This window comes from Diabrotica virgifera, chromosome 2, assembly GCF_917563875.1.
Source record: "Diabrotica virgifera virgifera chromosome 2, PGI_DIABVI_V3a".
Lineage (NCBI taxonomy): Eukaryota > Metazoa > Arthropoda > Insecta > Coleoptera > Chrysomelidae > Diabrotica > Diabrotica virgifera.
Window position 1 is genome coordinate 65,537,640 of NC_065444.1, and position 144,179 is coordinate 65,681,818.

Consider the following 144,179-nt stretch of genomic DNA (forward strand, 5'->3'; position numbering starts at 1 on the left):
AGCAACTGAAGGGGAATTCTTTACTCTATATAAAGAGTTGATGGAAGATGAAATAGTTATTTGTATAACAATGGAGGAAAGTGCTACTTTTCCTCCCGAGAATGAAGTTTACTGCCCGACGCGTAGCGGAGGGCAGTAATCATTCAAAGGAGGAAAAGGCACTACTCCCATGTTATACATATGGTTTTTCCACCTTCCTCAAATAACAAGTCATTTTTTCATTTTTACTTAATTTATTTATGTAACTAACCAACAAAATTTATTAGAACTAAAACTAACAAGTAGGTATAATATAACTGTCAACTGTCAAATATAAGTCAAATTTATTAATGTAAACATTGTTAAATCAAAATAACAATTTACTGTTTTTACCATTCTGCAAAATACAGGGTGTTTTATAAATAAACGTTAAAATGTATAGATACTTACGTAATAGAAATTAGATATTGTACAGGGCGTCAATAAGTTATATTTCATAAATGAAATACCATGACGTCACTTTTACTTTTCCTCCCTAGGGAGGAAAAGTACAACTTTGCTCCCTACAATCAGGTCCGGAAAAGTATACTTTCGGTAGAGGTGGGTGGAAAATAAGTTTTTTGAATATTTCAGAATGTCTCAGAATCCGTTCATGTTGTGTTGAGTAAACTATATACCTAAATAAATAAATCTAAATAACTATCTACATAAAAAAGAATGTGTGTGTACTTTGTACGCACGTAAGAAGTTATACTTATAACAGAATTAAACACACACAAACACATTGAAAAATGCCACAAATGATTTCTGAACAATAATTGTTGGAAAATTTTTAATTAAATAGGTACGTATTTTCTTTAAAAAATTATATAATAATATACTTACAATCATAAAATGTATAAAAAAAGAATGTGTGTACTTTGTACGCACGTAAGAAGTTATACTTCTATTATATGATTTAAACGAAATTAATATACTTTTTATTTATATTTTGTTTAAATATTAAACTAATTTATACTTACTACTTCTCAAACATTTTTATTAGAACAGTGCCAAAAATTAAAATAATAAAAGAATAAAACACACACAAACACATTAAACAAGCCACAAATGATGTCTGAACATTAATTGTCGAAATTTTTTTTAACTAAATACGTATTTTCTTGAAATACAATTATATAATAAATATACTTACAATCATAAAATGTATTAAAAAAAAACAAAAAAGAAAGTTTCTATTGGGACTCGAACCAGCGCTGATAAGAGCGGTTGGTATTGGAATTCATTCGCCTTCTCCGCTTAGCCACGGACACTATGTGTCATTATTTACGAAGATCGACTAACTAAACGGATTAAACTTGTGATATTTTGATATTTTGAAAATTGATCAAATTACATATTTTAATTTTGAATTGAAATGATTTAGAATTGAAAAAATACAACAAAACATAGAGTAAAAAAACAATATATTAGGTGAATATTGATAGAAATTTTGATGGTAATCAAATTATATAAATAAAAGTATTACATACTATGTATTTTGGCAGATCAAATAGGTAGGTTTATACCCATGATACATTAACAATTATTACGTACCTGTTGCTTTTAAAAACTATTTAAAAGTCACTACAATATTATAAACTTTTTTGTTTCTGTCCTCACAACAATAAAACTAATATATTATACATTTGTTTACCTTTACCTTTACCTCCAAACCACAGCTGCCATATCGGATAATTTTTGACATGTCATTTGAACATCCAATCAGAACAAAGTTATAATGCGCATGCACCGGGCTGATAGGTTTTAACATATAAAAAAATCACCCTCTATCGCCGGTAAAGAAGTATAACTTCAAAAAATAAAAGTTTGTATTGGGGATTGAACCCACGTACATTGTGTTCAATTTCCAGCACTTTTAGATATCGGCTACCGGGACATATGCATCTTACTGGAAGATAGAACAACTGAACAACTTGACAGTTTCGAATTTAACCACATTAGTTTGATGTCTACGGAATTCAAATATTACAATACAACAAAACAGAGCAAGAAAACAATATTAAATGAACATTTTTAGAAATTTTGTTGGTTAGGTAGGTTTATTTTACATACATACTAGGTAGGTTTATTTTACATTTTCCAAATAGGTTATGTAATTTTTTATTGCGATACTGAAACATTTACAATTATTATTACGTACCTGTTGCTTTTAAAAACTATTTAAAAAGTCACTACAATTATAAACTTTTTCGTTTCTGTCCTCACAACAATAAAATTAATATATTATACAACATTTGTTTACCTCCATATTGAACAATTATTATTGACAGATCATTTCAACACCCAATCAGAGCCCGTATAATGACTAATACTATACTGTCGGTGTGCGCATGCGCGCAGATTAATAATAAATAATCACCCTCAATCGCGCCTAAAGAAGTATAACTTCAAAAATACCTACGCCGATTTTTTTCCATATCCTATTTTTATATAATAATAATAATAAATAATAATAAACTCTTTATTACAGAAACAAAATAAAGAAGTACAAGTACCAAATATAACAATATAGAAAAAAAAAGAAATCTCTGTAAAAGGGACAAGAGAACAACATAGCACAACACGAATGCTGTGCCTGCTGATCAAAGCTCTGGCCCTTTTTTAACAATTAAAGAACATGTTCTGCTGGCATATATAAATAAAATATATAACAGTTATATTACAGTGATTAAATTTAAATAATAGAAATAAAATAAAAAAGAAACAATACAGGTGATAGGACATGAAAAGTAATGTTTATAGGGTATTATGTGTTGACTCAAGAAGATGTAATTTCATTTTTCTTTTGAATGAGTTAATAGGTAGTTTTTTCATTGATTCAGGGATACTATTATATAAGTTGTAAATATTATAAGAGTATGACTTACGGAATGTTGTTGTTCTGTACGTGGATGGAGATATCAAACCTTTGGATCTGACATTAATATTGTGAACGTCTGTCCTGAACTTAATTCTGTCATATAGATATGGCGGACATTTTGTTACTATTATACGATGATAGAGACAAAGAGCATGAGTCTTCGTCGGTTCGCCATATCAAGCCATTTAGCATCCTTTAAGCTTATAGGAGACACTCTTATACTTCCTAATACCGTAAATAAATCTAAGGCATGACTTCTGCACTTTTTGTATTCTATTTATATCAAACTGGTCAAGACAAGGACCATACACGACATCTCCATAATTGAAATGCGATAAGACTAAAGACTCCGTTAGTAATATTTTATGCCTAGAGCTTAAAATATGTCGATGCTGAAATAATATTTTTAATGAACTGTATGCTTTTTGATTACAAGCCGACACATGTATTTTAAATTTAAGATCAGAATCTAGGAATAAACCCAAGCTTTTGGACACATCAGTGCAATTAATTTTATTATTTTGCAACAAAATTTGAATATTTCTCCTAATACTGTCTTTGTTTTTACCGAAAACCATAGCGGATGATTTAATAGGATTTAATTTTAGTTGATGTTTTTCAGATTCAATTACGAGTTTAGATAAATCACTATTAAGCTTTTCTGAAGCACTTACCAAATCAGTAGGAGAGAATGTATAATACACTTGAGTATTATCAGCATAACAATGAACACTAACATTATCTAAATTGGATGTTAAATTAGAAATATAAATACTAAAAAGAAGTGGCCCAAGGATAGATCCTTGCGGAACACCTCTAGATATATTTAATAAATCAGAAGCTCTACCGTTAGTTTCGACATATTGCTGCCGATTACTAAAATAACTTTTCAATAATTTAATCGCATCTAACGAAAATCCGAATAGTGTAAAATACCAAACAGTAATTCATGAGAAATAGTATCAAATGCCTTAGAAAAATCAAGAAGAATCAATACCAGTACATTTATTTAGGTCTGTCCCTTTTAGAATATCATCCACAATATTTAGCAAAGCAGTGCTACAGCTATAGCCACTGCGAAAGCCAGACTGGAAGGAAGGAAGTATTTTATATTTATCTAAGTGACTTTTGATTTGGAGGTACATAATTTTTTCTAAAACTTTTGATAGTACAGGTAACAGCCTAATAGGTCTTAATTCACCAAGCTCTTTTACTTCCTTTATTTTAGGAATTGGTAAAACTCTAGCAATTTTCCAAGCATCGGGAAAAACATTATTTGCCAAACAAGTATTAATTATGTCAGTTACATAACGAACAATGAATGGGCAACACATAAGTATCATATCAATAGTGAGTAAGTCAGAACCTGTAGATTTGGATTTTATTTCTAATAGTAATTGATAGACGAATATTTCCCCAACAGTCTCAAACTTAAACAAATGTGAAAAAATTTTTCTAACATTATTATTATAAAAGTATAAAAGATTTAGATCAAGTGGCATATTTGTTAGAGCATTAGACAAGAAATGAGAATTTATTTCATTGGGCCTATTCAAAAATTCTGGTAGAATATTGTTTTTCTTTGTACTGTTCATATTTAACTGATTAAATTTTTTCCACATTATTTTACTTGAATTACCCCCCAAGAAATTTACTTCTAAATAAGATTTCTTCTCATTGCGTAACATAATATTGGCTTGGTTCCTTAAAGTTTTATAATAATTCCAATGAACTAAATTTTTAGTCCTTTTACAACGTGTAAATGCTTTATTTCTTAAGTGTAATAATTAACTGAATATTGTCTGTGAGCCAAGGTGGCCGATTTTTCTGTATTTTAATTAATTTAGAAGGAGCTACAAAATCAAAAAGATCTGTTAAAATACTGTTAAAAAACAATACCTTTTCATTAACATCAGGAATATTTAAAATATGAAAAAATGGTGAGTAAAGTAACAAATTTTGAAAATATTCAAGGTCAATATCTTTTAAATTTCTTCTGTATATCATTTGAATTTCAGATTTATTTACAAATTCCTTAAGAGAAGAAGAGAACAGTAAACAATAAAATGGAATAACTATAGTATCTGCCTCTAATGTTGGAGTATTATCTGTAACCAAAATCAAGTCCAGTAAAGTAGATGTTGTTCTTGTGACGCGAGTAGGTTTATTTATTAATTGTTTCAGATTTAACGAATAAATAGACTCACTAAAGAGAACCGCTTTTCTTTCACTAACATCCAACATGTCAATGTTGAAATCTCCACCCATAACCATATAATCACATTCAGGTATGTAGCTAGAAACAGTGTCTTCAAACGTGTTAAGAAATTCGACAAAATTCTGCTTTGGCGGCCTATAAAAGTTACAAATTAAAAACTTGTTTTTATTAACTTTAATCGTTATCCATAGGTATGTGTTCTAAGTGATTTGAAATATTTTTAAATAATTCTACAAACAAAATGTTACAATTTATATAAAAAGCTACACACCTCCTCCATTTGTATTTCTGTCACATCGAATAAAATTGTACCCCTGAATCAACAAATTTTCAGACAATAGGTCAGGAGATAAACGAGTTTCCTGTGTCCATATCCCGTGTCCATATCTATATTTAAGATTTGACAAATCAAAAAGAACCTAATTTTTACGGACCAATTCAATTAACATCTGGTCATTCATTTTGAAGAATGCTGCCGTGGTCCGTCAGCGAAAATAAAAATTTTGCCCGCGAGAAATTTTTCTACATGGTAAATTTTTACGTCGCCGGTGGAATCACGACACTTTCACGTTCACGGTACGGTGAATGTATGAAGGTGTACGAATCCACGGTTATGATTAAAGACTGGATTATATGCAAAATGCATATGCATATATATGCTGCATATTTCTCATGTTTTTCATAAATGCATATGCCTTGCATATTTGGAGATTTAAGAGCATATAAATGCATATTTTGATGGGAATTTACTCTACCCCATTTAAAAATAAGGTATATATTAGTAACATCAACATCCATTAAAATAAAATGTGAAAGTAAATATTTTGCTGTTAAGCTCCTTTGTTGTTGTACCCATAAACATAATGGGCGTTATTTATAGCTGCAGGTATCATTATCCGGATATTTAAGATTTATAGACTTCTCAGAATTTACAAATTACCTAAGTAAATACCGATTATATTTTGAATAACATTACAAATATTACCTGTACTTTCTGCTGGTGTCGGCCAACTATGAATTATTCTGGGAAAACCAACCAAAACGAAATTTTAAGCATTTTAAGGGTAGGATAGATTATTTTATTTTATGAATGGTTAGTCTTAAATCAATCGCCGATTATTCAACTTTTGTGATTGCAAGTTATTGACTATACTGTGTAAAAAAATCATTTTATTATTATTGTGAAAATGCCTAAAGTAGCAAGGGAAAAATCAAGTCTTCTCAGAAGTTGGATTGGAAGTAACAATCATCTAAAAGTTATCGACAGTGAAAGTATGTTTTGCACCATTTGTGATAAAAAGGTAAGTTCTCCACTTCAATAGATTTTTAAACTTATCAAACTTCTTTGCACATCTATGTGTCTGTCTATTCTAAAATGACAAACCGTCCCATTTCTTCAAAAACTGTTTTTTAAAGTTCGCAACGGTTTGGCTTATACAGAGCGAGGTGTTGAGAGTGGCCCACCCTGTATACTACGGTACACTGACTGTACTTTATTGTTTGACGATTTCAATTTCACTTTGAGAAATAAAAAAAAATTGGGGGAGGTTTAAAAAGTTTGATCATTTTAATGTAGGTATCTATTTACGAAAACATCTAAAACATCATTATCATTATATTCCAGATTCCATGTCAAAAGAAATTCCAAGTAGTTCAACACATAAAAACTTCACTTCACCAAACTAAGCTATCAAAAAATGATAATAAACCTCGCCAGCAGATTCTACAGAACAGTTTGCAGATTCAGAATACGTCAGTTGGGCAAGAAACCTTTGCAAAGGATTTATGCCATTTTTTTTTGAACTGCAATATCCCTCTGCACAAGTTAGAACATAAATCGTGTCAAAACTTTTTAAAAACTTATTGCAAGATTAAAGATAAACCAGCTCAAATACCAAGTTCTTCAACTCTTCGGAAAAAATATGTCAGTGCATGTTACAAAGATGTGATGACGAGTATTAAAAATCAGTTAAAAGCCGAATATCTTTGGATTTCCGTCGACGAAACAACGGATACAAAGGGTCGACAAATTGCGAATCTAATTGTTGGAGTTCTTAACGACTCTGGCGATTTTAAAAACTCATACTTAATTAGTGTAAAATGTTTGGAAAAAACAAACTATGCTACAATAGCTAGATTTGTTAACGAATCCCTAACAATTTTTTTTTTACCTGATCAAGTACCATTTGAAAAAATATTATTAATGCTTAGTGATGCCGCCTCATATATGATGAAAGCTGCATCCAATCTTAAAATCTTTTTCCCTAATTTAATTCACTGTACATGTTTGGCGCACGGCCTAAACAGAGTTGCAGAGAAAGTTAGAATTGAATTTCCCAATGTAAACACCTTAATAAATAATGTAAAAAAAGTATTTCTGAAAGCACCACTACGTGTACAGGTATATAGGGAGATGCTTCCCGATATTCCTTTACCACCAGAACCAGTATTAACCAGATGGGGAACTTGGCTTAAAAGTGCTATATTTTTATCTGAACACTACGACGACATCAAAAGCGTTATTTCAAGTTTTGATCCGACTTGTACCGCTATTGATAACTGTCAAAATATTTTTAAAGAAAAGTCTATTAAAAATCAATTGTTGTATATAAAATCGAATTTCGATATCATTGAAAGTTCAATTACAAAATTAGAGGCTCAAAATTTATGTCTTCACAATAGTATGTCTATTGTTGATTCGGTTAAACAGAAAATAACAAATCTGAATGGGGAAATTGGAGTAAAAATTAAAGATAAACTTGATGACGTTTTAAACAAAAATGAGGGTTTCACTTTATTGCGTTCAATAAATAATATAATCAATTTTGGAAACTTCGATGAAAATATTAATATGGATCCGTCTCTAATAGCAAAGTTTAAATATGCCCCAATTACATCTTGTGACGTTGAGAGATCTTTTTCTGCCTATAAACAAATATTAACAGATAGAAGACATAATATTAGTTTAGAAAATATGAATCAATATATGATTATTTATTGTAACAATAAAAATATGTAAATTTGTTTTATTGTACTCTTTTTATAATATTAGTTTAGAAAATATGAATCAATATTGTAACAATAAAAATATGTACATTTATTTTATTGTACTCTTATTTATCTTGTGGTCAAAATAAAATATTTTGCCGTTTTATTTGTCACAAAACCTGAAGTTAAAAAAATATATTAAGAAATAATAATACAATTTGGTTTAAATTCAAACCTATTTATTTATTTTTATTATTTTTTATTTATTTATGTATTTAACGTAAACCATAAAATTATTCATATAAAAATAAGTGCATATATAAATGCATATTTGCATGTTAATTGTGCATATTCAGCTTGTTTTAAAATGCATATTGCATGCATATTTTAGACATTTTTTAGTGCATATTTTCCAGTCTCTAGTTATGATACATTTACTACAAAATTAAATGTCTAATAACCGTGGTGCGAATCAACCTTTGTAGTGAAAAGTGTCAGTGTCACATGTAAGTTTAATGTTACTATTATAGTTTATTATTACTACATCTATTATATAAACACCGACACTATCCAATTATTGATCCAAATACGTTAAAAACTAAAAGGTTTTGAAAATATGGACAATTACGTAATTCAAAAATTTGAAATTGAGTATGGCCATCAGATTAAGGTTCGTCGAATGTTATGTTTGGTCGCAACTATTATATGGGGTAGAATGTAGAAGCTTGGATTCTAAAAGCTCAGTCCGTAAAAAAGTTGTAGTTGCATTCGAAATGTGGCTATGTAGGTGTATTCTGGAAATTCCTTGGACTGCAAAAGTCTAATGAAGAAGTCTTCTTCTTCTTCTTCTTCTTCTTCTTCTTCTTCTTCTTCTTCTTCTTCTTCTTCTTCTTCTTCTGTTCTTCTGTTTTTTCAATGTGCCTCTAGTAAGTTGTCGTTTCATCGTTTTCGTGGTCTTCCCACTGATCTTTTTGTCCTCTCTGTGTCGGGTCGTGTTTCTGCCGCGTATTATGTCATTCTGCCAACGAAGAAGTGTTAAGACGAATTGGATATGGCAGAAAGCTTATGAACACAATTAGGGCCGGTTGTTCGAACGCTAATCAACAATTATCATTATCAAATATTTAATTACTGTCACCAAACTGTCAATGTCAACTTTGTTTGGGTTGCTGAAAACAAAATTAATTAAAATTATGAGATTTATTATCAATTATGTTAATAATTATTGTTATATTAATTGATTATAGTCTCAGAATTGTAATCAATTATGTTTTTAGCAACCCAACCAAAGTTGACATTGACAGTTTTGACAGTAATTAAATATTTGATAGTGATCATTGTTGATTAGAGTTCGAACAACCGGCCCTTAAAATAAGAAAAACATCGTATCTGGGCTACATACTTCTAAACGATAAGTATTCTCTGCAACAGGTCATCATGCAAGGAATAGTAGAGGTAGAGGGGAAAAAGGCTTGGGAAGAAAGAAAAAATCTTGGCTGAGGAATATAGAAGACGGCATAAGAAGAAGAAGACGTAATTCAAAATTGATAAATTTTATCTTTGAATGAAAGAATATCAGAAATATCAATGCATGAAGTCATGGTATTATCGGCGGTATTATCATTGTTCGTCATTTTGTCATCTAAGAAAAATAAGGGGAATTAAAACCAGACTAAAAAATTATAAAATAAATATAGACAACTTTAGAGTACCTACTGGCAGCATGCTGGCAGTATTGGACCAAAGACAATAGTCCTGTCGCCAGGGGGGGTACAACGGCCTCGTTAATTCAGATGGACTTACCCAAATTTTTTTTATGTATTTTGACCCGTAGAACACGAATTTTTTGGGTAACAGTTGATCCGGATGTCGATAAGATTGTTATAGACCAAGAACTTGAGGAATCAAATAACAGCGATTTTTGGCAAAACAAAACAATATTTTGTATTTTTTGGGTCATTTTAAGCAAAAAATATTTCTACAAGTTTTTTAGTAGGATGCACAGTTTTCGAGATAAACGCGGTTGAACTTTCAAAAAATCGAAAAACTGCAATTTTTAAACCCGAATAACTTTTGATTAAAAAATAAAATAGCAATTCTGCTTAGCGCCTTTGAAAGTTCAAGTCAAATTATGTCGGTTTTGATTATTTGCATTGCTAAAAATTTATTGTGTTATTGCTAAACAAAGCTACAAACAACTAGTGCGTGAGTGATGTTTCTATGATTTCTCATTTAAAATCGAACGAGTAGGTAGAATAGGTACTAGTGCAATCAAGACTATTTCTACGTTACATGCGTTAAAACGCATGTAAAAGCACGGGAAACCCTACGTGTTTATAGCTTTGTTAAACAATAAAAAAATAAATTTTTACCAATGCAAATAATCAAAACCGATATAATTTAACTTAAACTTTCAAATGCGGTAAGCAGACTTGCTATTTTATTTTTTAATCAAAAGTTATTCGGGTTCAAAAATTGCAATTTTTCGATTTTTTTAAAGTTCAACCGCGTTTATCTCGAAAACTGTGCATCCTACGAAAAAACTTGTAGAAATATTTTTTACTTAAAATGGCCCAAAAAATACAAAATATTGTTTTGTTTTGCCAAAAATCGCTGTTATTTGATTCCTCAAGTTCTTGGTCTATAACAATCTTATCGACATCCGGATCAACTGTTACCCAAAAAATTCGTGTTCTACGGGTCAAAATACATAAAAAAAACTTGAGTAAGTCCATCTGAATTAACGAGGCCGTTGTACCCCCCCTGGCGACAGGACTACAAACCAAAATATCAAAAAATATCTGACGTTAAAAACATAATATTCATAAGTGAACAAAAATCTGACAATGACACTGCCATAATGAATAAAAATTTCTAGTGTATATCGATGACAAAATCTAGGGTCTAAATTATGATTTAGGTACAATTTAAGATGATTTATGCTTTTTTGTACATTTGTCTTCAAACTGGTGTATAAGTGCTGGATCATCGTGCGTGTATACACTCTTAGGAAAATGATTGGTATTTTCTGAACAGTAGGTTGGCTCTACTGTCTTTCTTTTAGGGTTATGATTATAAATAAAAATGGAGGAATCGCAGAGAAGTATGTTTTAAAACATGAATATTTATTATTCGTATTTTTAATCCCGATTTTTAATTATTCCATAAAATTTTATGAAATTATCTTATTTTTAGATTCCACTGACGATAATGTTAAAACTGCCGTCGTGCAGTCCCCAATTATTATGAAGATTGATGGACCTGAAGAAACAAATGATAAAGGTAACTTGGACCCTACTGAAAAATTACTTACTTTTTACCTTAACAAAATTGTAGAAGTAGTGTTTTAACAAAAAATAAACTGGTGAAATTAATGCCTGTTTAATTGGATATCCAGTTTTCGGATATGCATTCTGAGTCTTAAATTTAAAAATGTTTTTTAGAATCTGAAGAAAACGACAAGAACACCGAAACATTGAAAGCAGATGAATTCAAAATGTGCAGTCCAACATTTAGACCTACTTTGCCACTGTCAAACAATCCATTTGCTTCCCCACAAAATAAAATATCAAAAGGTATTCTAAAGCCAGCTCAGTTTAATATTAAAACCAACAATACCACCTCGACACCGTTTGTATTAAAGCCCAGTCAACTTAATCCCTTTAAGAACTCTAGTGATAAGACCAATAGTGAAAAATCAGATAATAGTGATACACGAGTAAATGGAGACATGCCGAAGTTTGTGCCTTTGGTAGTACCTGAAAAATCAACACAAAAAGGTAAGGAAATTACTAAGAAATTACTAGATGTTCTTTGGTGATAAATTCACAAATCTACAGGAAATTTCCAAATTGGAAATGTAATCATTCATAATCCTTATGTAAAATTCATAATCCTTATGTGGTGTTAAAAAGTTTACATATTATAAACCAGATGGTATCTAATTTGGGTTGGATAAACATTATGATCCTATTTTTTTCTTTAGTCATTATGATATATTAGTCTAAGAGCTAGTGCACCCTCCTGCTAACGGTCGTCCTGTAAGCTAGAAATTTTTCTAGTGATAATTCATAGCACACCAAGGCTAAAAACCATGACCTGCCAGGCATCAGCGGTGCACGTGTATCTACCAGGTGAATCGAAAAGTGCAAATTTAAGGGGGAAAATAAATTTTCTCCTTTAAGGTTTAAATTTAAGTATGTGTTTGAGTAATTCATTTAGAATAAATGTGTACAATGACAGGCGATTCTGAAGAGCATAAGACCTTGCCAGGCGAGGGGAAAGATTAGGGGTTTTTCCTAAAATTATTCTTTTTGCATCGAACAAATTTTTTTTAGGTTTTTTAAATCATTCCAAAGAGAAAAGGTCTTTAATGATTCTTCTCTTAACTTAATAGTTTTTGTTATATAAGTGATTGAAAATTTTGAAAATTGCGAAATCGGCCATTTTTAACCCTAAATCGGACATTTATCTAAAAATTTCGAAGTTGCCAAGGTAGGTAGATATTCTTTAAACATTGATTGATGAAATCCCAAAGAGTTTTTTGCAATACAATATCGGAAACGCCTTTGTTTTTTAATTGCTAATCAAGCGGGCGCGACACTGTAGTATAAGTGAGGACGTTTGAGTTGGCATAAATTTATTATCCCGAGAATGGGCAAATTTTAAGAGAAATCCTCAGACAGGTCGATTTTTATTTTTAAATTAGGACTTTTTGCCATATACATAATACTAGTGACGTCATCCATCTGAGTGTGATGACGTAATCGATGATTTTTTAAATGAGAGTAGAGGTTGTGTGATAGCTCATTTGAAAGGATATTTAATTCTCTATGTACTAATATAAACATTAACATAATTATTTATACAGGTTGTACAAAAATTTTTCTTTTATTAAATTAACTTTGATTAAATTTTACAAATAAATTTTTTGTACACCCTTTATAAATAATTATGTTAATGTTTATATTAGTGAATAGAGAATTAAATAACCTTTCAAATGAGCTATCACACAACTCCTACTCTCATTTAAAAAAATCATCGATTACGTCATCACACTTAGATGGATGACGTCACTAGTATTATATATATGCCAAAAAGTCCTAATTTAAAAATAAAAATCGACCTGTCTGAGGATTTCTTTTGAAATTTGCCCATTCTCGAGATAATGACTTTATGCCAACTCAAACGTCCTCACTTATACTACAGTGTCACGCCCGCTTGATTAGCAATTAAAAAACAAAGGCGTTTCCGATATTGTATTGCAAGAAACTCTTTGGGATTTCATCAATCAATGTTTAAAGAATATCTACCTACCTTGGCAACTTTGAAATTTTTAGATAAATGTCCGATTTAGGGTTAAAAATGGCCGATTTCGCAATTTTCAAAATTTTCAATCGCTTATATAACAAAAACTATTAACTTAAGAGAAAAATCACTAAAGACCTTTTCTCTTTGGAATGATTCAAAAAACCTAAATAGAATTTGTTTGATGCAAAAAGAATAATTTTAGGAAAACCCCCTAATCTTTCCCCTCGCCTGGCAAGGTCTTATGCTCTTCAGAATCGCCTGTCATTGTACACATTTCTTCTAAATGACTTACTCAAACACATACTTAAATTTAAACCTTACAGGAGAAAGTTTATTTTACCCCCTAAATTTGCACTTTTCGATTCACCTGGTAGATACACGTCCACCGCTGATGCCTGCCAGGTCATGGTTTTTAGCCTTGGTGTGCTATGAATTATCACTAGAAAAATTTCTAGCCGTACAGGACAACCGTTAGTCGGAGGGTTCACTAGCTCTTAGACCAGCGGTTCCCAACCTGGGGTACGAGTACCCCTAGGGGTACGCAACGACCTGGTTGGGGGTACGCCGAAAATATTTGGTAATGGCGGACTTTATGTGTTTGTCGTAAGTTACGTGATAAATCATTACGTGATTTTATGTTCAGTTTACTTTTTACTTGCTTATTGTGCGTATTAGTTTTTGACTGATTTGTAAACGATTTAACTGTAATCAAGAAGATGGAAAAGTGGTTAAAAACTGGATCGCTTAAAACAAATCAGACTGATCCGGCAAGTCAGGTGCTTAGCAAGCCTAGTACGTCCCGGGACTCAGCAGCAGAACATTCTTCTTATGTGAGTACCAGTGATAGTAAACCTCAGAAATCTAGTACTAGTACTGGAACTTCCTCAAAGAAACGAAAATATTCAAATGAGTACTTGAAATATGGCTTTTCGTTTACTGGAGAGGAGGAAAGTAAAAACCCACTATGTGTTGTTTGTGGAGAAGTTTTAGGTAATGGTAGCATGAAACCTTCCTTACTTTTGCGCCACCTTGAATCCAAAGACGCCCAGCACAAAAATAAAGAAATTACCTATTTTGAACGACTTTCAAAAAATTATGGGAAAGATGGCGTGGTTTCTTCTTATTTCGCATCAGTTAATAGAGATAATGAAAATGCTGTGGAAACCTCTTTCAAAATTAGCTACCATATTGCAAAAAGCGGTAAAAACCACACAATAGGTGAGGATTTGATAGCCCCTTGTATAAAAGATGCTGTTCAGTGTATGTTTGGTCAGGACTTTGTTCGTAAGGTGAACTCCATCCCGCTGTCAAACAACACATAACAGTTTCACGGCGAATTCAAGACATTTCTAAGTACATTGAAGAAAAAGTTGTTCAGCAATTAAAAGACAGTGATTTTTTTTCCATCCAAGTTGATGAAAGTACGGACATTGCTGCCCTAACAATCTTACTTGTTAATGCAAGGTATGTAAATCCCAACAAGGAGTTTGAAGAAAATCTGTTGCTGTGCCATGCATTAACTGAGCGTACTACAGGGGAAGATGTGTTCAATGTGATTTATAGCTACTTCTGTGAAAAAGAAATAGACTGGGGTAAATTGTGTGGTATATGCACTGACGGAGGAAAATCAATGTCTGGCATATATATCAGTCTTCAAGGGCGCGTAAAAGAAGTGGCCTCCCACGTAGCATGGAGCCATTGTTGCATCCACAGACAGAGTCTTGCAGCCAAAAAGTTGCCGTCTTCTTTGAATGATGTTCTCAATGAAGCAGTTAAAGTAGTCAACTTTGTTAAAGCCAATGCAACAAACTCCAGACTGTTCAAAATGCTTTGTGAAGGTATGGGTGGCATTCACTCCACGTTGCTTTTGCACAAGGAAGTAAGGTGGCTATCTCGCGGGAAGGTTCTTACAAGACTTTTTGAGCTCAGACATGAACTGCAAGTATTTTTTGAAGAGCATCCTTTTTATTTAGCCTCCAAGTTTCATGATAGTGACTGGCTTCAAAAGCTTGCTTATTTAGCTGACATTTTTTCTCAGACCAATAAACTCAACTTAGAGTTACAGAACAGCTCAATTACAGTATTCAAAGTTGCTGACAAAATTGAATCCATGCTGAAGAAAATTGATTTTTGGAAAACCTATATTCAAAACAATCAAGCTGAAGTTTTTGGCACGCTTCATGATTTCTTGAGTGACAATAATCTGCCCATATCTGACAAAGTGAAACATCAAATAGTGACACATTTGACAAACCTGAAGGACTCTTTTAGAAAGTATTTTCCTAAACGAGGTGACGGAGAGAACTGGATTGCAGATCCTTTCAATGAAGAAAACGTCAAGACTGCTACATTGACCGTTCATGAGATGGAAAAGCTCCTAGAACTTTTAAGTGACTCCTCTTTGAAATCCGAGTTCAAAAAGAAACCCCTTGGACAATTCTGGGTGAGCATTAGGGATGAATATGGACCCTTAGCCATAAAAGCCCTTCTGGTTTTACTTCCTTTTACAAACACAGAACTAGTTGAGAGATCGTTCTCTTCCTATGATTTCATTAAGAATAAGTATAGGAATAAGCTAAATGCAAGTCTTGATTTAAGAGTGTATTTATCAACCTTTGATATTGATTTCAAAATATTATGTGCAACAAAACAGGCCCAAGGGTCACACTAAAACAGTTTTGACTTGTTTTAAGAATAATTTTGATTTCTTTTTTTTTCAATAAACTTATTTGCTAATTCTAGTAGATTTTTGTGATAAGAAATATTGTATTTACTTTGTTATTATTTTTTACAGTTGGTATTTAGAATTTACTAAGTTTACTAGAAACATATATAAGCCTAATTTTGGAACAATAACTTTATTGTCAAATAAAAGATAAAAAAAAACTCTTGCGTAAATATTTACTTTCCATGATTAATGTTCTTGCAACTTTTTTTCTTGGGGGTACAATTTGAAATAAATTTATCTCAAGGGGTACGGCAGCGAAAAAAGGTTGGGAACCGCTGTCTTAGACTATATTATTGATGGTAATAATTTTACTATGCAGGCACTTCAAAAGGTGGGCTAAATTTTTAGTGTCAAAAGTCAATGTTTTTCAATAATCTTTTTTAGGTGTGTAAAGGCTACATAGAACCTTCCAAATTTACCCAGAAAATCTTATTAATATAAAAAAAAAACACAAAATTTCAGCACAGTTGATCAATTAGGGTTTTTGCAATCTAAATTTTTGAAAACAAGTTATTAATTTTCAAAATTATGTAGAGCTAACAATAAAAGTTTTAAATAGTTGAAAATTTGTTTACATAATATAAAAGGAATTTAAGTTTCCAATAAAATTTGAACCATTGAAATCTGTTGAGTAGGAGAGCCTATGGAATTTTTTAACCCTTTCACTGCTGAAAGCACAATATCGTGTCCTCAGAGTGTTTCATAAAATGCAGATGGCGCCTTATAGCAGCATATGTAAATGTGTCTTCAAATATAAACTATACAGTGCGTCCATAAAGTAACGCATAAATTCATTATTTCGTAAACCGACTTTAAGGAAAAATCCCGACACAGGTCGATTTTTATTTTTAATTTCCGATTTATTGGCATATATATCATACTAGTGACGCCATCCATCTGGGCGTGATGACGTAAGCGATGATTTTTTTAAATGAGAATAGGGGTCATGTGATAGCTCATTTGAAAGGGTATTCAATTGTCTATTCCATAATATAAACATTAACATAATTATTTGTACAAGGAGTTCAAAAAAATTTTTTTTAATTAAAATAATTGAGAAAAAAAGAAGAATGTATGTAATGTATCTAATTCAAAATATGTTTTAATGTTGTGAGAAAACAGGAAAAAAATGTTTATTTGACAAATAAATATTGTTTTTCGCTTAAATTCAATGGTAAAGCTGCCACCCACATGTCTCTTGCCAGTTTGAACATTTCGTTTAAGCGAAAATCAATGTTTATTTGTCAAATAAAATTTTTTTCTGTTTTCTGGCAGTAGTAAAACGCATTTTGAATTAAATAAATTACATACATTCTTCTTTTTGTCTCAATTATTTTAATTAAAAAATATTTTTTTGAACACCCTGTATAAATAATTATGTTAATATTTACATTAGTGAATAGAGAATTCAATACCCTTTCAAATAAGCTATCACAATGATCCCTATTCTCATTTAAAAAAATCATCAATTACGTCATCACGCGTAGACGGATGACGTCACTAGTATGATATATATTCCAAAAAATCATAATTTAAAAATAAAAATTGACCTGTTTCGGGATTTTTCCTTAAAGTCATCGGTTACGAAATATCGAATTTATGCGTTACTTTATGGACGCACTGTATATGTTCTGCATAGGTACAACCATAGTATATATCACTGGAATTCTGAATACAAAGAATCATGCCGATTGCCTAAAGAAGCTTCAATATATACTGCCGAATTATCAGCTTATTAATTGCGTTAAAATATATAGCCTCTGTTGGTATGGACATGGACAGTTATATCATTTTCACTGATTGTAGAAGCATTGTGGACAAACTCACTTCTATCCAATCAACAAAAAACCTAAACCACATTGAGATAAAAATTAAGAGTCTATATTATGATATTACTTCCTCGGGCAGTTCAATTATTATTTGTTGGGTTAGAGGACATTCTGGAATATTAGGAAATGAAGAAGTAGACAAATGAGCTAAATCTGCAGCTTTAACCAAACGAAACATAAACAACATACTTCGACCAGTAACTGATATAGATAATATCAGTAAAGACAATTGCAAACAATATTGGTAACGTTTATATAACCAAAGTACAACGGGAATAAATTTTAGAAATTGCCAACCACTAATTCCCAATGACAGATGGTTTAAACATGAGTCAAATAGGTTATTTATAAAAACAATAAACAAAATGAGATCAAATCACTCACTAACCCCAGCATACAAACACAGCATAGGTATCAGTGATAACCCATATTGCGCCTGTGGTAAAATTGGAGATTTACAGCACCTCATATTGGAGTGTGGATAGTACAGACAAAATATTAAAATAATGTATGAAAAGTTAATTGATCTAAATTGTCCTTTACCTGTCAATTTAAATGAAATTATTTTTCCAAAAATATGTCTTAAAATGTCTTTACAAATATATAACGTCCTGTAAATTTAAATTTTCAATAGGCTTAGGTAATAAAATTAAAAATTGTAAACATATCACACAAAATTGAAAAATGTATCCATTAATATATTATAACACCCTGTAAATTTAGATTATAAGTAGGCTTAGATAATTAAATTAAAAATTATTATTGTAATACCATACAAAAAAGACAAATAGTCTGGCTAATTGGCTAAGCCAAAGCCATTATAAAATAAAAAAAAAACGGTATAACCAATTGTACAACTTCTAAACTATCAAACAAATAGAGGTTTTTTTTTTAAATTTAAATATTTAAAAAACTAAAGACTTATTTATGTATTTACAAACATGTTCCTTGCCTATAACGCACTGGCGTGTCATTACATGACTTTATTGATTATCATCTTAGATTATTTCACTGGCTCTACAACAGGGCCTTTTATTTTATTTCAAAGACAGGTAAATAACTAGAGGTGTCAATTCTTTAATTATTGTGTTCTTGGTTCTTCGACTTACGACTTTTTGTCCCTATACGGTGTCTATATCTTTTGACTTTGTAATAATTCTAAGTCTTAGTAACAGTACATAAAATTCTGCAAATGATTATTATTTTATTGGATTAGTAACTGTGTAAGTATTAATAATTTCCAGATTTCCTATATTTTATGTTATTTTGTATTTGTTGTTTTACTTTGTATTTAGTACATTCATTCAAGCAGTTCACCTCGCAATTCTAAAGGCCTTCATGGATTTGGTTGAAATTTTGACAGTAGCTCAAAAATGATGCAAATATCAAACCTGACTCGGTGCCAATGTATGCTATCGCCCCGGGGGTGATATTTCTCGGGGGTGGAAATTTAAAATTTCAAAATGATACCGGGAATCGATAGAGAATTGAATTTTATGAAGAAAACGTAGAACAAAATTTTTTACTTAACTTAATAATTTCTGAGTTATTCGCGATTGAAGATTCCAAAAAAAAAAAACACATTTTTCAATAGTTTTTCGAGAATAACTCGAAAATGAAGCATTTTCAGGAAAAAATCATCCTTATTAAAATTGAAGCTTATAAAAAAACAAAGAAACTAGTCAGTCTTAATTAATTTTTTTTAGATAATATTACATTAATATTATTAAGCAACTTACGAGTCATTGAAAACAAATTTATTGTTTTTCTTAAATTTATGCAAACATTTGAGCTCAAATAACAGAAAAATGGTTAATTTTTCGTAGAAAATGTTAATAAACATTTTTAAAGTACTTTTTTAGACCTTCAAAATAAGCATTGACAAAAGCCTCTAGCATGAAAATTAAGCAAGTTATGACGAAAATTAGTCAAATATGTACCTCGAATTAATAAAAAAAATGACGGTAAAATGTATGCCATGTGCGTCAAAATTAATATTAATAATAGCCCGTGTAAACTATAATAAACCGCTACATAGAGAACTGGTGTCTGAAAGAGAACCTCTCCGTGAACCCTTCTAAAACTAAACTGGTAGCCTTTACAAATAAGAGGAAGCTTACTGGACTGAGTGAGCTGAAATTATTTGGAGACGTACTGGAAAGAACCAATGAGGTTAAGTATCTAGGGGTAACCCTGGATTCGAAACTCAATTGGAATACTCATATTACCAATATAACCAATAGGGCTAAGCGACTCTTCTGGAACTGCAGACGAGTTGTAGGTAAAGCCTGGGGATTGAAACCAGAGGTGATATGTTGGTTGTACACATCAGTGATACGACCGACAGTTACTTATGGGTCAGTACTCTGGTGGAGAAAGACGGCTTTGCAATCTTGTGTGACCACTCTCACCACCCTACAAAGACAAGCGCTTCTAAATATAACAGGAGCCTTGAATAGTACAGGAACGGCTTCATTAGAGGCTATCACAGGTCTCCCTCCGCTGGAATTGTATATTTCGGCGGTAGCCTTTATGACCATCCTGAGGCTCAAAGCAAACAATACTTGGAGGCCAAATTATGTATTGAATAGCCACACAAACATTACTGGGACTATACTTGAGGAATACATCTTTATGATGAACTTAGATATGATGACACCAGAACTAATCTTCACTGAGAAGATTAACACAATTATACCATCTAGCGAACAAAAAGTCCCAAACATTAATGGAGACTTAATATGGTTCACTGATGGATCTAAAACTGCCCATGGTACTGGATCAGGAGTCTTTGGGCAAACATGTAACTATAATAAATCTTACAGCCTAGGTCAACATACAACGGTGTTCCAGGCTGAAGTTTTTGCTTTGGTGGCCTGCATTGATGAAATAATTGATGAGGACCCTAAAGCTAAGAGAATCAACATTTACACAGATAGCCAATCGGCTATTCTGGCTGTAAAGAACCCTCTCACCAAATCAAAACTGGTGAGAAACTGCAAAGATCTCCTCAATAACCTGGCAAAAGACAACAAAGTGTCTTTAATATGGGTGCCGGGTCATGAAGGGGTGCATGGGAACGAACGAGCAGATATGTTAGCGAAACAAGGCTCGAGAAAAACTTTTGAAGGCCCAGAACCTTTCTGTGGCATCACTAAAGATGCTATGAAAAACGAGGTTCAGAAATGGCTGATAAAGAATCATCAAAATAAATGGAGAACCACTCAAGGGCAAATCCAGACTAAAAAAATAATCAAGAATATTGATAAAAAACTCTCGAACGGTTTGATGAACCTCAATAAAAGAGAGATCAAAACGGTCACTGAAATGGTGACTGGACATTGTGGTTTAAGAAATCACCTATACAAACTAGGTAAGGTGAATGAACCATGGTGCAGAAAGTGCGAAATGGAAGAAGAAACTGCCATACACATACTATGCTATTGCATTGTGCTAGGTGATGTAAGGCAGAACTTTACTGGTCAAATGAGGTTTGAACCAGAAGAGATCTTAAAACTACCAATAAGAAAACTGTTGGCCTTCGTTGAGGCCACAGGACTTATTAAAGTTTAAGGAGAAGAACAGGGTTTGGTACAAAGGTCTTATGACCAAGTGCCAGAGACTAACGAGTCTCGCCTGAGTTAAGAAGAAGAAGAGAAGAAGAAGAAGAGCCCGTGTAAAATTAACTTTATTTGTGTTCCTACAACACTTTACAAAAGTTTGAATCATTTAGAACAATTACATTTTGAAAAAGCTTGTTTTAAGTACATTTCTTTTTTTCCGATTTTAAAAAAAATACATTATTTTTCAAAATATCTCAAAACCTGTTGGATTTATGAAAAAAAGTGTTCTGACTAGCGTTACCAGGTGTCCCGATTTGCGTGGGACGTCCCGATTTTCAGGGGTCTGGGGACGCGTACCGATTTGTATCTGATCGGGACACTAAATGTCCCGATTTTCACCCACGAAAACCAATTTCAGGAGGACTTAATGAATTTTATAGCTATGTTATAAAAACAAGGCATTCCTAAAGCAGCGAAATCGAATGAAAAATATAATTTTAATAAAAAATAAATAATTTACTTAATCTACGATTTTTTTTGTAACTTCGTCTGATTACTTTTATTATGTTAGATTATACGATTATAGAAACACCTTGTAGTCCAGTAAATGAACGGGAAATACGGCTATACCGTGTAATTTTCAGGATCAACTCTGAATTGCATGACAATTTGGACGGCTTGTGCCTTTGGTGGCTTTTACTTGGGGGTGACAGTCACCCCTAGTTTGGGGGTGAAAAGCCGCGCGTTTAAAATTAGTCCGGAGATGGATAAATTAACTAATTCTTAGCAATTTCAGTTCTATAGAATTTTAACTTAGTTAATACTTTTCGAGTTATTTACGATCGAAAATGTTTATTTTTCGACAAAAAAATCACGTTTTCAGGCGATTTTCACAAATAACTTAAAAAGTACGTATTTGACCGAAAAAAATATTCTTAGCAAAAATGTAGCATAATATAAAAAAATGAAAAAAATTGTGAACTCGTAAAGTCTATAGACCCAGCAAAAGCAAAATTGTAGATCATGAAAAATGCTTTCTTATTCGTCAAATACCAAATCAAATATTTCAACGTGAAGTAACCAAGAAATAAAGCACTTTTCGGGAAAAACCAATTAAAACTTTTTTAATAAAGCTTTATTTTTATGTTTTAAAAAAGTTTCTAGCATCAACACTAAGCGAGTTATGCTCAAAATCAAATTGACTCCTTTTTTTTGGTAAAAAATCGTGAAAATCTCCCCCTACTTAGCACCCCAAATGAAATTAATCGTTACCGTTTTACAAACAATTTACTTTACTTGTGTATTTTTTACATAATTGAAAGGGCCTGAACGAGTCACTAATCACGAGTATATGCAAAATATGAACAGCCATAATTTAACCAATTTTTGTCTTACAGAAAAACAAAATGAATCTATCATATTTATAAAAGCAAAACCTACCTACTTTTTACTCCTTGAGATTTTTAGTATCCCCAATACTATTTAAGTTATTTTGAAGAAAGGGCATTTTCCAATATTTTCAAAAATTGTTTTTTACTATAAAACCAATTTTTTTTTCAAAAGTAAGCACTCCCAACCGGTACACCTTACAGATCGTATAAGCAATACACATATAAATTAAATGGTAAAGCGGTAACGATTAATTTTATTTACGTTACTAAATAGGGGGAGATTTTCACGATTTTTTTTATCAAAAAAAGGCCAAACTATATTTTGAGCGTAACTCTCTTAATTTTAATGCTAGAGAATTTTATATAAAACAAAATTAAAGATTTTTTTAATCACTTTAAAAAAATTTAATAGGTTTTACCCGAAAATTGCTTAATTTTTTGGTTATTTCAAGTTGAAATATTCGATTTGGAATTTGACGAATAAGAACGTATTTTTGATGAGCTAAAACTTTGCTTTTACTGGTTTTATAGACTTTCTGAACATACAATTTTTTTGCTTTTTTAAAAGCTACATTTTTGCTAAGAATATTTTTTTCGATAAAATTACTCGAAAAGTATTGACTTAGTTTAAAAATTATATAGAACAAAGTTTTTTCGCGCTATTCAGTTTATCCATTTTGGGACTTTAAACGCGCGTTTTTTTACCACCGAGAAAGGTTAACTGTAACTGTCACTCCCCAAATAAAAGCAACCAACGGTACAAGTTCAACTTTGAAGTAGATAGTAAGTAGAACCTAAAACCAGATTTTTATGCAATTCGGAATTGACTCTGAAAATTACACTCCAAAACAGTCATTTACTGGGCTATTGTTGTTTATTTGTCCCATGATTTGTCCCGATCTACAACCCTAAATCCCGATTTGTTTCTGCTTATGTACCGATTAAAAACAAATCGGACCTGGCAACACTAGTTCTGACCAAAAATTTAGCTTTTTTTAATAAAAATTTTGCTTTTTTATAACTCACGTAGCTCTAAATTAAGCGAGATATAAGCATTCAGAGTATTGATTTCAATGCAAAGGCAGCGTCTTTTTAGCCCTTTAACATTAAAATTCTCTGAACAAAAGAGTCTAGAAAGATTGCAACTCTCATGATCTTATAGCTTATGAAATTCCCTACAAAATAATGTGAAAATAAGTGCAAAATGCTTAAAGGGAAGCCAAGTTATTGTTAAAAAACCAAATACATTTTTCTAGAGATAATGTTTAAAAATTACGGAGCGTCTAAATTTTATAAATATTATTTCTTTTATACATGCAGTGTCTACTTTGTATTTACATATCGGGCAACAAAACTCTCAATTTTGCTGATTGGGGATGGACAAAAGTGAATGGCACCTTGGTACCAAACAAAAATGCACCAGAAGAACTACCTAAAATGAAATGAAGAATAAAGGATGTGGCTCAACTGGTGGGTGTAGCAAACTTGGATTATATGGCAATCAATCTTGCGGTTCTTGCTCTGGCGATAGCTGCCAAAGTTGTCCTCCTGTCGACCAAGAAGAAAAGGAAGTTGATTCAGAACAAATAGACGAAGTTGGAAGTTGAAATTAAATTACTGATATATAATTTAAAAATCATGTTAATTTTATACTACTTAATTCAATGTTGTAAAATAAATATTTTTCATTATCTTCAAAATGTGAAAGTGTAAAAAGTTTATTTCCCTCAAATGCCTCAAATCCCTCAAATCCCTCAAATCATAAGCAACAATTCATTTTCTTAACGAATTCCATTACTTCAAGCTTTCAAAAAGTTTTTTCCCCAATTTTTATGATAAGGGGTAGTTTTTAGGGGTTAAATCAAATTAAAAACTTGTATTTATCAAGTTTTTTATGTTAAAATAATATATATTTTTTCTATTTAAGATCGAACATAAAATGATTTCATAATCTCAGCCATTTTTTTAATATGTAACTGTATGAGGGGTAGTTTTTAAGGGTAGTTACATATTAAAAATATCGAACTATTAGTTACACTGTAAAAAACAACAAAAATTTAACATGTTTAAACACATTGATGTCTCTAACTGCTTCCATTTATTAATTTTCAATTTTTTTCTAAGTTTCATTCATAGGGATGGTTTTTGGTGGTTGCATTATTAAAAAAATTAAGTGTCAGATTTCTTGTACTTGAAGGAAAGAAATTCTCCTATTGCGATCTAAAATAAAAAAAAATTCATGTTTCCTGACCATATTTGTATAAGGGGATCTGTTGTGAGCTGTAAAATATCAAAATATTAAAGTCATGATTCAAAACAAGCTGACATATTTGAACATAATTATATATAGCCCATTACCGCTTTAATTCATTAGTTTTCAATTTATTGGAGTAAGGGGTAGTTTTCACCCCTTAAAAATAAAAAGCATACTTTGCGACCAAGTCAAGTTTGAAGAGGAGGGTAAAATGAACTTGATTCCAAATTTTCAAGAAGATCGATGAAGGCAATTAGAATTGCGAAGTTTGGATCCATTTTAAGCTTGAATGATTGTACTAATTAGTAAATAAATGTGTCTATTAAAACTGATTTTTATCAGTATTATTTACAAAACGCACCAGTGCATCGTGTGACATATGTATACAAATACTAGAGCTGAGCGCCACTGATGCTCTGGCATATTCACCACCAATCCTTGTTGTTTATATGTGCATTTAGTTTAAAAATATTTACTTTATTCAAACTTTTCCAAAAACTAATAATAGTGCAGTCACTAAAGGTGGATATGAGCTATTACCTCTGATTTCGTTGAACCTCCATCGATTTCCATGAAAATTGGTGAGTGGTTAGAGGATATCTCAAGGAACAAAGGTGACATAGTGCCAACTTGCGCTTTTACCCTGGGGGTGGATGCCACCCCTTTTCGGGGGTGAAAATTATTTTATTAAAAATAACCCCACAATTCGATAGAGGGACAAATTATAAGCAAAATTTATTATATACAGTTATTAAAATAAATCAAAACTTGTTGAGTTATTAAAGATCAAATATTTTAATTTTTCGTGAGAAAAATGCATGTTTTTAACCGATTTTTCATAAATAACTCAAAAACTATAAGTTTTTACAAAAAAGTTATTATTATCAAAATTGAGGCTAATAAAAAATCAAATAAACTCGTTACTAGAAAAACCTTTCAATGTTAACTAAAAGTGAGTTATAGGTAATTAAATGTATATTTCTTTCGTCGAGTACCCAAATCTAAGTATTCAAGCTTAAATACCGGGAAAATGATGCATTTTATAACATAAACTTATTAAATGTTTGTCAAAGCTCATAGAAATATCTATCATATAAGCCCTCGAACAAGTTGATAGCATTAAAATTTATGCACCAAAAATGTTTCAAAATGTATCTTCTAAAAATATTTCCAAAAAATGTTATTGTTTTTTTTTAAATAACTTAGTTAATTTTTAAGATATCAGGTTCACCTAAAATCTAGTTAAAAGTTGATTTCAAGAGCTATTAAAAATCGTCAAAACTATTCTTTTAAACCTCTTACTTTTTTAAAAATAAAAGGTTAAATGGCCCCGGTTACATTAGTCCTGTCGCCAGGGGGGGTACAACGGCCTCGTTAATTCAGATGGACTTACTCAAGTTTTTTTTGTGTATTTTGACCCGTAGAACACGAATTTTTTGGGTAACAGTTGATCCGGATGTCGATAAGATTGTTATAGACCAAGAACTTGAGGAATCAAATAACAGCGATTTTTGGCAAAACAAAACAATATTTTGTATTTTTTGGGCCATTTTAAGTAAAAAATATTTCTACAAGTTTTTTCGTAGGATGCACAGTTTTCGAGATAAACGCGGTTGAACTTTAAAAAAATCGAAAAATTGCAATTTCTGAACCCGAATAACTTTTGATTAAAAAATAAAATAGCAAGTCTGCTTACCGCATTTGAAAGTTTAAGTCAAATTATATCGGTTTTGATTATTTGCATTGGTAAAAATTTATTTTTTTATTGTTTAACAAAGCTATAAACACGTAGGGTTTCCCGTGCTTTTACATGCGTTTTACCGCATGTAACGTAGAAATAGTCTTGATTGCACTAGTACCTATTCTACCTACTCGTTCGATTTTAAATGAGAAATCATAGAAACATCACTCACGCACTAGTTGTTTGTAGCTTTGTTTAACAATAACACAATAAATTTTTAGCAATGCAAATAATCAAAACCGACATAATTTGACTTGAACTTTCAAAGGCGCTAAGCAGAATTGCTATTTTATTTTTTAATCAAAAGTTATTCGGGTTTAAAAATTGCAGTTTTTCGATTTTTTGAAAGTTCAACCGCGTTTATCTCGAAAACTGTGCATCCTACTAAAAAACTTGTAGAAATAGTTTTTGCTTAAAATGACCCAAAAAATACAAAATATTGTTTTGTTTTGCCAAAAATCGCTGTTATTTGATTCCTCAAGTTCTTGGTCTATAACAATCTTATCGACATCCGGATCAACTGTTACCCAAAAAATTCGTGTTCTACGGGTCAAAATACATAAAAAAAACTTGGGTAAGTCCATCTGAATTAACGAGGCCGTTGTACCCCCCCTGGCGACAGGACTACATGGTTCTCGCAGCAAAATTGAAATTTTAAACGTTTCTATCTCGGTTATTTTTTATTCTACGGAAATAGTAAAATAGGTAAAGTATTTGGAACTGAAAAAACTAAAATTAATTTTTTATCATTTTTTACGTATATTGAGTATTTTTGGAGTTATTCTCAAAAGAAATAAAAAGTACGATAATTTTAAAAATTCTGATTTTTTCAAATTATATCTTTGTTTTCAAAAATATGCATTCTAAACCGGTCAAAATTGTTGAAATCATTAACTATGTTAACCTAAAGAAATTGTTGTGAGTATTACTACAGATTTTAATTTTTGTGGAAATGGCGTATGTTTTATTTTTCACTTTTTCCTAAAAAAATCAAAAGGGTTCTCTTATTTTCATCATAACTTGCTTAATTTTGATGCTATTAACTTCTACTGAAGCTCGTTTGATAGGTATTCCGATGTACTTTGACAAGTGTTTAACAAGTATATTCTATAAAATGCATCGTTTTCCCGTTATGTAAGCTTGAATACGTTGATTTGAGTACTCGTCGAAAACAATATACATTCAATTACCATAACTCACTTTGAAATGACATTAGTTTAGTTCTTTAAATGGGTAGTGTATTAAATTTTTTATTATCTTTAATTTTGGTAATAATAGCTTTTTTACAAAAGCTTATAGTTTTTGATTAATATATGAAAAACAGCTTTAAAACATGCATTTTTTTTTAAGAAAAATAAAATCTTTGATATTTAATAACTCAGAAAGTATTGATTTATGTTAATAACTTTATATAACAAATTTTGCTTAGAAGTTGCTCTATCGATTTCTGGTATTATTTTTAATAAAAAAATTTCACCCCCGATAAGGGGGTGAAATCCACCCCCAGGGTAAAAGCGCAAGTTAGCATCATGTCACCTTTGTTCCTTGAAGTATCTTCTAACCACTCACAAATTTTCATGATAATCGATGAAGGTTCAACGAAATCGGAGGTGAAAACCTTCAATGACTCCACTATAAATAAATGTGTATGTATCAAAAACAGTAACAGTAAAAAAATAACAAAAAAATAACTTTTTATCAGAAATTATTTTGATTCTACTTTCTTCTTTGTGTGCTGTACTTGTTTTCCAGTGTTCGCTATCGTCATATTAACAAGCTGATGACATGTTTCTTATCGCATTTTCATTCATTATGCTGAAATTTTGTGTACTGTTTTTTTATATTAAAAGATTTTCTGGACAAATTTTGAAGGTTCTATGTGACTTTGGAAAAATATTAATGAAAAACATTGATTTTTGACTCTTTTTTAATCGTTTATGCTAATTTTGCAATAATAACAATTATTTTTTCAATTTGCAATCAATTTTATCTTGTGGAAATTTAATTTATTTATTTATTTCTTTTATTTAAAAACGGGCAAAGCCCAATTACAATTTAAATTTTAAATAAAATAAATAAAAAAAAAACATGTGTAATAATAAAATTAAACAACGTTCACAGAATATGGGTAATAATAATTATTAATAACAAGCCTTACTTAATTAATGTTTACTAAAACCCGACTCAGGAATTTGCTATAAGATTGAAAAAGGTCAATGTTAAGGTGCTGGTTTGCTAGTCTGGCAGTTCTAGTGAGGAAGTTGTTAAGACCATAGTTGCTATGGTGGATTGGGTAATGGAAACTAACTGTAGCCTTAGTTGTTCTTAGTGGAACATCAATATTAATTTTTTGAAGAAGATCTGTAGTTCCACTTTTTCCATGGGATGGATTCCAGGATGTTGTAGAAAGTGATGAGATCCCTTCTCTTAGGATGGGCAGTGATTGGTGCCATATTTAGGATTAGTCTGGGCTGATTATCGGAGAATAGATCATTTTTGGGAAAAAATATTTACCAGCAATTTTATTGCTGGAATCGAAGCGTATGATTATATATATTAATAATATAGGTATGCAAAGTCCGCAGATAGTGTGCTACTTTTTTTATTAACAAAATGGCGCCCCCAAATCGTGTTTTTTTCAATTTTTGCTTCCTAACTCCGAACATTTGAATTTTACACCAAAAGCACCCTAATAAAAATTCACCGAAATTGAATTCTTCATAAAGACATGTTTTTCCCGATCTGCTCCGACGAAAATTTTCCTCGGAAAATGCGGGTTTCCCAACAAAATCTTTAAATTTCAAATAAAGTTTTAGATAAGTAATTATCTACCAATAATTAAATAACTCGGTGACATAAAAGCTTTCTTGGTTTAGATTATAGTTCCAGAAGCCGGTGAAAATTAAACGAATATTTTAGCAACAATTCAATTGTTAATTAATAATTTACGGTCGCAATAATAACCAAAATAATTATGATACACTGATCAAACTTTAAAATCCTTTAAAGATGAGATGCCTATTTAATATTTTGTCGACAAAATATAAATTTTTAATTTTTTTGAATAATATTTAAATGTTAAAAAAATAGTTTTAAACAAATTAACGTTCTCAGAAAGTTTTTATTATATTCTAATTTTTAAAAATAGGTAAAATGCGTATTTCAAAGATCTTGAAAATGAATGCTTTAAAACTTTTTTGCAACTATTTGCAAAAAAGTTATGAAACAGCAAAGTAAACATACGATTCCTACGTTGTTTATAACGTTTTTTAATTCTTTCAAAGCGTAAAAGTGAGTTTAAAGTACAAGCTAATTACTTACAAAAAATATCGATTATTAGTTTAATATTTATACTTTAATTAAAGATAATAATTATTTTTTTTTGTAATTTACACGCGCGAAAGTAGACTAATACAGTACCGTAGCTAAAATTTTCACTCGAGACTACGACCGTCGCGCGACGTGCACTAGTTAATAAATAAAATTATGTATTATAACCCGTCCACGGCTCTGTATCAAGCCTACTTTCGCGCTAAAAGTTACAAAAAAAAACATTTTTAATCTTTGATTAAAATATAACCATTGAACTAATGTTTGGTATTTTTTGAGAGTAATTAGTTTGTACCATAAACTCACTTTTAAGCTTTGAAACAATTAAAACAAATTTTAAACAACGTAGTAATCGTATGTTTACTTTGCTGTTTCATAACTTTTTGCAAATGGTTGGAAAATTTTTTTAAAGCATTCATTTTCAAGACCTTTGAAATACGCATATTAAGCATTTTTTAAAATTATAATATAATAAACAATTTCTGAGAAATGTTAATTTGTTTATAACTATTTTTTTTTAAACATTTAAAGATTATGCAAAAAAATGAAAAATTTATATTTTGTCGACAAAATATTAAATAGGCATCACATCTTTATAATCTTTCTAAGTTTGATCAATGTCTTATGATTATTTTGGTTGTTATTGCGACTGTAAATTGTTAATTAACAATTGAATTGTTGCTAAAATATTCGTTTAATTTTCATTGGCCTCTGCAGTTATAATCTATACCAAGAAAGCTTTTATTTCACCAAGTTATTTAATTATTGATAAATAATTACTTGCCCAAAAAATTTATTTGAAAATTCGAGATTTTGTTGGGAAAACCCACATTTTCCGAGGAAAATTTTCGTCGGAGCAAATCGGGAAAAACATGCCTCTATGTAGAATTAAATTGGGGTGAATTTTTATTTGAGTGTTTTTGGTGTAAAGTTAAAATCTTCGGAGTTATAGACCAATAATTGAAAAAAACACGATTTGGGGGCGCCATTTTGTTAATAAAAAAAGTAGCACACTATCTGCGGACTTTGCATACCTATATTATTAATCTATAGGATCATAATATTCGATTCCAGCAATAAAATTGCTGGTAAGTAACTTTTCCATGAATTTTGCTAATTAGCACAGAGTAGATGTTAAGAATATCTGCATCATTGTGCAAAATTGTTAATTGCAAAACTTTTTTGTCTTAAAATTATCATTAATAATATTTTAAATATCATATTATAGATAGATAGATAGATAGATAGATAGATAGATAGATAAATTTATTGATCTTTTTGTATCATTTACATGACATAAGACAATTCACAAACATGGTATACTTATAGTACAATAAGTACGTTATTAAAAAATACTACACTAAAGTAAACTAAAGTTATCTTATTAAAAACATTAATGGTAACAAACATTTAGTAGAGAACAAGATTACGAGACTGATAAAATATTGTTAAAAGTATAAAAATATCGAAATCAGTTGCTAGCTATTGTTCCAGCCGATGAATTCGTCTAGAGAATAAAAACAATGTTCAGTTGAAAACAACTTTAACCTGGTTTTGAACTTGTTAAAATGCAATATTTCTTTTATTGAATTTGATAGATTTGATTTGGTATATGATTTGATGCGTATTGGTTGATAGACGATATCAAAAGCAAGAGCCAGAGGTTCTCACATAATGCTATCTGTGTAACCCTAGATTAATGTTAATTCTATTAATCATATTTTTCTTATTTAACATTGTTATATTCCCACAGTTACAGAAACAAAACCTCAACCCGTTGAAACGAAAATCTCCAGTAATTCTTTTGTATTCGGACAGAACTTAAAAGAAAGGGTGGCAGAAACTGAAAATAAAGAGGAATCTAAGGCTTCAACAAGTTTAGGGGCCAATGGTACTTCTGAAATGTTGTTTAGCAGTGCTATCAAGAGTGAACTTAAAGGTAAGACAATAATTTGCGTCCTTGATTGTTTAAAGCCGGGATTCATAAAGTGTAATAAAATTTTTAATGCATTAAAATAAAAATTAACAAGCTAATTAGTTCAATATTTTTTCTGCCCTTATTTTTGAAAGGGTTTAAGCTGCAATTCTTCTACGGCACTGCAGCCCAAATTGAGCCTTGCCTCCTTTATTTTTTGTCTCCACCCTTGTTTGTCTGTGGCTGCTCTTCTTCATACACGGACTCCTAAAGGGCTTCTGCGTCACTGTTTACTGTGTCTTCCCAGCGCTTTCTTGGCTTTCCAACCGGTCTCTTTCCCTGCATTCTACCATTCAGTGCTCTTTTTGGTAGCCTATCCTATCCCATTCTTATCACATGTCCGGCTCATTGCAATCTTTGTATTCTAATGAAGTCTGACAGGGGTGTTTCCTTTAAAATTGATAGAGCTCGTTATTGTATTGACTTCTGAAGATTTCGTTTTCCCTCACAGGTCCTAGTATTCTCAGTACTTTCCTTTCGAATGTGTAAAGCTGAAATGGCGTGAACAAATTGTTGTTTACTAACATATGCAAATTTTAATTGGCCTATATCTTTATCAATTAGTCTATTTTTGTTCACTAACGAACGTAGGCCTCCCATAAAATTTTCCACCTATGTATCTGTATCTTGAGCTTCTTGCATCCAATTTGTGGTAATGTATCTTACTTAATTTTTGTTCTATGACAAAATAAAAATAACCAAAATTTCTACTAAACAAAACCTAGAATTTTGTACTCTATAAAATTTTGTGTTTGGGTTCAGTTCCCGCAGTCATCACAAAGGAAGGAAAAAAATTGCGCATCTCTAATATTTTTTGATCTATTAGAACAAAAAAGGAATTTTTTTTAAATACAAAAATTTTCCCCTCACTTCAAATCAATTTTTTTCAAAACTAAGCATTTTAAACCAGCCAAACTTCTGAAGTAAGGAAGGCGGTTGTTGACAAAACACCGGTTTTCGGTTATACCGGTTTTTTTACCTACGGTTTAATTTGGCGGTTATAACCGGTCAAATAAACCGGTTATTCCAAAAACCTCTGTTCGGTTTTTTAATCTTCTTGTTCTTCCTACTTTATAAACAGGCTCAATGCCTGTTTTACTTCGGTTTTTAGCCTCAATTGACATTGTCTGACCATCTTTTCCTCGGTCGTCCTAATGATCTTCCATTTGGCGATTTGTCTCTTGCTATTTGTACTATTCTATTTTCTGTCATTCTTTCTATGTGTTGATTCCATTCTATTTTTCTTCTTTAGGTCCACATGTTTATTTCTTCTATACCACATCTCGCTCATATTTCCTCACTCCTTACTCTGTTTTTTTAATCAATAGCCAATACCCAACAGGTTACATTTACAATGCGCTTTAGTTTGGGATACTTCATTCGAATCGATATGAGTCCATATCAGTATAGAAATCAGTCATCAGTGTTGTCAAATCAGTTTCAGTCAGCTTAAAACTTCTCATTTGTGTGCTCAAATTTTCTTATTTTTTTTTTTGAATTCATTATTTTTTCCTTTTGTTCGGTTTTTCACCCTGTTATTACTTTAAAAAGAAATAACCGTGACAAAAAACAACCGAAAAACGGATTATTGGGGAGTAAAAAAACTGGTTAGGTTATAAACTGGTAGGTTTTCCCATTCCTCTTCTGAAGCATACTATAAGTACATTAATAAAGTGAATTTTAAAGGGGAAACGAGTATTTTTAAATATGGTGGTAATTGGGGGGTAATTCTCACGTTTTCTGACAAAAATACGGACCAACCTTAGGATTAGTAGCTAGTGCTAGAGGATTAGTAGGATTAGTGCTAGAGATTTTTTATATCAAATAAAAATAAAATATTTTTCAAACACTACAAAAAATGTTCTATTAGTTTTCCACGAAAAATCATTGGTTTCTTCATATTTTACATTGAAACATTCAATTTTGGCATTTGACGATGAAGAACAATCTTTCAATAAACATTTCTCTGCGCTTATTGGTGCTACAGACACCGTAAATCCACATTTCTTTTTATTTATTTTTTATAAGAATGATGTTTTTCATAAAATAGCGGGGCCGATAACTCAGACGACAGGATGTCCGACTTTCACGCTGGTAGGCCTGGGATCGAATTCCAGCGCCGCGCCGCACCGGCGCGGCGGTAACATCTAGACATTTATAAAAATGTCTATAGCCCCAAGTCGACTTAGTCTGAATAAAATGAGTACAGTGGAACCCCGATAAGTCGGCCCCCGATAACCCGGACCGATTTTCATCAGATAAGACAAACATTTTTTTAGTTTGAGTTTTTTACCAAGAAATGAACAATACTGTATACTCGTATAACTATTGTGACCGTGCAAGTTCGGAAAAGCGACACCTGGCTTCATAGCTCGGCAACTTTTTTCGCACTATTAATTATATTGGCAAATCATATTGGTCCTGGTTGCTGGATAATTGTCAAGGCCGTAGCCCAAAAAAATTATAAGAAGAAAAAGTAAGATTAAGGTTATGTTATTAAAAGGTAAATAATTGTATTCTTAGACAAGGAAAAAAGAGAGGACGGGTAACACTCATTTAACACACACGTTCCAAAAGTGAAGCCAGTTTTTGGTTTGTTTGTCACCAAAAACATGGCGGTCACGTCAAAAATAACAATGGGTTGCCAGTGGTGGGTGTTCGTTGAAGGTTAAAATTTCATAAAAAATAAAGTAAATCATCATCTAAAATTCATAATAAAAACATATGTATGTATTGAAACATATGTACGTAATATGAGCAACTTAATAAAACATTTACCGTACACAAATTCTTCATTTTAAATACATTTCATGTTTTCATTTTAAATACTCAATGCATAACAATACCCCAAAGATACGTCGATGATCAAAATCTCTGGTGTCGGTTTGGCTTCACTTTTGGTCATAGGATTACTCGTCCTCTCTCTTTACTTGTCTAAGATTGTATGTAGTACAATTTCTTCTTCAATGATAGGTATGAAATATACTTAAATTTGACAATTTCAATTGACAATATGAATTATTTAAGAAAGTTGCAAGATTTCTCCGCTATTCGCGCACGATCGTTTCTCGTATCCCCTCCAAGTACTTGCACACCGCGAATACGTAATTTAGATGTATTGTCCATATGTATTTCATGTTTTCGCAATTATAATGGAGTTTACCTGTAAGTAGACAGTAGTTTATTAATTTTTACCATATTCTCCGGTTAACCCGGATTGGCCGCTGTCCCGATTGATCCGACTTATCGAGGTTCCACTGTACATTGGGTAGTAATTGGCGGTTGAAGTGTAGCACTGGGTCTGTAACCTTCCAAAATGGTCATTGACTAGAGACTAGACTACGAATGAATATTGAAAAATAATCAGAAATTTTTTATGTTTTTATGCTGAAATATTCTGTGTTCTTTTCTTGCAGCCGATCCAACAGATTCTTCAAAAGAAAAAGAAATGAAATCATTAAGCGAATCAGCAAAAGAATATGAGGAATCCAGAGCTAACAAACGAAAATATGAAGAAGTAGAAGTCATAACTGGTGAAGAAAATGAAATTAATATCTTAAGCATCTCCTGTAAATTATTCTCCTTTAATAAATCATCTAGTAACTGGTTGGAGTTGGGCAGAGGGACTTTAAGGTTAAATGACCTGAACGGGTACAACTTCGTTAAAAATTGTGCTTTAGGGAGTCGATTGGTTTTTAGAACATCAGGAAGTTTGCGGGTCCTATTGAATACCAAAGTAAGTACAATTCTTTATGTTAAGAGTGTAGGCGCAAAATTTCGAGCCAATGCTGTTTAATTGCATTATTTTTTTTTCGAATCCTGAAAAAACTAATAAATATTTTTGAAAAATTTAAACGCAGAATGAAAGACTACATTATTACTAAGGGCCGAAAGTCCCTGAAAACTTCTATATTAACTTTAATACTTATTAGGTAAGTTTTTTACTTATTACCTTTTAGGCAAAAAAAAAGAAAATTTAGTGTGATTTTTAATTTCAAATATCTTATTCAAAAGAAACTTTTTGTTTATTCTAAGGGACTTTCGGCCTTCGATAATAATTAAGTCTTTCATTCTGCATTTAAATTTTTCAACAATATTTATTAGTTTTTTCAGGATTCGAAAAATATGAATGCTTTTTTGCACCCAAAATGTTGCGCCTACGCTCTTAATTTCTTTTGGATTTTATTAGTTTAGATTTTAGATGCATTGTTGGTGTGGGTTCATTATCCTTAAGGGGACTTTTACTTGAAAAAATACTATTTTTAAATCTATAAAAAAATAACTGTTATATTACTAGTCTGTTCAATAAGTTTTGCGCTTCGATAAGACAGGGCGTTGTTACTAGCTCAGTAGCCTGTTAGACAAATTTAGACTTATAGTGAAACAGGCCGCAATTTATTTTACATTTAAGCACTCAATTGATATTTAAAAAGTATTCACATGCAGTTTATCAACAGAATAAAACTGCATCAATTAAAACAATAGAACAAAGGTTTACGTGTATATTAAAGCGAAGCTTATATACTGGCGTTTTATTAATTTTTCTCTATAGTAAAATGCTGACGCTGAGGCAAGCGTCACGGAAGTAGTGCCACGAAAGCCAGTTCTGTCTAGCGTCCGACCCACTACTTTGTGCCGTGTAATTTGGGTTGCCTATATGAACTTGAATCGGCGAAATGGGCATAAAGTTTTGCTATATCGATGGCTTAGTGTGAAAACCTCGTATCTCATTAAATGACAATTTTACAGGAGAGGCAAAAAACTGATTTTCAGCATAATATAACATAAAAACAAAAATTACGTTACGTATTTTTAAGTCAAGCACATTGAGACAAATATCTGATATTGGCCCAGAGCTAAAAGTGTTAAATATCACTATTAAATTGAAAATACAAATATTAACTATGAAAAACACGTAAATATCCTTGCAGTATATAGAGCCTTTGCCCAAGTAACTATGATAACCTCGTATATCTTGATATACATGTTTTTCATCTCAAATGAGGTTGTGTTTATTATTATTTACGAGGTTTTCATTTTTCATAGCTTATTGCACACCTCCAAATACTAGGTCGATACAATACAAATCTTTTGATTTAAGGTTCATAAAATTTTTCTACATGCCGGACTACATTTTGTTGTTCACAAAAAACACTTCTCCAAGTAGAATATCTCAAACAAACACTTCAAATTAAGTACCAAATTCTTGGTTATATATACGTGGTATTCACACTAAATCAAGAGAGCAATTGATATACGTGGTTTCTTTTTTCGGCTGTAGAAAATAGTCTACTGTATTTGGATTTTTTCTAACAGTTGTAAATGGTGAGATACAAGGTTTTCAAACTAAAACCACTAAAATGTCATTTTCGAAAAAAATTGAGATACGAGGTTTTCACACTAAGCCATCGATATACCTCTTTAAAAAATTCACATTGTAAGGCATGAATGAATCAAATATGTAGTACCTTTTTTGGTATGATGTATTTAAAAATGAAACTGAAAAGTTATTACTATAAAGAGTGATATGTACCAATACTGTGGCTATAATGCTTGACTAAAATAAAACAACGATTAGATATAAAAAATATCACAAATTTGATTAAAGTTGGGAAAGTTTTTGGGTAATTTTTTTCTTAATCATCCACTCTTTTTGCACATTTCATATTTTTAACTTAGTATCATAGCTGATGGGCAGTATTTCAAAATTTAAATACTTACTTTGTTGTAAGTTGTAAGTATTTAAAACTTTGGAATTTAGAGTAGGTAAGTATTTAACTGCCAAGTATTTAAATACTCTGTAATTATAAATAAGTACTTGGTATTTAAATGTTCTAGAGTCTATTTAAATTTAAAAAAGTTCTATTTAAATACCTAGAAATGAGTATTTTGATACACGGCTCATTAGCTCCGATACAAAATTAAAAATATGAAATGTACAAAAAGGGTGAATGATTAAGAAAAACATTTCCCCAAGAACTTGGGCCCATTTTTAGTATTTAAATACTTGCTATTTAAATACGTTTCAACATTGTTATTTGTTTTTATGATAAATTTACTAAAATTTGTGTTTTTTATATCTGATTGTTTTATTTAAGTCCAGCATAGCCACAGTTATAGGTACCTACAGATCACTCTTTATAGTAATATCTTTTCAGTTTCATTTTTAAATACACACACCGGCAAAATTAGCCGAACACGTTAAAAATGGAACATGTTTGATGTCTCGTATTTCATAAACCAGTGGTCCGATTTGAGTGATTCTTTTAGTATGTTATAGCCTTATTATTTAAGAATATCGGTGTAATAATATGGTTGTTAGGCAGGTAAATGTCATTTTATACCGGGTGTAACAAGCATACTGTGTTTTTTTCTTAAAGTTCGGAACACCCTGTGGAATATTCCAGCATATATAAAATATTAAAATTAAAACTCGATTGTAGAATTATGCTTTCTTAACATTTTCTTTTTTGATTCATTTGCTTATGTTGGAAAATAAAAAAGTTATGTGCTTTAACAACTAGCCATGTTTTTTATGAATAAATCCTCATAGTAGGGGAGAAAAGTATGCTAAATTTGCAATTACTCGAGCGTTCTTGTGACCTAGAGTGGATTGTGAAGAGTGGGTGCTACAACCAAAAAAAGTTAAGTTAAGTTTTCCATAAAGTGTGGGACTGTTCATTTTTCAATTTAATTTTCCATTTCCACCAATCGTTTTTTCCGATTATAGCGCTATTTATCCATAATAGGAAAAAATGTTGCGAATAAAAGTTGCTTATTTTTACGTCAAGGATCCAAATCTGCAATAAAAATTGGGGGCTCCTATTTAATATTTTAATGTAACCCTCCACCCCACCTCCGTGGGGGGTCGTGTTTGGTGCCATTCGGTAGATTTTTGAAAAATATTGAATATGTGTATTTTGCAGTTTTACGATCTGATGTTCATTTCGCAAAATATCGCAGGGTTCGTATTTATAATTTTTAATTTACCCCCACCCCTCTCCGTGGGGTGTCACGAGCCCCCACGGAAGTGGGGTGGGGGATTTAATTTAAAATCTTAAATTAGAGCCCCCTATTTTTATTGCAGACTTGGATTCTTTACGTAAAAATAAGCAACTTTTATTCGACATATTTTTTCGAATTATGGATAAATAGCGCTATAATTGGAGAAAAATGATTGTTTCAAATGGAAAATTAAATTAAAAAATGAAAAGTCCCCTACTTTAGCGAAAACTTAACTTAACCTTTTTCTGATTTTAGCACATACTCTTCACAATCCAATAGGTCACCATAACGCTCGAGTAACTGCAAATTTAGTATACTTTCCTCCCCTACTTTGAGGATTTATTGATGAAAAACATGGATAGTTGTTAACGCACATAACATTTTTATTATCTCACATAAGTAAATGAATCGAAAAGGAAATTATTAAGCAAGCCTAAGGGCCGGTTGCTCGAACGCTAATCAACAATGATCATTATCAAATATTTAATTACTGTCACCAAAATTGTCAATGTCAACTTTGGTTGGGTTGCTGAAAACATAATTAATTACAATTATGAGATTTATTATTAATTATGTTAATAATTATTGTTATATTAATTGATTATAGACTCCACAGACTTTTTAACAACCCAAACAAAGTTGACATTGACAGTAATTAATTATTTGATAATGATCATTGTTGATTAGCGTTCGAACAACCGGCCCTAAAAGAATCACTCAAATCGGACCACCGGTTTATGAAATACGAGACATCAAACATGTCCCATTTTTAACGTGTTCGGCTAATTTTGCCGGTGTGTGTACATCTACAAAAAAGGTACTACATATTTGATTCATTCATGCATTACAATGTGAAATTTTAAAGTGGTTAATACAGCAAAACTTTATTATTTATATGCCCATTTCGCCGATTCAAGTTCATATAGGCAACCCAAATTACACGGCACAAAGTAGTGGGTCAGGATTAAGAAAAACATTTCCCCAAGAACTTGGGCCCATTTTTAGTATTTAAATACTTGCTATTTAAATACGTTTCAACATTGTTATAAGTCCAGCATAGCCACAGTTATAGGTACCTACAGATCACTCTTTATAGTAATAACTTTTCAGTTTCATTTTTAAATACATCTACAAAAAAGGTACTACATATTTGATTCATTCATGCATTACAATGTGAAATTTTAAAGTGGTTAATACAGCAAAACTTTATTATTTATATGCCCATTTCGCCGATTCAAGTTCATATAGGCAACCCAAATTACACGGCACAAAGTAGTGGGTCAGGATTTAGAATTGAGTCGAAATACGGGTTAGTTGGAAGAGTCCATTTAGGCATTTAGGCGACGAGGGAAGTCCTTTATTATAATATAGTCCGGGAGGTAGCGTCAAATCTGACCGGGGCATTTTGGCATGGCTGTTTTTTTTATATAGTCAGTTGTTCCAAAGCTTATTAACAAATGATGTGTCAGCTGGTACAAAACCGAGGCACAAAATGAAAAAAGACCAGGAAAATGAATCATAAAAATAATTACACTTTTAGTAGAAAAAAGAACTTTTTATAATACCATGTTTTTATTATTTATACGACACAATATAAAAAATTATTATAAAAACAATTATTTTTTAAATAATTGTCAATTTTAAAAACAAAAAGGATTTCCGATGCTGGGAATCGAACCCGAGCCTCCTAGGTGAAAGTGTGTGAAAACCAGGTATCCTGGCCACTAAACCAAATAGATGTTATGCATGTAGATCAATATTTGATATATAAGTTCTAGGGTTTTTACATCTACTTTCATATTATTTTTTTTGCCTAAAAGCCCCGGAGTCGTGCCAGCTGACAGGCATTTTCGTTGTCAAACAAGTACTAACCACCAAAATAAATTTATAGAATCCGTGCTAAAATCACCGTAAAAATTTGACACTATCTCCCAGACTAATAGTATAGGATCCGATATAAGGTCGATCTGCACCGATCTGTTTAATGGTTAAAAATTATTGGATATGTCATTTAGTATGTTAACAATTAAAAAAAACAAGGGGTCCTTGATCTAATTTTGTTCTGACTATGAATTATTAATAATTAAAAATTAACTTTTTTTATAAATAAAAAAAATTTGACCCGGGCAGGTATTATTTCAGAATTTTTGAATCATTCTAAACAAAAAAGGTCTTTTCTCTAATTTTGCTCTTAAGTTGATCGTTTTCGAGTTACATAATATGTAATATTATAATAATATACTACATTCGCTCTCGCGAGATTTTTTTTGACACTGACGTTAGTAATTTCTTTTTTGAAAAGTTCAGTTGTCAGAAGTGACTGGAAATTACTACAAAACCAACGCACCTGCTCATATCCAATATTATAAATAGTAAACACAGTAAACAGACATAAAAATAACATAAACCTTACGCCAATCAATAATTATTTATTTAAACCATTATAATATATTGATAGCAAATGAGAAAATTATTTATTGTACCAAATAAAAATATTTTGTAGAAATAAACTTCACAAAATTGTATGAGATTAGTAGACACTCCCACTATTTCTAATAATTCTTCTTTTTTTAATGAAAGATTATGTTGATTTTAGCAGTTAATAGTGTGAGGTAGGAATTTTTGTGTTGTATGTTTCCTATTCCGAATGTGTCAAAAAAAATCTCGCGAGAGCGAATGTAGTATATTATAAGCAATTTAAAACTGAAAAAAGAATGAAAAATGACGATTTTTAAGGCTCAAAAACATAAATAAAAATATTATTTTTTTAATCATCAAGTACCTAAATTCAAGTTCAAACATTCTTCTATAACGTCCTGATAATAATTTTTGCCATGTTTTATTGTTAAATATACTTTTTTAATTGTTAATGAGGAAGGTTCCTTATGGCATTAACAACTAAAAAAAAAACAATGTTTTAAAATAAAATAAGTCCAAAATACTTATCAAGAACGGATGGAATAAGGTTTGAACCTGAATTAAGATACTTCATAATTTCACAAATGATATTTTTTACTTTGTTTTTGAGCCTTGAAAATTTTTGAAAAATCTTTCGTTCTTTTTTTTTTAGTTTTAAATTGTTTATAACTCGAAAACGATCAACTTAAGAGCAAAATTACAAAAGACTTTTTTTGGTTAGAATGATCAAAAAAATCTGAAATAATACCTGTCCGGGTCGATTTTTTTTAATTTATAAATTTTTTTTTTATTATTATTAATTATAGTCAGAACAAAATTAGATCGAGGGCCCCTTGTTTTTTATAATTGTTAACGTCCTAAATTACATATCCAATAATTTATATTCATTAAACTGATCGGTACCCATCGATCTTATATCGTATCTTAGACTATAAACTTTTCAATTTTATTTTATTTTACTGTACTTGGTGATATATTAAGTGACAGAGACATTGCAAAGTAAATTTCTTGATGTACAGTAGTGAACGCATATTCTTGGCTGATATGCGGATACCGGATACCTTTAGTAGTCCAGGGCCCAGGGTTTGCGATGTTTTGGCTTAATTGTAATTAAAGGAAATTTTTTGTTGAACATGATTACATACAAGCTTATTAAAATTCTATATAAAAAAAGAATGTGTGCGTACTTTGTACGCACGTAAAAAGATATTCTTCTATTATTAATAGGTAATTTAAACGAAGTAAATATACTTAAAAGGTTACTTGTACTTATTTTATTTAAAAATCAAACTAACTTTCTTATCTACCACTTTCAAAAAAGAAGAATATCTTTTATAGATTTTATCTTTTTATCTTTTATATAAGAAATTATATAATACTCCTAATATACTCATAAAATCTATAAAAAAAAATAAAAAAATAATAACTTGCTTGGGGCTTGAACCCACTTCACGTCTACCGCGCCGTACGAAAGTTGACGCCATTTCAAACTGCACCAAACTCTCGTATACGTCATGTGGGAATATACACAAACTAAACGTTTACACCATAAATTTATATGAATTTAATAAAATTATTAGTTTGATTTTTGTCGAAATAAAATACAACAAAATATAGAGTAAGAAAACGATATATGAGATGAAGATTTGTAGAAAGTTTGTTCGTAATTATGTAAATTAAAGCATTGCCTACTAATAGGTAACTACATTATTTTGTTTACATTTTCCAAATAGATAGGTATTGAAACTATTAGGTATTTCCAACTGAAACATTTAGAATTACGTACCTGCGGCTTTTCAAAACTATTTAAAAAGTCACTATCATTATAAATTTTGATTTTATTTCTGTCCACACATCAATAAAAACTAATATTATACAATATTTTTGTTTACCGATAACATCCATATTGAACAATTATTGACAGATCATTTCAAAATTTCAACACCCAATCAGAGCCCGTATAACAACTAATACCATACTCTCGGTGTGCGCATGCGCGCGGATCAATCAAATTTTTCCCTCAATCGATTCGCCGCTAAAGAAGAATATCTTCAAAAAATTAATAATAAAATTACGTTAATTATTCAATTTTAAAAATATAATTTAAATTTTAAAAATACAGAAAATATGAAGCTTCGCGCTAGTCTTATTTTTTTATATGTTGTAGTAGTTTGTGGATTATAATTTACGAATGGAAAGTTTTTAAACAAAATTAATCAATATGCACTTCCATTATTCATGATTATTCATTCAAATGGATTTATGTTTACTTAAAATAAATAGATGATAATTATATCGTGAAACGAAAGCTTATCGATTTTAGTATATTTTACAAATAACATTTTAACGTATTAAAACATATTTTTATAAAACAACATACTATTTAAAATTATATTTTAAAGTCGTTCTACTTTAAAATGTATAATATACATATGTCTGAATTGCCGATATAAATGAGTTAGATTAAATAAATTATTAGTAGAATTTTTTACTAAGCAACATTTTTGTTCAACGGCTTCCTATTTGGACGTCGAAACGTTAATAAAATAATTTTTTTAGTAAAATTGTGGCTTATTTTCCATTAAAAATAGTTAATTACAAAAATGTCACAAGAAAATAGCTTCAGAACAACATATTTTGTGTCATTTGGCAAAAAAATTTCAAATTCAAATCTTTTTTGCATTTTTTGCAATGTTTGTGTACGGTACTATTGCAATACCCACATTATCTTTGTTTACTATAATTTTTTTCTAAGACATGCCCTATTGGATCAAATTGGACCTCCGCCCGGTGCAATTCTTGAAGATACTATTACAGGAGTCCTTCCTGACATTTTTGGATTGGGAATAGAATTCTGTTTGTAGCAATACTTCTTCTAAAATCTAATAATGGTTATGGTTTATTTGCAGTAATATTTTTTATACAATACATGTGCATTGTAAAGTTTAACATCGATTACATTTTGTAAATAACAGGAAATACTTTTCCTTTTGAATATTATTCTCTTCGCCAACACTGAGTCTGTTTATTCCATCCACATTGCATGCCCTGCTCACCTCAGATGTCCTATCTTAATACACCTATTTTACTGTTTTTTATTTGGTTGCTGGTATATTCTATAAAGTTCGATACTTTCCATATCTTTATTACATCCACTTCAATTTCCTTTTTTTCAGACTTGGGTCATCATCTATCATTTTCGAGGGGCTTTAATTCTGAACGGTTCATGAACACTTTCACGCACGTGTTATCGTTCCATGTTAATTTGGTTTATTTTAAGGCCATCGGTACATAATTCTCAAATATTTTACGGCTATCCCTACTTTTTCTGTCTTTACACGGCAAATTACGTGTAGTAAAATTCACACTGGTATGGATATGTAAACATTACTAGAATGTCATTCTACTTGAAAATATCATCATTAACTCAAAGAGATTGCTTTTGAATGTTCTTGGATAACTGCTATTTGTATAATTGCAAATTATTAATTCAGTTAATAAATGCGATAATTTTTTCACTAACTGTGTATTCAGTGATTGTAATAATTTATATGTACTCGTACAACAAAAACTAATACTCAATCGAGAAAAGAGGAAAAGTGTTAAAGTGATTTTTTAATAATATATTGTTACTATGGAACGCTTACAATTTTGAACATCTTTAACAACAAAATACTTGGATCGCAGAATATATTATCCTGATATATTCTCTGCTTGGATCTTCCACAAATAATACACAATAAATAACTTTTTATTAAGGGGGAAGTCTACTGTGACAAGGGAAAAAACAGGCCGATTTTCCGGATTTTTTTTTTCTAACAAAATATGACTCGTACATTAAATTAAATTAAACCGTCATCTTTATTATATATTTAAATATTTGTAAAAAAATTTTCAAGTCGAAATATTGAAAATTGCCGTCTTGGCACTCCTTCAAGCACAGGTCCGTTTTTTTAGGTGCCCAAACGGTGTACATGAAATCTCACGTCTGGGTGATCTGAAAAAAAAAACAAAATATAGTTATCATCTACATAGTATTGACTCTCGTCTGACGGAGGATTTTGTCGATAAAACATTTTGGAGCCGAAAAAAAAATCTTGAAATTTTTTTCTATTTTTTTGCCAAAATTTGATGTTATTATTGTTCATAACAATTAAACAAAAAACGATATCAAAAAAATCCTCCGTCAGACGAGAGTCAATACTATGTAGATAATAAAAATATTTTGTTTTTTGTTTCAGATCACCCAGACGTGTGATTTCATGTACACCGTTTGGGCACCTAAAAAAAGACGGACCTGCGCTTGAAGGAGTGCCACGACGGCAATTTTAAATATTTCGACTTGAAATTTTTTTTACAAATACTTGAATATATAATAAATATGACGGTTTAATTTAATTTAATGTACGAGTCATATTTTGTTAGAAAAAAAAAAATCCGGAAAATCGGTCCGTTTTTCCCTTATCACAGTAGACTTCCCCCTTAAGTTCACGTCTTAAATAAATTATTTATCAAATACACTATAATATTATTTAATTAACAACTCAAAATATTCTCGATGCCATGTCAAATATTTAAAATTGTCACTGATTGTCACTGTCTAACTGACAATGTGCTGACAATTCGACTGAGTGCGTTGTAAGACAAAGATAGATTTAGAAAATATTACCACGACATTGTGTTCATTTTTTTCGAATCCTGAAAAAAGCAATAAATATTTTTGAATAATTTAAACGCAGAATGAAATACTAAATTATTATCGAGGACCGAAAGTCCCTTAGAATAAATAAAAAGTTTATTTTGAATGAGATATTTGAAATTAAAATTCACACTAAATTTTCTCTTAGTTTTTCACCCCTGTAACTTATTAAAATAAACATTGTAGAAGTTCTCAGGGACTTTCGCCCTCGTTAATAACGTAATCTTTCATTCTGCGTTTAAATTTTTCAAAAATACTTATGAGTTTTCTCAGGATTCGAAAAAAAATGAATTCCCATTTGAATACCATTGCATTTTTACAATTTTTGTAACGAATGGAAAAGTAAAATAATAAACAAGAAATGCAGCTCTTGCCAAAGCATGGAACCTGTGATTGCGGCAGAACTTATGCCCGGTTGCACCAACAGATCTTAAGCTTAAGTCGAGAATATCATAAGAATTAATATAATATAATTATAATATATTACAATCAGAATACCATAATATAATAATAGATATAATTGATAATAAGGTAAGAATCTAAAATTATGGTGCAACGTAAGTGATACTCAAGGAGGCCCTATTTATAAGTAGATCCCAGCTAAGCTGGAGCTTAAGATCTGTTGGTGCAACCAGGCATAAATGCTCTATGTTTTGAGTAATACATAGTTTATTTTACTTAAACATTCTCATTGTTTACAGTCTCAAAAACACCGATGACGGCGACAGCGGGTTACCTCAAAGGAACTGCCGATGCCGATAGCTTTTAAAAATTTAATCTAGGTGTAGTTGTAATAAGGTTAATTTAATTTTTCTTATGTAGAACCTCGATTATCCGTCAGGGCACCGGACCAAGGGTATGACGGATAATCGAAAAGACGGTTAACAGAACATTAAAAAAAATTAAAAATTCATAGTACAACGCTCAAATTTCATTTGTATGGTTTGTTTGTCAATATAAGAGGGATTTGTGTTCGTACATTTGAATCAATTTAAAATTTTCTGAAATCCTTGATTGTTTTACTGTTGCTTCACATTTTGCGACGGCTGAATTTCTTAATCGGCATACGATCATGCAATCTACTTTATTGGCTTCTTCTTATTGAGAATACCACTCGATGGATTATTGCATAATAAATGAGATGCAGTTTCTCTAGATTATTTACGCAAATCTTTATCAGTTAAAATAGGTTCATCAATATAGCTACAGTCAAATTCCAAGTTTGTGTCAGCTTCTGAATCTGTTAGGTCCGCCTTTGTTGCCATTTCAACGATTTCTTTATCTGTCGGCAATGGATAACCGTTTGTGTCCTCATCACAAATCAAATTAACTTTTTTTTTACTTTTTTACATTAAAATGTTTGCTTATGTAGTCAATACAACTTCTGTATGTACCCTGACGGTTAACAGAGGTGACGGTTAATGGAGAGACGGATAATCGAGGTTCCACTGTAGTCGATTTTTGCTGACTCATTGACAGATGGTACCAAATGCGTTTTATTTAGGTATATTATAAAATTCGATCCGCGAATAAAGAAATCTTGGGCCGCTAATATAGGAATTGGGTCGCATTTTTTTAATCCGCGAATAGTGAAAACGCGAATAAAGGAAGCGCGAATAAGGAGCTTTTACTGTATTCATCTTTCTTTTCAGTCTTTCGTCAGCATCACTTTATAGAGCATTTATTAATACTATTAATTCTTACCACTTTCGTTCAATTTGATTCGTAGTAACAGTGATCATTAAGAGCGTAGGCCCAACATTTCGGGCCAATGCTTTTTAAATGCATTCATTTTTTTCGGAATTCTGAGAAAATTAATAAGTATTTTTGAAAAATTTAATCGCAGATTGAAACATTACATTATTACCGAGGGCCCAAAATTCATTAGAATACACAGAAAGTTTCTTTTGAAACAAATAAAAGTTTATTGCACAAATAAACATTGCTTTTTGCTTAAATTCAATGTTCAAACTGCCAAGAGGCAAATGGGTGGCAGCTTGAACATTGAGTTTAAGTGAAAAGTAATGTTTATTTGTTCAATAAACATTTATTTCTGTTTTCTGACAGCAGTAGAATGCATTTTGAATTAAATAAATGACATACATACATTCTTCTTTTTGTGTCAATTAATTTAATTAAAAAAAATTTTTTTGGACACCCTGTATAAATAATTATCCTAATGTTTATATTACTGAATAGAGAATTGAATAACCTTTTAAATGAGCTAGCACACACCACCTATTAATTCTCATTAAAAAAATAGTCGATTACGTCATCACGCCCAGATGGATGACGTCACTAGTATGATATATATTATGTCAAAAAATCATAATTTAAAAATCGAATAACTTTTGTATTTTACATTTTTTTCTAATTCTGTAAATAAAGCAGTTTACAGGGGGGTCAAAATATAGTGAATAACCCTGTACAAGTATTATTTACAAATTTTTATAATTCACCCCCATATTTTCCCCGGAACCACCCCAAAAAAAAAGGAGAATTAATAACGAAAATAATCAAAAATTGATTTTGGGCCACCACTGTGGCTTTAGGGTGCAAAGAAAGTAAAATATGCATAGGTCATAATGTATAGCAGACAGTGTGTTCTTTTATTTTCCATAAGTACGTTATCAATAAAATGAATAGGTGACGGAAAAAAAAACAAAAACTGGAGCCCGATTTTAATAAAGGAAGCATTTTAATAAAGGGCATGGTGTGATTCCAATAAAATCACTGTCTTTATTAATTCTCATTTTTTTTGGGTGGTTCCGGGAAAAAATGGGGTGCATTCTACAAATTTGTAAATAACACCAGTACATGGGTAATCGCTGAAAGTTTTTCTACTCTAGCATAAGCGGTTCAGATGGTATAAAAAGGGGTTTCTTAAAATGTAACACTCTGTAATTAAAAAATGGGAAATTGCCTTTAAATGAAATCTAAACCAAAAAATCAGCCACTTATTTGTGATGTAATTGTCGCAGGGTTTCTTCTTGATTTCCATTACAGTTAGGAGAAAATTATTATTTTTTAAAAACATCTTTTTTAAAAACTTCTCAACTTTGGGGCGCCACCCCCGCTAAACGGTGGGCGATGGACATATGCTGTCGGGAAATAAATAGTAGGAAATATAGTCCTCTTCATATTTCTATTAAGGAAATTTTTTGCAAAACGTACAGGAAGGGCTACGTTTCGCAAAAACCACAAATTACCCCTTTTAAAGAAATGAGAAGGGGGTTCCGGGGCTAAATTTTTTAAGAAAAAGTTAGTCTCGTAATAAGCACCCCTTGATATATCAGAAAAAAATAAAACCGGACTTGTGTCCATTTTGCGAGGTCCAACCTCTGTTTCCTAAGGCCCGTAACCGAAAAGTAATTTATTGAATTAACTTGGGTTAAGTTTAAACTAATAGGCTTTGATACTCACCGAAATACATGTTCTGTTATATTATTTTTTATAAGTTACTGATCTAAGCAATTTTTTCGATTGTCACGGAAATCGTTCAGTAGCAAAATTTTGAAATACGCCTAAAGTAATCTCCCAGTTGAGTGCCTTCATTTAACACATACCGTGTGTTTACTTTTAAATTAGATATAGGAGTACACCCAATACATGGCAACACCGCTTCCCACGCCCGAGTCGCGCGGATTTATTCACTCATTCGTCGAATTGACCGTGGTAAATAATGCAACTCATTCTCATAAGCAGTGTTGCCGATTTTACCGCTTTCTTCACTCACCTATCTCAAATCGAAATTTAATCATATTGGTACCTTGATCTTGCACAACGACTATTTTTTATCTTACTATAACTGCAGTATAATTTTGCAATTGTATATATTTTAATTTGGCATTAATTATAGATTTGGGCAGAAATGGTAGTAGAAAAAGCAAACGAAAAAAGTATTAGAGTTACAGCACTGGATGCTAGTGGAGAAATAAAAGTTTTTCTACTCATGGTAAGTAAATACATCTTATATTACACTTTTCTTCATTAGTCAACTCTTATAAAAGAAATTAGAAGCTTCCAACGCCAGATTCAGAGTTATTGAATCATTTTAACCCTTTGTTGTTAAATATTCTTCTAGTTCATTTCCATCTCGCTCTTCTACCTGTTACACAATTAAAAATTATTACATAATTGGATCAGTAAATGAAACTAATTATGTGTACATCTCTTGAAAAGGTTCCTGCGACTACATTTTGAGATTTCAAAATATGTAGTTCTTTTGTCTCAACGATCTAACAATTCATAAGAAAAACTAAGATTACTCTCATAAAGTGTAATTACTCTCAAGATAAACTTTGTTCATTCCGTCATCTTTTAATTCTTGTCTGCTTCTCTTAAGCGTCGTTTAAACACAACGACAAGTCACAGCAACTAGTTGTGATGACAAGTTGAAACGCTGTTTAGACGCTGCGATTCAATGCGATACCACCTTCAACCCAACTCCAACTTTGATAAGTTGTGCGATGCACCGTTTACACACAATGATAAGTTGCAACAACTCGATTGACCTTGATAAGTTGTTTGATTTATCGCTGTGTTTAAACGACCCTTTAAGCGTCGTTTAAACACAACGATAAGTCACAGCAACTAGTTGTGATGACAAGTTGAAACGCTGTTTAGACGCTGCAATTCAATGCGATACCACCTTCAACCCAACTCCAACTTTGATAAGTTGTGCGATGCACCGTTTACACACAATGATAAGTTGCAACAACTCGATTGACCTTGATAAGTTGTTTGATTTATCGCTGTGTTTAAACGACCCTTTAGTCCAGAAAGCCACTGCGCATCAGCTAGGAAAAATATTCCGATTCGGATTTTTTGCAAAATCTTACTCAAAAAGGACCCCTTTTAACAAATTTGTATGTTGTCAGGACCAAAAGTGGGAAAACAATTTTTTAAACGTTTTTTTTTTTGTTTTTTTCCTAAAATTATTTATTTTGCATGGAACAAAGTTTTTTTGAGGTTTTTTGGATCATTCCAAACAGAAAAGGTCTTTAGTGACTTTTCTCTAAAGTTGATAGTTTTTGACATATAATCGATTAAAAATTGCGAAATCGGCCATTTTCAACCCTCAAAAACTATGTGAAAAACTGTTTATTTCACAAATAAACTTTGCTTTTCGCTTAAATAAAATGTTCAAACTTCCAAGAGGCAGGTGGCTGGCGGGAGCTGGCTTGAACATTGAATTTAATCGAAAAACAATGTTTATTTGTGAAATAAACATTTTTTAGTTTTCGGGTAACAGTAAAATGTATTTTGAATTAAATAAATTACATACATTCTTCTTTTTTTTCAAATAATTTATTTAAAAACTTTTTGGACACCCTGTATAAATAATTATGTAAATGTTTATATTACTGAATAGAGAATTGAAGAACCTTTCAAATGAGCTAGCACACGACCCCTATTCTCATTTAAAAAAATTATCGATTACGTCATCACGCCCAGATGGATGACGTCACTAGTATGCCATATATGCCACAATATCATAACTTAAAAATAAAAACCGACCTGTTTCGGGATTTTTCCTTAAAGTTGCCGGTTTACGAAATAACGAATTTATTCCTTTCATTTGCACCATACTGTATACACATGCAACAAAGGAAAATAGTGTCGCGCACGCTTGATTAGCAATTAAAAAACAAAGGAGTTTTGAATATTGTATTGCAAAAAACTCTTCGGGATTTCATCAATCAATGTTTAAACAATATCTACCTACCTTGGCAACATTCAAATTTTCAGTTTTTCACATAGTTTTTGAGGGTTAAAAATGGCTGATTTCGCAATTTTTCAATTTTTAATCGCTTCTATGTCAAAAACTATCAACTTTAGAGAAAAGTCACTAAAGACCTTTTCTGTTTGGAATGATCCAAAAAACCTAAAAAAACTTTGTTCCACGCAAAAAAAATAATTTTAGGAAAATACAAAAAAAAAAACGTTTAAAAAATTTTTAAACCATTTTTGGTCCTGGCAACATGCAAATTTGTTAAAAGGGGTCCATTTTGAGTAAGATTGTGCAAAAAATCCGAATCGTAATATTTTTCCTAGCGGATGCGCAGTGGCTTTCTGGACTATCTGTTTTTTTCCATTCTCATCAATTGCTTGGTTATTAAATAACAAATTTTGTTATATTGTCATACTTTCTCGGTGTAAGTTCATTTCTTAGGGTATTGTTTCTTAAACTGATTATATATTTGACATAATATCTATTTTAAGTTATGCATTTATGCTTTCAAGTTTAATCTTAATCTTTTCACTCTTCATTCTGTGGAGTGACATTGTCCGACATAATTTTCAACTTTATTAACTTTAACCGCCATATTTTTAATCAATTCGGCAACTGTGTTACCCCGTACGGATTTATACGTATCAGCTTCTCATAAATTGACGGTTAAAAAGTAATACAATACCGGGTGTTCACTTATATTTCCCCCCTTTTCAACTGCCTATATGTAACTTCTAAACGGCTCAAGATAGAAATATGCGGTTTTCGCTGAAACGTTTTATGTTAGTAAAAGTTTTGCCTGAATGGATTGAGTTTTTTATATCGCTTTCAATTACAAAAAAATACAGATTTTTGAATAAAACTTTGTTGATTTTTTTATAATGGAACACCCAGTATATTTATTTGTAAATTGAAAGAACGGTCATTCACCTATCTAGCGATATAAAGGTTTTTAAAATCGGTTGTCAAATGACTGAGTAATTAATTTTTAAAATGAGAGGTGCAACGTGGATATCACATAACTAAGTAACATAACTAAGCAAACTGATATTATGTTATGTGATTTCCACATTGCATTTCTCATTTTAAAAATTAATTGCTCAGTCATTTGACAACCGATTTAAAAAAAAATTTATATCGCTGGATAGGTAAATGACTGTTCTTTCAATTTACAAAAAATATACTAGGTGTTTCAATAAAAAAAGTCAACATTTTTTTTTCATAAATCCATTTTTTATTTAAAAGCGATATAAAAAATTCAATTCATTCAAACAAAACTTTTACTAAAATAAAACATTTCATCGAAAACCGCATATTTCTATCTTGAGTCGTTTAGCAGTTATAGGCAGTTAAAATGGGGGAAAATATAAGTGGACACCCGGTATATCCGCAGTCAAAAAAAAAACGAACCTAAACAATTACACGTGAACAAATTCTAAACTTCTCCCCATGGTGTATTCCACGAATATACGACTGTTTTGGATTATCGCGACAACCAATATTTTAGTGTGCAGAATAAGAAGTACGAAAGTATTTTGCTCCAATAATTACTCCAATAAACAACAATATAATTTGCAATTTACTTTCGTTCTTCATATTTTACACAGTAAAATATTCGTTGTCGCGATAATCCAAGAGGGTCGTATATTCGTGGAATGGGGTATATCTTTATAGTTCAGAGAAATAAGATTTTTCTCGTGACACATCCCCCTCCAGGCCGAAACCAAATTTTTTGAGTAGTATGGACATCTATATTAATAACCTTTATGTTTCCTGCAGCCGATTTTTGATGATGTACATAGTTATAAACAAATGAAGATCAAAAAACGGTAAATTTTCGCTTTTTTAGTCTATAACCAAAAAGTTAAACAATTTAAACAAATTTAAGAGTAAATCGTCTAAAAAATTTCAATATGGCGTTCGCTGAATATGTCTATCCTTGTTTAATGTTTATTTTGCAATCTGTTACATTATGTCTATCCTTATTGGTTGCTTAGAAAATTGCAAAATAAATCATAAATTTTGAGTTTTTATAAATATTCATAACTTATGTAAAAATTAACTTAGAACCTTCTTATTACACGAATTGCTGAGACTTCTCGTGCTTAAATTATATTTTAAATTTCAAAGCAATTCGTCAAATAGTTTAAAAGTTATTTAATTTGTTTATCCTAAATTCATTTTTTTTTGCAACACTATAAGTCAGAAAATTATGAGGTTACAGTAAGACTTCTGACAGTTTATGGAAGAAGAACATTTATACTATTGACTTAATTAAAAAAAATGACAAAAAGTAATTTTAAACACTGTAAAATTATTTTGCAAAAACACATCGATTTTTTGTTTACTTATAAACAATTAGAGTAACTTTTTAACCGTTACCCGTAGAAAAATTATTTTTTCATATTTGGAAAGACTGAATTTTTATACACATTTAGAAAGAAAATCATTTGTCCTAGGACAATTAGGGACGAAGTTAGCCCCCCTTTTTTTAATTCACATGTTTTTGCAAAATAATTTTGCAGTACTTAAAATTATTTTTTGTCATTTTTTTTTAAATTAAATTAATAGTATAAATCTTATTCTTTCATAAACTATCCAAAGTATTACTGTAACTTCTTCATTTTCTGACTTATAGCGTTGCAAAAAAAAATTAATTTGGGATAAACAAATTAAATACCTTTTAAACTATTTGACCAATTGCTTTGAAATTTAGGGTATGATTTAAGCACCAGAAGTTTCAGAATTCCATGTAATAAGAACGTTCTAAGTTAATTTTTACATAAGTTATGAATATTTATAAAAACTCAAAATTTATGATTTATTTTGCAATTTTCTAAGCAACCAATAAGGATAGATATATTCAGCGAACGCCATATTGAAGTTTTTTATACGATTTATAAGTTTCTCACTCTCAAAGGGCCTAGCCGGGTAAGATGATGAAAAGTGCCCCCAACTCGATTCGAATTCCATATAGGTCACCGTTTAGCATATACAGTGAAACTAACTTTCTGAAATTTTTAGCCCCCTAGGTGGTCATGTGACCCACCTAGAGCCTAATTAGGGTTTTTATGTTTTTATTTTTTATCTCAGCCGCATTGAGTACTAGCGAAAAACTTTAAATAAAAAAGTTGTAAGCTGTAAAAAGTTCTGTCCGAAAAAAATTTTGTTTTTAATTTTTGGCGGGAAATTTAAATTTTAGAACGATTTTAAAATTTTAAATGAGTATAAAAAAATAACTAAGACATTCGTTTCCCGAAAAAAATATATAACGTGTATTTTTGCATAATGTTTCACCCTGAATTTTTTCAAATTTATAAAATTGGTGAAACGCCCCTTTAAAAATAAAAAACCGCATTTTTCGGTTTTTTTTTTCGTTTTTTGATATAATTTTATACATGTTTTTCAAAAAAGGTAACACCGTCACTGGAATAGGTAAAAAACTGAAAACTAATTGGGGTTTGCTTTATAAAAATTTTTTGTAACGCCTTCCATTTTCAAGATACAGGACGTTGAAGAAATCAAAACTTTACACATTTTTTACGATTTTGCCGAAACTACTGGCACCATTGTAATAAAACTTGGCGGGTTTTAAGAGGTAGTTATTGTACATGTTTTTACATACAATTAAGGATTTTATATTCATCATTGGCGCGCTTAGGGGTAACGGTCTGAACTTTTCAAATAAAAAAAGATAGTACGCCACTGACGTATTTCAAATTAGCAATCATTTTTGAATTCCTAGTTCAATTTGCGATAAAAAAACTATCTTCTCATTTTTTCATACGAGGCGCCGTTATGCTGCAAAAAATAAAATATCTTAACGCTTCCAAAGTATTCGAATTAGTTTTTTATATGTAGAAATTACTAATAGTAGTACAGTGGAACCTCGATAACTCGGATTAATCGGGACCGCGGCCGATCCGGGTTATCGAAAATCCGGGTTAGCCGGAGAGCATTGTAAAAATTAATAAAATACGGTATACTTATAGATAAAGTTCGTTATAATTAAAATAATATGAAATATATATGCACAGTACACATCTAACTTACCTATTATAGTTGTATATTGTATAGAGTATAGTATAGACCAGGGGTGGGCAAATTCTTTTAAGCGCGGGCAAAAATGAAATTTTCAAAATGTCTCCTGGGCCGGATTACTATATCGCGTACTTACTCTTTGTACACGCGAATGTTTTTGGTGTAGTTTTTTCCGTATCCAAGAAATTTTTTTGCCAAAATTACTATAAGTATCATTTTAAAATTTAAAGCATTTGGACAAAGAAATTTGACTGTTAATAATAACAATGTACATGGGAACAATGGGCGCCCAGTAAAATATGTCGCGCCCAGTAATTTTTAAAGAAATATGGTCAATTATATTAAGTCATAAATGGATCCAGTAAAAAAATTAAAATAAGTGGATAAAATACTTAGGATTCTGGATTACGGAAGATCTAAATCCGATATCAGAAATTCGATTAAGAATATAGAGCAATCGAGAGCAGCCGTTTTGAAGATGAGTAATTTATGAGTAACCAAAGACTCAACCTGCAAATCCGATATCGGATAGTAAAATGTTATATCCACTCTACTATTCTTTATGCTGTCAAAGCTTGGACTGTTAATGTTGACTTAATGAGAAAGCTTTTGAGATGTGGCTTTTTAGGAGAATTTTGAAAATACATACCATGGACAGATCATATTTCGAACGAAATGGTGTTGCACATATTGGGGCACATACGAGGCATATCATTAGAAATGACAAGTACGAGTTGTTGCAGCTGATTATGAAGGGTAAAATCGAAGGGAAAAGGGGTCCTGGTAGACGATAAAAATATCCTGGCTGAAGAACATTCGCGACTAGACCGGGTTAAAAACACACAAACGCTTTTACGAAAAGCAGAAGATATCGTTACGGCTGTTCGAAATTATAACGCTTGTTTCACACACTAAGAATTTTGACCGTGCGATTGTTGAAATCTACATAGTGGCTCGAGCAAGCATATGAAATCTTTCTCCCTTCACCGCTTGAAACTTGCTCGAGCCACTATGTAGATTTCAACCATCGTATGTTCAAAATTCTTAGTGTGTGTTTCGAGCGTAATACTCTCTATTATTTATGTGAACACTACGCACACTATTGATTTCAACAAAATCGCATAAAAGAGATTACAAAATTTGCCTGCGGGATTTTGCCCACCGTATTGTTCATTTCTAGGTAAAAAAACTCAGTCAGTTTCGGTTGTGTCAATTTCGTCTGCCATCGGAACGATGTTATTAAAAGACCATTGTTCTAAAAATAATTTTTTAAAAGACAGTTGAAAATAAATAAAGGAATAAAAGGTGCCTGTTGTTTGCGATAGCCCGATAATGGATAATGAACGTCGCTCTGTCGCCGCTGCCGCCATGTGCCATGAGTCATTTTTACCGTATAGTTCAAATTACACAAATACCCATTATCTCTCAAATATTATATTATGGTCGAAGCCAAGTTTTATCAATGAAACTCGATATTTTTAAGACATTCCAGAAGCGGCTACAGATAAAATGTTTTAACATAATACATACATTTTTATTGTTGAAATGTTTGTCTGATGAAAATCGGTCCGGGTTAGCCGGACTTCCGGGTTATCGGGGGCCGACTTATCGAGGTTCCACTGTATTTTATTTCATAGAAGTTCGAATACTTTGTAAGGGTTAAGATGTTTTATTTTTTGAATAAAAATGGAGCGTCGTATGAGAAAATAGAAGGATAGATTTTTTGTCACAAATTGAACGAGGAATTCAAAATTGTTAATTTGAAATAAGTCAGTGGCGTACTATCTTTTTTCTTTAAAAAGTTCAGACCATTACCCCTATGCGCGCCAATGATAAATATAAAATTCTTAATTGTATGTCAAAAAATGTACAACTAACTCTTAAAACTCGCCAAATTTTATTACAATGTTGCCAGTAGTTTCGGCAAAATCGTAAAAAATGTGTAAAATTTTGTTTTCTTCAACGCCCTGTATCTTGAAAATGGATGGTGTTACAAAAAAATTTTATTAAGCAAACCCCAATTATTTTTCAGTTTTTTACCTACTCCAGTGACGGTGTTACTTTTTTGAAAAATATGTATAAAAGTGTATCAAAAAAACGAAAAAAAAACCAAAAAATGCGGTTTTTTATTTTTAAAGGTGCGTTTCACCAATTTTAAAAATTTGAAAAAATTCAGGGTTAAACATTATGCAAAAATACACGTTATATATTTTTTTCGTGAAAACGAATGTCTTAGTTATTTTTTTATACTCATTTAAAATTTTAAAATCGTTCTAAAATTTAAATTTCGCGCCAAAAATAAAAAAATGTCTTAGTTATTTTTTTATACTCATTTAAAATTTTAAAATCGTTCTAAAATTTAAATTTCGCGCCAAAAATAAAAAACAAAATTTTTTTCGGACAGAACTTTTTAAATCTTACAACTTTTTTATTTAAAGTTTTTCGCTAGTTCTCGATGCGGCTGAAATAAAAAATAAAAACATAAAAACCCTAATTAGGCTCTAGGTGGGTCACATGACCACCTAGGGGGCTAAAAATTTCAGAAAGTTAGTTTCACTATATATGCTTAACGGTGACCTATGTGGAATTCGTATCGAGTTGGGGGCACTTTTCATCATCTTACCCGGCTAGGCCCTTTGTTTAAAATACTTAATTTTTTGGTTATAGGCGAAAAAAGCGAAAATTTACAGTTTTTTGATCTTTATTTTGTTTATAATTATGTATATTATCAAAATCGGCTGCAGGAAACATATAGGTTATTAATATAGATGTCCATACTACTCAAAAAATTTGGTTTCGGCCTGGAGGGGGTTGTGTCACCAACATGATATTTTTTTCCTTATTTCTGTATTATTTTAGGATCGTGCGGCCAATGATTATGTCGCTGGAAAGATTATTAAACGTTATTCGTGTATTTTGCACAGTCTTTCTTTTCTGTGTATATATGCTCGATATTCTTCTTTAAGTGCCTTCTCCCAATCGGAGGTTGGATATCATCATCACTATCTTTATTCTATCTACCGTTGATCTGAAGAGTTATTTGAAACTCTTTTAAACCAGACCCTTAAATTCATCAACCATGACACCCTCCTTCTTCCTATACTCCTTCATCCTCTTATCATTCCTTATATTATCAGTCTTAGCATTTCATATTGCTGTCCCCTCATTACGTGGTCCAGATATTGTAACTTTCTTATTTTTATTGTGTTTATTACTTCGTATTCTTTGCCAATTTCTCGCAATACTTCCTCGTTCGTTTTTTTCTGTCCAGCTATTCTCAGCATCCTCCTGTAACACCACATTTTAAATGATTGTAGTTTATTTATGTGTTCCTGCTTTATTGTCCAGCTTTCAAGTCAATAATGCAGTTTCGAAAACGGGTCAATCCGTGCCAAGTGGTCCAATATAAATTAAGTTGGTTGCTTGACTATTTTTAATATTTTTATTTTTCTACCTCTTAAACTTCAGTCCATAGAGAGTACAGAATTGCATTCATTTTATTTTTTAAAAATTTAGTTTGCCGATGACGGCCATTTTTGTTAAAGCGTATCGATCATTTTCACGGAAAACATGGCTTCGTTCGTTAGCCAATATTTTCACTGAGGTTTGTCCTAGATCAGTAAATCAAAAACCAAACTTTTTAGAAAAGTATGCTCTAAAAAACGGACTATAGCATTATTTAATTTCAAATTACCCTTAAGGCCTTAAATGAACCTCAAAGTTTGAACTGATAAAATTCCATTTTCAGCATTTTTTAACAGCATAAGGCAAGCCGATAATGGTTTGTAATTTTTTTCTGCAAATGACATACGTACATACTTTAAATAAAAAAAGTTTGAGCTTTGAGAGTTGAGTAAATTTTTTCAAAAAAAAATCAAAAACGTAATTTTTTGAAAAATCTCAAAGTTTGACCCTTTATATCTCTGATGGGCACGGATGAAAAAATTTGAAATTTGGCTGAGTGTTAGCCCCTAGCAAGTAGAATAAGGAGTAAAAATTTGGAGTTGCAGACTTACGTCATATAGGAGTTACAGGCCTGAAAAAATGGTCAAAAATCAAAATGGTCAAAATTCGAGCGTTTGCGGGCAGGGCAATTAAAATTCAAATAAACTGTCTAATGAAATAAAAATTAATATATTTTCACCAGATTTCACAATGAATACAAATTTATACAGGGTGGGCCAAAGAAAAGAGTTCACCTGGATATTTGGCAGTTATTAGATTTTAAGGGAATGCCGAAACAGGTCGATTTTTATTTTTAAATTTCAATTTTTTATATATATTTCATACGTCTCCATTACGTATCATCGTCAGTGACGTCATCCACCTGGGCGTGATGACGTAATCCATTATTGTTTTAATGGTAATAGGGGTCGTATGTTATCTCATTTGAAAGAGTGTTCAATTCTCTGTTCAGTAGTATAAACAATAATATAATTATTTATACAGGGTGGCCAAAAAATAATTTTTGAATTAAATTAATTGACACAAAAAGTAGAATGTATGTACTTTATTTAACTCAAAATACATTTTACTGCTGTCATAAAATAGAAAAAAAAATATTATTTGGCAAATCAACATTGCTTTTCGCTTAAATTAAATGTTCAAACTGTCAAGAGGTAAGTGGGAGGCTGTTTGTGATTTAATTTAAGCGAAAAGAAATGTTTATTTGTGAAATAAACATTTTTTTCTATTTTCTGACAGCAGTACAATGTATCTTTAGTTGCCACAAGACCCCTATTCCCATTTAAAAAAAATCATCGATTACGTCATCACGCTCTGATGGATGACGTCACGTAGTATGAAATATATCCCAAAAAGTTGCAATATAATAAAAATAAAAATGGACCTATTTCGGCATTTCGGCATTTAAAATCTAATAGGTAACTATTGCCAAATATCGAGGTGGAATCTTTTCTTTGGCCCACCCTGTATAAATTTATATTCATTGTGAAATCTGGTGAAAATAGATTAATTTTTATTTCATTAGACAGTTTATTTGAATTTTAATTACCCTGCCCGCAAACGCTCAAATTTTGACCATTTTTTCAGGCCTGTAACTCCTATATGACTATGACGTAAGTCTGCAACTTCAAATTTTTACTCCTTATTCTACTTGCTAGGGGCTAACATTCAGCCAAATTACACATTTTTTCATCCTTGCCCATCAGAGATATAAGGGGGTCAAACTTTGAGATTTTTCAAAAAATTACGTTTTTGAGATTTTTTTTTGAAAAAATTTACTGTAGTCTCAAAGCTCAAACTTTTTTTATTTAAAGTATGTACTTATGTCTTTTCCAGAAAAAAATTACAAACCAATATCGGCTTGCCTTATGCTGTTAAAAAAAATGCTGAAAATGGAATTTTATCAGTTTACCTATTCAAACTTTGAGGTTCATTTAAGGCCTTAAGGGTAGTTTGAAATTAAATAATGCTATAGGCTGTTTTTTAGAGAATACTTTTCTAAAAAGTTTGGTTTTTGATTTATTGTTCTAGAACAAACCTCAGAAAAAATATTGGCTAAAGAGCGAAGCCATATTTTCCGTGAAAATGATCGACACGCTTTAACAAAGATTTTTTACTCTCTATAGACTGAAAAGTTTAAAAGGTAGAAAAATAAAAAATATTAAAAATAGTCAAGCAACCACCTTTGGACCACTTGGCTTGGATTGACCCAAACACGTATCATATCAGAGCTCTTATTGTCAGTTCTCTTACTCTCAGCTTATGCTAGATAAACTTATAATTTGTAATGTTACAGAGCAATATAGAAGACTCGAATAGGCTGTATTCACACCTTCAGACGAGGTTGGAAAGAGAGATCGCCGCCCAGAAACGTAAAAAAACCGAACCATCATCCGATTCTCCCACAAAAACCGATTGATTTCACTATGCTACATATTTGTAAAAAAACAAAAAGGATAATATTTCTATTATTGTGATTTAAATAGGTCTACACTGAAAAAACGTATTTATTAGCAGGTAGTGATAATTAAATATCAGGCTTTGTAGATATTATTTCTGTACGTTAGAATTGAAAGGGCGGAAGTCACTTTCAGTTTGTTTTGCAGTAGATCAAAATTAGTGCTCTTAATTTGTACACCATAATTTTAAATGCATTTAAAATTATCAAATGATGTTGCAGCTTTATGATTTAAAGGAAAGTGGTAAAGCATGCTTTGTATTTTATTTTACAGTAACATAATCGGCGTTAAGTTGTTTTGTATTGAAATAATAAATAATTTAGGACTACAGCCTTTTTTGTTCTGTGGTACTATATCAATAAAAAACAGGACAGCCGCCCTTTGGTATGATTTTATTAGGAAAAGAACGTTATAATCAAAACTTAACATTACAAAAATAATATAAAACTTAAATTAAAAAGAATTTAATCATCTTCGGAACATGAGGAATGGTTTTCGTTTATGACAACTTTATTTTTTGTTGTTTTTAAAGATTTATAGTAGGAATGGTAAGTAGAACGTATCCATTCTAGAAATTCCATTAGGTGGTTATATTTTGAACTATCAATTGTAATTGAATTTTCATTATTTATTTGGTCCAATGTCTTTGATAGGAGACCATCGAGAGAACTTCTCATTTTCCTTTTAAAATTGACAGATTTAAAATTACAGAGATAAAATGTTGTTTTATAAAACATAATGCCAGGGTGGTCTCTTTCGACTTTGAAGTGCACAATTTTAGAGCATAGAAAGGGTTCATTGTCTGTGTTCCGTTTCCGATTCACAAACGGGCTTGTCGATTCTTTGCCCATTTTTTCAAAGTTAAAAAAGTCACTTGTTTTCATCTCATAAACAATAATAAGTGGTTTTAACGAACTGCAGGTCCTTATAAACTGGGCCCATTCATGAGGTACAGAAATATTCATAGTAGGCAGTCTGTCCTTCTTTCTCTTAATTAGTGCATGTATTGTGTCTGCTTCGTTGTGTGTATGCCCCTTGAGTAAATATTTATGGTGAATTCTAACTACTGAGGTGTTATGGACACATATACATACACAGCCCACATATACATACAAAATAAAAAAAACATTTCGGTTTTGGCCAGAGCAGTTGTCTGACCAAAATGTTACCTCTTCTGTTGTAGAAGGTAAATTTTTTAACCACATTATCACAGCGGAAGCTATCTCGTTGCTACCCCTTTTTGCAATAGACTCGTCCCACATGAAGCATGAACCTTCGGCAGTACTATCATTATAGACGGTAAAATTAAATGTCCATAACTGATTTAAATAAAACGATTTTCCATTAGTTAACATAGGTGTAGGGAGGCATTTTTGCAAATCCATCATTGTTACGACTTCTTTTAAATTCTGCTTGCATCTTATCTTATCCTGCCTTTTTAACTTGTATCTGTCATCTGCGTCATTTAAATGATCTGCTTTTTTCTTTAAAATATCTTCAACATTAGGATCTGTCTCTTTTCGCTTATTTTCAAAACTGTCACAGGTGTCACATGTATCAATGTTAGGCGGCTTGAAATGAAGATTGACCTCAGTAGAACCATCTTTTTTGCTCTTGATTCAGACATTTTTGGTTGTTATTTATTATCACATTAATCTCGATAAAGAAAAAGTTACTTTTATCTATAAACCATGCAAAAACATTAGCTTATAACCTCAATTTTTACACAGCTGACATGGGGTTGTCCATAGAGATTGGACTACCGTCTTTTTAACAATCAGTGTGCTATGCAAAAAAGACCGGTGTACCACATAGGGCTTTTTGCAATAAATTTCACAGTGGACATCCGACTTGAAATTTTAGTAATATTGCCTGTACAACCACCTATTAACCACCATTCGAAAGATAACACCTTTAAGTGTATTATTGGCTGGATATCTCCATTTACTGTAAAAATGGACTACCGCCCTTTCAATTCTAACGTACAGATTTATAATCATTGTTAAATTATTTGGAATCTGTATACTTTTTAACGAAAAAAATCAGATTTTACATTTTTTTTATACATTATTCAAATAATGATTGATATTGTTCAAATATTGGTCGCATTCAGGAGAGGAAATAGTGAGGGAGCAGTTTCTGATAGAGCGGTAACAGGTGTGTTTCTCTAACAGGCCTCTGCACAATAAATTGTTTTTTACTTCATAATCATGGTCAAAGACCATGGATTGTTTACCGTCTGCGCTCTTTTCCAATTCACAAAATTGGAACAATTGATTGATTGACAAAAGTAGCATACGTTGGACGGAGGTAGCGGAATTAAAATGAGGTCACTGTCATGGCGACCGTTCCGTAACACGTTCCGCAAGTAGCGCCACATTCAAAGAACGAATTCCCAACAGTTGCGGAACCGCTCTGTCACTTTTACATCTTCTGAATGCGACAATTGCCGCATCTGTTACAGATCTCTAATTTTAATTGAAATATTGTTTTGGCACAGTTGTGGTGTTAATTATGCGATTTGGACACCCCCGCCACTCACACTCTGTCATCGGATGCCGCGCCCACTGACATCACATTGCACATCTGTCATCTGTCAAATCTTGCTTTAACTCTACAACTTTGAAGAACACTATTTAACTCTTATTTTTGATATATCCTTGATTTCTAATAACAATAACAATCCATACATTGGTTAAAAAATCTATGCGGTCCATTAGGTGTAAGATTTAAACAAAAACACAGTTAACTATCAGAAGATTATGTTGTCACATAAATTAGATACCCCTTTCTTGGCACATAATACAACGCGCTACTTTACCGAAGTGGTCAATGGTAGGACGTGATGCCTGACAAGATGATGCCTTCTTCTTCTTCTTCTTGTAGTGCCTATCCGTTTCGGATGTTGGCGATCATCATGGCAATCTGTACTTTGCACACTGCTGCTCTGAAAAGATTTGTAGTGGTTGTGTTGAACCACGTAAGACCAGTTGCAGCAGTCCATATCATTCACTGTTCCTCATGATGTGACCGAGGTATTCGATTTTGGCTGTTTTTATTTTGATAACAGCTCTTTTTATTTTTACATTCTCAGCAAAACACCCTCATTAGTAATGTGGTCGGTATAAGATATCTTCACGATTCGACGATAAAGCCACATCTCAAAAGCCTCAATTTTCTTGCAGGTGGTGTCTGTGAGAGTCCACGACTCAACTCCCTACAACAGTGTAGGAAAGATATAACATCGTAGTAATCTGACTTTTATGGGTATCGACAAATCATGACATTTGAACAACTTTGCCATTTTTTGAAATGCAGATCTTGCTTTCTCTATCCTACATTTGATTTCTATAGAATGATCCCAATTTTCATTGGCGTTCGTATCACGGTAGGTATATGTTTTTACTCTTTCTATTTGTTGACTATTCACACTGATTCGTCCAAATTGCTGTTTATTCTTGAGATAATCATACATTTTGTTTTCTTAGTGTTTAGTGAAAGTCCGTATCTCTGACTGACTTCTGCGATTCTGTTCATTAACTCCTGTAGGGCTTCAGAACTGTCAGCGAATACCACAGTGTCGTCTGCGTATCTTATGTTATTGATACATTCTCCGTTAATTCGAATTCCGGCTTCAACATCATACACTGCTTCTTGAAACAATTTCCTCAGAGTAGATGCTAAATAGCAGTGGGGATAGTATACATCCCTGACGGACCCCACGTTTGATTTTGATATCGTCGGATTCTCCTGCCTCTGTCCGGATAGAGGATGTTTGATTCCAGTACAGATTGCTGATAATCCTTAAATCACAGGTGTTAATTCCAATATTGGTTAATATCTCCATCAGCTTGTCATGCTTTACTGTATCGTAAAGATGATGCCAGGTGGACTAAATGCATCGTACAATGGAGACATAGGTTACATAAGAGCGGTGTGGGTTGATCTCCAAAAAGGTGGCTGGACCACGTGAAAGAAAAAGGGGAAACAGTGGCACCCGGTAGCAAGAGACAAATTAAAATGGAAACTTCAAGGGGAAGCCTACGTCCAGGAATGGACAATCAAAAGCTGTTAAAAGAAGAAGAAACCCCTTTCTTTATTTGTGAAGTTTAAGTTCATTAAATGTTGTTCTTTATTTATGAATCCAGACTTTATACAATATGCCAGATTGGAGTGTAGTTATTTCAAAAGTTTGGGCCGGATAGCTCAGGCGGTAGGATGTCTGACTTCCACGCAGCCTGAATAAAATGAGTACCTTGGGTAAAACCAGTGGTAATAATAGGCGGATGAAGCGTAGCACTGGCCCCTTACCTTCCTTGTATACCGTAGATCCTACAGATAGCAGACTACCCTTCTATAATGCCAAAGCCACGTTAGCTGTAAAACGGGAGACTACTATTATTTGTCTAGTTTGTATGTATTATATGTCTAGTTTGTCCATATTTCGGGCCTTCTATGAACAAATGTCCTTTCTTTTATAAGGCAACGGGTCTAGAAGCAAACGTAAAGTTGGAGCAGAGTTGTTTAGAAGTTATAATTGTATGTATGTATATACTGAAACTACTGAAACATGTGTTGCCATACAACTGTTTGATTACTATTAATGCTTGATATATTATAAACGATATCTGAGTTATTTTTTTTTATTGAATATTAAGAAGTAATGTAACCTTTCAACGTGTTGGTCAGGTCTTGGATTTTATGTTCAGGCATTGCCAAAACTCAATCCCATTTACACTAACACTATAGTATATTATTCAACGAGCATGTAATGATGGCTATTACTCACGATGATGAAGTTAGCCATTATATGCAAGTAGAATACTATACTTTTTCTACGACCTTTTTTTATTTGGGTTAGTAGAAAAATGTAATTATCAACTACTAACATTATTTAAAATCGAAAGATTTTATTTGTCATAAGGAAACATATTTTATATAACTATGGCAACACTGTTAGAATTACCCTTCTTGAGCTTATGAAACAATCAAACAGTTGTCATTAATAGTGTCATGGAATAGCGGGGCTTTTAAAAATAGGACATACATTTTAAGGCAATTACATGAAAAAGAACGGGTGCTCTCAATAAAAATCTATAGTACAATCAACAGTAAGTAAAACAGAATTCATTGATATAAATTTCATATCCGTAAGTCCTTTTGCGGAATTAATACCGATTGTTTATTTACCTTTTAATAACGTCAATCTTAAAATGTCAAATGTTGAAATTTAAACGTAAAAAATACATATACTGACCCATTGTTACAGTTAAAAATCCTTTAACATTTTTCGAATTTAATTGTTGATATAAATTACAATGATTATTTTATTAAATAAACAAGTTTGAGTAATTTTATTTGCTAATAGGTTATTAAAAGTGCCATGCACCACTTGAATCTGACTTCAACCCGTGAGTAATGAACTATTACTCACGGGTAAAGTAATGGGTGTTATTATGTATTCAAAAATGGCGAATAATGAGCATATTATTAAACGGTCGTAGAAAAAAACATAATAATGTGTAATTTATATTTATTACTTGCCAATAGAGATTTACAGCACGACCAAATTCACTTTGTATTTGAGATTTGGATGCGCACTGGTGTTGACGTTCGGTATTTCCAAATTTTTTAAATTTTATTTTGGTAACGTCTTGCCAAGTAAAATACCTACACGGTACCAAAATAAAATTCAGAAAATGTGGAAAAACCGAACGTCAACAACAGTGCGCATCCAAATCTCAAATGAGGCGCTCAGAGCAACAGTGGCCTAACCCACAACCCACAATTTTACCAAAACGCTTTTAGTACATTAAATGTATCCCTTATTTAAGCATTTTCAGATGCAGAGTGGCATTACATTAAAGTTATCCCTTATTTAAGTATTTTCAGATGCAGAGTGGCTCAAGTATTGGTTGCTTGAGCCACTCCGCATCTGAAAATACTTAAACAAGGGATAACTTTAATGTAATAAAAGCGTTTTGCTAAAATTGTGGATTGTGGGTTAGGCCACTGTTGCTCTGAGCGCCTCAAATACAAAGTGAATTTGGTCGTGCTGTATGTCTTAAACTGATCCTAAAAATTTAAATCGTTCCTTATATGTATATATATTTTCTGAACCGGTCCATGATCCCCGTAGAAATTTCTCGATTCTGCTTCGAGGCCGCCATTGAATTATCTATAGTTCGCAGATGTTCGATAGATAGGGTTACCATAACTTATTAAGGCCAAATCCGGACAGGAGTAGTCCAAAGGGTTGTAAAAATATCAAATGTGAATTTGACTGTGTTGCTACCTCTACATTGTACATATATGCGAAATGCATATGGCACAATTAAAAGTACAGCTGTTTCGCTACAATATGCAATTAACATCGAAAATCTTTGCCAGTTTAAATACATATACACCTGTTTTAACATACTTTAGACCTAGAAAATAATATTATTAGTCATTACACTAACTCAACTAACTGTCAACCGATTATTGTCTGCTCGTGCTCGTGCGCTGTTGACAAGCAGTGCGACCAACTTAACTACAGTCGGAAAAATGAAAGAATACCCATGAACGAACATATAAAACACGCTGTATTTTCCTGTCACCGTGTCACAAAGAAAATTGCCCAGCGCAAGTACATGTAATAATAATTATTACATGTACCTGCACTGGCCAATTTTTTGTATGACACAGTGACAGGAAAATACAGCGTGTTTTATATGTTCGTTCATGGGTATTCTTTAATTTTTCCTACTGTAGGTAAACTGCTGCGCAGAATGAAATTTCCCATTTTTTTCCATTTTCCAAGTTTTTTCCATTTTTTTTCGCAAAGGAAAAAATCCGCACATTTGTCATATCCGGACATGTCTTTCAAATCCGGACTGTCCGGACGTATGTTAACGCTATCGATAGGCCAAGAGCCGGTGTAACAGTATTTTGTATTTGAGTTTTGTGTAACAACTAAAATTTTCGATGCCTGTGTTGTAATCTCTTGGGTGAAAATAATAACAGATGGTCGAATATTGAATGGGGTTCAGGTTTTTTCCTCCCGATTCCTGAGCTTTTTGTTTTAAGTTCGATATTGCGGTTTTTTAACTAATGATTTAGTGTCGCTTGTGACGTCAATGGGCTGGCCTTGTTGACGCAAGCTCTTGCTTAATGTTTTTACATCCTTTTCATATATGTTATTATATATGTACTATTTTACGCACTAGTTTTTAATAGCATTAAGCAAATATGTTGTTTTTTCAGTGTACACAAGAAAAACACCAGATTTTTAAAATAGTTCATACACTACGGGGAAGTGTGATATAATATATTTACTAATTCAGAGTAAATGATTGAATAGGTTTAACATTGTAGTTACTGGTAAAGAAAAGAACTAGACCATTTTTTAATTTTTTTCATTTTTCAATTAATCAAAAAGTACATACTTTTATAGATGAAATTAGACTTCCATAATGTTGTACCTTATCTTGTATATTTTTTTCCTAAAATAAATGATTGTGACGATGATTTTAAACTTATTTTACTTGCTGGTATGTTATGATTTTGTATTATTAATATCAAAACCTACAGAGCCGGAAATAGATTCGGATCACTTTATGGTGGGAATAAGAATGAAAAATACTGTACCAATTCTGAATTATTAAACAGAGAAAAATGCAAAATGAATGGAGGGAGCTACTAGATTATCAGCAGAAAATGAAAAAACGAAAATACGACTAAACATTTCAGGAAGAGGTGGGTAAATCAAAAGAAGAAAAAGAGAATGTGGAAAGAACAACAGAGAAGAAACAAAAAGGGAAAAAAATTAGATGAGCGAGCAAATTGAGATGAAGAATGCTGACACTGGGATTAAATGGGGATGAAAGTAAGTACACATAAAAACGAAAAAGAACTAAAACATTATTAAGAGAGAAAAAAAGATAGATTGAAAAGATCATAATCGAAGACAATTATAGAAATAAGGATACTGTGTCGAGCTTTGAACATCTTCTCTGTCTTTCTCAGAAGCCCTGAGCAACACATTAGGGAGTCTGATGTCTTCCTCAGTATAACCGGCGACGAGGATCCCACTAACGCGGACTGTGTGTTCCCGCCTAATGTATTTAAATATAAACGGCATCATAGTTTTGAACAAAATTTGAAACCATAGAAAAAGACCCAATAAAGAAAACGGATTGGATGACCGATAAAATACTAGACCTTATTCAACAAAGACGCAAGTGTAAAATTAAAGAAAATACATCGACAAATAAGATACGAAGTTAAGCAAGCAAAAGAGGCCTGGATGGAACAAAGATGTGAAATGGAAGAACTACAAAGAAAACATTACTAGTTTACTAACACAAAACATTTATAGAAATTACCTACACTCGAAGAAAAAGAACAGCTCACTTCATGAGAAACTCCAAAGGTATGATTCTCGACTTAGACGAAGAAAAGGAAGAATGGATTAATTATATAAAGGAGCTCTTCCTGGGTACGAGGCCACCACTTAACACCGCAAAGTATACGAATACTGGTCCTCATATTTTAAAAGCGGAAGTAGAGAAGAACCATCAAACAAAGCAAAAATGGGAAATCTCCAGGAGTCGTTACCTATTTTCGCATACGAGTTACTCAAATGAAAAATTTCGTATACGAACGTGAATGTGTATTTTTGAACGTCCTTCGAAATGTTATACGTATACGAGAAGAATTTGCACCGGCAACACTGCAAATTCGAATAACATTGAACTTATTTGTCATCTGAAGAGTCACAATGTTGTGATACTTTTTTTGTCTATTTCTTGTATAATTTCAATCAATGGTATATTCGCAGTATTAAAAACAAATGTTATATTTCTTATACAGGGTGTCCCGGAAAATAGTGCGTTCCTTAAAGGTATAGATAGAAGGCACCATGTAGAACAAAAAACTCTTGTAACATTTTTTTCTAAATTCAACCGTTTGACCAAAAAACTATAAAACATTTTGGAACGCAAATTCAAATCTGGCAACTCTGTGAAGTACAAGAATCTAAATGTAAATAGTCCCATGTTTAGTAAACAGATAATTTGAAAGAATCCTGTTTAGTGTTAACGCCGAAAATGTTTTTGAATCGTGTGTTCATGAGTAATATTATGATATTATGTTGTTTATTTATGGCAGATCAATAAATGGAGAGGCATAATACCTACTAAAATTCTTTCAAAATGTTTTGCTGGAATTTCTCGTCGTATGAGTGCATGTTTCTCTATGAATTCATGTGTTCGCAAAAGTGGTGGTTCAGTTAAAATATGTGTTTTCATCTTATAATATGTAAGTATAATTCGTTTAAAATTATGCCATATTTCAACTACATTTTTAAAAAAATTATAGTAAACAAAAATAGTTAGTATTAGGTTGGATTATTTTAAATACTGTAAGGCACAAACGAGTTCTTATTCACCAGTGCGTAACATGTTGCCAGATTATTTAATTTTCTGAAGATTAAAATTCAGGTATATGGAAACCAATGTAATCTTTTTTTTTGGAAACGGCTAACTTTAGAAAAAAATGGTATAGGACTTTTTTGTTCTAAATTGTGTATTCTATCCATACCTTAAAGGAACGCACTATTTTCCGGGACACCCTGTATATACTGGGGTATAATGTACAAGAATAAGATTGTGTAAGAACGTTTAATATATAAAGATAACGACTTATAGTCTGAACAAATTATAAAAAAGGCCATTTTTGGGAAAAGTTGTTTAGCAGTTATTTTAAGTAGTGTAATGGAATCTTAAGATTGCATAGGTATATTAGTAATAATGATTTGCAGAGAACTCCGCAGAAAGTGTGCTATTTTGTTTAATATTATTTTTGTATCCAGTATTTACACTGATATTTTACTATTTACTTTTTCAAAACTTTACTTCAAAGCGATTTTTTAAATGCACCTTTATGTGATAGTATGAAAAAATTGAGGATATGGCAACGGTGTCATATGTCAAGTTTGGAGCTTAGATCCAATGCTAAAATGCGTACATAAAGTTAGGTTAGGTTATATTTTAAAGCCATAATCGTACATGTCCTTTCTTTCTATTAAAGAATTATTTAAACCAGGCATTGAAAATAAATTTCAATGTAAAAATATTGTATACAACAACACAATTAACACTATCAGCTAAAACTATCATGACAACTGAAATGACCTTTAAATAACAACAATAATTCGTATACGATCATCACGATTCGAGTGGTTCATACCCATTCAAGTCGTCGTATACGAAAAAATTCGTACACGAAGTATTCGAAAATACAAGACACCGGGTTTCAAGCGAAATTCTTCTAATTTCGTATGCAAAATATGCTCGAATGAATTCGAAAATAGGACCCCAGGCCCTGACCAAATACCATCGGACAGGCTCAAACTACTAGATGTCAACAAATTAATATCTCATAACTAACAAACAGTTATAAACTTGAGCTGCAGACTCTGTAACAGAGAACCTGAAACAGTCAACCATATTTTGCATGACTGTGAGGCATTGGATCGGAGGCGGCAAACACTTTTCGGAGACATCGAAGTGACTCCAAATTTATATGGCACCCACCCACTAGACCTGTATAAGCTGGTACAGGGTTCCAGAATTCTGGAATGGGTTTCATAAACGAATGGAAGATGTACAATAAGCCAAGTGGCTGCAGTACAACCGGTTCACAACAGACGGCTTCCAGGAAAAAAACGGTTATAACTAGTTATACAAAACTGAAATAATGCTACAAATATGGTTGGAGTCTACATTTATCCTACTCCTACCCAATAAAAAAGAGAACATATCTGGGCCACATAATGAGAGGTAGCAGATAATGCAGTTAATACTCAACGGAAAGATCGAGGGAAAAAGAGGAATTGTAGCAAGAAATATTCATAGCTTCGAAACCTTCGTCAATGGACTGGCTTATCACCAGATAAATTTTACATGCCGGGCAATATTGAGAACAGTATCGGCAAGTTGTCATGGAAGCTACCCACGCTTAAAATTTGGACACCGTACTCAAAGAAGAAAGAAGAAGACATCATAGTTGCCGGATTTAGTGGAAGACAAATAAAATAAACAGTGTTTTTTCAAAATTTATTCAAACCAATCTGCAAATATAAAATAGATAGTCTCCTCTCGTGACTAGAATCGTTGTATTGGAGAGAAGTAAAAATAAAAAAGATGTAACAACAATATTTATAAAACTTACATACTATGTAGAAGCAGAGAACAATAACCACAGAGAAACGACACGACTGTACTTAAAACGTGGTTGCTTTATGTGTTCCCAACACATGCTAATTCTGTCACTCTGGTTGTTTTACGATAGTCCGTAGGCGTGTATGGTAAATACTTGACTTAACAAGTTTGTTTGAGCATTTATATAATAATTATAATAGTTAAAATGTCTGGTTACTCGTGTGTGGTTCACGGATGTTCCTCTGCGACAGGAAGAGGAATAAGTTTATTTAGATTTCCTAAGAATAATAACACGTAATTGTTATTGCTTTGTAAATTTTACATATTAGTTATTAGGTATCTAATAGTCTTAATTTGACTTGATTAAATATTATTGATAATAAATCATGAAGAAAGTGATTCATTTCCTTGTATACATTACCCCTACGTAATGCATAAATAACTAAACTTCGCTCTGCCAAGCAAGGGATACCTATTTCAAAATAAAAATAATAAATTTGGTGTCAGTGCATGTATTTCATAACAGACGCAAGTCTCCGAAGGGCCAACTAGGTCAAAACAGATGTTGTCCGGGTGTCATCGCATGCCAAGATATTATATTTTTACTAAATAAAAATATATAAAGAGTTCTATACACGACAATTTCTGATTTACACGACGCAAACAAAATCAAAATACTATTCAAACTAAAAATTGTTGGAGACATAATTGGGAAAATCTTGCCAATGATTCTTAAAACCTCGATCAATATAAAATATTTACCACGATCAAATGCCTTTTAGAAGTCAATAAAAATTAAAAAAAAAACAGTAGATGGGGGTATAACAGTATGCCAACGAAAATATGTAATCCACTATTCTGTTGGCAGCTATTTTGGATTTTCTATAATAAACTCTTTTCTACTAGTCAAGCCCCTTCATTTGATATCTATATTGAGGTAGTTGTGAAATTAAATATCTAACCCACCGTTTTTTGGCGGCCATTTTGGATTTTCTATAATGAACTCTTTATTAGTAGTCAAGCCCTTTCATTCGATACCCATATTGAAGTAGTTGTGAAATTAATTAATATGTAACCCACCATTTTTTGGCGGCCATTTTGGATTTTCTATAATGAACTCTTTATTAATAGTCAAGCCCTTTCATCTGATACCCATGTTGAAGTAGTTGTGAAAAAATATGTAATCCGCCATTTTATAGCGGTGGACATCCTGGATTTACAATGATACTGAATGTATAGTGTATGTAATGTTACAAATCGGTGTAATTGTAACGATTCGTATAATACTTTTTTTATTATTTTTTAGATTGTTGTATATTTATATTTATAGAAATATACTCTTACAGTACTTCTTGGGTTTTTATTCGTTTGCTCCGATATTCGACTTTAAAGGAAAACTGTACTTTTGATAGGTTTCCAAGACAAGAACAATATTGACATTCGATTTCAACATAAAGTTTCTTGTTATCGATAACGAACATTTGTCACCCAAAGAGAATTGGAACTTTCAAAGTTTGTGACATTTCTGTAGCCGTTACAATGGCTGTGTTATTTTTCGATAACCTATATTAAAAAATATAATTTAGGAAATACCTCGACGAACAAATTATATCTTGTATCAGCCCAAGCCAAAAACAATCAGTGAAAGCCACACCTACCGTAATAAATAGGTATATTTTATTATTGGTCTTTCAATGCCAAAATCAGGATAAATAAAAAGGTATTTTCATTTATGGTTCCAATCAATATGATTTTCATCATTACTTTGCATTGTGCGATATATTTGCAACCTTTTGTAAATCAAAAATAATTCCATTATTATAAAGAATGCCAACAAAAGCCGGCCCTGTACGCAACTTTTTTCTCGGTGCAATATTCTATATTTATTGAAAGTCAACATAAGTGCTTAATTTTATTTACGAATTTATATTGTGTGATATGCCCACTGACTATTGCTTCGATGGTCGCTCTGGTTGCTTTAAGTGTCGTTGGCGGCTTAGCCACCAAAGATCAAAGGCGTGTCGTTTCTCTGTGGTTATTGTTCTCTGGTAGAAGTAAAAACTTCGATTTGTATACTGGTATAAAATATTAAAATTTTTAAATAGTCATCCAAATGGAGTAAAACAACAGAACGTTTTCGATCTAATATCAAATCATCCTCAGTGAATTCCGTGTAGTAAATGAAACTAGCACATTACTTGGTTTTGAGATATCAAAAATACCTATATGGTTTTTGATTACATTTAAAATTAGTAATGAGACCCTACCTAGGTCGAGGATTTTGATATACTTAAGAGCAACATGGTTTCCTTGCTAGAACAAAGCACACACGGTACTTGTCGGTTAGACTGAGGGTTTGTGTCAGTCTAACACAAACCTTTTTTGTGTCAGTCTAACTGACAAGTACCGTGTGTTTTGTTCGAGCAAGGAAACCATGTTTTTGATATACTTAATAAGAGCAACATGGTTTCTTTTCTCGAACAAAATACACGGTATTTGTCAGTTAAACTGACACAAACAGGGTTTGTGTCAGTCTAATTGACAGAAAGAGAAAGGAAACCATGTTGCTCTTCAAGTATATCAAAATCCATTAACATCGAACTAGGGTCGCATTACTAATGATTTTAAATGTAATCAAAAACCATATATTTTTGATGTCACAAATCCAACTAGTGAACTAGTTTCATTTACTACACGGAATGCACCGAGGATGATTTGATATTAGATCGAAAACGTTGTTTTACTCCATTTAGATGACTTTTTAAAAGTTTTAATAAATTTTTATACAAAGTATACAAATCCAAGTTTTTACTTCTATGTAAGGTTTATAACAATGGTATACAGCCAGTTACTGGGATTGTCCCTTTAATTTGAACAATATTTATGTACTCTTCGTAATTTATACAACACTCTCTCTTTATAAGTATATATCAAGAAAACTTATTTATCTCTCATCGCAAAGTATTTTGTTCTCTGGCTCGTTTTGACGATTAAGTAACGCATCAGTACTAAATTGCATAATTTCACTTTAACAGTTTAATTCTCAGTAATCATGGACGTTAAATTCCAGCGTTTTAAATTGTTTGTCTGTCAAAAACTTCCATTTATAGCCCAATATTTGGGAAACTTCCTTCTCCACCAAATTATAAGATCGGCTGTTTGTTTTTAACCACGAGTAGAACTCGTCAGTCCAATCAGGTCCCTGCTTCCAGTCAGTCTTGATTATCACAGCGTTGCCACGTATAAACAACCACTTTAGGTTTTTGCCATGGTAAGCGAGAAGTAAGACTGTAGTTGTTGAGATACGTTCTGTCACCACCTGTAATACAAATGGTAGTTACTATACCGAGTGTCCACTTATATTTTCCCCCATTTTAACTGCCTATAACTTCTAAACGGCTTAAGTTAGAAATATGCGGTTTTCGCTGAAATGTTTTATTTTAGTAAAAGTTTTGTTTAAATGAATTGCATTTTTTATATCGCTTTTAAATAAAAAATGGCGGATTTTTGAAAAAAAAAAACGTTGACATTTTTTTTTAATCAAACACGCAGTATATTTTTTTGTAAATTGAAAGAACGGTCATTCGATCACCAATCTAGCGATATAAAGTTTTTTAACATCGGTTTTCAGATGACTGAGCAATTAATTTTTAAAATGAGAGATGCAATGTGGAAATTACATAACATTATCAATTTGTAGTTATTTTACTATTTTAGTCTTGTTATTTAGTTATATTATGTGATATCCACGTTGCACCTCTCATTTTAAAAATCAGTCATTTGACAACCGATTTTAAAAAACTCTATATCGCTGGATAGGTGAATGACCGTTCTTTCAATTTATAAAAAAAGTCAACAACGTTTTGTTTCAAAAATCCGCCATTTTTTTCGTAATTGAAAGCGATATAAAAAATTCAATCCATTCAAACAAAACTTTTACTAAAATAAAACATTTCAGCGAAAACCGCATATTTCTATCTTGAGCTGTTTAGAAGTTATAGGCAGTTAAAATGGGGGAAAATATAAGTGGACCCCTTGTATAGTGATGAGTGCGCTAATAATCAGCAAAATAATGAAAAAGACGGAAACCATAACACGCTGTAAATAAAAAGAGATGAATCTAGTAGAGGTGGGAAATTATCAATAGAAACCTATAAATTGACATTTAACATTATATTGATAATTTCCCCACCTTTAGGCGTATCGGAGTCTGTCGCAGGAGAATATTATAAAATTCTGTCACAGTGGCAGTTGTCAAACTCCTCTGATACGTCTAAAGGTGGGAAACTATCAATACAGTCGGAAAAATGAAAGAATACCCATGAACGATCACATCAATCACATATTTTGTATTTGCTGTCTTTTTCCATAAATAGCAAAAGGAGAGAGAGATTATTAATAATCTGAATAATATGTGATTGATATGCTCGTTCATGGGTAATCTTTAATTTTTCCGACTGTACATAGATGTAATGTAATTTTGATAGGGTTCTAACGACGATAATTTCCCATCTGTACTAGTTTCATCTGTTTTTATTTCATGGTTTGTTTTCCATCTTTTGCATTATTTTGCCTGTTATTAGCGTGCTTATCACTGTTTAATCTGAAATAGTTTAAATTTGAAGACGTAACCGAAAAAAATTTAAAAACCAATTTTGATCGTTTAGATTTTTTTGTGGACGTTTTTTTGACGACTTGGATCAACGGGTCTGTATCAGTTACAAGACTCGAGTCTAACGGTCTTTACTAATGAAAGTACCGTCTTAAAATACAGACTTTGTCAACGAACAAATTGGTATTGAAAGGTTATTCACAATTTTATCAAAATTTACAAACTGCAAGGGCATAACACGGGAAAACACTCAAAGATAAGAAACTTACCAATGTTGAAAGAAATGGGCATTGTCTAATGAGCATCATTAAATTTTGATCCATTCTTTCAGAAAACGATTTTGATCTGTGAAACCTTGGTATATTCTTGTGGCCATAAATTCTTAAATCCTTACCATAAAAGTCTATAGCGGTAATCAGTGCATCTGTACGTATCTGAAAAAGAAACCTCAATAAATGAGATATCAAAAGGGTCACTGAAATGGTGACTGGACATTGCCGTTTAAGAAACCACCTATACAAACTAGGTAAGGTAAATGAAAGCAGAAAGTGCGTAATGGAATACGAGACTTCCATACATACATACACTATGCCATTGCAATCAGTGGCGGCCGGTCCTATGAGGCAGGTGAGGCAGTGCCTCACCAGTATATCAATCGACTATTTACGTTATTTCTTTATTCCATCATCAATTCTTTAAATACAAATTAAATTTTTGAAATTTGCTAAATAACTTTATTTTTATGATAAAAAATAAAAATAGGTACGGCCCTGATCTCTGTCGTCCACGTGCGAGTAAATGCATTTCATTTTCACTTTCTCAAATGGTTACAGGAGAGGCCAGCCTGGTCCAGGCTCTCATCGGTTCTATGTGTAGCATATTACGGTTTCGTAAAAGGGACTAGAGACGGAGCTCGGAGTCAGCGACAAAATTCATCCTGAGAACAATTTCAAACGCTGATTCAGATATCCAAGGGAGACTAGTCTCTTAGTAATGTAAAATACGATATATAAGCGTATAGGGTCGAACTGCACCGATCTGTTTAATGGATAAAAATTATTGGATATGTAATTTAGTATGTTAACGATTATAAAAAGCAAAAGGTGTCCGATCTAATTTTCTTGTGACTATAATTAATAATTAAAAAATTACTTTTTTTATAAATTAAAAAACACTTCGGCCCAGGCAGATATTATTTTAGATTTTTTGGATCATTCTAAACAAAAAACTTCGTCTGTTGTAATTTTTCTCTTAAGTTGATCGATTTCGAGTTAACAATTTAAAACCGAAAAAAAGAACGAAATATGACGATTTTCAAGGCTCGAAAACAAGAAAAAATATTTTTGAAAATACAAAGTACATAAATTCAAGTTCCAACATTAGTCTATCAGTTTTTGATAAGCATTTTGGAGTTATTTCATTTTAAAACATTGTTTTTTAGTTGTTAATGCAGCCCGATCGCCCATTTTCCCATAAGGAACCTTCCTCATTAACAATTTAAAAAATACATTTTAGAATAGAACATGGCAAACATTTTTACCGGGACCTGATATAAGATGGTTTGAAGTTAAATTTAGGTATTTGATGGTTACAAAAACTATATGACGCCAAAAACTATATGATAACGCCAACGCCAAAGTTAAAATAGGAACGAATGTTTCCAAAGGTTTTTGTAGTAGACAAAGGACTGAAGCAGGGATGCTGCCTATCGCCGACACTTTTCAAAATATATCTGGAACAAGCATTAAAACTTTGGAAGCGGAAGTGCAGCGGCATGGGTATACAATTAAATAATAACAACCTGTACACTCTATGTTTTGCTGATGATCAAATTGTGATTGCCAACGATTATGACGATCTGGAATACATGACTCGGAAATTAATCGAAGGGTACAAAAAATGGGGATTAGAAGTTAACATAGAGAAAACAATGTACATGAACATCGGTGGCAACGAACAGAATCTAGTTTTAAACGACGGACAACACATTAAGTACAACAATAAATATTCTTATTTAGGAGTAGAAATCACGGACGACGGCAAATCAGATCGGGCTATAAAAAAACGAAACACTCAAGGTAGAAGGGCCATATCTCAACTAAATAGTATTATTTGGGATCAACATATATCCAAAAAAAAAAATAAACATCGAATATACAACACTATTATAAAGAGCATAGTAATGTATGGAAGTGACGTGTGAAAGTTAAAGACAACTACTGAAAGAACACTACAAGCCACGGAGATGGACTACTGGAGACGTGCCGCAGGAAAATCAAAACTCGAAAGAATTAATAACGAACCTATACGAGAGATTATGGGAGTCACACATACGATTGTCGAAGATATAAGAGTACAACAACTAAAGTGGTATGGACATGTGCAGAGAATGTCAGAACACCGTCTGCCAAAACAGATTCTAGATTGGTCACCACATGGTAAGAGAAAAAGAGGCCGACCCAGAAAGAGCTGGAGAGAAGGAATAGACAGAGAGATCCGAGAGAGAGGCTTAGACGAAGACCTTTGGGAAGATAGAGATGCATGGAGATTGGGCATCGGAAGACGTCGGAGGACTCTTTAAACCGATTATATATATATATATATATATATATATATATATATATATATATATATATATATATATATATATATATATAATGGTTACAAAAATAATATAATTTACTCTTTATTTTGAGCCATGAAAATCGCCATCTTTCATTCTTTATTCAGTTTTAAACTGTTTATAACTTGAAAACGATCAACTTAGAGAAAAATTGCGAAAGTCCTTTCTTGTTTCGACTGATCCAAAAAATCTAAAATAATATCTGCCCGGGCCGAAATTCCTTTTTAATTTAATTCATTTTAAGTCATTTTTAAATAGTTATTAATTACTTATGTCAGAACGAAATGAGATAGGCACCACTTGTATTTTATAAATATGTATTAACATCATCATTCTCTTTGCCTTATCCCTATGCGGGGTCGGCTTCCCTAATTGCATTTCTTCACACAATTCTATCTTGGGTCATATCAATGTTAATCCCCTTTACCAACATGTCCTGCCTTATCGTCTCCGCCCAGGTCTTCTTTGGTCTTCCTCTCCTACTCCTACCAGGAATCTGCACTTCAGCTATATATTCTTCGTATTGGGTGATTAACGTCTCGACGTTGAACATGACCAAACCATCTTAACCTATGCTCTCTCATTTTGGCATCAATTGGTGCCACACCTAGACTTCCCCTAATATACTCATTTCTAATTTTATCCTTCTTTGTCACTCCACTCATCCATCTAAGCATTCTCATTTCCGCCACATGCATTCGTTGTTCCTCTTTCTTTTTCACTGCCCAACATTCAGTTCCGTGCATCATAGCCGGTCTTATGGCTGTTTTATAGAATTTTCCCTTCAGCTTCATTGGAATTTTTCTGTCACACAACACACCACTCGCTTCTTTCCACTTCATCCATCCAGCCCTAATTCTACTACATGCATCTGCATCTATTTCTCCATTACTCTGTAATACCGATCCCAGGTACTTAAAACTATTGCTTTTCACAATCATTTCACCATCCAAAGATACCATTTTATTTGTAGTAACTCCATCTTTAAATGAAAATTCCAAATACTCTGTTTTTGTCCTACTAAGTTTTAAACCTTTTTCCTCCAGGGCTTGTCTCCACTGTTCCAGTTTTTGTTCTAAGTCTCTTTCACTATTTCCTATCAACACTACATCATCAGCATACATTAGGCACCATGGAATACTACCCTGTAGTTTCGCTGTTATCTGGTCCAAAATTAATGAGAATAAATAAGGACTAAGCACCGAGCCTTGGTGCAATCCTACTTTCACCTGAAATTTATCAGTCTCTCCCACACCTGTTCTAACACTAGTCGTTACTCCCTCATACATATCTCTCACAATCTTTACATATTCGCCAGGGACTCCTTTCTTATTGAGTGCCCACCACAGAATCTCTCGAGGAAGTCTATCATATGCTTTCTCAAGATCAATGAATACCATATGAGCGTTGGTCTCTTTATTCCTATATTTTTCCATCAGTTGCCTTACAATGAAAATTGCATCTGTTGTTGATCTGCCCTGCATAAAGCCAAATTGATTATCGGATATTTCAGTTTCTTCACGTATCCGTCTATCAATTACTCTCTCCCATATTTTCATGGTGTGGCTAAGTAGTTTTATAGCCCTGTAGTTTGTGCATTGTTGTATGTCTCCCTTGTTTTTGTAGACAGGTACAATATACTGCTTCTCCATTCGTCTGGCATTTGTCCATCTTCCATAATTCTATTAAATAGACCTGCTAGCCAACTTATTCCTATCTCTCCCAATGCTCTCCATACTTCCCCAGGAATATCATCTGGTCCGACTGCTTTTCCTTTCTTTAATTTTTGAAGCACTTGAGCCACTTCCTCGTTTGTTATTCTGGTAACCATTGCTGTTACTGTCTCCGTTAACTCCACAGGCTGTCTGTTAAATTCTTCATTTAATAAACTGTCAAAATACTTTCTCCATCTCTTTTTGACATCCTTTTCGTGAATTAGTATTTTATTATTTTCATCTCGGATACATCTAATCTGATTAAAATCTCTTGCTTTCTTTGCTCTCTGTTTGGCTATTTTATATATCTTTGCTTCGCCTTCCCTGGTATCAAGTTGATCGTATAGGTTTGAATACGCTTCTGCTTTAGCTTTTGCTACTGCTACTTTCGCTTCCTTTTTGGCGACCATATAGTTTTGAAGATATATGTCCGATCTGGTTTCTTGCCACTTTTTATATAATTTTCTCTTCTCTTTTATTTTTCCTTGTACTTCATTTGACCACCACCAAGTCTCTTTATCCTCAAACTTCTTTCCTGACGTTTTCACAAGTATTTCAATAGCCGTCTCTCTAATAATATTGGCCATTTTTCTCCAAATTGTGTTAGGGCTTCCTTTCATGTTCCAACATATTTTTTCTACTATTCTTTCCCTGAATAGACCTTCCTTCTCATCTTTTAGCATCCACCACTTGATTTTTTGTGGTCCTCTCCGATATTTTTGTTTAGTTTCGCTTTTTACTTCGATGTCCAGAACAAGCAGGTTATGTTGTTGGCTTACTGTCTCACTAACTATTACCTTGCAGTCCTTGCATTCACGTATGTCTTCTTTCCTTATCATGAAGTAGTCTATTTGGGATTGATGTTGTCCACTTTTGTAGGTAATAAGTTGAGTTTCTCTCTTTTTAAAGAATGTGTTAACAATCGCCATATCCAATGCTGTTGCTAATTCTAGCATGTCGTCTCTAGCTTCATTTCTAGTTCCAAAGCCTAATCCCCCATGTATTGTTTCATATCCTGTCTTGGCTTGGCCCACATGTGCATTGAAATCACCTCCTATTATAACCTCTTTATCAACTACAAATTTCACTGACATCATTCTATCACTCATTCTGACAACTTCTACTACGTTATCTTTCATTTCACTATCAGCAATTATACCAACTCCATTTCTAGTGTTACTACTCCCTACATACCACAATTTATATCCATCACCTAGTTCTTTCGCCCTTTGTCCTTTCCACCTAGTTTCTTGAATACAAGCAATTTGAACTCTTCTTCGTTTGAGCGTATCCACTAACTCCAGACTCTTACCTGTAAGACTACCAAGATTCCAAGACCCTATCCTGATTTTTCTAACCTGCAATGGTGTTCTCCCTGAGATAGTCCTCACCCGGAGATCCGAATGGAGGCTCATTTTACTTCCGGAACATTTTACCTCAGGAGATGCCATCATTTCAGTATAAATATGTATTAACATACCTGCTAAATTACATAATATCCAATAATTTTTATCCATTAAGCAGATCGGAGCAGTTCGATCTTATATCGGATCCTCTACTATAGCGTTTTTTCACGATAGAGAGAGACTTTTTTCGCGATAATGATTTAAAACTTTGTATGCCAGTTTTTAAATTATTATACATTTGTGTTGTTAAAAATTATATCAGAAATACAACTGCATAGACGCGATTGAGCAATATGGTAAAAATATAAACTGAACAAAAATTATTTATAAAATCACAGAATGAGAACGCTTTTATAGACGAGGTAGTAGATCATTTTGCAGAACAGAAGTCTTGCAAAGTTTCTTTAATTAATAAAAAAAATTTAGAACTTAGTTCTCTATTTAGAATTTATATTTTATGAAGTTTTTGACTAAAATAACTTCAAAATAGGAAGTGGTTGAATGCTCGAATATATGAATTTTACGAAATAAGAGGCAGATATCGAGCAGTGAGTTTTATTTAATCTTTCCCAAGTATCCTTTCGCTCCTAGAGCATCTTCAGGGGCATTTCGTCAAAAAAAGGAAGGTATCCTCGAATGTCATTAATTTTCTAAAGTTGTGACAACTTAAATTAACATATATATCTAACAAATACTTAACGTACACAACACTGTAACGTACAAACAGATACATAAATTTATCTGTTTGTACCTCCATATTCAAAATGTATAAGTACCAAAATGACCTGCACTAAAATTTATCTGTTTGTCCTTCGTGTAGTGTACGTTAAATATTTGTTAGATAGATGTTAATTTAAGTTGCCACCACTTCAGACAATTAATGACATTCGAGGATACCTTCCTTTGTTTGACGAAATGCCCCTGAAGATGCTCTGGGGGCGAAAGTATACTTTTTAAGATTGAATAAAACTCAGTGTTCGATATCTTTCTTTTATTTCGTAAAAAAAACTTTATTTTATTTATTTTCATTTTATTATTATAATTTCATAATAATTAATTTTCTTTTACGCTTTTTATATAAAAAACATACAATAAACAACCAAAAACACATAATTTATCCCTTAGTTTATTTAACATAAAAATCAATCTTATAATATAACAGTAATTTGTTTCTTGCTTGTTTGTATTGCCCTATATTCAATAGGATTTACAATATAAGATTAGTTCTAAAATGAAATTATTATGTGTTTGTAGGTATATTGTTTGCGTACAATAATTTTATTTTGGCAACTGATTAAACAAAATCAGTTGTTGTCCGTTGTTCTCATGTAGTTTCTAATGTCAATTTTGCTTAATATGGCTGTACAACGCTGATGAGACCCAGGAAGGACGAAACATCTGATGCATAATGTTTTGATATGTGGTATTAGTAATTATTATTAGCTAAAAAAACAGCTAGGTACTATGAGTATGAACCTATCACAGACCAGAAAACAATTTGTCTCTCTCTAAATACCAGCCTGCCACGTAAAAGGGTATCCGAGCTTTCGTTGCTATTTTTGCCAATAAAATATTTACTTAATATAATTTGCAAGCGTTAAAATAAATACGGCAATGTTTTGTAGACGGCCTCACGTTATGACGTCACAAAATTGACCTTCCTCTCATTAAAGAGAAGCTAACCACAATAATAATAATATTCCCCAAGTGTAGCGTGCCCCACTATCTTGTACTATCACGAGCCGCCCCTGATTGCAATGGGTTAAGTGAAGTAAGGCAGGAATTCACTGGTCAACTGAGGTTGAACCAGAAGAGATCCTAGAACACCAATAAGAAAACTGTTTGCCTTCCTTGAGGCAACATAACTTATTAAGAGTTTAAGGAAAAAAATAAGATATGGTACGAAGCCCTTACAACTAAGTGCCAGATACTAACGAGTCTCTCCTGGTTTAAGAAAAAGAACAGTAATTTGTATATGTATATTTTATACTTTGGTAAAATGTTACAATTATCATCATTAGCCGTTTTGAGTCCACGTCTGAGCATAGACCTTCCTTAAATCATTCCATTGAATCTGACCCAGTTGTGCTGGATGCGGTATAAAGAATTAGCTCGTTTTTCGTTCGATTAAAAAAATTCACGCTGACTATGTACAGTTTTTCATGACACCCTATGTGCTAACAGTGCATGTTAATAATGTTAAGATATACAATACTTACACCGATGTGTGGGGAATCGTAAACTAACGACCTAACTGGAGCGCCCTGTTGCCAGATTAACGGCTTTTCTTTCATACTTTGTAGATGCAAATGTACACTGAGACCAGTGTTTTCTTTTCGGCACTTTTTCCAACTATCTGGAGATACAGGTATAATGATAACATCGGTTGATGTATATCTATTTTGAACGATATGTAAGTGTTTCAATTTGGTATTGCCAAGTAGTTCGATTAAATCATCTCCAAGATTTTGAGGACTTATGTGTAGTTCCTAAAAATGTAAGTAATTTAAATCTAAAACATAAGTTGTTAAAAATGTTATTTTGAAAAAGGATAAGTACATTGTTTCTCTATATAGTAAAACTACTTCGCGAGCTTCTCCAACGTGAAAAACAGTATGCATCTGGCTATTTATCTACTGGGTATGGACTCAAAGAGATTATCCATTTCTTCGGATTTTTTAAATAAAGCAGTAAACCGCAATTCAGCCTTTGACGTATACAAACTTGTAAAACGAACCTCATGTAAACATATACCCAGAGAATGTCAACAACATTACATACCTGGTCTGAACGACGTAGCAAAAGACGTAAAAAATATACCAAGGAATATGGTACGAAAGTCCCGAGTATAATTTTAGCGAAATTAGGACAGAGATAAGAGAGGGATATTTCAGCAAATACTGGCTTAAACCTTTGGTACAAGATGGCACATAAAGAAGAAGAAGTTGGCTTCTCTTCTTGTTGACATTTTTGGGTGCTTCTGTAATAGTTTCTTGATTTCGTTGGTTCAAAATTATATAAAGGGTTCTCCAACTTCGGTCATGGTTGAATACTTAGAAACTATTATACTCTGAACAGTACTACTGAAATGTTCCCGAATAAGGGATATTTTATATCAACAGATTATGTAGGTTCCCACATTATTGATTTATTAAAATTATTACATTTGAGTAGTGTTGGAAAATTCTCGAGAATGAAGAATCGGAGAATATTCTCGATATGAAGACTTTTCTGAGAATGAACCCTACGACGTACTTAGGGATATTGTTGAAGATGAAATAGGGTATTAAAATTCATGAAATTATATACAAAATTATGAGACTAAATAACTGTTCTTTATATATAAACAAAATACAAAAACAACAGAGAACACAAAATTTATTTGATAAAAAAATGAAAGTTTCTTCTTAACAACAAATAATGCAAGTAATGGATGTGGCGATTTAATCAGAAAAACATGAGGTCTCAGGTTCAGAATCTATTTCTATCGTTAGCTCATCCTTGTCATCTACATTCTGCATTTCAATGTACTGATGAGAAGTTCTGGGATTTTATTTTTCACGAGTCGTCAGCTCAGTCATGGATTGGTCTACGTCTAAAGGGGCATTTAAACGGGCTAGTTTTTGAAGCAATATGTTGCCGAAAATATATATTTGGTATGTTTCTGGCAACATTACAGCCATCTAATGAAAATATCGCCGTTGGGCTGAGCCACGTGGCCGAAATTTTACTGGTATTTGAACACTATTATTGCAGTGCCTGATGCGTTGTCGATAAAGTCGAACTGCTGTGGAAAATTTTGCATATTGCTCTGTATTTCCTGTTTATTTCCTGTACTCTTTTGAAATTTAATTTGGTTTTGTCAAAACATAAAGAAAATATGAATACGTGGTCAAATAAAATCTCAATAAGGTTTATTAATGCAGTACATTTACGTCCAGAGTTGTGGAACTTGGCATACTTCTGGAACTATGAGACAAATGGAAGAGTAGTGCACCCTGAATAAATACATTGAACTAAAACTGTTAGTATATATTTACAAATAACAATTGCTAATCTTGTTGAGATTGGTATTGGGTTTCTCATGTTTGATATTTCCTCTCTATTCTTGGCCCTATCATTATTTATTACATAATAGTTCGAAATCACTTTTTGACATTCTTGTAAAATCCGTAAACAAATAATTGTCTAGCATTATTTCCATACTTAAATTACTCATTGTTTCGCGTTTACTTAGAAAAGCCGTATCCACATTTTCCGTTTTTCATTTTTCCTTTTTATGTATCGTCTTAGCACGATTACGGACGCAGAAACTCTCAAGAGAATATTCTCGAGAACGAGAATATTCTGGCTGAGAATATTCTCAAGTATATTCCCGTTCTCGAGAATATTCTCTTCTTACATCACTACATTTAAGACAAAATAATTTTGAAATTCGTCGTAGCTGGTTTATGTTCCTGTCTTCAATCAAGTGAATAAACTTACCTTCAGATTTAAAAAGACACCAACATGAAGCAGCTGATATTGAACTTTTGTCGTATTTATCAAAAATAATGTCTTTAGAGTTAAATATTGTGACTCACAAACTTCGTCCAACAAATACTGAGCTTCTTTGGGATCGAGCATCAAATCTATTAAATGTAAATTTTCTAGCCTTTTTAAATTGCCCATCAATCGTTTGATGGCTTGAAGTAATTTACCTAAAAAGTAAAAGCTGTAATTGGTATGATATATGGTTTCTCAAATACAGGGATTTGTTGACCGTTGACTGTTGACCAGGTCGAGGCGATAAAACCTCCATCGAAGAGCACTGCGACAAGTTATGTCACTTTTGGACACCGGTTTTTTATACCGTGTGTTTACTTTTAAATTAGATATATGAGTACACCCAATACACGGCAATACTGCTTCCCCTCTTTCCACATCCGAGTCACGCGGATTTATTCAGTCATTCGCCGATTCTACAGTGCCAATGCAACTCATTTTCATAAGCAATGTTGCTGATTTTAGCGTTTCCTTAAGTCGCGTATCTCTAATCGAAAACAAATGTGCGGTATGTATGGTACTTATGTATGGTACCTACAGTACATTCACCTGAACGAACCTGCATAAAATGAGGTTTTTGTAACAGAGGTTTCGGTTCCTTTCCATAAAAAGTCTTAGGCCTGGTTTCACTAACATATCTTAAGCTTAAGACGTGCTTTAAGCTCAGCTAACGAAATATACGCGTTGTACTATTGAGTCTTAGATCAATTTTCAGCTTGCCACAATGGATTGCCACGTGGATTGCATCTTAAACTTGGCCTCAGTTAAGATGTGCTTAAATCATCATCATCATCAATGGCGCTACAACTCTTCGTGAGTCTTTGCCGCGTTTACTATTGCCTTCCATGTTTGTCGGTCCTGTGCCACTAATTCCCATTGTCGCATTCCCATTTTCTCTAAATATTCTTTGACTGCATCTTTCCACCTTTTTCTAGGCCGTCCTACAGACCTTCTTCCATCTGGTCTTTCCCAGAACACATTGTTTATAAGGCGATTGTCGTTACTGCGTATCACATGCCCTGCCCATCTGAGTCTATTGGCCTTTATATATCTGACTAGATTTTCTTTTTCGAATAGAGACTCTAGCTCGTTATTGTATCTGCGCCTCCATTCGTTTGTCACGCTGTCTCTGCAAGGGCCATATATCATTCGATGGATTTTACGTTCCCACACCAGCAATTTATTTACTTCTCTTTTTGATAGCGTCCATGTTTCGCTTCCATACGCGACTGCTGGTATTATTATGGTCTTATATATACCTGGACCTTTGCACCTCGTGAAAGAAGTTTTGGCTTTATTAGATGTTGCATTGCAAAGAAAGATCTGTTTCCTGCCATTATTCTCGTTTCAACTTCTTGTTCTAATTTGTTGTCATTTGAGATTGTTGCTCCTAGATATTTAAATTCTTTATACCACTTCGAAGTTGTGATCGTTTATAGTAATGTTTTGCCTTATTCGCCGTCGTTCTTGTTTTGAGACGACCATTATTTTGTTTTGTCTTCATTTATTTTTAGACCGATGTTTAATGCAGATTCTTCAAAGCTCGAGAATATATCCTTAATTTCTAATGTTGATTGTGCTACTGCGTCTACGTCATCGGCAAAGGCGAGTATGATTTTTGCTCCTCGATCAGTTATGTCTGGTTTGATTTTGTGATATATTTTCCGCATGACATATTCTAAGGCCAGGTTAAACAACAATGGGGACAACGGATCTCCCTGTCTCAGTCCAGAATTTACGCAGAAATCATTTGATATTTTTCCCCCTATTCTAACTTGTGCAAAGGAGTTACTTAAACACATTTGTGTTACCGCAGCTAGTTTCTTGGGTACGCTGAGCTCGATCATTACCTTCCATAATGTTGCACGATTAATTGAATCATAAGCCTGTTTGAAGTCTTTAAAGATCTGATGCACGTCCTGATTATATTCCCAATACTTTTCAAGCATTTGTCTTATTGTAAATGTAAATATTTGATCAATAGTCGATCTGCCAGGCCTGAAACCACACTGGTAGTCACCAACTATTTCTTCGGCGTATGGTACTAATCTTTTTAATAATATCGAAGCCAATATTTTATACGTAGTGTTGATTAGTGAGATTCCTCTGTAATTCAAGCATGATTCCTTTTTTCCTTTCTTGTTTATGGGTACAATAATACTACCACACCATTCTTTTGGCATTATTTCTTGTTGCCAGGCCTTTTCTATTAATTGATGGATTTTACTTACCTATGAGTTCATGACCGCCTGTTTTAATTAGCTCTGCATCAATATTGTCCAGACTAGGGGATTTATTGTTTTTAAGCGTTTTTATGGCATGCGTAATTTCTTCCATGCTTGGTGGGGTTATTTCTAATTCGGCCGTTTGATACTCATGTTCTCCGTTGTTTCCACCATTTTCATTGTTTTTATCAGTGAAATTTTGGATATTCAGGAGCTCTTCAAAATATTGAGCCCTTAAATGAAGCACATATTCATGTGCTTAAATGAGAATCAAAAATTATGGTGCAACGTAAGTGAGACTTTAGACGGCCCTATCTATGGGTAAGCTGGGCTAAGCTGGAGCTTAAGATGGGTTGGTGCAACCAGGCATTAATAATACTACTTACCTCCAGTTCCAAATAACCTAATCCTCTCCGTATCATCCCTTGCTGTCATATTACAAGGGAAAGTAAACTTAAAAAATTTGATATTGCTACCTACACCCAGCTCTACATTTTCCTTTTGTTCTCTTTGTTCTGCATACCAAGAAACCATGTTCATAAATTCGTATAGATTGTAAAAATTAAACATTGGTCTTATTGTCAAGTGTTTGAAATGCTTTCCGTAGCCTGCAAGACATGATTGGCACCTGACATGATCCAAAACATACTGAAAATAAAAACGGAGTATATAAACATTTTTTGGTACTTATTGGCTTTGGTATTAAATATTAAGGGTCAACTTTTTGACGAATGGCAAGGAGGAAGAAAAATAAAAAAAAAAACTACGTTATGCTGATGACAACGTTATATTGGAGTTTTCACCAGAAGAACAAATTATGAATAGGCTAGGTGCAGTGAGTATGGAATGTGGTTTGAAAACAAACATACAGAAAACCAAAGTAATGAACATCAATAGAATCAGAAACAACCAAGCAGAGATAAGAAACATGGCAAGTTACGAAGGGGTCAAACAATTTGATTACTTAGGCTCTGTTATTACTAACAGTGGAGGATGCGAAGACCTCGAGGATTGGTCGTCGCATCACAATGGCCAGATCGTCAACAGCCAAACTCACAAAAATATGGAAGAACACTGACATAACAAAAAACACAAAATTACGCCTTGTAGGCTATTGATTATGTACTATAGAAAGGAACTACAACGTTAACGGGGTTTTATTACTTCATATGGTCAATGAATCTCTATATATGAAAAAACAGCGGAGTGCTACAATTTAAAGGGGTGCGTTTTTGAGAAATGGGTGAATTAGTCCCTGGGCACAGGTTACATTAGGGTGAGTTCTATGCACTTTTGGTACAAACACGTCTACATAAAAATTGTACCTGGTTAAATTTCCTATCTAAATATAACTTTTTAAAGTCAAAGATACTTTTTTTTACAAAAATATATTCAAAAGAAAAAGCCCAAAGAAACCCAAAAGAAAGAAATTTTGTTTTTTGTCCCATAACTTTTGTCCACGGGGATATAGGTATAGACATTGCTTCACAGAAAAAAACTTACATATTTTCTCTTTAAAATGATGCTTAGTAGAGGTCGTTAGGATTTACAGTTTTCGCAATATGATTTTTCAAATTTCGCCACTCACAGCAATTTTGGGCAATTTTCCTTGTTATTTCGCAAATATTTTTCTGTAACTTTTTTCTTCGCAACTTTAGGCATATGCAATGGTACATGTAAGAGGAATAGAAATCAATTACCTTTAAAATGTTCTACTGTGTAATGTTGTACGACTTCTTTTAAAGAGGTTATCTTTTTCAAGATTTTATACTTTTAACAAGTTTTTATATTTTTTACGATTATTTTTTAAATTTCCCATTATAACTTTTTTTCTTCTACATTTAGGTATATATTATATAATAAAAAAGAAAGCTTCTTCTGTTTACTTTAAAATGGTGTATTATAAAAAATTCTAGGATTATTTTTGAATAAGATATGCTTTTTCAAAATGTAATAAGTACTTGCAACGATTTTTGATTTTAGGATTATTTTTTAAATTTCTCTTTATAACTTTTTTATGTGATTGTGTGTTATGATTGAATCTTATTTTTTATAGGTAATACTTTGGATCCACTTGACTCGGCCGGGCAAACTTCAAAATATGGATTAATTCCAATATTTACTGTCAAAGCTCCTGCACCACAAGCTTTGCTTGAAAAAATAGCATGTAAATGTACCAAAGGATGTACAAAAAACTGCGGTTGTAGGAAGATAGGAATTAGTTTTTCAATATTCTGCAAAGGGTGCATGTGCATGGGTACTAATTGTGGGACTCTAAGATAACTGACAGCATGATACCGTGCTAGGTCTAGTTTGCATGGAGGAAGAGCTCTGAATTGGGTAGGGGTTTTTCAGTACTTTGTGAAAGACAGACCTGGATGGGGAAGTCCTTAACCCCAACACGGCGCGTCCCAATGGCTGATAGGGAACGTTCCTGTAGATATACAGGACAGGTACGAATAAGGCTTCGCCAAATAAGTACCGGCGGATCAACTGAGGACATGACACAGGACAGCAGCTGTGTCATTAGTGGCTCGCAGCTAAGGAATATAATTCCTAACAGGTGCGGTGCCATAAAGTCGCAGGCGACAATCAAATAATGATTTAACCGGCTGCGATACTGCGAACCTAAACCTAAATAAAAACCGAATGTGCGCCGGTATAAGCAATCAACCGTTACCAGGAGGTACGGAAGGGCACTCTATTGCCCTGGGGTTGAGAAATCGGCCCCGAAGGCGGATGAGCTGAAAATTCAGTCAACGGCAGTGGAATCAGGAAAGCAACGGGAAACTACCTGATTATAACTTCCCTAGTAACTCATGATGACAGATGTTAATAATGTAAATATATTTACTAATCATGGGACTCGGAATCCAAGATTCGGCGTGGGAAACAGCAGGGTTTCCCTAGTCGTCAGCAAGCGAATTCCCTGTAATTCATCAAATTTGGTAATAGATAAGGAATGTTTAATAGCGACTTGGAATATTACAATTATGTTTGAATCTGGAAAGATTCACAATACGATCAAGGAAATGCGAAGGTTAAATATAAATATCTTAGGTATAAGCGAGATGAGGTGGCCGGGTTCTGGCCATATAACGTTAGATAATTATGAAATTTACTACTCTGGTGAAGAAGGTCCGCAACATAGAAATGGTGTGGCATTTATTTTAGAACAAAATGTCGCAAAATCAGTAAAAAATATCGTGCTATACTCAGATAGGTTAATAATGTTACAAATAAAAACAAATCGTACAGACTTAAACATCATTCAGGTATACGCACCTACACAACAATATGACGATGAAGTTGTCGAAAGCTTTTATTCAGATCTAGACTATTTATTATCACTCACAGGAAGCCAAGATATAAACATTGTATTGGGGGATTTCAATGCCAAGGTTGGAAGAGGTAGTGAAGAAGATGTCGTTGGCAAGTTTGGTTTAGGAACGAGAAACGACCGTGGAGATAGAATGATTAGATTTTGTGTAGAAAAACAATTAGTAATATCCAACACTTTTTTTGACTTGCCTAAGCGACGACTTTACACCTGGAAATCTCCTATGGACACTTATGGAAGAATAGTAAGAAATCAAATTGATTATATCTGTATATCAAAAAGATATAGAAATGCTATCTTGTCCTCCAAAACATATCCAGGAGCGGATGTACCCTCCAACCACAACTTACTAGCAGCTAAAGTATTACTTAAATTTAAAAAGATTAAAAAACCCAAAATATCTCCTAGGATCAGCAAAGATAAACTTTCAAATGCGGAAGTGAAAGAAATAGTAACCGATAAATTAGAAGATCAGTTTCAGAAATTGGGAAATAAAAATTCAGAAGAACAATTATGGGAGTCATGCAAAGAAACATTGGAAAAAGTCCAAGAAGACCATCTAATGGAAAATCAGCGTAGGAATAAGCAACAGTGGATGACAGAAGAGATATTGAATTTAATGGATGCAAGAAGAAAATATAAGAATGCTAATCTGACAGAATACAAAAAGCTAAACAGTATGATTCGAAGAAAAATAAGATCAGCTAAATCAGAGTGGCATAAACAACAATGTAAAGAAATTGAGAACTACGAGCGTATCTATGACGCATTCAATATGCACAAAAAACTGAAAGAAGTTGCAGGACTGAATAAAAAATGTAATCCTCCACTAATCGAAGATAAAAACGGAAAAATTATAATAGATATCGAAGGTCAACTAATACGATGGACAGAATATATAAAGGAATTATTCGATGATGAAAGAAGCGAACTAGAAACGCTAAATGACATAAGCGGTCCTCCAATAACTAAGGAAGAAGTGCAATACGCTATAAAGAACGCAAAAAACGGGAAGGCGATCGGACCAGATGGGATTTACGTAGAAACACTAAAGCTTTTAGGTGTCGAGGGCATTAAGATACTTACGAAATTGTTCAACTTAATCTATGAAAGCGGAAAAATTCCTAAAGATTGGCTTAAATCCTCATTTGTTGTACTACCAAAAAAACACAGAGCCACAAAATGCAGCGACTATCGCACCATCAGCCTAAGGAGTCATGTATTGAAAACGTTTCTTAGAATCATTCATCAAAGAACATATAGAAAAATTGAGGAAAGAATCTCAAGTACTCAATTCGGTTTTCGCTGTGGCCTTGGAACGCGTGATGCACTATTCGCAACCCAAGTTTTAATTCAAAGATGCAGAGATGTAAATCATGACGTTTTCATGTGCGCGATTGATTTTGAAAAGGCCTTTGATAAAGTTCGCCATGAAAAAATGCTACATATTCTCAAAACTACCGGTCTGGACGGTAGGGACATTAGAATAATCGCAAATTTGTATTGGGGCCAGGCTGCATGTATTAGGGTTGCGAATCAGTGCTCTGAAGAAGTAAAAATCAAGCGCGGAGTTCGACAAGGCTGTATATTGTCACCAATGTTGTTTAATCTTTACGCTGAAACAATCTTAAATGAAGTCTTGGAAAACGCAAAAGAGGGAATACTCATTAATGGTATGCTTATGAACAATATCAGATACGCAGATGACACCTTGTTGCTGACTGGATCAATTGAACATCTTCAAGCGTTATTGAATCGAATGGTGGCATTCTGCGCGATATATGGACTCAAACTCAACGCAAGAAAAACAAAGTTTATGGTTATTAGTAAACAGGCAGCCGTAAATAATAATAACTATAACGTAACAATCGGTAATGACTCAATTGAACGAGTAAGTAATCTTGTATATCTGGGTACTCATATTAATGAAAGCTGGAACCCTAGTACAGAAATAAAAAGTAGAATTGCCAAAGCAAGAACAAGTTTTATGAAATTTAAGAAAATCCTGTGCAGACTTTACGGGGTTGAAGCATGGACACTGACAGAATCGCTTTTAAAAAACCTAGAAGCATTTGAAATGTGGGTCTACCGCCGTATTCTGAAGATCAGTTGGGTAGAAAGAGTCACAAACGAAAGGGTTTTGCAACGTTTGAATAAAAGTTGCGAAGTAGTGAACACGGTTAAAAGGCGCAAATTGGAATACTTTGGTCATATAATGCGTCACCCAGAAAAATATGACATACTTCACCTTGTCATGCAAGGTAAAATAATGGGAAAAAGAAGTGTGGGCCGCCGTACAACTTCTTGGCTTAAAAACCTACGCCAATGGTTTGGGAAAACTAGCACTGAACTATTTCGTGCGGCTGTAAATAAGACAATGATTGTTAATATGCTGCGCAACATGAGAGCCAACGATCGACAAGCGGTCTCGGCACCTTAAGAAGAAGAAGATAACTGAGGTGTCAGAGGAAGATATTGAAGCTAATGCTAACGAGGAGATGGACTTTGATTTTGAAATTTTTTAAATGCCAACGTTTAAATAATTTTAACTAAAGTGATGTTTTCTAAGACTAATGTTTATGTAATTTTTGTAAAAGAAATAATTTTAAATAATACAGGTAAAAAAATATCAAAGAATCACTCGGTTTCCATTATTTAAATATAGATGATACACCATTTTAAAGAACAGAAAGTAAGCCCTCTTTATTCAGCAATATATAGTATATTCATGTACAAGAAAAAAAAAGTTATAATGAGAAATTTAAAAAATAATCCTAAAATCAAAAAGCGTTGCAAGTACTTATTACATTTTGAAAAATAATATCTTATTCAAAAATAATCCTCGAATTTTTTGTAATACAAAATTTTAAAGTAAACAAAATAAGCTTTTTTTATTATATAATATAATATATACCTAAATGTAGAAGAAAAAAAGTTATAATGAGAAATTTCAAAAATAAGCGTAAAAAATGTAAAAAATAATATTTTTTTTATATTAGGTATTATATATTATATAATATAATATTATATTATATATACTATATATAATATAATATTATATAATATACAATATATCATATAATAATATAATTTTATTTTTATATTATATTATAAAAAATAATTAAAAGTATAAAACTTTGAAAAACCATAATCTCTTTAAAAAAAAGTCGTACAACGTTAGACAGTAGACCATTTTAAAGCTAATTGATTTCTATTTCTATTACGTGTACCATTTCATATACCTAAAGTTACGTGTAAAAAAGTTACAGAACAATATTTGCGAAATTACAAGGAAAATTGCCCAAAATTGCTGTGAGTGGCGAACTTTGAAAAATGATATTTCGAAAACTATAAATCCTAATTACCTCTACTACACAACATTTTAAAGAAGAAATATGTAGGTTTTTTTTCTGTAAAGCAATGTCTATACCTATATCCTCGTGGACAAAAGTCATGGGACAAAAAACAAAATTGCTTTCTTTTGGGTTTCTTTGTGCTTTTTCTTTTAAATATATTTTTGTAAAAAAAAGTATCATTGACTTTAAAAAGCGATATTTAGATAGGAAATTTAACCAGGAACAATTTTTATGTAGGTAGGGGAAGGGTGGGCAAGTTGACATAGCCGGGCAAGACGACACACTGCCCCCACCACGAAAACTAGTCCATTATTCGTTCAGTCCGTACGCTCGTTAGAATCTACTCCTTCACAGTAATCGTTTGATAGTCTATGGGTGCGGATGCTCCGTACGTTTAAAAGAATATTTACGTTTTTGTGTCATTCTTGTATCTTGGTCCAATGTAAGTACCATATGTTTCGTTATATATTTATGCCATCGTAGCATTTCTTGTCGTAATTTATTTTAGAGATAAAAAGGGCGTTCCTAATCTTTACCTTAGGATATTGCAACTGCTCTTAGGGTTATATTTTATCCGACCATGCTTTCATGTTATGATCACCGAGCTAGCGGGCAAGTTGAAATATAGCTGTGTCATCTTGCCCTCTTAAGGACGGATCTATGAAATATTTCTGGGGGAGGGTAAAAAAACTCTGGGCCCAACTTTTATCCAAAACTCCTTTAAAATAAAATGCTCAACTAATGTTTTGGGCACTTGCTATTAATATAGAAGTAAAAACATGGGTACCTATATATTTTTTAGTATATTTTTAAGCTCTTACCTATAGTATTTATATCCAGTTTTTTCCATTCATTTAAATTATGGTGGGACCTGTCTGGGGGAATAATTATCCCCATTGCTCCTCCTCCGTCCCACCATAGATCCGCCCTTGGCCTTTATGACCTAAAATTTGCAACTGCTGTTTTTATTTACAGATGGTTTCTAATTATAAAAGAAAAACCAATAGAGGGACATGGAATGAGAAGAACATGGAGCGAGCGTTGCAGGCTGTAGCGGAAAAGCGCATGGGTTGGTTAAAGGCTAGCAGGCAGTACCAAGTGCCCCAGGCAACACTTCGCCGCCGTGCCATGAATCGAAATAAAATAGCAGTTGGTAAAAGAAAGCATCTTGGCAGACATGAAACAACCTTAAATCGAGAACTAGAAGAGGCTCTAGTGGAGCATATGCTAGCACTGGAAGCCAGATTTTTTGGCTTAACGACCGTAGATGTCCGCATTTTGGCATATGAATTTGCAGTGAGAATGAAGTTAAAACATCAATTCAATAACACGAAAAAAATTGCAGGCAAAGGTTGGCTACGCTCTTTTCGACTAAGGCATCCGAATATATCTTTACGTCAGCCAGAGGCAACATCAATGGCACGCGCTGAAACTTTTAACAAACCACAAGTAAAGACCTTTTTTAAAAATCTACGTAACGTAATAAATAATGAAGACATCGACAAAAGTATGATTTTTAACATGGACGAGTCAGGGATGACAACTGTACAAAATACTTCTAAAATTTTTGCGCTAAAAGGAAAGAAACAAGTGGGTGCTATCACCAGCGGGGAAAGGGGAGTACATTTAACTGTAGTAGCGTGCATGAGTTCAGGGGGAACTTATATTCCACCTGCCATAATTTTTCCTCGGAAGAAATTCAATCCAACATTATACGACGGAGCGCCCCTTGGGACTTTATGTTTGTACAATGAATCAGGTTACGTGACCGGGGAACTATTTTTAAAGTGGATGGAACACTTTATTAAACACGTTCGACCGAACACCAAAAACAAAGCCCTGCTAATTTTAGTCGGGCATGTCAGCCATAAAAATTTAGAAGCATTGGAACTTGCAAAAAACAATTCAGTGGTGCTATTTTGCTTGCCTTCACATTGCACACATCGTCTCCAACCTCTCGATGTGTGCTTTTTCGGGCCACTAAGTAACTACTACGATGCAGCAGCAACTCAATGGTTGAAGGAAAATCCGAGTCGTGTCATCACTCTTTATCAGGTCGCCTCGCTTTTTTCTTCCGCCTACAATAAAACCGCAATACCAACGATAGTTTTAAGCGGATTCAAAGCAACAGGGATCTCACCTTTCAACCCAGATGTATTTCCAGAACACATGTATTTGCCCAGCACAGTAACTGACGTACCACTTGAGGCCGATAATGCAAACACTGAATCTCTTAATCCGGGTGCATGTTTCGCTGCAGCAGAACATTTGAATGAAGAAGATCCGCAGTCATCTACAACAGTAAATACAAAGCCACATGAACGTGTAGAGTCTTCAGCTAATAACGTCACAAACGTTTTGTTGCAAATTTCACCTCTTCCTCAGGGAAATGCAAGAAAGTCCAGAAGAAGAAAGGCCAATAGTTACCAAGATGTTCTTACCACGAGTCCATACCTCCAGAGTCTTCGCGAACAACAGAATATTAAGAAAGCGAGAGAGGTAAGAGGGAATAAGCAAAACTCAGTAAAGAAAAATGTGTTTGATGGTACCTTAGAATGTGGAGATAAAGACACTCAAAAAGATTGTCAAGATAAGAGAACCGGAAAATTAAGAAAAAGTGAACGAAGTGCGGCAGTTAAAATCTATGAAAATAAATCAGACTATGAAGAGCCCTTTAATGAGGACGACGACGATGATTGCGCATGCCTCTATTGCAATGAGTTATATAGCCTATCCAAATGTCAAGAAGGCTGGTTACGTTGCCAAATGTGTAAAATGTGGGCTCATGCAGAGTGTGCAGGACTATAAATGAAGGCTAAGAACTTTATTTGCGAATTATGTTTTGATAATTGATCACTTTATGTATAAATCCACGTATATGCCGTCTTGCCCTCTAGGGTAGGGCAAGATGACAATTTGTCTCTTTTTTGTTTTACATTTACAGTTTTAAAATGGAGTTCTGATTTTGTTTTTCACTTGATAAATATTAAAAAAGAATGTTTTGTTTGTATTATGGCGCTTTTTAATTCATGTTACCTTTTACATTTTTCAAAATAAATCGATTTTACCTTCGAGTATGTCGACTTGCCCACCCTTCCCCTATGTTTATACCAAAAGTGCATAGAACTCACCCTAATGTAACCTATGCCCAGGAACTAATTCACCCATTTCTCAAAAACGCACCCCTTTAAATGGTAGCACTCCGCAGTTTAAATGGTACGCAGTTTTTTCATATATAGATGTCCATTGACCATATGAAATAATAAAACCCCGTTAACGTTGTAGTTCCTTTTAGCTATCTTATTTTGAATATAATCAATAGCCTATTGTTCGAACATCGATATTTCCTATCGCCACTAACAGTTCAGAAAGTTGGACAACCAAAAAAGCCGATTGGAAGCGTATAGTGGGATTTGAAATGTGGGTCTACCATAGAATGTTGCGCATACGAAACCACACATCGCACAAATAGCTCAATTCTAACAGAATAAGTTCTAACATATTATTATACACAAGACTCGACACAACTATCAACCAAAATATACTGAGATATTTTGGACATATAACCAGAAGAAGAGAAGGCATGGAGCTAATAATAGTTGAAGGCAACGTAGCGGGCAAAAGATCTAGAGTCTAGAGGAAGATCTCCAGTACGATGGCCGGATCAAATAAAGCACATGACTCTTTCTTCGGAGCAAAACAACACGCACAGGAGAGAGATAATTGAACATAAATAATTAAACAAATTACATGACGCCACTACACCCTTACGAAGGAGAAAATATAGAAGAGGATTACCGTCAATAGAAAATATGCACCTTAGAATAAAGCTCTAAGCTTGAGAGGAAAGGAAGGGATTGCTATCTTGTGACAAATGATGAGTAGGATGCCCGAGGAAGAAAGGAATTCATAGAGATTGAGAGAGTGTGTGATGGTATCATTATATAAAGATAAAGGAAACATTCAGGACTGTAAGATTTATAGAGGGATACAGTTAATGTTGCTGATAATTTGGGAGAGAACTGTAGAGCGAAGGTTAATAAGAGAAACATTGATGGAAGAAGAACAATTTGGGATCATGCCAGTAAAGAGGACAACAGATGCGTTGTTTGCTTGAAGACAGTTGATAGAAAAATACGGCAAGAAGAAAAGAGGCATTTGGCATTTATAGATCTTGAGAAGGTGTAAGCTCAACAAGCTTTCGTAAAATCCAGGAAGGTACTGACCTGTTCAGAGTTCGATCTTACACTGAGACTAAGGTTTACTAAATGCTACATGTGGTCGGTGATGCTATATGGCATAGAAGGGACTGGAAATGTGGCTTTATCGCCGTATCCTAAAGATACCATAGACGGCGAAAGTCACAAATGTAGATGTCCTTAAAAGAATCAACCAAGAACGCCAACTTTTCGAAAACATCAAGAAAAGGAAAACGGCGTATCTGGGTCACATCATGCGAAACGAAAAATACCAGTTCCTTCAACTTATAATCGAGGTTAAAATTGAAGGCAAGAGAGAAATAGGACGCAAGAAAATGTCATGGCTCCGAAACATTAGGCAATGGACAGGGATTAACGACATACAATCTCTGATACACATTGCAAGAAACAGAGGGTTAATGGAAATGTGATCGCTAACATCCATTAGTGGATTTGCATCTGAAGAAGAAGTAGAGAACGTGTACGACACAGATCCTAGACAAGAGCTATGGAGATGTATGAGGGAGAAATGTAATATGTATGAGGGAAAAATGTAACGTAAGGTTCGTGAAGGATATGTTGAGGGAGTGTACACCAAAGTAAGGACTTGTGTCGGATTGACCGAAAGTTTTCCAGGGACGATTGGTTTGCATCAAGGTTCTTCATTAAGTTCCTACCTGTTTAATCTTGATATACAGTCATAAATTAAATCACATATTCTGAAAAAAATATGCGGGACAAATGATAGAGCTATTATAAGTTTATGGAAAGAGAGGTAGAGGATAACCGAGGAGAAGATGGAAGGACTGTGTGACAGAGGACTTGAAAGAGAACGTTTTAGGTGAAGAAGATACGATGGATAGAAATGAGTAGCGAAGAAAAGTGAGGCACAGTGACCTCCGGAAAGGGAAAAGCTGAGGAAGAAGAATAAAGCTCTTAGCGATACTGATGTGGCATCGTTGGTTCTTCCTAGCCGACGATTGCTATAAAATTGTATCTGAAGTTATATTTAAAAAATACCTGCCATCCGCTGTAGTAATTAAACCTGCTTCTAGTGAGTGTATTATCTTCCAGAATGAACCGACTCCAAACGTAAGGCAAATGGAAGGCTCTGTACCAACTTTTACATACTAAACTTGCGTAATATTTTTCCCTGATATTTAAGAAAGCGAATATTTTTTCTAGAAGCAGATCCGGTAGTTCAGACCACATGGAATATTCCTTATTTTCGTCATCATCGCTGTCTTCATTGTCAAGGTCGATGTATATAGCTAAAAATAATTGCAGAGCTTTAGATATTACTGTTTTTGACTTATACAAATAATACTGTTTTTAATTAATACGAATAATAATTTTTGACTTATACTGTTTTTGACTTGACAAATAATAGGGAAACAATTAAATTATATTTTTGGAAATTTTTCGAGCAGTTGGTGTTGGTATATTCCGAGTTAAAAAGGAAAATAGTGACAAAACATAATTATTGAATTATCTTTACGACGTAAATATAGATAAATAAAATATTAGAGAAAATTATATTTTATCCAAAATTTTGATTTTTTTGATTTTTTGTGATACAATCAGCAAAGGTCCTACGTCTATGACAAGTAGTATGGTATAGTTAGACCCAAACCCAGACATCCAAAGTAAAAGCTATTATCCAACACCAAATTGTTCTATATGGTCCACATAATGTTCAGAAAAAAGTCACACCATTTTGAGCGTCGGGTTTGGGGGGGGGGGGAGAGGGGGGAGAAAGCTGCAAATTCGTAGTTTTTTACGTTTTTCGTCAATATTTCTAAAACTAAGCGGTTTAGCATGAACAACCTTCTACACAAAATTGTTCTGCATCAAATTTGAAATAAAAAAGGCCCTATGCATAACCCTTCTAAAATGAACGATTCCAAAGTTACGGAGGTAGTATAGTATAATTGGTCCAAAAAAAGGCCTAACCCAGACATCAAAAGTAAAAGTTTTCCTTCAACACCAAATTGTTCTATATGGTCCACATATTATTCAGTAAAAATTTACACCATTTTGAGCGTCCGGTTTGGGGGGGAGATGGGGGAGAAGTCGGTAAATTAGTAGTTTTTTAAGTTTTTCGTCAATATTTCTAAAACTATGCTTTAGCGTAAGGAATTTTCTATAGAAAAAATGTTATACATAAAATTCCAAACAAAAAAGGTTCTATACATAATTGTTATAAAATCAACGGTTCCAGAGTTACGGAGGGTGAAAAGTGGAGGTTTTCGATACTTTTTATATTTACCGATTTCTCCCCCCTCTCCCCCCCAAACCCGACGCTCAAAATGGTGTGACTTTTTTCTGAACATTATGTGGACCATATAGAACAATTTGGTGTTGGAGGATAACTTTCACTTTGGATGTCTGGGTTTTTGGTATAGTTATATCATAAATATTTCCCAAAAAAATATAAAAAGTATCGAAAGCCTCGACTTTTCACCCTCCGTAACTCTGGAACCGTTGATTTTATAACAATTATGTATAGAACATTTTTTGTTTTATATTTCATGTAGAATATTTTTGTATATAACATTGTTTACGCTAAAGCATAGTTTTAGAAATATTGACGAAAAACTAAAAAAAAAACTACTAATTTACCGGCTTTTCTTCCATCTCCCTCCCAAACCGGACGCTCAAAATGGTGTAACTTTTTACTGAACAATATGTGGACCATATAGAAAATTTTGGTGTTGGAGGAAAACTTTTACTTTGGATGTTTGGGTTAAACCTTTTTTTGGACCAGTTATACGATACTACCTCCATAACTTTGGGACCATTCATTTTAGAAAGATTATGCATAGGGCCTTTTTTATTTCAAATTTAATGTAGAACAATTTTGTATAGAAGGTTGTTCATGCTAAACCGCATAGTTTTAGAAATATTGGCGAAAAACCTAAAAAAACTACGAATTTACCGATTTCTCCCCCCTCTCCCCCCCAAACCCGATGCTCAAAATGGTGTGACTTTTTTCTGGACATTGTGTGGACCATATAGAACAATTTGGTGTTGAAGGATAACTTTCACTTTGGATGTCTGGGTTATGCCGTCTTTTGGATCAACTATACTATACTAAAGCTTAACGAGACACAAGCAATTAACGAACTCTAGAATCTGACGTCATTAGCAGTAGACCATAAACAGGAACGAACCTATGACTTTAAATATTGATTTTGTCAAAAAACGAAAGTCAAAATTCTACAAAATATAATTCTCTCCATTTTTGTTTATGTACCATTTATATCGTTAAGTTAATAAACGAGATAATTCATTAATTCAATAATAATTATGAAAAAGACTAAGTTTTCAGTAGTAATTGCACAAGAGCTCTAAAAATTCTATATTAATTTTAGAGATCGAGTGCAATTTGTTGCGATTATTTCATGAATAAAACTGTTCAAAACCAAAATTTTATTGTAATTTATTTATGTAAGTACAAATTAGTACAATTAAACACACAGTTGTTATAAATATTAATTTGACGGTTGGAAGTCATCACTTTTATAATTTTTAAAACATTAATTGTCATTAATGTCACTGAATGTATTTTTTCGTAGCAACGAAGGGCATCTGACGTAATATACTTGACGACGGGAAATTATCAAAAATTATCGGGTATAATATCACAAGAGAGTGAGAATAAATTGAAAATAATGCGACAGTTTTTCGAAAATTTGTTGTCTGGCAATAGACACGAGAGCCCGCAGGGCTCGAGTGGCTATTGCCCAATGACAACCAAATTTGAGTAAAAATGAAGCATTATTTTCTTATTTATTCTTACTGCTGTCGTGTGATATTCGTAAGATTATTTTTTAATGCGTATATTATGGATATTTTCTTAAATGTGACAGTTGTCAAAACTAGGAAACTGGTTGCCATTAAACAGAAACAATCACTTAAAAAAATTCTATCGGTAACTTTATATAGTAGATAATTCTCAGTGTTGAGATAATACCTATCACAACATGACAATAGGACATCATAAAGATCGTCCTAACAAAGAGAGAGAGACTGTACTACTAAAGAGGTGCTGGTTCTAAATGTAATGTATGAGGTTATCTACCTGTATCTGTAATAAAGGGGGTGAGAGAGGGATATTTAAACACTAAGGTTTAAAGGAGCTTTTACCATGAGTACTAACATTTTATTAAGAGGAAATATATACAAAGTAGAGTAAGAAAACCTAGGAGAGAAAGCGAACAAACATACATAAAACATAAATGGGTGGATGCAACACTAGCATTGATCCAGAGAAAACAAAATACCTACTACAAAACCACAAAAAGTACTTACGAGCTACCAATGAGTCTTTCTGTCCATGTACGCACTATATTGTCTGTCCAAAGTCACTTGTTCCAGTTCCACTATCCAGTCTGGAGACGATGTGGCGATGGTGTGGTTGAAGGCAACAGAGTGTTGCGTCTTACTTGGGCTTGAGAAACAGGTGAGTGATGCTACCTGACACTTTAAAGGTGCACGAGATAGAGAACTGTTGCGTTGCTCGTAACTCTGTTGTCCCTGGAGGACGTATAACAGATCGAGAGAGAAGTTTTCACGATTCACACTTTACTTTATCCTTGACGGATTCACTTTTTAGCGTCGAGTCTGGCAACGGTGTGTTGCCCAGATCTCGTACTGATATTACACTTGAGTGGGGCGATGAGATGTTGCCCTGAGCTAGATTGATTCCACACTGCCCTTTTCTTTAACGGGCGAGTTACCCTCTTGGTACTTGGAGGGTGAGGGAGGTACCGAGATAGAAAGTTATTTTAAGGCACATGCCTTTTTAGGCACACACATTAAAAACTAACACTAAACTTGTCCTTTGTACATATTGGCACTGTTGACAGTGTTGCAATCCAAAAATGGAGCTAGGATTGAAAATATTTCAAAATATTTTTTTATGTTCGAATAATTATTCGAACATACTCCCGGCCAGAGGGGCAGAGGCTAAACATATCCGGGAGGAAAAAGAAAGGAGAAACGACAAGCTGAGCAGGAGTCCATAACAGAGAAATGCACAAGAGAGTGATACCAAATATGAGAGTGACTATAGTGAAGTTATCCTAAAGTAGACTTATCCTAAACTTGTCCAATAGGTATACTTAAAATATAAAACTAAAGTAGCTTATAAAACTAAAGCAGCTTAATGTAACGTATGTAATCTAACATTACGTACGACAGAGAATCTCCATCACATATCTAGTAGATGCAGAGAGATAGAGGATGAGTTGGATGGCTCGGACCACATCTGCCATAAGTAGCCCTTGAGGTACGCCAATGTTTGCAAAGGTACTAAAAGAGCAGGTTGGGCGACTTTTGACAAGTCAGAGGTGACAGTGGCTATCAGTAAGTGTAGTAAGTTCAAGAGAGAATAAGTAAATGTTGCAAATATTTTGAAGGAGCTGTCGCAAAATGTGAGGAGTTGAACATCTACAAACTTTTTATCTAATGCTAACCATCTGGGAAATTCTAAGAGGGGAATGGATTGAAAAACGTCAAGTAAAATGTTCCAATGACGTAACCATTCTGGATCGGAGATTGGTTCATCCCAACTAATGTTGGCCTGCCATAAACGTCGCAAGAGAATTTTGGAAGAGGCAGCCATATATCCGGCTAAGTTCATTGAATCGAAAGTCGACATTAAAATGGTAAGCACCTTTCTTTTGGTGATTGACTGGCCTACATCAAAATTTCGTGGTGAAAATGAGAATGTGGCTGATAGTTGATTCCATTTAATGCCAAGAACATTCGGAGAGGGGTCACCCAAATCATGAGTTAAGTGGGTGGAAGGGTTAAGACCGTGTCTTTTCAAGAAGTCTTTATTGTTTAAATCAAATACTAGTCTTACTGGAAAGTGTGGTAAATAATAATTTACCCTATTTTCAGAGGTTAGGGCTTTTAAGGGTACTCTTTTAATTTGGCCGTTGACTAAGTAATCTTGAGTGATCGTGCGATAACTATTGAAGAGTTGTGGATCAGAGTGTAGTTTCCTCTCTAATTGGAGAAAACGAGCTGTAGCTGCTGGTAAAGAGCCTGATAAGTTAATATCATTAACAGGGCGGTTTAAATTTAACGAAACCTTGTATCGACTTATGGGAAGAATTTGTACAGATCGTAAAAATTCAGTTTCGGCGGGGTGTTCTGCATCTACAGAATCCTGAATATGTGGAAGTTGATCAGATTCCCAGTATCTCTCCACTGGTCTACCCAATACTTCATCAGACGAGAGTGGGCTATCAGAAACATTACTGATATGACATGTGACCAAATTGCTGAGATATGTGGAGTGTTGATATCCTTTACTAATAGCTGAGCTTGGAACCCTACCAAAAATGGTGTAACCGAAAAGAGTCTCCTGTAAAATGGGTAACTTGTGGCCAAGAGAGATTGTGTTATTTAAAAGAATATCCGAATACAAGTCAGCACCGAGTAAGAGATGAACCGGGCTAGGAATTGCGTATTGAGAATCCGCCAGAGTAACGGAACTAGGAATATCAATGTGCTTCGAGTTAATTCGAACTTGGGGTAAATATCCAGTGATACTCGGAACTACAAAGCAACTAGCATCTAATTTGTGATCTGTAGCTGCCGAAAAAATTTCCAAATGAGAAACTTGGTTAGAGGTGGACGTGCCAGAATTAACTCCGTTAATTTTAACGGTCTGAGAATCTGTGGTGATACCTAACTGATGTATTAAACCACTTGTTACAAGAGAAACTTGACTCGCATTGTCTAAAAGAGCTTTAACTTGGATTCTCTTACCAGAGTAGGAATAGAGATATACTTCAAGGGTACTCAATAAAACTATTGAGTCGCTATGTGTTGTGGAAAGAACGTTCGACAGTGTAACTGCATTTGTGCTACGTTGGACATTGTCGACAACCTCAGGAAATGAGCGGGAAGTAGACGGGTAGTTGTCTACCGAACCATGAGAAGAAGAATTCTGTGTAGCAGAATTTACATTACTATTCCAGGACCTTGATGGTTGAGAGTGAGCATGGGGTTGAGAGACTCTGATCTCCATATGTAACAGGGAATTATGACGTTGATGACAGTACAAACACGTTTTAGTGCTTGGACAGTCTTTGATTAAATGTTTACTCCCTAAACAATTAAAACATAATGAGTGCTGCTTTACAAATTCACGTCTAGAGACAACATTTTGGGACTTAAACTCTTTACAAGCATAAATAGAGTGAGACTTGTCTTTACAATATCGACATGACCTACTAACGAAGCTAGAACGAGATGATGCCAAATCTTGATTAGCATCAGTAAGAGTGTGACATGAAAACTTTTCATCTTTGCTAACTGGGGGCTTGGACCTATTAGTGGTGATGGAAAGCATTTCCAAATGACGGACTCGATTTTCAATCGCACTCATAAATTTGGAAATATCTGTCTGCTCAAGTTCCTGTTCTTGAGAAAATTCCAATTGGCGAAGTGTAGCATTGTCTAATTTCTGGCTGATAAGATGTATGAAGACTAAATTAAACAACTTCTCGTGTGAGAAATTGAGATTTGTTAGAGCTTTATATGCATTAGAGACGGTTGTGTGGAATTCCCTAAGCTGAGTGAACGTTGCATTATTAGGCAACCCTTTGGAATCAACAATCTTTGAGAATAGTTGTTTAATAACAATACGATTATTGGAATACCTATTCACTAATGTAGACAGTGCAATGCCATAATTGGACTCAACTAGAGCGAGGTTCTCTATCAACCGGAAAGGCTCTCCTTTTAACAGAGAACGCAAATAAATGAACTTTTCTATGGTACTGAGTGATGCATCTGCATCTATGGTGCTAGTAAATATCTGAATAAAGGTTTGGAAAGTGTTAAAATCACCATGAAAATTTTCTAATTGGATTTGGGGAAGCTTTATATTCCTTTGCGTGGGTATATTTGGAGGAGATGGATTACCTTGGCTAAAAGAAGTAGAAGAACTGCTACCATCAAGTTTAGCCAAATGTTCCTCCAGGTTGGTGAGCATTTTCAAATAAGGATCATCGATTAAGTCTGTATTTTCGTCATCTGCAACCCCTGACGAAATGATTTCGTCCTGAGCTTCCCAGTACGAACCGTATGAGTTTTTTAAATATAATATTCGATCCTTAGAAGCGTACAATGACAGACTAGAGAGGCTATTCTCAAGATAGTTTTGCAATTTGGTTAATTTGCCTTTTGCAGTAGCTCTATTTTTCTTCGCTACCTCCATTTTTGATTGTTAAAATACAGACAAACAATACAAACAAACAAAAAAATAAATCGATACCAAATAAAAATAATATTTAAAACTGCTCAAATGTAAATATATCAATCAAAACAGCCGCATCAATTCAATCACAACAAAATTGTGGTGTTCTACAAATATTTTATTATGTCACAATAGGTAAGTCTTAAATCAAACAAATAAAGGAAGAAACAGATAGCGATATACCCATAAAATCTTATACAGAGAACAATGAACAATAGCCAAGAGGTCGACAAATAGCTACCCTAAAAGAGAGTGAAAGTGCCACTGTAAAAATACCGGCCTAACCATTCAAAAACTATTGATAAAGAGCTTAGAGGATTGAAAATTTTACACCTCTAAAATAAAGAGCTAAGAGAACACACATCTGTTTTGCATCGCCAGGGTTGATCTTTCAAAATAACGACAAAATAACGAATTTTGAGAACGAAGGACACAGGACAGATGGCATCAAAAATCAGAGCAGGTCGAAAATAACCCAAGACTTATGTTTGCTGAACTAGATATTGCGACGTTGTCAGACTTTCTGAACCTATCCGAGATCTACAGAAAATCTAAAAATATGGAAAAATTACGGGATAAAAAATAAGATATTTTTGTGAGACTTGAACTAAAGAGATAAAAGCGATTACAGCTAGATAAGCCTTGAGAGAACTAAAACAATCGAAGGACCACTCACTTAAGAGAGAGAGAGAGAGAGAGAGAGAGAGAGAGAGAGAGAGAGATTCGGGCTAAAATATAGACCACTTACTATGCAACAGAGAGGCTGCGAGAAAGAAGAAGAAGATCCGGCTCGAAGTGAACACTTGTTGAGATAATACCTATCACAACATGACAATAGGACATCATAAAGATCGTCCTAACAAAGAGAGAGAGACTGTACTACTAAAGAGGTGCTGGTTCTAAATGTAATGTATGAGGTTATCTACCTGTCTGTAATAAAGGGGGTGAGAGAGGGATATTTAAACACTAAGGTTTAAAGGAGCTTTTACCATGAGTACTAACATTTTATTAAGAGGAAATATATACAAAGTAGAGTAAGAAAACCTAGGAGAGAAAGCGAACAAACATACATAAAACATAAATGGGTGGATGCAACACTAGCATTGATCCAGAGAAAACAAAATACCTACTACAAAACCACAAAAAGTACTTACGAGCTACCAATGAGTCTTTCTGTCCATGTACGCACTATATTGTCTGTCCAAAGTCACTTGTTCCAGTTCCACTATCCAGTCTGGAGACGATGTGGCGATGGTGTGGTTGAAGGCAACAGAGTGTTGCGTCTTACTTGGGCTTGAGAAACAGGTGAGTGATGCTACCTGACACTTTAAAGGTGCACGAGATAGAGAACTGTTGCGTTGCTCGTAACTCTGTTGTCCCTGGAGGACGTATAACAGATCGAGAGAGAAGTTTTCACGATTCACACTTTACTTTATCCTTGACGGATTCACTTTTTAGCGTCGAGTCTGGCAACGGTGTGTTGCCCAGATCTCGTACTGATATTACACTTGAGTGGGGCGATGAGATGTTGCCCTGAGCTAGATTGATTCCACACTGCCCTTTTCTTTAACGGGCGAGTTACCCTCTTGGTACTTGGAGGGTGAGGGAGGTACCGAGATAGAAAGTTATTTTAAGGCACATGCCTTTTTAGGCGCACACATTAAAAACTAACACTAAACTTGTCCTTTGTACATATTGGCACTGTTGACAGTGTTGCAATCCAAAAATGGAGCTAGGATTGAAAATATTTCAAAATATTTTTTTATGTTCGAATAATTATTCGAACACTCAGTATAATTTTAATCTGATTGGACAGAATTAAACACGTGATCAAATATCTTACTATACGATTGGAAGTTAAAATCATTAAAAAATAATCGATTTAATTTAGATTTATGTAGCTTTCTATTGGTCAGAATCTCCTATGAATGAAATAATCAATCTAATAGCACATAAAACAACAATAAAAAAATGTTACTCTACATCCTACCAGACTGAAAACAATGGGAACCTTCTCTGGTTACACCTCCAAGGCTTCTACAATTTGCAAACCATACGGATGCTGAGACTAAAGAAGATAAGAGAATTTTACAATTTATAATTCACGTCCCATCTGCTCAGCGCGGTAAAGTTCCAACGAACTTTACCGGTAGAGGTGCTTGCTGCACTCTCTGATTGAACTGGAATGATGATGTAGTTGCAACTGTAGTTTCGTGTTGCAACGAAATTGAAAATGGTTATTCATTTTTTATTTACATGTTTACTCTGATTGGAGTACGAAGGGAACCATTCTCGTTGGAACTTTACCGCGCTGAGCAGATGGGACGTGAATTATAAATTATAAAATTCCCTCATCTTCTTTAGTCTCAGCATCCGTATGGATTGCAAATTGTAGAAGCCTCGGAGGTATAACCAGAGAAGGTTCCCATTGTTTTAAGTCTGGTAGGATGTAGAGTAACATTTTTTATATGTTGTTTTATGTGCTATTAGATTGAAAACTTAGTCTTTTGCTAGCAGTTGTCGCTAGGGCATCCCTGCCCTGCCATTTCGTTCGTTGCAATACGTAACTGCACGCCGGGGTTTGTCCTAGTTGGGTCAGAGAGAGCAGCATATCTGCCTCCTGATGAGCGACTAATCAGTTTCGAAACCGGTAGAGGTGCTTGCTGCACTCTTTGATTGAACTGGAATGATGATGCGGTTGTAGTTTCGTGTTTCAACGAAATTGAAAATGGTTATTCATTTTTGATCAATAATTATGCTTTGTCACTATTTTCTCCCTTTACTCGGAAAATATCGACCGCACGATAAAATTCAAAAAAATGTATTGTACCATTCAGTTCTTACCATTTTTGTCAAAAAGTTGAAAATGAAGGGTACCTATATTGAGCAAAAATGGTTCTCCGTTCTCCTTTAAATTCAAGATGGCGGCTAACGGGGCGGTGGGATTCACTCGCGATTTAAAAAAATATGTTAGGTACTATTGACCACCCCTAAAGGTTAGATCAATAAAATTTTATGTAACTTGCCATGCAAGGTCTATGCAGCCCATTTCTTGGTCAAATCGGTTCAACAATAACCTACAGTGTTTTAACATTCCAAGCTTACTTAAAATACATAGGTACTAATTTACCATACTCCAAAACCATACCTTTAAAGCTCACTCAAGGTTAACTATAATTCAAAAAAAAAGTTAGTAACACAATAACAGTTAACATGTGTTAAATAATACCTTTTGAGCCTGTTTCTCTTTCAGCATACCTCTCCGCCCATACTTCAGGTTTGAGGTTATGTCTTTTCGATTGAGACCACATTTTCAAACTAAAGTTCACAAACCTACAAACATTATTAGCTACAATTCAATCACAACAACAATAGATTGTTTTTGTGTTGTCCATTACACATTTTTAAACCTTGGTTTATTAACATAGATAGAAAGAGGTATTAGTAGGGTTTAGTTCAGAAAGATACCTTTAGAACCAGTATTTTTCGACGAATATAGCTTGGTGTACAGTGTTTTTGAAAAGTTGTGGTGTCTATCTTTTGCCAGAAGAACTACAAATAATAGAAATATTTTATATATTTACAAAGGATTTTAAGCTAAGATGGATACACAATGGTAAAATCACATCTATATAGATAGGTAACAAATATTAAGTAGGTAGGCGAAGAGGAGGAAAAGAAATATGGAAATAGGTATTAATCCGATTAATTTTCATTATATCTAATTTTAATGTTTTTATGACTAATGATTTTCAATTAATTTAATTATTTGTGATTGTGAGGATTACTTTGATGATTTTAGATATTTAAGTTTAGGCGTGAGATAACGGCGTAACCAGGATGATCCTAAGGGGGGGGGGGGGTTACAACTACTGAAAGGTCTCTGGGGGTATGGTGTTAAGCGTATAGAGCTCAAAGTACATTTATAACCCCCAAACCCCCCCCCCCCCCCCTCGGTTACTCCTATGATATTACTCAACCTTCTGTTACTATAATCAAAGAATACTAACACACCCACTGTTAGTATTCTTTGCTATAATTATATAAGTATATCGTGGAGCTCTAGAAGCATCCAAGGAAACAGGTGAAGAATTTGAAAGCGCAAACCATTTTTTTTCGTTTTTATGAAGAGAGTTGACCACAATGTTCGAAATATGTATACTTGATTGAAATATACAATGATTCTTCCAGCTCGCCCACGACAGCATATAAGACTCCACGCAGGGGTTGTTCGCACACCATCGCCCCGACAATGTCAGGGTCCTACTGCTAAAAAACACCCTCCTTAACCATGAATTACCTCATTGACCCGATCTCTCATTCACGTATAATTTTCACGTATTCCTGCATTTTCTCACTCCGACTGCTTAATCCTTCTCTTCCTCTGTTCCTCCCTGTTCATGTTCAATCTTGCTACCTCTCATTCTACCTATATCGTCTTGCTTGCTCCTGGGCACCCTGCCTCTCTTCGGCAGGAACAGGAAGCATTCCTTCCTGTTTCCTTCTCTCCAACCGTCTCTTAACATATCTCTGAACTGCTCTCCAACTATCTGACGACCTAAGAATCTACTTCACCAGTCCCGTGACGGATTACACCCTTCTTCCTAGCTTTCTCTTAAGCAGACTCCTCTTAACTATCCATCTGTCGCATACTAATAGGCTAATAGGGAGTGTAAGACAGTGTCCGATATTTCACAGTACAAGCATTTGTCACTTTCTGCCTTTCTAAATCTGTAAGAGTATGCCCTGATACAACCACGTCCTGTGAGCTGCGTCAGTAAGTAATTCTCATCTTGTCCCACTCCTCTTTTCACACTTTTTTAAACGTTCTCTTGTAAAGAACAAACCTGGATATATTAATAATTCCTGAATAAAATGGAAAGAAAAAATAAGTCAGCAATGGACAAGTTATATATTTACATGGAGTTAGGTAGACAAAAGTAGCAGCAGGCGTCGGATATTTAATACATGAAAATTTTCAAAATAGAATAAACAATAAATAATAAAAAGCAATAAAAAAGTGTCGAAAATCGCTTTATAAATTTGTTTTGGAAAAGACCACATGGAAGAAGATCTCTAGGCACAAATAAAAATGCTTCATCTGACAGTAGATAGGAAAAGAATCGATGCAGAACATATTATTATCTTGTACGCCAGAAGAATAAATACATATCTATCCTTGCGGAGGTTAACAACCCAAAACGTCTCGCCTGTTTCATATTTTCAAAAATATTAACGTTCTGGTAGACTTGCCGATAATAAGGGTGTAGAGTTAGTTCGCGTCCGTAGTAGAATACTACACGTGCACCCTGGGTAACGCTAAATGAATTAGCAAATACTGGCGGTCAGATAATCTTAGGATCTCCTGACCAGAGACACATTACAATGCCGATAAACGTTATCAAAAGGCTAATTACCAAAAATACACAAGGTCCTTCTCAGGACCCAACGACTAAAAAACTCGGACCGATGATCCGAATTTGTGACTTAAATGTAGAAAGCATAAGCTATTCAAAGAGCCAGTACTTATCAAAATTTTTAAAAGATAACGACATCGATCTGGTCGCTTTACAGGAAACACACTGCGAAACGGAAGAACAACTGCGAAAAAGGGGAAAAATACCTGGCTTCGAACTACTGGGTGCCACGTACCATCGATTATATGGCACAGCAACGTACGTTAAACAAAACATAGAAAACGCCGTCCTTGTTTCCACGTGTACTAATAATGAAATTCATAATGTTGTTGTAAAAATTGGAAGCATCACCGTCACTAACACCTACAAACCACCAGCTATATCCTGGCCAGCACAAGTCATTCACACACATCCTCACCCGTCAATATACGTGGGGGACTACAACAGTCACCATGAACAGTGGAAATATAAACAATGCAACAACAATGGGAACGCACTAGTTAAATGGGCGGAGGACGAACATCTCTTACTTAAGTTTGATTCTAAAGACCGAACTACATTTATGTCAGCAGCATGGAAACAGGGGTACAACCCTGATCTATGTTTCGTCTCTACTAATAGGAGCGGGCAACCTCTATAAGTCTCACGAAAAGTAATGGACGACTTTCCACACAGTCAACACCGCCCAGTAATCATAGAGCCAGGAACCCAAATTCCTATAATCACATCCATCGCTCGCCCACGGTGGAATCTGAAGAAAGCTAAGTGGAGTAGGTTTTCTGCGGAACTGGACAAGACTCTGGGATGGATACCCCCTACTGGCAGAAATTACAAAAGATTCGCTGGAGCCGTAATAAGCACGGCCAAAAAGCATATATCAAGAGGCTATCGAAAAGAATACTCCCGGTTGGTCCCATAATAGTGAAGAACTGTACCAAAATTTCCTTGAAAGTGGCGATCAAGAAATAGCAGATGAATTGCTCCATAGCCTAGATGCGGCGAGACAACAAAAATGGAACATCTAACATTGGAAGGAATAATAAGGAAAAGCAGAATAAACATGCAAGAAACGATATTTAAAAACGGCCACCAATGCATAGCATTTGCAGATGATCTGACGCTATTAGCAACAAGCAAAAAAGAACTACAAAAGTTAATGAAAAACATAATAACGGAAGCCAAAAAATTCGGACTTAAAATAAATGAAGAAAAGACAAAGTATATGATAATGGGAGAGATCCAAAAAGAAAAAGAAAATAACATCATAGTACAAATAGATGGAGAAAAAACATACTCATTCAAAAGAGCCAAAGAAATTATTTACCTGGGAGCCAAAATAGATGAAAATGGTCATGAAGAAGGGGAGATAAAGGCAAGAATAGCTAAGGGAAATAAAAAATATGGAGCATTACGCACATTATTGAAATCCAAATACGTATCAAGAAAAACAAAAATAAGAATTTATAAGACTGTTATCAGACCTACAGTAACATACGCAAGTGAAACATGGGTGCTCAAAAAGTCAGAAACAGACCTATTAGAAAGATGGGAGAGAAAAATGCAAAGAGCAATATATGGAGGTGTGAAAATAGAAGGTCAGTGGAGAAGAAGAACCAATAAAGAATTGGAAGAACTATATCAAGAGCCAACGATTACGACGACGATCAAAGCACAGAGAATACGATACTTGGGGCACATAGAGAGAATGGGAAGTAAACGAATGCCAAAAATGGTACTCTCACAAAGACCAATACAAAAGAGGAGGAAAGGCAGGCCAAGGAAAAGATGGAAGGACAGTGTATATGAACACAATTTAACTTGCAGTAAATTATTTTGTAGACAGTATCTTTGGTAAGTTTTTACTTTATTTTCCTTAATACTATGTAGGTACAATTTGTATGAATTTTTTAGGTATCCTGTATCTTAACACTTGACGTGATAGACAAAATCTGCGGTTATTTTTGGATCCAGACCAAAAAGTAGTTGAAAACAAGTCCCAAATTTAAGACAACGAAAGTGCTGTTCCCCTAAGTAATAAATTATCTCCCATTTGACAGAAATAAACATTAGTTAAAGGTTCACTCCACATGCGCCATAGCTTGCCCGGAAAAACTATTTTTTCTGATCATTTGCCGGCATTGACTAATAATAACACTTTTTATGTATCCAAATGTAAATAAGGTCAAAAAATATGGAATTGAGTAACACATCGCAATCGGTTAATGAGAAATGGGGCATAGATGTAGGTATAAATAAATGAAGCATCTTACCTTCATCATTTTCGTCAACTTTCCAACAACCTTGATTCATTATGTTCTCAAAAACTATGTAGTAGGATGGGATGCTTACATGTTTATGCAATAGAACCACTGCTTATTTCCTAAGCCAAAAATACATTTGGTAGAGATGGTCTAAAGAGTTGTTATTTTGGAACTGTTGAAAAAAAAACACAATAACAATATGTAGAATGTAAGATTGGTGCACACTCTTAAGATGTTCCTAAGAATACTTCACAATATAATTAGACACATATGCGAAGAAGATCTAGAAGATAATTTGGTTTTAGAAATACTATGGGAACTAGGGGAGCACTTTTTGCGCTAAATATCCTATTACAAAACTGCCGTGAACAAAGAAAAGATGTAACTTTTTGCATGCTTCGTGTAGTTCGAAAAGGCATTCGATAGAGTACAGCATGTAAAATTAATGCAGATACTAAAAAATATAGTACAGGGGTGGCTAAGCTCCTTGATAATCCGAGCCATTTTTCAAAATTTGAAATATTTCTAGAGCTGCAATTAAACAATTAGATATTGAAAAAGCGTAAAAAAGGTATTCAGTTTTTCTCTCAGTGTTTGGATTTCACGAATTTTAAAGTTAAATAAAACGGATCATATCCTTGTTTCAAATATGCTAATAATTCTACAAGCAGCTTTTACTAATTCAGGATACTTATTCGAATCTTCATCATCCTTCGATCTTTCTCTAGGATAGCCTAATCTTCTACCGTCTCTCAAAAAACACTATCTTTAACCTTCCACCGATCTTACCACATGACCTGTCTACCTTATATATTAGCTTTTATATGTCTCACGATGTTTTCATTACCGTACACAGTCACCAATTCAGCTTTGCGGCACCTTCACCACTCTCCTATAAATTCATCATTCTGAGGGCCAAATATCATTCTGAGAACTTTCTTTTCAAATACAGCTTTGCGGCACCTTCTCCACTTTTCTGTCAATTCATCTTTTTTAGGGCCAAATATCCTTCTGATAACTTTCCTTTCAAATACCAGCAAGAATTGGACGAATAATTGGCATGTACAATCTTAATTCAGATTGTCTTTTTAGCAGTTTAGATCTTAATAATGATGATACGGAGTAAAATGCTCTATTCCACGCAGCTATCCTTGCCGAGACCTCTTTTTTATATGTGGTTGTCATCTGTGAATACCGCCCCTAGATATTTTTAAACTCTTTTACTACTTCGAAGTTGTGGTCATTAATATTTATGTTCTGCCTAACTCTTTGACTATTGGATTTTTGGTTACTAGGGTGTATTTCGTCTTCTCTTCATTTATTCGAAGGCTCAGACTACCTGTTTCTTCCTCGAGTTGTGAAAATACCTCTCTCACGTTTCTTGTAGAATGAGCGACTGCACCTAGATCATCAGTAAAGGCCAACAATTATTTTGATCCTCGATACGCAAATCTCCTGTCAGCTCAGATGATATTTTACTTATTACATATTCTAAGGCCAAATTGAATAGCAACGGTGATAAGCGGTCTCCTTGTCTAAGTACTGATGTTACAGTAGTCTTTTATATTTGTTGTCAGTAATTTAAAATATTTTGAAACACAACAATTAAAAGTAATTCAGGTACATTTATTGAGAGCCGCAAATAATCCTTCAAAGATCCACATGTGGCTTGCGAGCCACAGTTTGGCCACCCCTGAATATAGTATAATAAAAGACAAAGATATGCGTGTCATTAAAAATCTGTATTGGAATCAAACTGCCATCATAAAAATTGGAGATAACTACACCGACGAAATCTCCATATAACGAAGAGTCAGACAAGGTTGCATTTTGTCCCCAATATTGTGCAATGTTTACTTGCAACAGTTATTTAAAAAGGCACTTGACTTGAGAGATAGCCATATATGAAATAAAAATCAAAGGGGAACTAATCAATGTAATTAGATACACGTACGATACAGTAATTCTGTCAGAAAATATTGAAGGTCTCCAAATTTTGCTTGATCCTATTTACGAAGTAGGAGTGGAAGTGGGTATTGAAATGAACTCAAACAAAACCTAATCTTTAGTCGTAGCACACATCCAGATGCAGAGGTTCAATTAACTGGAGTCCAAGTTGACAAAGTTCACAAAATTACATATTTGGGAACTTTCCTAATGGACTAACTAGATCCAGACACAAAAATAAACACAGAAAAGCAATGACTAAAACTACTTTTATGAAGATGAAGACATTTCTTTGCAATAATCATCCCAGTTTAGAACTAAGGCAAATAATGGTTAAGTGCTATATTTGGTCTGTACTTTTGACTAGTACAGAAGTGTGGACACTAAAAGTATCAAGCATGAACATAATTGAAGCATTGGAAATGTGGATTCATAGGCAGATGCTGAAGATCTATCTTACTATCTTGGATAGTAAGAAAAATTAGTGAGAAAGTACTAAGGAGGATCAACAAGGATAAAGAATTACTAAATACTGTTAAGCATCGGAAAATGTCTCATCTGAGGCACATAGTGAGGGAAAATTGATATATAGGCATATAGTGAGGGAAATTGAATACTACAACTGATCCTTAAGAAAACCAAGAAAACAAGTTTTTTGGTTAAAAAACATTCCTGAATGGACGTATATATCAAATGCAGGACACTTATTCCATAATATGTTGCAAAGAAGATCGATAAGCCTTCGTAATGATGATCGCCAACGTCGGATAATTCTGATATGACACGTGAAGAAGAATATTGAAGCACTCCAAAATATGTCAATAAGAGAAGGGAGAAAGAAAGTTTCTAGGTACATGTGGAGTACGTTGTGATCTTATTCTCTGATTTTATTTAGGTATATCTTGACTGTTTCAGATATTATATCACAACAAAATGAACAAAAACAGGAATAAAGGATAATCAATAGGTACTTGATTAAATATAACAACTCGTAATCTATAGTCTCATTGGTGTTCTTAATTTCATTTAAGGTATATGCAACAACAAAATATTTTAAAACACAGTCCTATTAATACTTTATAATAGGTTTTTTTTAGATGTAAATTTTAGCTGGAGGGTAAGACAATAGAACAAGTGATGGAGTTTAAATATCTAGGCATCACACTATCTAGCTACGGAAGGCTCGGAACAGAAGTAGAAGATCAAGTGAATAGAGCAACAGAGCCGCAAGTTGCCTGAATGACACAATATGGAGAAATAAAAATATCGGAAAAGAAATGAAAGGAAGAATTTACAAAACAGTCATCAGACCAATAATGGCATACGCGGCAGAAACACGACCCGACACAGAGAGGATAAAAATTGCTCGAAACATCGGAGATGAAAACCCTTCGAAAAATATATGGTGAGACGCTATGTGACAGAGTTGGAAGTACAGATATACGACGGAGATGCAAGGTGGACAACATTAATAACTGGGTAAGAAACAGAAGAATAGAATGTAATGACTACATAAGCCGAATGACAACAAATAGAGTAGTAAGAACAGCAAGAGATGGTTCCCCAATAGGAAGACGATCAGTGGGAAGACCACGAAAACGATGGAATGACAAATTACTAGAGGCACATTGAAAAAAACAGACAGAATCATGTGTATACAAAAAGAAGAAGAAGAGAAGAAGATGTTTTTTTGGAATGTGTAGAAGAGGAAGATAAACTGAGAGAGAAAAACTGGCGGCAGACACTGAGACAAAACATGTCTGTGAACTGCAGAGATTTTGGTATAATGCAAGATGGTGATGCTTTCATTTAATGTTACTTCTCAAGTAGATATGATTAGGATTTGCCTTTTAATAGTTATTTATGATATACCTAAGTGTTAAAAGTACACGTTTAAGGCACGCATGTGAAAGTTTGCAGAATGATGCGAAGCGAGTTCTGCAATTCACATGAGTGCCTAAAAAATGTACTTTTTAACACGCATATCATACAATATTTTTTCTACAAACATAATTACAGGACAATATCTACAAAAACTTTTACTTGAACTTGACTGACATTCCATTTTTATATTTTTTTGACATTACATCAAAATTGCCTATACGGTCAATACGAACTGCAGTGCCTTAAAAATTTTAAAGCACTAGTGTCTTAAAGAAAGTAGCATTTTTAACGCTCGTATGGAGTGGTAAAAATTGCATTTTTAACACGGTTGTAGAAAAAAACTTTTTTTGTCAATATTGCCATTAAAATATATTATCGATGGCTTAGTGTGAAAACCTCGTATCTCATTAAATTACAATTTTACAGGAGAGGCAAAAAACTGATTTTCTGCATAATATAACCTAAAAACAAAAATTACGTTACGTATTTTTAATTCGAGGACATTGAGACAAATATCTGATATTGGCACAGAGCTAAAAGTGTTAAATGTTGCTATTAAATTGGAAATACAAATATTAACTATGAAAAACACGTAAATATCCTTGCAGTAGGTATATAGAGCCTTTGTCCAAGTAACTATGATAACCTCGTATATCTTGATATACGTGTTTTTCATCTCAAATGAAGTTGTGTTTATTATTATTTACGAGGCTTTCATTTTTCATAGCTTATTGCACACATCCAAATACTAGGTCGATACAATACAAATCTTTTGATTTAAGGTTCATAAAATGTTTCTATATGCCGGACTACCTTTTGTTGTTCACAAAAAACATTTCTGCAAGGCGAATCTCTCAAACAAACACTCCAAATTAAGTACCAAATTCTTGGTTATAAATATACGTGGTATTCACACTAAATCAAGAGAACAATACGTGGTTTCTTTTTTCGGCTGTAGAAAATAGTCTAGTATATTTGGATTTTTTCTAACAGCTGTAAATCGTGAGATACAAGGTTTTCAAACTAAAACCACCAAAATGTAATTTTCGAAAAAAAAAATGAGATACGAGGTTTTCACACTAAGCCATCGTTATTTAATTCAAGATTGATTATCAGAAACGTCCATTATCCTTTTATATCAATTATTGTCGTTATTTTAAGGTAACAGTTGCCAAGAGAATATATTTTTCCACCTCTAATATTTCCATCTAATTTTAGAAAAACTGTTTCTGGAGATTTTTAGTTTACTATGTCCAAAATATAATTAGCTTATTATCATATAAGCAATTTATGATTTTTGTTAATATTTCTATAGCCGCTAAAGAAAAACGTACCTACATTAGAAACATTGAACTTTAAAAATTTGAAACTGTTTATTGAACTCAGAAAATGCCACGGAATCTCTAAAAATCATATGAATAAGCTGAATTTTGCTCAGAATGTCAGTTTTAGGACCCTAAAATAGAGGCAAAAAGTTTGCCGCTCCTACCCCGGGCCCCGGGTATTCTCCCTAAAAACCCCCTCGTAGAATGGGGGCGGAAAACATCGATTTACCAAGAATCTGTACGCTGTAGAAAACAAAGTTTAAACAAGGAAATGTAGCTGAGATAATTTTAAACAAAATTGTTTATTAGCACTTTTTGCGTAGAATGAATTCTCTCAGAAACAACGCTTAAAGCAAGCGGCGACTTTGAATATCAATTATACGAGCGAAATCAATGTAAAAAAAATAAAATTTGTATCAACTCGACGGAACAAATTCCATATCTTTTGATCAAGGTGTCTTATTGAAAAAATCAAAATGTAGTTTAAAAGTGAAGGCAACTTTCGTAAACAATTTTGAGTTTTGCCACAAATGAACTCAGTTTCTATAAAGCTGTTAAATAAATAAATGTTACGCGATTTTTGCCATTTTTTACGATTCTCATGAGATCAATAAAAAATATTATCACTTTCATTGACCGATCGGTGTGAAATTTCGATTGTTAGCACCTAATTTTTAAAAACCTTTAGTACGAAATTGCGATTTTTAGATTTGGCAACAAATAATATGAGGAATACGTAGTTGTGCTATTAAAAAGAAAGCAGTTTTAAACGTTTTAGACAGTTTGTAATGTGAAAGTTTTTTACAGCATTTTTATAACAATAATGTTAAAAGTAACTCTTCACCTTTAAAATGCTTTTCGATTTGTGTATATAGGGCACTCTGTTTAAAAGATATCGAGCTTTTACCGGTATCACTCACATTCCTATTCTCACCTCCACAAAGTGTGGTCTTGACCACACGGGTGGGCCCTGGAAACCTGAGCAACCTTGTTGGAGATTGGGTAACCAACCCCAATGGAAGACAGGGTCAGGACGAACCAGCGATCCATACATGGAAAAAAATATGGCTACTAAACGAATATTATTGTCTCGGAATAGAACAGATTATAAAAACAAACGACGAAAGCTACGGACAAAGGATATGCTATTAGGAACGTGGAATGTACTAAGTTCGTACCGACCTGGAATTGCCACGACAGCTATAAAACAACTAGAAGACTTGAGATATGATGTAGTAGCCATTCAGGAGATGAGATGGACAGGGTCTGGAACAATACAAATGGAGAAGTCATTAGTACTGTGATCTGGACATGAAACTCGACATGAAAGAGGATATGGCTTTGTAATACATGAAAGACTACAATCAGAGTTATTAGACTTTAAACAAATAAACGAAAGAATATTCATCATAAGATTAAGAGGCAAATGGTCCAATTTAACTATATTCTCAGTGTATGCACCAACCGAAGACGCATCAGAGGACGATAAAAACGAATTCTACGACTCTTTAAATCAACTATACACATAAGCTCCTAACCACGATATTAAAATAAAACTAGGTGATCTAAACGCAAAGGCAGGCACAGAAGATTACGTAATACCGGTGGCAGGAAGATATAGTCTACATGAAGTTACAAATGATAATGGATCACGTTTGGTCGATTTGATGATAAAATTTGGTGATCAAACGATGGAAGAACAAATAATCAAATAGATCACGTATTGATTGATGAGAGACATTCTAGCAGCATTATAAGCGTAAGAACTATGAGAGGGCCAGATAGCGACACAGGCCATTTTCTCGTAAAGGCCAAGATCAGAACAATAATTTCAACACAAACAATAGATAAACACACAAAAATCGAAAGATGGAATGTGGCGAAGTTGAAAGAAGAAAATAACCAAAGACAGTACCAAGTAGAATTAAGAAATAGGTTTCAGGTTTTGGAAATAAGTGAAAATGAAACTGAAGATGTAGATCAGCGATGGAACTCCATAAAAACAACTATTACAGAAGCAGCAGAGAAATCTATCGGAAGAACGAAAAAAACAAAAAAGAAAAAATGGTTCGACGAGAAGTGTGAAAGAACACTAAGAGAAACAAACAAAAGAAGAATTGATGATTATCTGTCGAACCCATCAGAAGAAAAACGTACACGATTCCACAGAGAGAGAGCCGCAGCTAAAAGAACACTTGGCAAAAAAAGAGACAATATCTACAACAACAAATTGAAAAAGTAGATGAAGAACACAGACGCAATCAAAGTAAAAATTTCTACAGAGAGGTAAAACAACATAAGAGAGGCTCGTATATAAGGACAACCAACTTCGTGAGAGATAAAAATGGAGAAATGCTGTCTGCCGAAAACAAAATAATAGAAAGAATATTGATCCTGAATATCCAAAATTTCACTGATGAAAACAATGAAAATGGAGGAAACAACGGAGAACATCAGTATCAAACGGCCGAATTAGAAATACCCCCACCAAGCATGGAAGAAATTACGCATGCCATAAAAACGCTTAAAAACGATAAATCATCCTCTGGTCTGGACAATATTGATGCCGAGCTAATTAAAACAGGCGGTCATGAACTCATAAGTAAAATCCATCAATTAACAGAAAAGGCCTGGCAACAAGAAATAATGCCAAAAGAATGGTGTGGTAGTATTATTGTACCAATACACAAGAAAGGAAAGAAGGAATCATGCATGAATTACAGAGAAATCTCACTAATCAACACTACGTATAAAATATTGGCTTCGATATTATTAAAAAGATTAGTACCATACGCCGAAGAAATAGTTGGTGACTACCAGTGTGGTTTCAGGCCTGGCAGATCGACTATTATTGATCAAATATTTACAATAAGATAAATGCTTGAAAAGTATTGGGAATATAATCAGGACGTTGATCAGATCTTTATAGACTTCAAACAGGCTTATGATTCAATTAATCGTGCAATATTATGGAAGGCAATGATCGAGCTCGGCGTACCCAAGAAACTAGCTGCGGTAACACAAATGTGTGTAAGTAACTCCTTTGCACAAGTTAGAATAGGGGGAAAAATATCAAATGCTTTCTGCGTAAATTCTGCACTGAGACAGGGAGATCCGTTGTCCCCATTGTTGTTTAACCTGGCCTTAGAATATGTCATGCGGAAAATTTATCCAAAAATCAAACCAGACATAACTGTTCGGGGAGCAAAAATCATACTCACCTTTGCCGATGACGTAGACGCAGTACCTATCAACATTAGAAATTAAGGATATTTTCTCGAGCTTTGAAGAAGCTGCATTAAACACTGGTCTAAAAATAAATGAAGACAAAACAAAATCCGTGGTCGTCTCAAAACAAGAACGACGGCGAATAAGGCAAAATATTAGGGGAAAGTCGCCTATGATGGCATAGTGCCTATGATGGCATATTGAGTGTATTTTGGAACGCAGTCCACTTATTTTGAAAACTGATGTATTAGTGTATGCTAGATAGTCGGTTTGTAGTTTCATATAAAGTTTATGGTGCTCTGATGCTTTTTTGGTGGTAGGAAAATTATACATTTTTCGGCCAGTCCCGTAGTAATATTACACAAAATTAAAATTTAGAATCCAGTAGAGTAAATAGAAGAAAAGCTTAAGGTGAAACAGTAGCGATCAACAGGTAGCGAAAACGCGTTCCAAGATTGCGGCTGTAATTTTGAATATTTTTTCAAGATATTTGGCACACGTATTCGTAATATAATAAAGAATGGCGGTACAGAGCCCAATTTGAAAAATATATTAATATGTGGGAATTACTCTGTAATTAAATACAATATTAAAAAAACGAGCCTGTACCGCCATTAAGAAGAACGAAAAAATACACTTTCTTCAAATAAACTTTTTTATCCGATGCCTAGATTTTGTGTCATTTTGGAACTACTAATGAAATAAAAAATTTTAGTAGTTCCAAAATGGCACAAAATCTAGGAATCGGATAAAAACGTTTATTTAAAGAAAGTTCATTTTTTTGTTCTTCTTAATGGCGGTACAGGCTCGTTTTTTTAATATTGTATTTAATTACAGAGTAATTTCCACCTATTAGTATATTTTTCAAATTGGGCTCTGTACCGCCATTCTTTATTATATTGCGAATACGCGTGCCAAATATCTCGAAAAAATATTCAAAATTACAGCCGCAATCTTGGAACGCGTTTTTGCTACCTGTGGATCGCTACTGTTTCCTCTTAAATAACGCCTTGAATATATTTGTTAGACATAATATTATGTTTTGTTGTGTGCGTTATTTTGAAGTTATCTTTCGATTTAAGATTTTTCGTCTTCTTTTAATAAAATGCCGATTTTTGCCTATGATGGCACACTTCAGGGTATCCAATGATGGCATAGGTATGCAATCATAGAAAGTCCAAAAGAAAAGCATTTATAATCATCCATTATTTACTCCAAAAATACTAATGATGAAATATCTTCGACATCTGAAATTAAAATGCCAAAAGCTAATGTGCGTGAACCTTCATTTGCAAAAAAAATAAGGACCAGTATTGTAAAATTGTAAACCTCTTGTAAACCAGAAAATGAAAAAAAAAAGCGAAAACGTGGGAAGAACGGTATGCTCAATTCTACTCCAGACCTGATTTGAGCTCAGACAGAAGTAAGAAGAAAAAGCAATTTAATAAAGAAAAAAACTGCCAAGCGAAGGGTCACGAAGAAAGTTTTCGAAGAAAAAATAGCAGTTAAGAAGAGGAAGAACAAGCGGAATTCTGGAATGATCTGAAAGACGACAACGCTGATGTCGATTGTTTGTATTTTAATGAACTGTACTCCCTATCTAAATCAAAAGAAATATGGATTCGGTGTCAGACATGCCATTCATGGAGCCATGCATAATGTGCGGATGTGGAAAAAAAGTAAAACAGTTTTTTTTTATTTAAAGAGATAAAGTCGCATCCACCCAAAGGTTATTAGCGACATTCCTGTAACATTTTTAATAATATTAAATTTAACATTTATAACAATCAATCATTTTAACAATTAATTAGAATTTGAGAACAACTGAACATTTGTAACAATTAATTAAGTTAAATTTTGTGTAACATATTTATACATTTTAAGTAACCCAATAAATTGTCAAGAACTAAATTTTTGTTGAGGAGTGCTTTCAGGTTATTTGGTAAATTGTAAAACTGTATTAAAACAGTTTATACTATGGGAATTGTGTTTATAAATAATATTACTTGCTTAATAACCTTTTAGTTAAGTTAGTAGAATACATATTACGAATTTATTTTTTACTTTTTGTTGTTATTTTTCGTAATAAAACATAAAAAATTAAGTTCTTTTGTTTTAAAATCAATGGTGTGCCATCATAGGAAACGTGTGTCACCTATGATGGAATACTTGCTAATTCAAAAAAAATTAAAATCGTGCAAAAAACGTTCAAAATCAATATTATATCGTACAAAACTTAAAATGTAGCTCAAGTTCGAATCACTTGGCACCACAAAAATGCTTAGAAAATTTTAAATACACTTAAAAAATTGAGTTAAAATTAGGTATGCCATCATAGGCGACTTTCCCCTACTATAAACGATCATAACTTCGAAGTGGTTAAAGAATTTAAATATCTAGGAGCAACAATCACAAATGACAACAAATTAGAGCGAGAAGTTCCTGCAATAATGGCAGGAAACAGATCTTTCTTTACAACGAAACATCTAATGAAGTCAAAACTTCTTTCACGAGGTGCAAAAATCCAGATAGGACCATAATACGACCAGCAGTCGCGTATGGAAGCGAAACATGGACGCTAACAAAAAGAGAAGTAAATAAATTGCTGGTGTGGGAACGTAAAATCCTTCGAATGATATATGGCCCTTGCAGAGACAGCGTAACAAACGAATGGAGGCGCAGATACAATAACGAGCTAGAGTATCTATTCGGAAAAGAAAATCTAGTCAGATATATAAAGGCTAATAGACTCAGATGGACAGGGCATGTGATACGCAGTAACGACAATCGTCTTATAAACAATGTTTTCTGGGAAAGGCCAGATGGAAGAAGGACTGTAGGGCGGCCTAGAAAAAGGTGGAAAGATGCTGTCAAAGAAGATCTAGAGAAAATGGGAGTGCGACAATGAGAATTAGTGGCACAGGACCGACAAACATGGAAGGCAATAGTAAACGCGCCAAAGACTCACGAAGAGTTGTAGCGCCATTGATGATGATGATGATGAGTTTTTACCGAAGAGTTAATACAAAAAATCTGAAAATTTGAAAAATATATTCAAAATCACCACTCGCTCAAGCGTCGTTTCTGAGAGAACGGTTCATTCTAAAAGTGCTAATAAACATTTTTGTTCAAAACTAACTCAGCTACACTTCTTGTTTTGAAACATTTTTTTCTACAGCGTACAGATTTTAAGTAAATCGATGTTTTCCATCCCCCCTCTTACGAGGGGGTTCTTAGGAGAAGCTCGGGGGTAAAAGCGGCACACTTTTTTGCCTATTTTTTAGGCCAGCTATAATTGACATTCTCAGCAAAATTCAGCTTCTTTGTCTCGTTTTTACAGATCAAATCTCTGACCAATATACAGGGTGTTGTTTCAAGGTCACAATTACTTTATAATATATTTTTTGGGACATCTTGGCTATTAGTGCACCTCTGAATCTTATGTTTGTGCTGCACAGTGTTGCCATGCCAATTCTTTCATATTTTCAATCAATGTTAAATGTACCTACAAGAATAATAGAATAAGAACGTTTACTTCTCCGTCATTATACTAGGTAGAATGACAAATGAGGTGTCAAATGAAAGCTTATAATCCAAGGATAGCACTAAAGGTGAGAAATTAGACCTAGATTGTCTGTCCTTAAAAAATAAGCGTTATATTGGGATTTCTAATGTCGACATAAAAAGTTGCACTTTTTTTTCTATAAAACATTTTGATCTAAAACTTACCAGAAAACTTCTTTGTACTCTCTACTTTCAAATAAATGTGATAAAGAAGCTAAATTTTAAACTTCGTCACACAACTTTTTGTGATTAAACTTTGCAATGCACAAATCCGCACCATTTTCTTTGAAAAATTCATAACCTTTATCATGATAAGAATAAAAACTTGAAGCAGGTACCTTTGTCTTCAGAAATGTTAGAGCTATATACTGTAAAAATTTCAGAAAAAAATATTAAAATGGAGTTGTAGCGAGGTAAACGCAAAAAACGTGATTTCATTTTAATTTTAGGTTAAAATTGCGATTTTGACAATGGTCCCCCAAATAAAATTCAAAATAAACCTCATTTTCGTTTCAGCACCCTCGAAAATATAAAGTATGAATAAAATTAGCCATTCACCCCTCCGTGGTCAGTATCTCGAAAACTAAGCCCTTTTTTGAGGGTGTATATCACAAAAAATTGTAACGTGATAGTATAAAAAATAGAGGATACGGCAACGGTGTTACAAGTGATGGTCGGATCCAATGCCAAAATCTACACAGACATATTAGGGTGCACTAATATCCAAGATGTCCTTTTTTTGTTAATCCGGACCTGGATTTTTCATGTGATTAGTAAGTGGGTCGTTTCAATGCACTATTGATTATTTTTAAAATGAGTTTAACTTTAATAATTTATTATTAAAAGTGCTTAAAAAACCTGCTTCTTAATCTTAAAGTTCTTAAAAATTTCAAAGTTAAAGTCATTAAAGTTTCTGCGCAAAAAATTAAGTCGGACCTATAAACTTCAGTTTTTGTGCTCTTTTCAAATGTGCAAACGGATTTTCAAAATTTCAATATACAGGGTGTTGTTTCAAGGTCACAATTACTTTATGTTTGTTTTGTTAATCCGGACCTGGATTTTTATTGTGATCACTAAATGGGCCGTTCCAATGTAGTAAATAAGCATTGATTAGTTTTAGAATGAGCATTTTCATTGACTGTAATAATTTATTATTAAAAAATAATATAATATTATAATGCCTACTTTAATTTCAGAGTTCTTAAAAATTTCAATATAATTTCAAGTTAAAATTGTCTAGCCAAAAAGTTGAAGCGAACCATCAAACTTGGTTTTTTGTGCTCTTTTTAACTATACAAAGGGATTTTGAAAATTTCAATATACAGAGTACCTATTGTTTTAAGGTCACAATGGATTTATAATTTTTTTAATCCGGACCTGGATTTTTCTTGTGATTAGTATAGTTGGATGGTTTGGGTTCTAATTAAAGAGACATATATATGTGTATCAAATATCAAAATATTCAATATCAAAATATTCAATAATTACGTATTTTTTATGGGAAATAAGCCACAATTTTACTAAAAAATTAATTTATTAACGTTTCGAAGCCCAAATCGGGTTTCGTTGTCAAAATACAAAATACTATTTTGTATTTATATTTATACACTATATTGTGTTTATATATCAAAATACAAAATACTATTTTGTATTTACTATATAGCTTCAGAACAACAAAATATTCAAGGTGGTTCTAAAGACATGGGTGTGATATGGGTTCAGAAAATAATAGTCAAAATCGATCAAACACCCTGTAACTCGGTTATAAAAATCGGTGAGGCAATAAATTTAGTACATATTGTCATAGATAAAGAAAAGCAGAGAGGAAAAAGAAGAAAATCTAATTAACTAATTGTATGATAATTTGTATTACGTTAAAATAATTTTTTTTTTAATATTTAATGTTTTCATTCACCCTGTAAATTAAATACCGATTTCAATTACCCAGTATATGTATTGTAAGGTATAAGTTTTTCTTTTTCATAATGTTAAAGTAATTCTATGAATTTTGGACAAATGCGTTTATCATGTTAACAGTGCGGTTACATTCAATAGACAGTGTTTCTACGAACAATTAGCGGCAAAAGCGTTTGGAGGCGTTGATATAGGACGTAGTAAGGATATTTGTTTGGACCCGTTTGGACCAATGGAACTGAAGGGACGATATAGATTGAAGGATTTTTGTTTTTTGACAAGAAAAAGAACGAGAGGAGTGTGTTTTAGAGAGCTGAAATAGAAGGTACTGTTGAAGAATAAGTATCAGTAGTGTCGGGCTTCGTTAATAAAAAAGCCTTATAGGCACCCGCATGTAAAAAGTACAAAGAAAAATGTTATTTTAAAAGTCAAAAGAAAATTCAATGTCAAGTAAACACAGCTGTACGAAGGTATCCAAACATATACATTATTCTCTCCGTAAATAGTCTCTGTTTGCCACGCTTTTGGTTTCATTTGGTTGCATCGACCTATACGTAAAGAATCCAGTGAAATAGGACATAAACTTTCACATAAACTTTTTCGTGATTTTTAAATTGACTTTTGTTTACTAAGTACAGTGGAACCCCGTTAACTCGGATTAATTGGGACCGCGGCCGATCCGGGTTATCGAAAATCCGGGTTAGCCGGAGAAAATGGTAAAAATTAATAAAATATGGTATGCTTACAGATAAACTCCGTTATAATTGTCACACAGACACTGGTAAACCACGTTCGCATTCCACACAAAACCACACATACAAAGCGTCGTCAAAAGTCTCATTCTTAGCTTTATTAGCTTTGCACCGATTAAACTGTCTTTTGTTATCATTTTGAAAAAAAAAATTCTTCGATTTTAGTTCTATTTTTCTTCCAATCCGATACTGTAGATGTACCGACACCATAATATAATGCTGCAAGATTCACCTTTATCAATTCTACTTAATGCTTCTAGTTTCTTTTCCATTGTCACTACAACATTTTTACGTTTTGTTGCCCTTATAGACAAAAGACACACAAACACAAAATCTGAATAAATTTACGAACGATTACAAAACGGAAGCGAACAATAATACGACTTTACTACACATAATACCGTCTCTGATGTTATGTTATTTAATAAAAGTGATGACTAAGACCATTGTTAAAAAAAGAATTTTAATAGTCTTTTCTAAACAATGCTAACACAGACAGTTTCAAAAAAATAAAGGATAATACAGGTGCATGTTGTTTTCGACAATGAATGTGGTGTACCATGAGTCATTTTTACTATGTTATATGTAGTTCAATCCGGTTCCATTATCTCTCAAATATTATATTACATAGAGTTGGTACAAAACCTCGTGAACCTTGAAAATGCGTATGTATAAACGAAATAAAATGAAGCCAAAAACATACGACTATTTTATTTGCTGCGAATTGCGCGATAGGGTCCCATCTGCACCCTGATTGCCCTGATATTTTCAGTAATGTCGGATTCATCAATCGTTTCGTTCGTATATTGACGTCACCAAATGAATGAATTAGGTTTACGAGATTTTGTAACAGCAATACATTTTTATTGTTGAAATGTTTGTCTGATAAAAATCGGTCCGGGTTAGCCGGAGTTCCGGGTTATCGGGGGCCGACTTATCGGGGTTCCACTGTAGTTATAATTCAATTTGTATTCATACTGGGTAATTTCGATTTCAAAATAATTTGCGTTATTTTTCAGATTTGTTTTCATTATTTTGCACAAGCATTTCATAGATTGTCTGTTTTTTTTTTCAGTTTATTCTATTATTAAAAATTTGTGTTTTAATTCTTTGGTATAATTAATTTTTCTTTAATATACGGTTATATTTTAATTTTTTTTTTATTTTTATTTTTCCATGAGTTTTTTCTGAGTATTGGTTTTGCATTTCTGCGATTGGATGATGTAAAACCTTGAGATAAATTTATTAATTTGAGCTAGCCCAATCAAAGTAGATATCAATAAGTAGAATCAAAACAATATATATCTAGAACCGCGTCAATGACCTCATCTATATTCGCCATTCAAGTATTTCCGTTTCCTAATTAAATGAAACACCCTGTATACTTACAAATATAATATGTTAATAATTTTCAAAATATATTACAGCCGGTCCTGAAACTAACAAGCTTATTGTTGCTAACTTCATGGACAAATTATTAGAAACAATAAAAATTGAATAAAGATAATATAAATAAATATTTATTTATATAAAACATACATTAAAAGATAATATTTTCTAATTTTTTACAGCAGGTAGGTATATAAGTATTATAATTATTTCAAAATATTTTTAATTATCACTCATTAAACAGTTTGTATACTTAATGATAGATGGCGCATTGCAATAAAAGATTTATCATCTAATATAATTTAAATTTTGCGTATATAAATCTGTTTTATAATGCAAATAAAATTTGATCTTTTTTAGATAAACGAATTTTTATTAGAATACGATATGTAAATATGTATTTTTGGATTGCCTCTCCCTATTCTCAACAAGGGAGCAATTTTAATCTGTGGTATTGTCATATCTATAGTAATTACTGAAATATACGATAAACTAAAAGATTTTTAAATGTTTGTTGATGTTGATAACATACATTCTAAATCACCATTAGGTAGAAAAGAATGTAAAGTAAATATTGATAAAGCACATATACATAGAACTGTTGGTTTAAATAAAAATCATTAACGTTTTGTCACTGTCACTTAATATTACCTTCGCCTATATTAATTAGTAAAACCAATTTTTTTTCACTTAATAGATTTATCATTATCATCAATAAAATGTAAAATCTAGAATAAAATCGATAATTTAAGTAACTATAATTTTTATTTATGCATTTTTAAATGATCCTGCTCAAAAATCATCTTTTGTATTCCAAAGATTAGATTAAAGATGAAGATGTATCTAATTTGAATTTGATTGAAAGCATGAATAATTATTGCAAAATTGCAAAAATAAAACATAATCTAAACTATGGCAACATTGTCGACGTGAAATGTCAACTTGTAAATGTCACGTTTGGAAATGTCTCAAATGTCAGAGGCACAGTTTGTTTATGAAATGAAAATGCGAAGTAAAGAAGATAAGTGATTTTTTGAAATATTGTGTTATACTTATAAATTCATAAAGTCTTAATATGTATTCGAAATAAGCTTTAATATGTACAATGCTACAGTTTCTAAAAAAAGCAAACAAGAGTGGTAAGTACATAAAGTAAAAATTCTTATATCAATGTTTATCAAATAAAAACCGTGTATTTTTTAGGTCAACAAAAATACTCATCTAACAATCCGCCTCATGGTAGTAAAGAAAAGGATCATCCTATAATTCCTCACGAAAATGTGTCGGATTCATTCAAAGCGAATTGTGGAAAAACCACTCCATTACCATTATCATCATTTGATGATGAGGGACTGTTTGATATTGGTAACTAGAATTATTATTTGTATGCTATTCATTTAATCATTTCTTAAAAGGGGAAACCCTTTTATGGTGCAAGGATTGCTTGGCATGTGATTGTTTTGTGCACTTTACAGAAAGCTATACATAATATTACTCATTGTGTTTATTTTAAGGTGTTAAATGGGCATGGCAAATGTATATTGTGGTCCTAATTCATGCCACTTCCACACCTATTAGCACTGTTTCTAGGCTTATTTTATTATAATACATGTTAAGACCACTGTGGTCATCAAAAGTAATGTAATGTCAAATAAAAACAAGTTTGTGTTATTCCCTCAGAATTTTTTCAGAATCCTACTTCCTTTCAGGCTGTTGATTATTATTTGGTATTCCTTTTATCTACTTTCTTTTTGGACCTTCAACCTAGTTCTGCCTTTATGATTTGTCCTTCATTGTCATAACCTTTTTCAATAAACTACCTACATTTTATTAATTTAATTCTTATGACCTTTATTATTTAATTGTTTCCTCTAATTATGTAAATAACTTTTTCGCTTATTGTTTTTACCAAGTTTGATCACTTCTTCTTTTTTTTTAAACAAAATAAAGTACACAGAAAGAAATACTACTTCTATTCAGTTAATACCAACAGAAAAATGGAAAGAATACTACAAGAGTTTGCTAACAGATAGTAGAGCCGAATATACCACACAATCACCAACAGAAGTATTCGTTGAAGGCGAAGAGATAGTGGTGGGAGTTGATATGGTGAAGAAAGCTGTAAATGAACTAAAAAATGGTAGAGCTCCAGGGCCAGAAAATATTCCTGCCGAATTAATAAAATGTGGCACAGATAAACTCTTTCAAGCACTTACTTGGTGTATGAAAAAATATATAAACAGTGTCACACCACCCAGTTCATGGAAAGTAGCTTATATTTCTTCCATTCATAAAAAAAGGAAATAAGTTGGATTGCTCAAATTATAGAGGAATATGGGTAACTACTACACTAAGCCGGGTGTACGGGCGCTCGTTGTGTCACTTGCACACCTATTCTCACTCTTTCTAGGCTTATTTTATTATAATGCACGGTAAGACCACTAGGGTCATTAAAAGTAATGTAATGTCAAATCAAAACAAGCTTATATTGTCCCTCTTACAGTTTTATTAGAAAACTACTTCCTTTCAGGCTTTTGATTATTATTTGGTATTCCTTTTATCTATTTTCGTTTTGGACCTTCATCCTAGGTCTGCCTTTATGATTTGTCTTTCATTTTTATAACCTTTTTTAATAAACTATTTAATTCTTGTGACCTTATTTAATTGTGTCCTCTAATTACGGTATTTAACTTTTTCGCTTATTGTTTTTACAAAGTTTGATCACTTTTTACTTCAAGATACCACCTTGTGACTATGAAGGTGATTTGACATCAACCTAACCTAAGTAAAAATGCAGGATTTTTATTTTATTATTTCTCTTATTTATTTTTCATTATAACCGTCTTTTTAATAAATAATCTTTACCTTTTTTATCCCTATTTAAAATAATTTTTCTTGAGCTCCTCAGAATAGTGTGAATTTTGACTATAACACAGTCATTTGTTACAAATGACCTATGAGTTAATGTTTTTAAAAACTTGATACATGAAAGACTAAATCTGGTGAATAAAGTGCATAGTCTTACAATTCACCACACAATTGGTTAAGCTAACAGCTGCTTTTCTCCAATCATAGTCAACAACAATCTAATATCTAATATAATTTTTTTCATCTTTTATAAGGGGAATTCAAAACATACTTAGGGATAAGGGCTTGGTGATACTCCTCCATAGATCCCTACCGAAGGGCGTTAACGCCTAAAAACAGTGTATATATATTTAAAACATATCTTAGTTCATAATGATTGTCTGTCTATCCGTCTATCCAATCACCACCAGTACAAGAGTGGTGGTAGATAATATCTACCAAACAAACATCCTCATCAACTGGTCTGGATCCTCATGAACTACTGGCAAACCAGACTTAATACTGATCTGCATTCTTATTCTCACCCTGTACAACACATATGTCACAACACATTGCTTGAAAGTGAGCAAACACTGCATCTATCACATAGAAAGCTTTTCCAGATTTGATGGTTTTATAATGTAATGTTTTGATCATTTGGCATGTTTAGTGCCACTACATTGCTAGTTAGAAATATTTCTGACGTAGTGATGGTTTCTGAGACAGCTGGTTGTTTGATCTAACATATTCATACTAACACAAACAAAATTTCCTTGAACAAATCATATTGTAGATTTCTCTGTAGAACTGTTCTGTGAGAAATCAAGCCATATATTTGTCCAAAAAGAGCCAACAGCAATATCAGTCAACATCGAGACTGTTTCTTGCATTTTTTTCGTTGTGCTGTATAAATATATTTCAAGAAATTCCCATTTATTTACAATCAGTGACTTCAATTACAATGAATAATTGGTTTAATTATCTTTCAGGAAACATTTCCACGCTAATTTTCATTTTTTTTTATTTTTAAACAATAAGGTTATTAGGTTGGAATCTACATAAACAAGCTCATTATTCTATACTCTATACTGTCGGAATAAGTTATAGTTTGTTATTAAATTATTGTTATAAATAAAGCAGTTAAAGAATACCACCAGTGAAAAAACACCAGTGCTTGTTTAAAAGCTTTAAATACTAAAATATGGCATAATAGTTTGTTATGATATGATACTATCTCTTCTACTTGTGTACTTCAATTATAGTTTCTTAACACATTCGCGGACACGCTGTCATTTTATACACGTATTCTTATGGAGTAAATGACTTCATATGCAGTCATGACCGCGAATGTGTTAAGATAACAAGGATACTTAAAATTTGTCGATAATTCAAGCTTCTTGAGTTATCCCTTGAGTCTCTTATGTTGTATAGTTTTCTTTACTTTCTGTTGTTTCTTGTTGAAGCATAATGTTTCGCTATTTTTGTTTGTCTTGTAGTTTTTCTTCGCATTATTTATCAAACCATTGCCTTGTTATCATTCTACTTTTCTCCTTATTAGTTCTGCTGACTCTAATTGATTTTTTCACTTGTTGCCACAGTTTTTCGACATTGCTGTGTTCGATTATATTTAGGTGTGGTTTCATTCCGGTACGTAATTTTCTCGGATTTGTTTATTTTGCATTTTCTCGATGTTCCACTGTCCCAAAGCTTCGTTTGTTCTAAGTTTCTGTGATGATACCTGATTTTTGCTATCACTAGCATTGATAATTGGACGTAGTTATGCAAGAAGGAACCAACTACCAAAATTTAAAATTTGATATTATTGCTTATGTGACTTAAAAGAAGGTCCAAACTTTGTTTAGCAAAAAAGAACCAATGGCTTCAGCATCAATATTTTGTGTTATAACAGTTTGAATCAACTACCATTTACGTAACTATCATTTTAAGATGTGCGTTCAGAATCCAACCGCATAAAGTCAGTTATGTGTTTTACAAGAGGGAACCAACTCCATATGCGTTTACTAAAATAAATCACATGTGCCATATTGCATTTTACAAAAGAGAACCAGTAACCAGTGTTGTTGATTTGTTGCTGTAGCAGTTTTCCGTGTACCGATATATTTGTTTTTAGTTAGTGTTAATAAAAGTTAAATTAGTTTAAAAACATTCACTAAGAATGTCTTCACGAGGCAAAATGATGATAAATACGTGCAAAATGATGGTGTAAACAATACAGATTCCTTGTACTTGCCAACTGATGTTATGCTAATGAAAATGTATGATTTATATAAAAATGAGTACAGCAACCCAGTGTCCTTCAGCAAGTATAAACATATTTTTCTACAGGACTTTAACTTACGACGTAAACCACTCAAAAAAGATACTTGCAATAAATGTGATACACTTTTTTTTTTTTTGGAGGTCGTCTGACATATGTCTCCGATGGCACTGCAGCCTCATGGGCTTATTGTGCCAACCATCCTACCTTTTATGTCACCCAATCCACAAGCTTGGTTCCACGTACCAAATTATACATACCTAGCATGGGTTGGGTGGCATATTCTGCTGGACTTAATTTTGGTTGTCCATAAATAGCCTGCCTTTTGTGATCCAAAGCCGTACAGTACATGATATGCTGTTTCAGTTCCCCTATTGCACAGTCTGCAGTTAAGGTTCCCTTCGTACAGCCCAATTCTATTCAGGTGTCCTTTCAGGGCACAGTGACCCGTGAGAAGACCTGTAATTATGCGGAGCTGACTCCTATGTAATTTTATTAGTTCCTCAGCTCTCCGTTTTGAGGGTTCCCTTATTAAGGGCCTCCCGTGTCGCTGACCAGGTACGTTCCCCCAGTATTCTTTGTGTTTGTTTTTGACCCATTCCCTGACTTGTCCCCTAATTATTGTTTTAGGTACTCCTAGAGCAGGTTCTGGGCCAAAATATAAAGTTGATGAACCGTTCCTTGCCAGCTCATCTGCTTTCTCATTACCGTCTATCCCGGTGTGTCCTGGCACCCAGAATAGAGTTACACTGTGATACACTTATTCTACAGATTAATGGTGCTGAAAATAGTACTGAAAAACAGAAACATCAGGAAATTCGTGAGGAACATGTGGCACTTGCAAACTTAGCTCAAGTTCAAATGAAAGACGATTTGAAGTTTGTAAACGAAAACAATAGTTCAGAAACATTAGTTCAGAAACATTAACCTTTGACTTAGAGAGAAATCTACCTTTGCCGCGTATTCCAACTAACATCATGCTCTACAAAAGACAACTGATCTTATACAATTGCGTAATCCACAGTGGCAAGAGTGGAAAGGGCTTTTGCTATATTTGGGTAGAGGTACAAGCTGGTCGGGGCGCTCAGGAAGTTTCGTCTTGTTTACACAAACACATTATGGATAATGTTGACAAGAATGTCATCAATTTGACATTATGGAGTGATTCGTGTGGTGGCCAGAATAGAAATATCAAGATAGTTCTTATGCTAAAAACTGTGTTAGAGGTCCACCCTAGCCTTCAAAATATTACTATGAAATTTTTAGTCTCTGGGCACAGTTGCCTGCCAAACTACAGTGAATTTGGTGACATTGAGTCTGCCCTAAAATTTCAGCAAAGACTTTACACACCTGAAGACTATATCAGTGTTATGAAGAATGCTCGAAGACGAAATATTTTAACGTAGTAAAAATGGAATCTGTTGACTTTAAGTCTACAAGTAATATTGAAAAAACTGTTGTCAACAGAAAAAAAGATACAACAAACACCAAGATAAACTGTTTAAAATTTAAACAAATCCGCATTATTAACAATAAACCTATGTTTATTTACGTCAGTAACAACTACAGTAACGAATTTGTTGAAATAAATGTGCAAAAACGAGTAGTTGGCAGGCCCCCTTCCATGTCATCTTTGTTGAAAAGTCTCTGTCCAGAATGATTGTAAAAACTTTTATTGTAATTTATCATCTAATGAAGAAATTGAAGGCGACATTGATGGGTACAATGGGACGCTAGACTTTCAAATTGAAATTGATTAAAATATTCCATTATGTTAAAATTAAACAACAAAAATATCCTGATTTTTTTCCATTACACTAGTATTGCCATAATAATTATTTTAAAATTTTATTATCTTAGTTCAGTTTATTTTTTATATTAAGGCAATAAAATAATATTAGATTTGTCTTTATTTTTTACTTAGTTTTTCGTATTATTGTTTAAATAATTACAATTAAAATATAATCTAAAGAAGTTTGTGTTTTTATTTCCCTAATGTAAAATGTAATTAATTAATATGTATAATATGCGATAAGGAACCAATCACCATTTTTTGGGAATACCAAAGTTGTTATTATATAATATGTTAGTTTAAGTATCAACAAAAAAATTACTATCCCCTTCAAACACGGTACAACCTTTAGTAAGGTTGTAAGTTGTACCTGTAATTTACAATAGATAGCTTTGCGAAAACGTCTCTCCTGAAAAACACACTTTTTGGAGTTGAGTCCTTCTTGCATAACTACGTCCAATTACGTGTCAATTCGGTTCCGTTTGTAGTTTTCATTAGAGACCCAAGTCTGTTTATGAATGTTTGTATGTTGAAATATATCAGCCTTTGTTCAATATCATTTGAGATATCGTGAGTGGAGGCTATGTTGTCCTATTGTCAGTCTTAAATTAGGTTCTTTGCCAATTTTTGCATTGAGGTTTCCACAGATTATTTGTATGTCTTGTTTGGGGATTCTCTCTAGCGTTTTTTCAAGTTGTTCATAGAAGTCATCTTTGATTGTTTCCTCTTTATCGCCTTGCAGAGCATATACAGATATTATTGAGATACTGTATCATTTTCCTTTCAGATTACCTTGTGAGGACTAGTTATTTAAAAATCATCTCCAGTCTATGACTCTCGATGCAATCATCTCAATTAAAAAGTACTAACGCTATGCTTTTTCTCATGAGCATTTTTCAGTGCGTCACAGTTTTTCGATTTCTTTCTAACGCATTAAATTGTATATGACAGAAAAAAGGCACGTCGGTGATTACTTTGGTAATTATTCTAGTTCGGTGATTATTCTAGTTGTCGATAGATGGCGCTATAATAGAAAAACATTTATTTACTAATTATATAATATATCTACGAATATAATCTGTACAATTTATAAGACTATACAAATCAAAGAAAATACCATTTTATAAATGCAATACAGACAATTGATTTGTTTTTATGCCCAATTGCAAATAAAGTTTGACAACTGTCAGATTTAACTAAAATGTCATGTTAGAATAAATGTTATAAATGTATATTATCACGGACTTACCTTTTTTCTATCATTTGTTACGCACTGAAAAATCCTCATGAAAAGAACCATATCTATAAGAACCATATAAATAGTACATTCCATATTCCATTTCTTTATTCAGGTTTGTTTAGTTATTTCACCACTGCTCTTCTGATAATGTTAATAATATGCATTTTTAAATTGTAAAGTGTGAATGACGTGTATTCTATATATTAATAAGTAATATTTTCCAGGCGAATTGGAAGCTACAAAAGACCAATCAAGACTAACAAGAACACTGCAAGAAACAATATCGGACAAAAATGCGCTGGCTTATTTCACCCACTACATGGAATCCAGAGGTGCTTGCGACTACATCCATTGTTGGTCAGAGATACAAACCTTCAAATCTTTCCTAAAAGACAACCAAAATCTTCAAACCATGAAAAATTTCCCCCATTCTCCCGTGCCACATAGTAATTTCGATCATGACAGTTTATCAGTTAGTACTGATTGTGATTCCTATACAGCCGATTCAAATAGTCTGTATGACTATTCGGCAACAACGTTATCAGAGGGTAAAACACCCCAGGATAACACATGTGATAAAGAAAGTGATGAATCTAATTTTAGTGAAAAGAGAAGTGTACAAAGTATAGTAGATAAAGCCTTACTATTATTTAAAAAATATATAGCACAAGAGGCGCTGTGTAATATTAAATGTACAGAGGAAATGAGGAAAGAAATTATGGAGAATATTTGCAATACTGATAAAGTTTTATCCATTAATTGTTTTGATACCGTAGAGAATTATGTTTATAATATCATGCAAGATGAGTATTTCGCATCATTTTTAGCTTCTGATTATTTCTGTAAATATCAGATCGATCTGCTTACAGGCGGTAATATTTCTCTTGATGATATTCTGTACAATGAGACTGCTTTGTTTTATTTCATGGAGTACTTGGAACAAGAAAATCAGCGTAGTTTGCTAGAGTTTTGGATAGCCGCTTCGAATTTTCAGCAACAATTACACGACCAAAAGGACTTTTTTGATCACGTCGAAGCTCAAACTGATGCTGTAGTGTTATATGATAAATATTTTTCTCTTCAAGCTACGTGTCCCTTAGGTTTCAGTGATAAAGTTAGGTTTGCAGTAGAACAAAGCATTTGCGGCGAGAATGGCCTGATGCCAGATTGTTTTCATCTTCCATTAAAGATCGTCGAAACAGTTCTGGAAAAGAACTACCTAAAACCTTTTTTAACTTCCCAGTTGTTTTATAAGTATTTGTCAGATCTGATAAACACGGTACAAGTGAATGACTTTGCGAACTTTGAGCGATATCCAAACGCAGCTTCTGACTGTAGTAGCGAGAGGAGCTTTAGTCAGAGCACTTTCTTAGCATTTGAAATCCCTCCCAGTGCAATCAAAAGAAGAGATAAGAGTGCAGATATGACCATCGACACCAGGGAATTGTATGATCCTGACTCTCTCTGGAAGAGAAAGAAGTGTTACAGGCTGTCATTGGGGCGAGTTAGTGAAATAGGCAAGTACGAAGCTGATTTTGAACCTGAACCTGATAGGAAGCAGTTTAGGTTCAAAAGTATATTCAAGAAAGTAGTTAATAACGACGAAGAGGATAGGAAGAGAGAAGAAATGGCTTGGCAAGTAGCTGAAATGATAGTTAAGGATATAACTAATGTTACGTTAGGGCAATCAGACAAATGACTTTTGTAAATCGATTTTTTAGAGCAAAACATTGTGTTGCGATTTTTCTACAAGGGTTAACCAGCTATAGAATTTTTTATACTTTATTTTTCTGAAATTTGATTGCAAAACGTGTAATACAGTGGAAATACTACGATTAGATGGAATAAAAACGTCCTATGTCGTTTTAGAGCTTGTTTAAATACATTTAGTTAATAATGCCAGGGAAGACGCTATTCTGTTTCAGAATGTTACACATAAATATTATTACGTTTATTCTGTGGGATCAGATATTAAATTAAGCACAGTGTGATTTAACTAACTTTATTTAACTCAAAACCCACTTATCGCCAATAATAATCCCAGATCTCGCCCCTGCTGGCTTATGTAATGAGAACGAACTGATTATTTAAATATTCTGATTTCACCAGAAACTTTTGGTCCTCTTTCAATTTTTGATGTTTCTGATGCTTTCTCATTTGTGGTCGTTAACCAAATAGACTTGTCTTATTTCCTACCGCATGTTAAGCACTACTAAACAGTGTTTTCTGTTGGTTCATTACACAGGCCGACAAGCCTGATTCCCAGAAAACGGAGTATGCTTTTTCGATTTTTTTTGATGCGCTGAATACAAATCTCAGCCCCAAAGGCTTTGGCTTCTGAGATATCCTAACCTAAAAGTGCAAAAATAGCGGTTTTTGGTAATTTTTGAGGTCATGTAGACCCATTAATTTTTTCTAAAATACGCATAATACCTTAAAGTATAAGTCTTCTTCTTTCAAATGCTGGGCTAGATAGGCTTGCCTGCTTGTGAACTGAAAGGGATGGTTCCTACGGGTTGATTGAATTTGGGGTGTTTAGGTTTGAGACTGTTGGGTTTGGTATTATTTGATTTGGGTAAAGTTGTTGGAATAAGGGTTTATTAGTTTGGAATTTCTTAATTTAAGTTTTGCGTTCTATTATATAATCATATGGTTTGCAGGTTTTTTTAAAACTAAGAAACTTCAAAATGCAATAGCTCAGCGAAAGAAGAAGATATCTGAGTAAACTCAACGTAATTTAAATAATTAAATGAAATGAAAAACCGGTATTTTGTAGGTACGTTTA

The 144,179-nt window shown here is 33.1% G+C and overlaps 3 protein-coding genes across 11 annotated transcripts; 2 read left to right on the top strand and 1 right to left on the bottom strand.

Moving 5' to 3' along the window:
- The first annotated feature begins 10,990 nt into the window (after window positions 1-10,990).
- On the top strand, window positions 10,991-69,559 carry LOC114335778 (ran-binding protein 3). Of its 2 annotated transcripts, XR_007696105.1 has the most exons (8): window positions 10,991-11,211; window positions 11,304-11,390; window positions 11,552-11,887; window positions 32,008-32,193; window positions 35,646-35,965; window positions 50,211-50,306; window positions 61,888-62,108; window positions 69,296-69,559. XR_007696105.1 is itself a non-coding variant. In XM_028286070.2 (7 exons), exons 1-7 carry the CDS (start codon window positions 11,193-11,195, stop codon window positions 62,008-62,010), a joined length of 1,167 nt encoding a protein of 388 aa, XP_028141871.1. In that variant the 5' UTR covers window positions 10,991-11,192; the 3' UTR covers window positions 62,011-69,559. The 2 variants fall into 2 exon arrangements, 1 of the variants encoding a protein (XP_028141871.1); XM_028286070.2 differs by having other exon boundaries at window positions 61,888-69,559.
- Window positions 69,560-73,135: 3,576 nt separating this feature from the next.
- On the bottom strand, window positions 73,136-117,356 carry LOC114340299 (uncharacterized). 8 transcript variants are annotated; one of them, XM_050642619.1, is made up of 8 exons: window positions 117,244-117,356; window positions 112,786-112,889; window positions 102,296-102,546; window positions 90,767-91,028; window positions 88,096-88,310; window positions 85,830-86,099; window positions 78,136-78,300; window positions 73,136-76,573 (listed from the first exon to the last, which is right to left on the bottom strand). In XM_050642619.1, the coding sequence occupies exons 2-8, from the start codon at window positions 112,865-112,867 to the stop codon at window positions 76,298-76,300; spliced, it is 1,521 nt and encodes a 506-aa protein (XP_050498576.1). In that variant the 5' UTR covers window positions 112,868-112,889; window positions 117,244-117,356; the 3' UTR covers window positions 73,136-76,297. The 8 variants fall into 8 exon arrangements, with proteins under 8 accessions (XP_050498576.1, XP_050498575.1, XP_050498577.1 ...); XM_050642618.1 differs by lacking the exon at window positions 112,786-112,889 and adding an exon at window positions 113,025-113,108 and having other exon boundaries at window positions 117,244-117,332; XM_050642620.1 differs by lacking the exon at window positions 117,244-117,356 and adding an exon at window positions 113,025-113,108.
- A 16,820-nt stretch (window positions 117,357-134,176) lies between these two features.
- On the top strand, window positions 134,177-143,262 carry LOC114340298 (A-kinase anchor protein 10, mitochondrial). The gene is made up of 3 exons (XM_028291036.2): window positions 134,177-134,376; window positions 134,441-134,602; window positions 141,619-143,262. Exons 1-3 carry the CDS (start codon window positions 134,343-134,345, stop codon window positions 143,091-143,093), a joined length of 1,671 nt encoding a protein of 556 aa, XP_028146837.1. The 5' UTR covers window positions 134,177-134,342; the 3' UTR covers window positions 143,094-143,262.
- Window positions 143,263-144,179: the final 917 nt, after the last annotated feature.

What these genes read in the sequence shown, in the direction of transcription:
- LOC114335778 (XM_028286070.2), top strand. An exon ending in TGAAGAAACAAATGATAAAG is followed by an intron (nt 11,391 to 11,551) that starts GTAACTTGGACC and finishes AATGTTTTTTAG; the next exon opens with AATCTGAAGAAAACGACAAG. An exon ending in GGGTCCTATTGAATACCAAA is followed by an intron (nt 35,966 to 50,210) that starts GTAAGTACAATT and finishes CATTAATTATAG; the next exon opens with ATTTGGGCAGAAATGGTAGT.
- LOC114340298 (XM_028291036.2), top strand. Translation starts at nt 134,343, where the DNA reads ATGCTACAGTTTCTAAAAAAAGCAAACAAGAGTG. An exon ending in AAAAAAAGCAAACAAGAGTG is followed by an intron (nt 134,377 to 134,440) that starts GTAAGTACATAA and finishes TGTATTTTTTAG; the next exon opens with GTCAACAAAAATACTCATCT. An exon ending in TGAGGGACTGTTTGATATTG is followed by an intron (nt 134,603 to 141,618) that starts GTAACTAGAATT and finishes AATATTTTCCAG; the next exon opens with GCGAATTGGAAGCTACAAAA.
- LOC114340299 (XM_050642618.1), bottom strand. Translation starts at nt 117,283, where the DNA reads ATGAATCAAGGTTGTTGGAAAGTTGACGAAAATGATGAAG. An exon ending in GAAAAATACTGGTTCTAAAG is followed by an intron (nt 102,547 to 113,024) that starts GTATCTTTCTGA and finishes AATTATTTTTAG; the next exon opens with CTATATACATCGACCTTGAC. An exon ending in GTGTCTTTTTAAATCTGAAG is followed by an intron (nt 86,100 to 88,095) that starts GTAAGTTTATTC and finishes TTACATTTTTAG; the next exon opens with GAACTACACATAAGTCCTCA.